At 38.0% G+C, this 144,179-nt stretch overlaps 1 pseudogene; it reads right to left on the bottom strand.

The window, feature by feature from the left end:
* Window positions 1-1,936: 1,936 nt before the first annotated feature.
* Window positions 1,937-4,078, bottom strand: LOC105805349 (annotated as a pseudogene).
* Window positions 4,079-144,179: the final 140,101 nt, after the last annotated feature.

Genomic DNA, 144,179 nt, shown 5'->3' with positions numbered 1-144,179 from the left:
GATGCATGGCTGTTTCCTAATTCCATTTTTATTCATTTCATACTGGTTTGTAAATTTTATTGTTCCCTAAGCCAATCAGGTAAGTTAAAACAGGTTAAGAAAAAAATGTATATATTTGGAGCACACACATAGTCACATTGCTTCTGCTGATTCATTTAATCCTTTCAACAAGAACAGGAGACAAGGCTTCCTGTTATCGCCATTTTATAGATGAGGAAACATGAGGAAACAAAGGAGGAGAGAAATATAAATTTAGAAAATTATACCATTAAAATAATGTTTTCAGAAAAACGAGAAAGATGACTGTTATTTAATTAGCAATAGAACATTTATAGTTCACTTTGTAGAATAATAGTACGTAATATAAGAATTACTGATTTAAGAAATAATTGGTAATGTTTAGAGAAAAAGTTATCAAATAGATACTTAAGGCATTTAGTAATTTGTTTTCTTTTTAAAATTTTACACAGTTATTTGTAAAAAAAAAAAAAAAAGCTTTAACTTTTTTATTTTAAAAGTCACTAACCATGAAAGTCATGGCTCAGAATCTCAGTTTCAATCTGGCCTTGTCACTCCAGTTGGGGATTTCACTGCTGTCCTCATGTTCATCTCATTCTTACTAAAGCCCAAGTATTTCAGAAAAAACAAATAGCTTCTAGAATATGTGTCTTTCAAATCAAACTAAAGTTTCGAAATATAATAGCAAGTCAAATTTTAAAATACATCCATTCCCAAGAGAGTTCAGATGGGTAAATTTCATGCTTATTGGATGCTAATAAGATACATAGCAAAGTCCATGGAAAATAGTGAGTCAAGACATTTTGAGAGCAAAATGCAGAGAGAAAAGGTTGTTCAGGATATCCAGATTATATCTGGGATGGTGTTTTATTATATTTGATTCACTTAAATATTTATTGTACTAAATATATGCCTGAACAAAGGAGAATGAGAACCGCATCCACTTTTCTAGGTGGAAAAAGTACAAGTAAAAGTCATTCTGAGAAACTATTCTCTCCCATCAACATATCTTTATTGTATCTGAGAGTGGGATGCCAATGTCAACAATATCTACAATCACAACCAAAATTACCGAAAACCCTGCACATCTGGGAACCAGGCTTAGAGACTGTATGTAGAAAGAACTATTGAAAGTTCTACTTGATGCCATAGGAGTTATAGTACGTACACAGGGTATGATGAACACTATTCTGGTGATGGTACACTAAAAGCCCTGACTTAAGGATTATACAAGATATCCGTGTAACAAAAACATTTGCATCCCCCTAATAATTGGGGGGGGGGACTAAAAACAAACAAAAAGAATAATTGTTTCTATTATTGGTCAACCTGGTTCTGATCATTTTTCTAGAATTAAAAAAGAAAGTCACTTCTTTTAGTTACAAACTATGTACCATCCCTTAAGTAATATCCCTAAGATGTATTTCAAACTAGGATGTTAACCTAGTTAAATAATAGGCTTAAATAACAGGTAGTCATCACTTTCTGAAAGTATATTTTTAACAGAAGCTAAAAGTATGTTATAAAAACTCTTTAAATTCTCCAAAGAAATAATCATAAATAGTTTTGGAAATTTTTTTATCTTTATGGGACATATCTTGGGCATGTACAATTATAACAGACTTTTATGATATTAAGATATTTTTGTATAAAACTACATCTTCTTTATTCTGCATACTTCAATTGCAGAAAAAAATAAACAAAAAAACCCCACAACACACAACATCCAATCCCCTTGTCAAACTAGGGAGGAAATGGGGCTTGAGGCCCTTGTCTGCTGCCTTAGACACAGAGACAGGAGACAAAAGAAAAAACTAGACATCAGCAGAGGAAGCCAAGTGGGACAGGGCCACTCAAGACTGCTGCGGGAACCATGGGGACACTATACAGAGGGCACAAGGTTTTCAAGCATAAACTTCTAATCCACTTTTTCCATGAGAGATGGATCCTCATTACCCTCAAAGGGTGGAATCTCTTCAGGAACAGCAGCACTGCATTCCTCTGCTGTCACTTCATCTTCACCAGTGCCTAGACCTAGCTTGATCATGCTGTAGATGAGGTTGGAGTGGCTCTGGGATCCTCAAGGGAGGAGCCAGAGGACAGCAGCGTGGTTTCAAACAGCAGCACCACCAGGTCCTTGACAGCCTTGTCACTTTTGTCCACTTCAGCCTTCTGTCACAGTATCTCCACAACGGGGTGGTCAGGTTTTATCTCCGTGTTCTTTGGCCATCATGTAGCCCATTGTAGAGCTGTCCCAAAGCACCTGGGCTTTCATGATATGCTTCATACTGGCTCTCCAGCCATAGGTACTGGTCATAGTGCAACAGGGTGAAGACACAGGCCTATTGGAGATTGTCACCTTCTCAACCTTCTCATCCAAGATTTCTTTCATGAGCCTGCAGATGTTCTTAAACTTTGCCTTGCTCTCCTCCATCTTCTTCTTCTCCTCTTCATCCTCAGGTAGCTCCAGGCCCTCCTTGGTAGCTGAGACCAGGCTCTTTCCATCAGACTCCTTGAGCATGCAGTACTCATCAATGGGCTCAGTCATATATACCACTTCAAAGCCCCACTTCCGCACTCACTCCACAAAAGCAGAGTTGGCCACCTGCTCTTCGCTCTCCCCAATGATATAATAGATGGACTTCCGTTTTTCCTTCATGTGAGAGACATACTCTGACAGAGAAATCATCTCATCTCCAGACTGGGAGGTATAATAGCGCATTAGCTCATGGAGACGTTGCTGGTTAGTGGAGTCCTCATGTATTCCAAGCTTCAGATTTTTAGAGAATGCCTCATAGGATCTCCTGTAGTTCTCCTTGTCTTCTACCAACTCAGAGAAGAGCTCAAGGCACTTCTTAACAATGTTTTTGTGAATGACTTTCAAGATTTTGCTCTGCTGAAGCATTTCTTGGGAGATATTCGGGGGCAGATCCTCAGAGTCAACCATACCATGGATAAAGCTGAGATACTCTGGTATCAACTCATCACAGCTGTCCATGATGAACGCACACCAGACATAGAGTTTGATGTTGTTCTTTTTGTTCTAGTTCTCAAAAGAGGTCAAAGAAAGCCTGACAAGGGATAAATAGCAATGCTCTGAATTCCAACTGACTTTCTACAGAGAAGTGCTTGACTGCCAAGTGGTCTTTGCAGTCATTAGTGAGGCTCTTGTAGAATTCTCCATACTCCTCCTGGGTGATGTCATCAGGGTTTTTGGTCCAAATGGGCTTGGTCTTGTTTAGGTCTTCCTGATCAATGTATTTCTCCTTAATATTCTTGATTTTCTTTTTCTTATCTTTACTATTGTCACCCTCCTCATCTGAGCCCACATCTTCTATCTTGGGCTTCCCTTCCTCACCTTTATATTCCCTTCCTTTTCACCTTTATCTTTCTCTGCCTCATCATCACCAATTTCCTTTTCTCACTCCTTCTCCAAATAAAGGGTGATGCGATAGCCTATGAACTGCGAGTGCTTCTTCACTACTTCTTTGATGTGCCTCTCCTCTAAGTACTCTGTCCGATCTTCTTTAAAGTGGAAGATCACATTGGTACCCCTGCCAATGGCACGTACAGTGAAGAAACTCCCAGAAGAAGATTCCCAGGCATACTATTCATCAATGTTGTGCTTTATGATCACAATCACTTTCTCTGCCACCAGCTAGGCAGAATAAAAGCCAACACCAAACTGCCCAATCATGGAGATGTCAGCACCAGCCTGAAGAGCCTCCATAAATGCTTTAGTACCAGACTTGGCCGTGGTTCCCAAATTATTTATGAGATCAGCCTCAGTCATGCCAATGCCTGTGTCCACCAAAGTCAGAGTATGTTCCTGAGGGTTGGAGATGATGGCAATTTTCAACTCTTTACCACTCTCCAACTTGGAAGGGTCTGTCAGGCTCACATAGCAAATCTTGTCCAAGGCATCAGAAACATTAGAGATCAACTCCCAAAGGAAAATTTCCTTGTCAGAATAGAAGATGAGAGACATGAGTTGGGCAATTTCTGCCTGAAGGACAAAAGTCTCCACCTTCTCCTCTCCATGGTGCACTTCCTCAGGCATGTTGAAAGAAAAGGGCTGCAAGTACAGGGACCAGGATGGATCACGACTGTCCCATTTGCACACCATACCAAGGCAACACAGGAGTGACTCAAGAGGATATTAAGATATTCGAAGAACAGTGATTGTGTATGTGCCTTCGTGGTGAATCAGGGAGATTATATCATTTACTTTTCCTCTTACATATTTTTGTATTCTCCAAATTTTCTTTATTGACTATATTTAACTTTTATAATAAAACATAAATATATGAACTAGATAGATAGATAGATAAATTGATAATTAAATCTCAGGAGTGAAGAAATCTTTGATGGCAGGAACTTCTCCCAGGAGAGTTTTTAGCTTCCCTACACAGCCCTATCACTATATAATTTTCTGATTTGTGTATGTCATATATTAAAATTGTTATATGGGTACTACTCTATATTATTATGAATATTATAAAACTTTTAATGTAAATTAGACAAAAAGACATAGAAATAAACATTGCTAGAAGTTCAAATGTTTCCTTCTTTCACCTCAGTACATTAACTTGCCCACCATAGTATTACACGTACTCGACTTGGGGTTCTCTTGCATTAGACTTCAAAGCAAAAAAAAGAAACAAAATAAGAAAGAAGGATTATAAAAAAAAGGGTATGACCTTGGAATTGTCAACATAGAATTCATAATAATTGGAATGTGAGCTAGACTGTGTCTTCAGAGCTGACCTAGATTAAAAAAAATCTAAAAATACTGCCCTAGTCTGAAAATACGTTATGAAATTTCAAGAGAAGAAGCTAAGATGGTATTAGTTTCATTGAAAATATGCCTAAAGGTGTAGTATTTTTTCACAAACTTTGATTGTTTGCCTATTGCTTGGCTTTTGAAGTCTATGCCATTTACCCTTTTAATTTTATTTGTCCCATTTTATATCTCTTCCATCTGTTATTACTCCCCTCCTTTACTCTGTTACTTGTAGGTTTTGATTTAGATACCACCAAATCACAACTCATGATATGACCTTGGAAATCCTCTATTACACTCCTTCATTCTTAGAGAAGTTAAGCTGCTCAAGGTCATATAGCTAGCTAATGGTAAACTTGGGTTTAAAACTCAGGTTTTCTGCCTATAAATATAGGGTCCTTTAGTATACTACAGGATTAAATTTCCTCATAGCATTTTGAGTTCTTCTGGGGGGAAAAAACATATATTTACACACAATGTATGGCGCTGCCTCACTCTAGCTAATCTTTGCTGATTGAAAGTGGTCTCTAAAGATATTTCATAAACACTGTTATGTTCTGGTTCATATAAAGCTAATAATTTTAAAAGTTAAGTCTTTAATGTCAAATTTCCTGGGAATAATTTTTGCTTTATATTTTGGGGAAAAACTGTGAAACATATTGAAGGGCCACATTTTGGTAAACTATTCACCCTAGTTTTCTTCTTCCTAAAAGTATTCTTGGCTTATATTACTTAGCATAGAAGTTATTTTCTGAGAAGTCATGAACAAATCTACCCCAAAACAAGCTTTGAGTCTTTTGTCTTTACTCAGGGTCAAAGCAGAAGCTTTAAGACATAGAAACTATATTAAATGATGAAGATTCATTTCTTTGTTTTAAATCAAGAAGTGTGTTACAAAGAGAATATTAATGGCCATTAGCAGCATGCATATAAATGTTTTTGTCTGAACTAAAATTTCACGAACCATAGTTTTGCTGTTCTTGTAACTAAGAGACTGGACTTAAAACATTTATCTGACAAGAGCAAAGAAAAGGTGAATGGGTACCTAAGAGGAAATATCCTGTAAACACAGGACAATAATCTTCTGTCATAGATTTTATAAGTGTAATTTAATTCATTAAATGAATATCGTTGTTGATGTTTTGCCTCCTCACTATATACACAGAAGCAGGTGCGGTTCATGTGGTAGCAGACAGATACATAAAAACAAAGTTACAATAAAACATAGGTGCAGAAACAGAGATGGGAAGAGTGCTATTTTCTTCAGGTCTCAGTAAACAAGTAGGCGGTTGCCATGTGCGGCCCAGGAAAAGGACATTCCAGGACCAGACGTGGCACGTGGTGTCACAAAGGAGTTTAGTAACTTTTGGTTTCCACATTTAGAGAGAAATTTAGAAAACTTGGAATGCAGGAATTAAGAAGGGCAGTGGTGAGATAAAAGAATAGAGAACTTGCTCATGGCCAGCCCAACAACAAAAGAGTGTGACTTTTATACTCTAGGCAGGAGGGACCCTTTGGAGGTGTATACACAGCAAGTAAATGGATTGTAGTTGAGTCTATATTTACTCAGAGTCACTCAGATCTGGGGGAGGGAAAATGTAGCTCTCTTTATTTCCTATCTCTTTATTTCCATTCTAGCTGATGATAAAATAGAGAATAAAATTGTGCCAGTTAAAGACCACTGGTTTCTTCTGGTTTAAAAAATGCTGTATATTAAAACCAATTCTAAGTTTAAACTCCGTGTTAGGGCTGATTCCTCCTTTCAGGGGTCTCTTTTCTCTGTTCTCTGTTCTGGGTTTGTGTTTGGTAGCAGGACACTAGAGCCTATGCATTTTCAAGGAGGAAGAAGACGGATATTCAGTCAGCTTGCTTTCTTCCTACTCCTCGCCGGCTTCACTGAGATGGCCATGCTGATGTGCATTCAAGTGTGGCTGCTCCCTCCTGGTCTTTTGGGTTATGATGCCCTTGACTGAATCAGACCCAGTCACGCCCATAGGAGAGTCACATATCCATGCCCTCGCCATGAGTCTATGAGTGTCTCCCATGACGGGCAGAGAACATTCTGGCCATGAGTAGCTGGGAGGACCCTCACCCTGGTCCATTTGTCCTGATACCTTTCTCTACCATCCTGCTAGTGGCAGCCCAGTGCTGGACAGGGACCTTCTCTAAGAGACATGCAGTCTCCCCAGGCATATCCAGGAAGGCAGATCACTAGCTCCAGCTTTCCCCAACTCCTCAACCCTGAGTTCTTCTAGAATTTCTTCATTCCCAAAGTTGCAACCCTGAGGTAGCAGTCTGGACCCCCACATTCCAACTCCTGCTCCCCTCTTTTTCTCTCCAAGTTGCTCCCAGCACTGTGATAGGAAAAGCCAAAGTCAATATGCCAGTGTCAGAAGTTGTTTTCTCAGTAAAAACAGAATGCCTAACCACCCGTTTACGTGAAGCAGGGGGCTCGACTATCAGGAAAACAGTAATTTGTGTCTACAGACAGGTAAAATTTTACGATGCAATTTGGCCTGACTGGACAAACATAAATGTGTAAAAGCTGAACCTATAGAAGGATATTACTGAATCTGGAAAACCCTTTCATCTCTTAACAAAGCCATGCTCTCAAACAAACAAACAAAAAGTCTCATTGTGTGAATAGAAACTTTTGAAAAGAAGATAAACTAATGGCCAACAAACATATGAAAAAATGCTCAACATCTCTAATCATCAGGGAAATTCAAAACAAAATCACAATGAGATATCACTTAACCCCAGTGAGAATGGCCTTTATCAAAAAGTCCCAAAACGATAAACGTTGGCATGGATGTGGAGAGATAGGAACACTCATACACTGCTGGTGGGACTGCAAACTAGTACAACCTCTGTGGAAAGTAATATGGAGATACCTCAAAGAGCTACAAGTAGAACTACCATTTGATCCAGCAATCCCATTACTGGCATCTGCCCAAAGAAAAAAGGACATTCTATAAAAAAGACATTTGCACTAGAATGTTCACAGCAGCACAATTCATAGTCACAAAGATGTAGAAATAACCCAAGTGCCCATCAATACATGAGTGGATTAATAAAATGTGGTATGTGTTTACCATAAAGTTCTACTCAGCCACAAAAAAACAATGGTGATCTAGCACCTCTTGTATTATCCTAGACAGAGCTAGAGCCCATTCTACTCTGTGAAGTATCACAAGAATGGAAAAACAAGCACTACATGGACTCACCATCAAATTGTTATTAACTGATCAACACTTAAGTGCACATATAATAGTAACATTCATCGGGTGTCGGGCAGGTGGGAGCAGGGAGGAGGGGATAGGTATATTCACACCTAATGGGTGCGGTGTGCACTGTCTGGGGGATGGACACGCTTGAGGCTCTGACTCAGGTGGGGCAAAAGCAATATATGTAACTTAAATATTTGTACCCTGGTAATATGCTGAAATAAAAAAAAAAAAGTCTCATTGTGGATGAGAAAAAAAATCCAGGGTTTTAACAGTGCATGAATACTCTCCTAATTACAGGAGATAATAGGAAGTAGCTAGGCTGGGAAGGAGTGGTAGCATTAGATGTGGGTTGTTAATAAAGCATGCAAGAGATCATAGGGCCCAAACTAAGAGGTGCACAGCAAAATTGAGGAGAGGGCAGAATCTGAGTCATATTTAAAAGGTAGAGTTGACAGGATTTGGTGACCCACTAGATGTGGAAAGGTGGGCAAAAGAGTTGAGAGTCTGGTCCTGCTGCCGTGGTGTTCACAAATAAATGATCATAACCAGTTACAGGTTTCTTTATTCCTTTTCCACTCCCACTGCTTCACTTAACTAGCCCTAAATAAAAAGAAAAAGAGAGTTGAGGGTAAATTGAAGGTTCAAATCTTGAAGAGCCTTGTGAATAACAACACCATCAGTCTCAATAAAGCAGTGGTCCCCAACCTTTTTGGCACCAGGGACCGGTTTCATGGAAGACAATTTTTCCATGGATGAGGGTAGGGGGGCAGGCGGAGCTCTGCAGCCCGGTCCTTAACAGGCCACGGACCGGTACTGGTCCTCAGCCCCAGGGGTTGGGGACTGCAGCAATAAAGGATACAAAACTGATAGATGGGTTGGGGAAACAGAGTAAAACAGGTTCAAGTTTAGTTTGATGTGGTTACATCTGGTGCTCTCATACTAAAAGGTGACCAATAAATATATGTTTTATGAATGAACAAGTATATCACAGGGATGTGAAAACGCATAGTCAATGCAGTGTTTAAAATTGGCTTCTCTTTCTTCTCCAAGTAAAATAAAATGCAAAACCATTCATTTAAGTGAATTGTGGGGCTAACCTAACAGTGAAATAGCAATCTGTACCTACAAAAGAAAAGCAACACAAAAATGGTGTTATGCAGATATTTCCAAAAGCTCAAACATGGACTATTAAATGCAAATTACTTTGCCTTTTCTATTGCATCCTAGCATGTACTCAAGAAATACTTCATAGGGAGTTAACAAAAATAAAACTAAATGATAGGCTTTCTTTTCCTCTATCTTTCATATTAATAATTCATCCAAAAGGCCTAAAAACCCAAATCATCATAATTTTAAGCAATTCATTATAACCTGCCAACAAACTTAGAACAAGAGCCTAAAACCTAAAAATGAAAATGGGAATGAATTAACCCTAAGTAGCAAACCAAAATAAATTAACATTCGGCTTTTATTTAGCCCTTCGTTGAAAATATAGGGCTAATATGACAGGGACCTGAAGCAGGAGAGTTAAGATGAAAGTAGCAATATCACACAGGGAAAAAATTCCACAGTATTTCTCTCCTGCCTGACAGTTTAGTCCCATCATTCATTTCATATCCCCAGGACTCATTAATGAATGAAATGGAGATACCCAAAGGACACAGTGAAATTCTTCAACAGAAATTAAATAGAGAAAATGACAGGCTATGGAACCCACATTCTTTTTCTGGTAGTACATTAGGATTCCTGGAGCTACACTGGACACAGCTGGCCTTGTATTTTTAAAAAATGCCTTAAGAAAGTCATATGTTAAAAATCAGGTTATGAATTATGTTTTTAACTCTTTTACACTTACCCATTACCAGAAATAATGAAAGCTTAAGTACGTCTGGTGTATTTTCACAAAATTATGAACCAAGGAGTTAGGAGAAGCCTGAATTTGGACTATAATTGATTCTATTGTCAATTATAGCTTAAAAGAATGTGGCTTTTTTAAAAGGTAGCCAGTGTGTAATTTGTTTCAGAGACAGCCTTGGAAAAGGGAAATGAGAATCACCTGCATCCGAGTCACAACTTTGGCCTCCCCTACCCAAGGCACAGCTCAGAGAGGTTACACAGACTGCTGTCTGACAAGCCAGAGAGATTCTGAACTCATCTCCGAGGGATGTCATAAGAAATTACCACAAACTGAGTGGCTTAAAACAACAGCAATTTATTCTCTCACAGTTTTGGAGGCCCGAAGTTCAAAATCAAGGTGTCAGCTGAGTTGCTTCCTTCTGGGGGCCCTGGGGAGGGTACGTTCCATCTCTCTGTCCTAGCTCCTGTTGGTGCCAGCAATCGTTGGTGTCCCTTGGCTTGCAAACATAGCACTCCAATCTCTGCTCCCTCCTCACATGGACTGCTTCTCTTTGTCTCTGTGTGCCTTTTTCTGTCTCCTCTAAGACACTCTCCCTGCAATTAGGGCCTGCTCTAATCCAGGATGATCTCATCTCAACCCTTAAGTACATATGCAAAGATGCTATTTCTGAGGTTCCATGTGAACATGCATTTTAGGGGGACATTGTTCAACCCACTGCAGATGCTTACCAGGAAGAAGAGGCAAAGCTGAGAAAAGAAACTTGAAAGACCAATAAAGATACTATAATGGTTAACAATTTAGAGGCAGCAAATTATCATCACCAAAACATGTCACTACCCAGAACTTCCATATCAACCCCTCTTACAAGTAGAAGTAGAACAAGTAGTAGAAGCACAAGAAGTGTACATTGATTAGATCACTGGGAACTAGATGGCTTAAGTCCTGATGAAATGACCCAGATATATGAAGGACGGGCTGGAGGGAAAGATGTCACAATTGGTTAAATATAATGGGTGCACATATTTGGGCAAAGAGGATTTTAAAAAGTGACTCTCTGATATAATTTGGTCCATTTCTTTATGCTTATAAATAAATTAATCGATGTTGAAATTATAATTAAATGTTTTATTATTAAACAGATACCTACATACTACCTTCCCAGGAATTATTAACTTTTTCATTTCTAAAACTTTCCATACCTAAACCACTCTGCGTCATGTCTTAGGGCTCTACAAATTAATAGGTATAAGCTGCAATACATAAAGGAAAATTTTAGAAAGGAAACTTTTCAGATTCAGTTGCAATTTTACTAAAATTTAAAGCATGCTAGACTATCATTTTGTGTTTTTCATGTGACGGCTACCTACTTGAGGATGTATAACTTATAACCTTAATGTCCTTTAGAAGATTCAATCATTCAACCAATATTTGTTGAACACTTATGTTCTATTAAGCACATTTCTAGAACTAGGGATGTACCAATGGCTAAGACAAATGAATCTCCTGGGCTCAAAGCGTTCACTATCTAAATAGAATAAACACATAAACTAATAAATAAACCATTTAGATAGTGGGAAATGCTATAAGGAAATGTGAGAGGGTAATGGAGGAAAGAGTGCAGTGTGGGCTTAGGTGTGGGGCTTATGATATTTGAATGGAGAAGTAAACGATGTAAAGATCCGGAGAAAAAGCCCTACAGACAGAAAGCACAAGTGCAGGGTCCTACAGTAGGAGAGTGCTGATGAGCTCTGTACAGCAAATTGTTACAGAGAAGGCTGAAGGCATGTGTGCAAGCCTGCCATTGAGTTCTGAGAGACTAATCTAGGCAGAAGTGAAAATGAAATTGGCTTCATAGAAGAGCAGGGTTGGCATCATAAACTCCAAGAGAAAGAAAGAAGTACACTGGTCCACAGGCTCTCCCAGGATAGGAGAAATCAAAACCACTAAAAACACTAACATGACTCAAAACTGAAGGTCCAGAAGAGTTGATCTGGCCTAACATGTGGTGCGAAGGCACATAACTCCCTGAGAGGAACTGCTTCTGTGAGTCAGGCTAAACTGCTGTCATAAAGAGTCTTCAAATACAACAGATTAAATCAGACTCTTTCTCAGGTAACAGTCCAAAGATGAACATTTCCAGGTAAATGGAGGAATTCTACCATCCTTAACATGTGCCTTCCATCTTTAGGTATGAGATGGCAGCTCCAGTTGTCACCACTTTCCAAGCAAAAGGAAGTAAGAAAAAGAATGGAAAGCATGCGGCTTCTTTTTTAAAGGCACAATGCAGAAGTAGAACAAACTTCTCTCACTCCAATCTCATTGTCCAAATTCCCATCTCATGTGTCACATAATCACATTGAGACATAAGAGGCTAGGAAATGTGGTTTCTTGCTACATGGTCTTCTGCCAAGGTCAAATGGATATTGGAGGGCAATTAGCAGGTTCTGACATAAATTAGGCAACGAAAACTTATAAAAGAGGTTATAGTCACAACGAGGGGTAGGTGGGCTATCCCCAAAGCACTATCAGCTCCTAACCTATGGATGTCCACCCAAGCGAGGAGAATGATAAGAATGGGGACAATAGTAAGAAGTGACCATGAGTACAGCTACAGCATCTCTGAGACAATCCTGGGATGGTCAGTAACCCACAGTGAAGTGGGAACAAAGGTCTACACGAGGTTGAAAGGAATCTCTAAGCCCAAATATAGAAATTAGAAGGACTGTGTTTCCAAGCATCTAGCCTATGGCTGCTGAGCCAGAGACAAACTGTGCATACCATTTTTATCAATTGTTGCTCTCTCCAGACTGAGAAGAATGTTCAGTGAATATTTCTGATATTAATTAAAATTGTTGTAAGTATACATATACACACATATCCCTCTCTGTGTGAATATATTCAGTTCCTAAGCACAGATTGCTGGAGTTTAGTATTGGTTTCAGATACAGAGGGATGCTAAGTAAGCCCAATCTGTTTGTTTCTGAGTTTTACATAGGGAGACATCAGAAAACAGGGATTCCTATAATAAAGTTATTGGATGTCTTATCACAATTCCTCCTGCTTCCATATTTCACCATTGAAACTTCTTTACTGGCACACTTTTTATTATATTTCACATTTTATTATATTTCTAGTAACTTTCCCTAGTTAGTTTTCATTGCTCCAGGTAAAATTACCTATTTCTTGTTCATCCATTGTTCTCAACTGTCAAAAAAATGTTCAGTTCTTTGAAAATTTCTGTGCTGAGGCACAGGACTTATAAATTATTTAAGAATGACACATAATTTTTTTCCCTTTCTAATTACCACTAAGAATTTATAAAGCAACTACTTTATATTACATATTTGCACAAGTTTTGTGAACCTGTGGCACATTCTTTGAAAATTGCATCTTCTTCCCATCCCCTAAGTCATTTGATTAATAGAAGAGATTGAGGAAAGATGTACAGCCAACATCCCCCTCTACCACTTCAGTACCTTAATAGCTGGTCCCAGAAAGAGGCAAGACAAGTGAGGCAATAGGTAGGGGCCAATGTATAATCAATTTGGTTCAGATTACACATAATTCTTGCTGGAATCTGACTGCTCTTATATACAACTTAGATTAGAGTTTAATCTTGTTTAATATGAAAGTACTAAAGAATCGAAATGGCCTCTATATTAGTTCTCAAACTATGACAGTGACCCTAGTAGTTGAGTTGTTGAGATGCCCTAGAGGAAGCTCTATCACTGGCTGAGCCAACTGGTCTCTCTCTTTCTTATCCTGTACTTTCCTTTTTCATCTTCCACCCACCAACACCCCATATCCTCTGGTTTTCCTATCAGAAAAGCAAGATTTTCTCCAACCCTGAGTGAGTCTTGACTAAAGTAAGCTATATTTAAGTTGCTCTATCCAAACCACTTTCAGATGCTGGCAGAACTCTGTACTGCATGATTATTCCTTCGAAAACATACAATAAGCATACATTATGCACGAGGCTTCTAGGCACTGGAGAGGCAGCAAGGAAAAGGCAGGCAAGGTATCTTCTCTGATTCATAGAATTTACATTTTAGTAGTTTTGCCCTCTAAATTATTTCTACTAGAGCCTTAATCTGGATGTTAACCCTTGACCTCCCACACGGATTCCCAAATGTCAGTTGATGTTTGTTCTTCTCTATCATAGGCACTCACTTTGATAACAGGACATAAATACTTGAGTTCCAAAGCCAAGTACCATAGTTCATAGGATAATCTCTTAGCTTGTATATCCATTCTAAGGTTCTGCTCTGATAAATCTATTTTACAGTCTTTTCCTATAGAGCTCTTGCCAGTTTCCCGAGTTAAAACCCAGAGATATTTTATGAACTCCAAATAGTTCAAAGTTCGGGATTGGGTACCCCCAATGGTTGGCCCACTTGGTCTTTGAATATCAAATCTCTGGATTCCTACTTTTATAATTGAGTCACAGTTGAGACTTGGCGATACCTCATATACATCCTCTTTCATTTCCCACATTCGGGACAAACACCACTCTCCTCACTGTAGTATCTATTACTAAACATGCACATCTGTGTTATCAACTAAAAAAATGTAGGCAAAACTATAGCCACAGAAACTCATGTATTTGTTTCTCTGTCCCTTCAAGTATATACACTACACACAATTTACAAATTGTCATTCCAAGTTTGTCACTGCACAATAGGATGTGAATCTTCCCAATTATGACTGCTAAACACCATAGTTTTCTCTGGACCTCTGCTCTGTTGTAACAGCAGTTCCTTTGGAAACACCATACTCAAAATTATATGCTGTTATATTGGTCCAAAGGGCATTAAAAACAGCAGTTGTTCATGAGCTAACATTTTATTTTAAATCCAACATGTTGGAAAAACACCACATATCAAAAAAATTAACCTTAAAGTGAAATATTTAATGTAAAGTATATTATCCCTTGCTCTGTATTTTTATCTATAAGTGCATTGCTAACTGACGCTATAACTTATTTCAGCTCTTTCCTTAGTAAAGTGTAACGTATCCATCATGCTGAAACACTTAAGTTACAGGCAGTTTACTCACATTAGATCTCATTAGCAATTACACTAGTGTTCAAAATACATTACCTCATTTGTCTCATAGCCCATATAGTTTGATACATAATGAATTACACCAATTAGTCTCACATGACAGAAGGAAACCTTAAATAACACTGTCCTTACTTTAAGACAAGTTTGACTGAATTGCAAGGAAAGAAACTATAAAATTAATTTGTTTTATACGATAGCAAAAAGAATTAGATAACCAAACTTCAAGCTAAATGTTTGTGGTTGAGTTTGGGCTTCAGAGAATAGAAAAGTAGCAAAAGGAGAAACAATACATCACTCAGTTTGGTTTTTGCAAGACATAAATTCATTATTTGCATAGCTAAAACCACATCTAAATGTCCAAACTAACTTGCTTATAGACTTTTCAATTGAGGCCATTAATGTCCTTTGGGAAAAAACCTTGCCGATTGTAATCAGCCAAGAAATTTACAACTATTGCACTGATCAATAGCTAGAGATTTTTGGAAACACAAAGCCAGCCCTCTGTTCATGTGTCTATTTTGCCAATATAGAGTTGTTTCTTAGTGTCCCTCACACTTCCTTCAAATGACTCTTTCCAACATTGAATCCAATTTCCTATCCACTTTTAGTATCTCTATCTTCAAACTTCAGACAGAATCATAAAACACACAGGGTTAATAGGTGTTACCCAACCAAGGGTACATTTTAGCCTTAGGAGGCAAATCCTAAAGGCTCCCAGCACTCCATCTGTGCTCTCTGTGACCCTAGAAGGGTACTGTGCCTTGGTGCTCATTGGTATAGTAATTATCTGTCGTCTTTGTAGATCATAATTACTTTCCTCATTGTTCTATCAAGGACTTGTCTCTGAATGAAATGACTGTGGGCCAGTTAACTAGTTTGAAGTGCCCCCAGTCTTCCATTTATGGGCATAATAAATTGTGTCACCTAAGGAGTCAACAGAAGATACAAATCTGGTAGCAAATCGGTTCCTAAAAATATGCTCAGGAACCTAGAGGCAAAATTTGACCCAATCATTCCTCTTTAATCAAGGTGACTCTTAATATGTCTTTTTTAATGTCATAGTAGTTAAAGATAATTTAGCACTGAAAGAGGAAGTGAAATAAGAATCCTGGGTCAATAGGGAAAGAGGTTTCCAGAGAACTCTCACATTATGAGAATAAATTTTCCTTTTCATTCTAAACCAAGCATTCTTTTCAAAGAAGTGTACATTAAAGAAAACAGATCACCAAGACAGTAGAATTAGAGTCTTTTGAACATGCCTGATTGGAAAGCTCCTTCTCCTTTTTGCTACCATTTTCTTCTGCTTTTACAAAAATATTTCACATGCAGAAAGTCATCTATCAGACTTCACTAAAGCATGTCTTATATGTTCACACTGCATCTTTTAAACTAGCATAATTTTTTTAAAAATGGGCTTTTGGGGACGGGTATCTGTATACACAAGGAGTGCAATGCGCACCACGGGAAGGATGGACATATTTGAAACTCGGACTTGACGGGGGGGACCAAGGGCAACATACATAACCTAAACATCTGTACCCCCATAATATGTTGAAATAAAAGGAAAAAAAATGGGCTTTTGAGAATGCTTATCACTGGCAGTTGGGAAAATATTGATTCCTATATTTGCTATTCAGAGTTGAACTCAGAGAGTCAAGAACATTCCAAGTTAACTTTTCTTTTTCTCAACTCCCACAGTTCCACATAAGTTCTCATTATACCTGGTGGGCAACTCCAGGAATCTCGTGCTGCTGAGTTAGGACAAAATAGAAATGTTAATTCTGAATTTGCATCCTTAAGAGACCTTCAATATTGCCTTAAAAGCTCAAAAATGACCCAGTTTTACCAAATGAAAAATGCAGAATGTCCTCTACACAAGTGGTTGGAAATTCATTTCAATTAGTCTTTTTTTCTTTAATAAACTCCTGGTATTTAGCCTTTTGCTAGTCACATTTGGAGAACCCTAGAATTACCTGAAACAACCACCCGACCCCACCCCACCAGACTTTGCGGGCTACATGAATAAGCAGTTTATGCATGCAAAAAAAATTGTTTTAATGTATCAGATATTATAACCTAAGGTGACAACTGACATTATTAGGGAGAGAAAAGATCAAAGTGAGACAAAGAGGATGGGAAAGATGGAACCGAGTATCTTTAACACTGAGAAGGGTTTGGCTGTTTGGATATGGTTCAGAGATCCCATATGTTCTCTCAAGAGAATTTTTAACTTTGCCTAATTGATCTCCAAGCAGAACTCATTCTTTCTCATGTTTAAGACGCTCCCTGGCACAAAGGGGCCTGTGGCTCCCATCTGCCCTCAATAAGTAACTCACACTATGTGGTCCAAAGTCGCACAATGGGGCTGTATTGAAGAAGCAGGCAGGGGCTGCTTTCTGCTTTCAAGATGCAATGTTCATGAAACAGTAAATCTGAATTACTACTCACAAACTTTTTCTAAATATCTATCCTATTATTAGTAGTAGTATTTTTAAATTACAAAGTCTCATTGGCTTCCTTACTTTCTTTGGTGGCAATCAAAAGCAGAGCAAGGCAGACAAGTCTCTGATGATTGCTCAAATACATGGTCTCCTTGTGCAGCTATTTCGCATCTTGTATGTTTGGACAGCATAGCCCAGAAAATCTATTTATTTAAAGTTCTCTGATATATTAAGATGCTGACAGTATAAGTACCCTCTCCTGTCATTTCCAAGCCCAGTGGATTTGCAGTGATAAATCTATGTCATTTGGATTTCATTATCATGACCCTAGGCCTCCACGAAGACATCTTCTTTAATTTTCTCTGGGCATTAATCACTCAATTCTCTAGTCCCATAAGTCGCCTGTACCCAGGAAAAGCCTGCACTTCTAATGTAAATGGGAATAACTGAAATCATAATAATGAACATTTATTGTATGAGTATTGTGTGGCAATCACTGCACCATGGAATTTATGAAAAATAGTTCATTTAGTCTTTACAATCATGCTGCAAAGTCACTATCATATCTCTATTTTATGGCTAGAAACCAAGTCTCAAAAAGTTTAAATGACTTATCCAAAGCCACTGAAAGAGAATTCTAATCCATTTCTGATGCTGAGGCTTGAATCAATGCAGGGCACTGTTTGGGGATGACAAACAAGTCTCTCTTGTTCACTCTCTCCCAGAAAAGTGCCTGCCCACTTTCTGTCTGTTAGAGAACCCCGTAAAACACAGGACAATGTTGATTCTGCTCCATATACTCTGCAGACTATGGAAAGATCTCCCTGAAAATCATAAAATCTTAAAGCTAAAAGCAACCTTAAAGATTAACTAAACCCAAACCTTTTGTTTTTAAAAACATCCTTTATGTGAAGCAGCTCCTTGTCAACAAAGCAGGAATTGGAAGCTATAACCTAATTTCACATCTAGTGTTTTCCTGTTACCTCACACATTGCCACATGACTTTAAATACTTTTTTTCCTGAATCATTTAGAATAGTGAAGGTAATATGAGCTGTTGTGATAAACAAATTCCAAATTTTCATGAGCTCTACATATTCATCCTTCATTATCAGTCTAATGTGGGTGTTTCTGGATGGCAAATGGATTTTCTGTAGAGAGTGACTGAGGAACTAAGGCTCCTATGGATCTCATGATTTCATTTTCTTCTGGGATATCAGTATCCTCTGCCTCTAGCTAATAAAATGGACAAGACATTTCTGTACTTCAGAATAGAATTGGCACACCTATTTGTGCTCACATTGAAAACTAGTCATGTGGCTACACTTGGATGCCAAAGAGGCTGGAAAATGAGTTCCCTCTCAGATATCCACTTTCCAGCAAGGAAGGCACCCATACATCTTTGGTGGACAGCTAGTAATCTCTGCCACTTTTTTTTCCTGCCAAATCCCTCCTAAACAGCACATACCCCTTTCAAACATCCACTAGTGAATTGAATTAGAAGACCTCAAAGCTGTCCTAAACTTTAAAACCTAAGTGTGGTAGATTGGATTATTTTCCCCCACATTTTCCTGCTTCCATTGAGAGAATCATACATTTATGTCCTTTGCCATGAGTCTATGAATTATCTTCCACTACGTGCAGAGAAAACACTTTCCCACCCTATTGATGCTGGGCTTGATGAGATGACTGGCTTTGGCCAGAAAATGTGGGTGACAGTGACTGTGCTACTTCTTTCTATGGTGAGGCTTTAAGAAACATTATGTTCGTGTGTCTCCTCTTGTTTCTCTGCCACCTACTGTGAGAAGAACACACCACAAGTAGTTATTCTTTCCAGAACAAGGTTTTATGTGAAACAGACCTAAACTCATCCTCTCCGTAGAGCTTTGGAACCAAGCTTAGCTGATTTTAGCCAAACCGAGCCAAATCCCAAGAAAGAAAAATAAATGCACATTTTATAAGCCATTAACGTTTGGGAGCTTGCTTGTTATGCAGCATTACCTCAGCAAAAGCTGACTTATACAATGAGATTTGATCATTCGGTAAGTAATTAATAGCTGTCCTAAAGGAAGGAACCTGTAGGCAAAATGACTAGTTTTGGTTTATTTGACCAAAAAAAGAGTGTATTTTCTATTGATGTGCCTAGAAGCATTTCATTCTTTTTAAAACTTCCAGAAAAAAAATTACTGTCTTTTATTATTAGAAGAAGATAGTTCCCTCCAGGAATAAGCCCAGGACCTCTGCATAAGAGGTAAAGATACCAATTGGAGAGTCTACTTTTTAGCCCAACATGGCAGAGCAGGCATTTCTCAGGCCAGTAGGGAGGACAGTATAAAACTTCCCAGGATTTCTTGCTCAATTTCCTCTTGAGCCATGAAAATATATAAGCTGTAAGAAAATGTTTGTTTTCATTCCCATAGAAACATTTTCACATATATGAAAATTAATTTTGTAGCCATGTGTTTCTCTAATTGCTCTGATTCAAAGAATAATAAATTTTTTCTTATTTCTGGAAAAACCATATAGTTACATCCCAAAATAAGCACCGAAGATAGCACTGAAGATGACAGGGAGCAATAAGTTCCTAAATATTTACGTGTCAAAAGAGATGACGACCAGAATTTAGAGAGGGCAATAAGTTGGAGACACATGGGGCTACCTGGCTTCTAGAGACATTTTATTCCCATGCCAAAGGGCTCCAGTTAGGTCTCAAGCCCATTTCATTTCCAGGGAGACCCTTCTAGGAGGGAAAGGGCAGCTGCCTCTTTACCTTTTGTAAGCAGAGAAAAATCTTTTTGCCTCATTTCTCACCTGCAGAGTGTCTGGCTACTCACAAAGGACATTTGACTTGTTTTTCCATCACTGTACCCTAGGAATAAGGCCTGAGGCAAGGGACGAACGCACTTATTACTTACTGTAAGGTAATTCATTTTAAAAAGTGTCTCTGATCCATAGCATTTCATGTATGCATTCACAATGAAATTAATAAAGATGAATATTTAAAAACCCAATACCCACAAATTACAGGAAGTGATAAATAACTTTTGTCAATTTTATAATTTTTGCTAACTTTGGTCCTATTCTTAAGACAACTAACACCAAGTAAAATACCTTTTTCTTTTCTCCAAAATCTTTAGTAGGTAACAAGAATAGACTGTACGTGAGTTAAATCTCATACCACAATAGCCAACAAGGAACTGAGGCCTCCTGCCAACAACCACATGAGTGAGCATGGAAACAGCTCCTCCAGCCCCTGTTAGGCCTTTAGATGACAGCATCCCTGGCCAACAGCTTGGCTAAATATTAGCCTAACTACTAGAAAATAATGACTATGCTATTTATATCCTAATCAGGATGTTCTTTCCTCCATGACATACCACTTCAGAAATCCCTGAAAGCCAGGAGAGAATGTATCAGAGACAATATTTTTTAAAATAATGATTCAGAATATTCCTAATTAACAAAAAATATGATACTGTAAATGCAGGAAAACCAAGAAATTCCAAGCAAGATAAACTTTAAAAGTCTCCATACCTATACATCCCATAGTGAAACTACAAAAGGCTGAAGCCAAATGAAAAATCTTAAAGGCATCAGAGAATAAAGATAAACTTTCAATATGTAATTACTTGGCTGCTAACTTATTCTGTAGCAACAATGAAAGCCATAAAAGTGTGGACTGATATCTGACTAATGGTACTCAATATTCTATACCTATTTAAAATAACTCTCTCAAATGAAAGCAAAATAAAGACATTTATTTCTCAAAAAGCTGAAAGAATAAACTATTAGCACATCCTAACTAGAGAAAATTCCAGTGTATGTACTTTCAAGTATAAGGAAAACAAGTTCAGATGCAAACTGTAAGAAGCAAGAGGGAATAAAAAGTAAAAATAGTTGTAGTATTTAGAAAACAAAAAATAAAAAAAGAAAACATTGACTGAAAAATAAATAATGTCTTACTGTAGATAAAAGAGACAGAATTAAAACATAAAACATTAATATATAAGTCAAAAGTAGATAAATGAAATTAAAGTAGTTTAAGTTGCTTTGTTTCGTGTACTTAAATTTAGATGTTGGGAAGTCATAAACGCATATTGTAATTTCTAGGATAATCACTTGGAAGAAGAGAAACACAGTGCATGAATTTCGAACAGTTATAGAAACAAATGAAAAACTGAAAAATAAGTTCAAAACAATGCAACAACGGGACACATGGACAGCATAAAATAAAAAGTGGCATTTAAACTCCAACAGGTAAGTATAATTATATGAAATATAAATGGACTAAATGCTCCAGGTAAAAACCATGATTTTCAGTATGGAAAAAAACCCCACAGTCCAACTATCTTCTCTCTATAAGAGACATAAAAAGAAAAATAGAACAAAAATCTAGAAAGTTAGGAAGTAAAAAGATGGAAACAGTTATAGAACGTAAACACCACTGAAAAATAAAGCTGATATGCCTATATTAATACCAGAAAAAAATACACTAAGACAAAAGATTTTATTAGACATAGAGCTAGTTCATACGGATAAAAAAATATCCAGCAGAAAGATAAAATAATATCTACTGCATGTATACCTCTCCCAGGGTGTGCACAAAGAAGTCATGTGAGCACACAGAGAGATGGCAGCTGCTACAAGCCAAGAGAGGAGTGCAACCTACCTTGTCAGACCCTTGATTTTGGACTTCCCAGCCTCCATAACTATGAAAGTAAATGTCTTTTGTTTAAGCCACTCAGTATGCAATATTTTGTTATGGCATCCTGAGCTTACTAATACAGTGAAATAGACTTAAGAAAAAAACTAGAAAATATCAATAGCTATATAATTATTAAAGAAATTGAATCAATACTCAAAAATCTTTCCACAAAGAAAACTCCAAGCCAAGATAGTGTCTCTGGCAATTTCTACCAAATACTAAAAAAATCAATAATTCCAATCCTACCGAATCTCATCCAAAAAATAGAGGGAAAATATAACCACCTTCAAACTCATTTAATGAAGGCAATTACCCTGAAAACAAAACAAGCATGAATAGTATAAAGAAGAAAATTATAGGTCAATCTCATTCATGAACTTAGATCCAAAATTCCTAAACATAATTACAGCAAATTAAATCTGGCACTATATAAAATAGATAAAACATCATGACCAAGTTAGGTTTATTCAAGAAATTTGCCATGTTAGCAGATTAAAAGAAAAATATAATAATCACAATGGATAAATAAAAAGCATTTGATAAAATAAAAGTGTTTTAAGTATTTACAATTAGATAAAAACTATGAAGTGACGAGGTAGCAATGTAAAACAGACGTAACAATCTCTGAGGGGGAAATACAACTTTATTAGGAGATATTACAGGAGACCTACATGCATCAGGAAATAGATTATCTTTTTGGGTTGGAAAAATCAATATTATTAAAATTCAATTCTCTGAAAATGTATCTTTGGATTCAGTGTTAACTCAATCAAAACCCCAGCAATTTTGCTTTATTAAAAAAAAAAAAGGAGAAATAGCTATTAAACTTTATATGCTGAAAAGAGCCAATAATCAAGACAACACTGAATAAGAAAAACAGATTTGGAAAATTTATCCAAATCAGATATCAAGACTTAACTTATTACAAAAATTCAGTAATTAAGGCAGTGTAATAATAGTGTTTTTTTTAATTGGCTTATTCTTTTTTAAATTTTTTTTTTATTTCAGCATATTACTGAGGTACAAATGTTTAGGTTACATATATTTTCCTTACCCCACCCAAGTCAGAGCTTCAAGCGTGTCCATCCCCCAGATGGTGCGCATCACACCCATTAGGTGTGTATACACTCATCCCCTCCTGCCCCCTCCCATCTGCCTGCCATTCGATGAGAATAATAATGTTAAGATAGAAAAACAGGCAAATGAAACAAGATAGAAAGCCCAGAAAAAATCACACATGTATGGACATTTGCTTTATAACAGGAATGTTAATGCTGATGAGGAAGGACAGGTCAGACTTTTAAACGAATGTCATCAGGACAATTTGATGTCCATATGGGAAAAAATTAAATTAGGCCATGATTTCAAATCATACACACAAATCAGTTCCAGGTGGAATAAATATCTATTATAAAAATTAAAGGCAAAGCTATTAAGCTTTTACATGATAATAGAGGAGAATACCTACATGACTTCAGAGTAGGGAAAATTACCTAAGTAAATCACAAAAAGCCCTAATAATGACGCACAAGATTGACAAATTTAACTCCAGTAAACTAAGAACTTCTGTTCATCAAAAACACCACAAAGAGAGTGAAAAGGAAAATCACAAAGTGGAAGGAAACATTTACAATACATATAAGGGCTCATCTTCCAAGTACATACATACATATATGCAATTTAAAACTGGGTAAAAGACTGAAAAAGGCATGTCAAAAAAGAGGAGCACCAAATGGCCCATAAAGATATAAAAAGAAGCTTGACTTCACTTGTAGTCTGGGAAATACAAATTAAAACAACTACTATATGCCCATGAATTCCTAGATATCCATTCTAGAGAAGACATTTTCGACACAGGTCCAAAAATGTTCATTGTAGCATTGTTCTTAGGAGACCCAAATTGAAAATATCTAAATATACACTAGCAGAAGAATGAATAAATAATATGAGGCACATTGGAATGTAGTATTAGGAATAAATTATGCCTATATACAATGTGGATGAATGTTATAATATTGAGTAAAAGAGGAAGATAATAGAATTCACATTCTATGATTTAATTTAATAAAGTTAAAAAAACACAAAAATAAACTACATTGGTCAGGAATGCATACATATATGGTAAAATATAGAAGAAAGTACAGAAACGATTATCACACAATTCAGAGTAGTCATTACCTATAAGGGAGAAAGGGAGTTATAATAATGAAGGAATGCATAGGGGACCTTTCAGGTTTTGGCAGTGTTATATTTCTTGACCAATGTCATGGAAATATACGTGTTCTCTTTCTATTATTTTTTAAACTATGGCTTTATGGTTTATATATTTTTCTGCAGAGATTATTTACTTCACAAGAAAATATTTTTAAACTTTAGATAAAAAATATTGTCCTATGTTTATTTATTTTTTTCTCCAGTGGGTCAATCCTAAAAGCCATACTATTATTCTTTAAAATTTCTGTACAGGGTGGCTGTATATGTAATATATAACATGCCGGTGGATTTCTTACTGAGGCAACGAAAGAGATTAAAGTAATGATTATATCAACAGATTCGTCCAGGCACTAAAAATGTATTTGTAAAAACCCCATATACTCTTTGGATAAGTAATCATGATTTTGCAGCATTTTAAGTTTCCTCTAAGGTAGTTCAGTGATGTGGAACTGAATCATTAGCCAGTTCTTCAATGTGTAACTTCTCATACCTGTGAAGAGAGGCAGAAAATGAAGTGTTTGGAGTAGAACAAAAAATTCTCGTTAGCTGAATGCTGAGAGAATGGCACAAGTGGCTATTTCTGAGATTCAAATATCGCTTAAAGAAATCCCGAGGGATATGGCTGTTCCTACTTCTCACAAGGTTGATGACTATTACCTGGAGATCTTTAATAAGCACAGCTGGTGGGCTAATGGGACATAGAAATGTAAAGAGGCACAGAGATAATTCCAAGAACAGTTACGCTCTGGGAAGTCCCTCTCCCACCCCTGTTTAAAACCATCTTTCCCTCATATTTCTACCTACCTTCTCTGCTCACATGGACTGACTCCTCACTAATTACTGACCTGTCATTCATCTGTCCTGTTAGCAGTCAAAATGATGATGAGCTGAGGAAGAGAAGGATGTCGAATTGAATCAACCAAGGATTTCTGGCAAAGGCGTAGTAATAGGGATCACATTTACCCTGCCCCATTAAACAACTAGAAAACAGGGCACTGTATATAAAACAATGGTTTCATCCACTAATCTATGAGAAGCATAAGACTATAGTTCCTGAGAAAGGAAAATATAAAAGGTGAGCCCTTTGATCACACCAGCTTACTACCTAGAGAATTTCCAAGCCACAGAACAGAGAGGAGGAGCCCTAACAGATTTCAGTTGTCCTGCTGAATTGAGGAGACAGAGATCACAAGTTGCAAGGACCAAGGCAGCTTGAATATACAGGGAAAAATAGCAGAGAGAGGAAGCTGTAAACAGAGAGAGCTCTGCCAATCTGCACAAGGGTTATTCTAAGACTTTGGCTGAGCACTGCTCTGCACATGTATGAGAAAAACTACCCAAAGACAGGAAAAAAAATCACCAGAATGGAGTAATTAAAACACTATGTAGAGCTTGCACAGAGTTAGGAATGGTTTTGTTCTCACCCACTAGAGTGATAATACATGGGGCATGGGATAGAATGCTCTGAGAATATTACCTTAGTAATGGGGCTAAATTAGTAATAGACTAAAGGCTACTCTGGACCTGCCCTATAAGCACTCAAAAGGAAGCCTCAAAAGGATCCAATGTAAGTCCATGTAACTTACCTGCACACAAGGACAAATATATCATTATTTAAAGAAATACAATAAAATCCAACAAGTAACAGTGTAAAATTCACAATGTATGCCATCCAATCAAAATTAATGATGCCTGTCATCCAAAGAACAATAATACTCTGCATATTATTGGACATGCAAAGAAGCAGGAAAATATGATCTGAACCAGAAAAAAATCAATCAATGGAAACAGACACAGAAATCACAGAGAGGATAAAACCAGCAGACATGGATGTCAAAGCAAATATCATACATACACTCCAAATGATAGAGAAAATAGAGGACAACATGAATATTTTGAAGAGAGAAATAGAAGATATTAAAAAACAAATGGAACTTCTAAAGATAGATAATACAGTATCTGGCATGAAAAATGCACTGGATAGAATTAGTAGATTAGATACTTCAACAGAAAAGATCAATGAACTTGAAAACAGCAATGGAAACTCTTCAAAACGAAGCTGTAAAAGGGAAAAGGGACTTTATAAAACACAGCATTAAGGTTTCATGGGACAACATCAAGCAGTCTAAAGTGTGCAGTTGAAGTTGCAGGGGAAGGCAGAAAAATACTTGAAGAAATAATAGCTGAAAATTTCTAAAATTTGATGAAAATTCTAAACTCATTCATCTAAGAACCTCAACAAACCCTAAGCAAAGTAAATCTAAGGATTTAAATAGAAAACTAAATAAAGAAAGGTGAATGTTTATATAAAATGGGGGCTAAAAATAAATTTTTAAGAAACACATAGAAGTAGAGCACTTAAAGGAAAAAAATCTGATTTGCCTCAGTACACAACAAAACGTTACAGCAATGTCTATATGGTATAATATTCCCAAAAGAAAATGAGATTAATAAAATGTGGCAAATATTTCTAATCCTTATAACAGGAGAGAGCAATCTTAATGAATAAAATGTGAAAGCAATTTGTTAGGAAATATTCCTAGGAAAAAAATAGCAGAGGAATGAGGCAGAGGGACAAGGATGGAAAGAAGCTAGGCAGGGGTAAAATATTAAGCAAATACTTACAGAGGGTAACCTTGACTCATTCAAGCAGGGGTCTTTGAACATACTGCAGGTCACGTTTCAGGGTTGTCCCCCTTAGGGGTTGAGGGAGCTTCATTATTTATACCTATGCACTTGCCAGTCAGTCGTTGGCCGGGGATATCACTGTCTGCTCCCTCACATGCACCCAACCCTCCTCACACACAAACAAAGCTACTTCTCAAAGCCTCAGTGCAGTCCATCCTCAAAGAGATACACATGCTGGTTGTTGGGAGTAAGAACATACTCAAATCCAGTGTCCAGGAAAATGGGAAAAAAAATCTGAGGGCATGTGGGTGAGGAGCTTATGTTTTCTGCTACTGTGTTCTTTAAACTAAATTAAAAGGGCAGCACTCTTTTAGAAAAACAGGCAATTCACAAAAACAAATAATCAATGAGCTTAACAAAAATATATTGATTATTACAAGTAATCAAAAAAATATAATTAAAACAAGAAGACAATAGTACGTTTCCCTTATCCAACTTCAAAATTTTAGAATACTGATGATACTTTGGGGGAAAAGATACTCTTATCGAATGCTAGTAGAGATATGGGTTGAGGTAAACCTAATCTGGAAACAGACCTTAAATGATGTATTCCATTAAGCCAGCAATTCCTCTTCTGAGATCCTGTTCTAAGGAAATAATTTCCCATGTTTAAAGCTGTGTGCAGAGGATGATGAGAAAAATATTTATAATAAGAAAATATTGAGCCTAACCTAAATTTCTCAATTTAGAAATTTGTTTTTAAAAATTATAATGCGTCTATGCAATAGAAAGTTAATGCATCCATTAAAGTGCAAACATTAAAGTGATGGTATCCATTTGTATTTGTTAAAAAAATACAGCATTAGCCAACCCTCTCTGATACAGACTTATGCACATACACATTTACCCTGAATTGCTTCTAGAATTGCCTCCGGCTCAACTACACTGATACCGTACTAGACTATGGTCTAGTCTAAGACCGTATTCTCAGCAGTTCCCAAATTAACTTCCCATCTTTGAAGGAACTGAGTCACTTTATTTAGGTATGAGACAATTTCAAAGTCATCCTGAGTGATGTCATATAAAAATGTCCTTGTAATTAAGTTAATTAAAATTATTATTGTGTTAAGAAATTCAGAACATCCTTTGATTCACCAAAAATATTTCTTGGTAATCTGAGTATTTCTTCTGCTACATTTGAAGTCAAGATTCTTCTGCAATTCCTTTTTTTCTCCTGATTTTGATTGATTCTTTGGGCCCAAGGCCGCTGTACTGAACAAACAGCATACAACAGCAGAAAGAAAACTGCCTCTCCTAGGAGACAAATCCATTGCTTGCTGATCCAGTCTGAGGACTCCTTACAATCACATGAACTGGGGCATTGTGGAAACATACCAACAGAAGCACACATTACATTTGTTCTTCTCTAAAACAATCATCCTTCAGCCTCTTCAATCACAGCTCTTATGACCCCCTAGCTACCAGCGGCTGAAATCTCCAATGTATCAAAGCACCTTCTAAAGTGTAACACAGTAGTGGTGTCTGAGTTTCCTTGACCTGGGAGCCCTACAGCTGTTAATATAGCCCAAAGGTGTACCAATTCCTAGAGCAAGAAAGTGCCTGTTGATTCGTTTTGAATTAGTAATTACCTAAAATTATGAGGCATTTTTATATGAACTACTGTCAAGCAAAATCTAGCCACATACTTCATGAAACTGACTTAAGACATTTATCTCCTGCTAAATTTCTTTCTTTTTTCCTTAGTCCATCAATATCATTTTAATTCTTAATTCTATAGTCCAACATATTCCCTCTTCAGTGATTTGTAATCATAAATTTTTATAAACAAGCACTCTTTGTCTTCTTTAGTATTTATAGTATGATATAGTTTATTAACTATTGGGATGGAACAAAATCAAGGACAGAGAGCCTTGCTGCAAAAGATATTGACACAAGAGGCCAGGTGACGAAGGAAAAGAAGACAGAAGCTTTTGGAATGTCAGTAGAGAGCAGGGACTCCAAGTTACACATTTGGTCTTGGAGTCCTTGTCATGGGCTCTTAAATCCATACACGTTGTTTAGTTTAATGGATTTCATCAAAGCACTGATGTCTTCTCCTTTAGAAAAGAACAGAAATAGGTTACCTGAAAAGAATAGACACAGGTTGCCAGAAAACAGGTCACCTGAAAGAGTTAGCTTTACAACTTAAACTTTAGCCAGAATTTATACATTCAGAGAATAATAATGAGTGGCACTATCTGCACATTTACAGAATTAATATACATTAGTAAAATATATTGACTGGCACCTCCTGCCACAAGGAATAGCATGGTTCCTTGTATAAGTACTGGTGAAAAGACAACTGTGTTGAGTCAGTCTTCCAGGGTTTATATTCTACCTCTGATATTTATCGTGTGATCTCAGGTAAGTTACTTAACCACTCTGTGCCTTCAATACCTTAGTTTATGCATCTATAAAAATGCTTACCTATCTATAAGAAGAGATCAGCCAAGCTAACATTTACTGAGTATTTATTAAGTGCCAGGAACTGTTCTGAGAGTTTTAGATATTTTAATGCATTTAATCATCAATAAAGTATGGTACCCATTTCACAGATAAGCAATACGAGACACAGAGAGGTTAAGTACTTGTCCAAGTCGCACACATTTAGTAAGTAACAGAGCTCAGTTTAAACCCAGTCTGGATCCAAGACACATGCTTTTATTCACTACACTACCCTGATTCTCTATAGGGTAAAAATAGTACGTACCTCAAAGGGTTGATGTGAGAATTACAACAGAAATTACAAGACAAATACTTGGAATAGTAAGAGTTCAAATACGTACCTATCATTGTTATTGTTTTAAAACCAGACATCTTTCTGCCTCTAATAGCATATTCCCCACATATCTTTCAAGGGATTTTCAATGCAGCACAGGATAGCTTATCATTTTAAAATACTATATCAATCTGAAGTTTCAAAATGATAACAATTCATTTCAAATATGTTTTAAGCCTATTTGTCCCTTGTAACTTGCAATAGGCACATGTACTAATCCATACAACACACATCTACTGAATATCTAAAGAGAATTTTTAGAAATAGAATTAATTAGAAATACATTTGGAGAATTTAACATTTAAAGAAATCTGAAGATAAATGCTTTCTTGGGCAAGTAGTTCGTTTGAAACAAAAACAATTTACCTTACCTCCCCATGTAAAATATGAGCTTGGTAGCCTCAGTGCAGAGCAAAACTAGAATGTTAAAATATAAACGTAGACATATCCTGAGCTGTTGGCTACCTGAGGCCATCACGGAGGAGTGTTTGTGTCATATGACCATAGTCATAAGCAAGCAGCTAGCCACTCATTCCGAATAAGAGCCAAAGAGAAAAGAAAATTCGCTATCCAACTCGCAAGCCAAGCTATGTGCTCCTGCAAAATGGAAAAACGGAGTGAGAGAGTGAAGGTAAGGAGAGAAAATATAATCCCTTTGTTTTGTCATTGTGTCATCTGTTGGCAAGTGTGAAGATTTCTTTGCTAAGGAGTTGTCTAAGCCTGTGAGATACTCAAAGGCACAGAATGGGTAACACTGTTCCTTCACAAAGGAGAGGATTGAAACACTGACCAGCATAACCAATAGGCTTAGTGACTCAAAGTACAGCATGGACAAGAAGCCAGAGAAAAACCAAGAAGCGGGTTTATGAGTCCCTGAACAAGGCCAATAAATCCTTCAGCACGTGGGTGTCAAGGCCTCAGTCTGTGCACCAGATGCAGCTTGATGGATGGGTTTATCTGTCCCCGAAGACATATAGAGATTGTTCTGCCTTTGGCCCCACACATAGGTGAGACAGAGCTCTAGTGTTTTCTCCCTCTAGCCTTTTTTCAAATGTATTACATGTGTTCCGCTCAGTATTTCCAATTCTTTGCCTTCAAGTTTTAGAACGGAAAGAACAACCTTAGATCGTCAGAATACAAGGACTGCGTTTACTGCCCTTAGACTGCCAGAACATCCCACTCCTGAACTAAATCAAGAAAAATACAGTATCTACATTAATTCAACTCACTTGAAATAAAATATCTTCTCTTGTGTTTCACAATATTCAGGATCGACTTAGTACATTTTGGATCTTCTTCCAATGTTCTCCACAATTGCTTATAAAAGATAGAATAAGCAGTAAGGATCCATGCAGTATTACAGTGTGGCTCAGGCATACTTTCCATTTGCTCATCACTATATATAGATCAGGGTTGAATGTTGGCCAAAAGGTCCCAGAAGTGAATTATTCACTTTTATCATAGGAGAAAGTCAGCCACAGAGATGTATCTTTATGAATTAGAGAAAGGAGAGAATTGACTCTGCCTCCAAAGAGCTGAAAGGCAGTCACGTATGTGGTCTGAATCGATAGAATTGGGGTAGAAGATGCAGGGAGAGATGTGCACACTGCCTTGAGAAGTGCTAAGCTCATAGCCTGGATTTTTTTTTTGCCGGAGATGTCCTAAATGGAGTAGTGTTCTCATCAGACCATGGTACTCAGCCGTATTCCAAACCTTTGTACTTGCTGGCCTCCCTTCCTGGACTGCTCTTCTCTGAGACATTTACATGTCCCACCTCCACTTCTTCATTCATAGCCATGTTTTATATATCCCAGGAATACAAAAATAATTCATATAAAAAATAATCTATTAATAAAGTATGTTATGTCAACAAATTAAAATAGAAAAAACTGATAGATCAGCAGATGAAAAACAAATTAGACAAAATTCAAGATTCATGATTTAAAACAAAATTGTTAGAAAAATATAGTTCTATTCTAGGGAATTTCCTTAACCTAATCAAAGGAATCAATCAAAAACCTACAGCAATTGTCAGTCTGTTACCACATTAATATTGACATCAGAGAAAAGATAGGAAAATCTTCTTCTATTATAGTTTGTATTCAACATTGTACTATATATCCTAAATGATGCAATAAGACATGAAAAAAAAGGATGAAGATTGAGAGAAAGACATAAAACATGCTTGCCTATAGGGAAAATTGAAGGATACCTACAAATAAACTATTAGGGCTTTAAAAGGATAGAGCCCTTCTATATACCAATATAAACAAATTAAAAATTGTAAGTGAAAAAAATTACAACCTTCCATTGAGAATTGCAACCAAAATCTTCAGCTCTTTCATAATAAACCTAAGAAATGAGATTCAACACCTCTATGGAAAAAAATTTACAAAATATGAGAAAAACATGAGTGAAGGGCATAAAATATGACCTCAATAAGTAATGCGTTGTGTCATGGTAATGTATTAAAAGACACAATATTAAAAAGACATCAGTTCTCCCCAAATTCATCTATATAACAAATGTACTTGGTTTAAGATGCCAACAGAGTTTTTCATGTAACTTGACAAATAAAAGAGGAAAATGTCAAGAATAGCTAGTTCATTTTTAAAATGAATAAAGTAGAAAAACTATTTGTAACTGATATTAAGATGCATTTTAAAGCTATTTTGCAACATGGTTTTGATGCAGATATGCACATTGATGAATCAAACAGAATAGAGAGCCCAGAAAGAAACTCTTGCATATATAGCTAATTTTTACACAACAGAATTGACATTTAAAACTATGAAAAATAAAACAGACTGCTCAAAAATTTTGCTGAGACAGTTATCAATATGGAAAAAGTAGAAACACATTTTACACCATAAACAATAACAAATCCCAGCTGAACTAAAGATTTCTCTATAAAAATCAACATTTATAATGTTCATAGAAAATGTAGTCATTTGCTTTTACCAGCTTGGATTAGGGCAAAATTTCCTAGATAAGGTGCAAAAAAGTCCCAATCATAAAGGAAACGATGATACATAGAGCCAATTAGAAATTTTAAAAATTTTTTTACAAAAGACAGTATAATCAAAGTTAAAAGACAAGTCACAGACATAGAACAGGTATTTGCAACCAATATAACTAATAGATAATTATTATCCAAAGATATTTAAAGCATTCTTTCAAATCAATAAGAGAAAGAAAACTCAGTAGAAAAATGGGCAAAGGATGGGAACTGAAGAGGAATCCCAAATGGCCAAAAAACACATGCAAAAGGCTCTCAGCCCAATTGATAATAAAATGTAAACAATAAGATGCCATTCATTCCCACTTCACACCCACCAGATTGGTAAAAATGTTACACTTGGCAAGGATGTAGAGCAATGGAAATTCTCAAGCACTCACTTCAGGAATGTGAATTGGCCCAACTGTTTGGAGAGCAATTTGGCAATAACAAGTAAATCTGTTGGTGTTCATACCCTATAAGCCAGGAATTCCTCTTCTGAGTGCTCATCCTCAGATATTTTTGTATCCTGTATTCAAGGCACTGTGTGCAAAAATGTTCATTTTCTTATTATTTGTACTTCCCACTGGAAGAAGTAAATATCCATCAACAGGAGAACAGACAAATATATTATGGCGTATTTACACAACAGTATGTGATACAGCAGTTAAACATAATGTTAACAATAATAAGAGCAAATACATAGTGCTTACAGTGTGCCTTGTGCTGTTCTATGTGTCTTACATATATTATTTAATTTATGTAATATTTAACTTTCTTCACATTAATATTTAATATTCACCACAATTCATAATAGTACCAAGGCTAACAGATTGGTACTATTGTAATCCCATTTAATAGATGAGGGAATCAAAGCATAGAAAGATTAAGTATTTTAGCTGAGGCCATACAGCTAATTACTGGCAAAGGAGTATTCCAACCCAGTCCAGCTCTTAACTTCACCACTTTACTACTTCCAAATTAAAAAACAAATAAAAAATGTAGCATATACCATTTATATTTATTTTAAAAATGTCAAAACAATATCATATAATGCTGAAAGATATATAGATATGTTATAAAACTATAAAAATATAAATCACACTTATAATGTAACTTACAATAATAATATTTTATAACAATTTGTAATATAAATACCACATCCTAAATGTCTTATGCTATCCTTTGCCTCTGATGCAAATCTCTCCCAGGTAAAGAAGCATGAGGTCATCAGCTGCAATAAAAGACCCGATGATGTACTTCTCGCTTCAGTTCACTCCCTAAGGCAGTGAACAGACATGGTCGGGTAAAGCAGTCACTTCCAGCCTCAGTGTCACTGCAGCCATAGTAGAGTGGTCTTTGATATGTCTGTGACTATAGCAGGAGTGTTTGAAGAGACTAAGAGTGGAGAGAGGTGGGGGTCAAGAAAGGGAAGCGAACACCACCCCTTCTCATATCACGCTTCATTTCTACCTGTCCCAGCTTTACATGGGTTTGTGCAGTCAAAACCACCAGTTTGGGCTTCACTACAGGTTCAGCCTACAATGTGGACACTTCAAAGACTTCAAAGGTAGGGGACACAGTACTGTATCTGGAGTGAAACCAAAAATGTGAGATTTAGCAAAGCTTTCGGAGGGTGGTCCAAGGGCTTGAAGTGATTTCCACTTAAATACACTGTAAGTGAGTGAACAAAAAAAGAATCAAAAAATAATAGGCCAGAGGAAGAAAAAAAAAGTCTCATTTTTCCCTTTTGTTAATGCTATAGAAATATCAATCCTGAGGGCTTGGTGAGATTTTATAAAGCCTGATCCACGAATCTGAGCCTGACTTTCAGCAGCAAAATTCAGGAGGCTCTACTTTCATGCTTTTCTACCCAGTTCCATTTTTAAATAATTTATAGGTAAAAGGAAAGGAAGGAAAAATTTAACAGGAGCCTACTCTATGCGAAATAGCATGCTAGGTGATTCATCTATGTTTTATCTCATACTCATAACCACCCTATGAAGTAGTACGATTATTTCCTGTTTACAAATGAGTGCACTGAGGCCTAGAGTGGCTAAACTGCTTGTTCCACGAAGGTACAGAATAGAATGCAGTCCAACTTTTTTGAAGTTGCAAAGCTCATGCCTTTCCACCATGCCATGTGGCTTTATGATAATTGAACACATAAATGGCCTAATCTAAAGGAGCCAAAATGCCATAATTGCTCCTAGTTTAAAATACTTATTTTTTAATTTACATACAAGCTAAAAATGTTTGGGGCTTTTGTTTGTTTGTTTTTGATCTCCTAAAAAACTCACTGGGGTGAATATTATTTGATTTTGGTTTCCTGTGACATACCAAGTGGTTTCATAAGGCTTTAACTGGTGCCCATCGCAGAAATGGTGTGTATTGCAATGGGGGCTCTGGGGCTCTGAGTCCATTCTCTGAAGGTTTTCTGGCTTCTAGTGTTTGGGTTCTAAACAATTAGGAAAACCGGACAAGGTTACAGCAAGAGCCTTTATAGTTGAAAAATATAGGGTCTTTAAAACCAATTTCTCTATGAACTGCCCTGGTAAAATGGATATTGTTTAATTTTCATTTTGTATTAAAGACTTGGAAACCTGAGTAATATAGAGGCTAATGATGAACTGAGCTGAGTGGAGGCTCCTCTGAGAGCCATAGCAATGTATTAAAACAAGAATTATTTTGTACACTGTGCTGTACTTCAACATCAGATCCTCAGCAGACTGCAAAACCACTTCCTAGATAATGAAATTATAAAAGAATTTTAATTTCATGTTAGAACTTGTATTACAAATTATTAGGAAAAGAAACAGGGGAGAAAATAATTTTCAAGCAAATTTCTCCTGTGGATTGCCAAATTCAAAGGACTTTCTGCTTAGAAGACTTGTGAAAATTTTTATCAGAAGCAGCAGAAATACTTTAAATTTTCAAAACACACAGTCTGTTTAAGGGCAACAGGAATGTATTTAAATGTCAAGGACATTTAAGGGCTGTGACTCAATAGCACAGAACAGGGTCATTTTCAAAATTATGCTAGACAAACATCACACCATTTTATGTACCATCATTGCTTTATTAAAAAGGGCCTCTGGACCCAGGGCAAGGAGCTAAAACAACACTAAGAATATCACATTCACACATCTGCACAACCACATTTCCAGGGAGGTAATGAGCCTATCCCCTTCCTCACAGAGGAAGAGCTGCTTCCCAAAACCACAGCTGATTCCTTGCGTAGACTTGGGATTTGGTCTATATGGAATAACATATGCAAAGCATCCTCAGTTTAATGAGGCAAAAGGAATGTCCTCAAAAGCCTAAGGCTGTAAGAACCAACTCTGTAATAGGAGAATGTTTAGGAGTCGCTTTCCAATGCTTGGAATCTTCCCAGTCCTAGGCATAGAATTCCTTTTTCCCCCTCATTTCAACACCACCATTGAGAAAAGGAAGTGTTCCTCTAGTGACTCCCACACACCTGAATGAAGCACAAAAGCCCCTTGTGGCATGTGGACAGGATTTTTTGCTGGCCCATAGGAGAAATGCTTGCCCAAAATCCCAGGCTGATTCCAGCCTGTTGTAGATGCCTGTCCCACAATGGGATGCAAGATCACTTTCAGGGTGTCCAGTGTATTTCATGGAAATATTCTTAACACCCATTAAATTAAAATAATGCGGGTCACAAATAGTCATAACTGCTAAATAATATATTATGAAACATTATAATATAATATCACTGAATACATTAAAGCATGCCAAGTGTTTCATCTGAGGAAAACACACATACCCATTTATATGTGTGCATATATACATATATATACATATGCACGTACATTTATATATGTCTGTGTATTAAATTCAGTATATTTGAAAGCTTTGAAAAGTACTTGAGACAACAAAGCAGCAAGATAGTAAATTAGTTTTCATTGACATAGGTAGATTTATGCTACAGTTTATTTTTTCATTCATTAGCCTAAAGAGAAACATATTACAAAATTATGCATTATATTTTTGTCCAGAAAACAAATTTATAACTGAGTCATGTCATTTTAATCTCTATTCTAAATCTCTTACATAAATCTACACAAAGCTAAAACTTGCCCTAGACTGGGAAAATAAGGAGAAACAAGAAGATAAAAGCAAGAATAATACATCTGGTTTCATGTTGGGAAACATATCTACCTTAGAATCCATATTTAAATATCAGCACTATAATCAGGTCTTTAAAATCAGTTTTATCCTAAATTCAATTTTAGATTCTAACCACCTTTAACAGACCCTCCCATGATGGGCAATCCGCTGGAAATTTGCACCAAAAGAGTTTTAGTGTTAAAGAAAAGAAGCAGCGTGCTCTTCAAGTTTCCTTCCTGTTGCTTTGCAGCTGACGGAGGGAAGTTTATCTTAGTGAAAAGCCTCATAGCTCCCAAAACATGAAGCATGATTCCCAGGAGACAGGCAAAAGCCGAGCATAGGGTTAAGAGCAGAGCCCTGGACACGGAGCAATACCATCTCCCCCAACGCCCCTCTCCCATGTAGGACCTATGGGACCTTGAGCAAGTTACTTAACCTGTCAAAGCAACAGTGTCCTTACCTCTGAAGCAGGGACAATAGTGCCTGCCTTATGGGGCCGTGAGGAGAAAATGCGACAATACATGTAAATCTCTCAGCTTCCCAGTGCATATAGTAAGTATGCAAATGCCAGGTTGTTCTTCCTGCTATCGTTTTCATCATTATTTTAATTATTATATGCATCTCTGGTGCCAAAATAAACACATATATGTCATGGTAATCTTTGAGACTTTTTGTTTAATCCCTACTGCATTTTTCCTTTTCTCAGTTGGAGAATGACTTTTTGTGTCCTGTTTGGCAGGGCTGAAAGCAAAAGTGTACCAAAAACATCCCTGGACCACTCCCCAGCTTTTGATTTCTTAAATTCATAGAGGGTTGTCTCAAAGGTTTTCCAAGATCTGGTAGAAAACTTAGAATAGTAAAATCTGTGTCCTTTTCCCCAATGTGTCTCAGAAGATCTCAGGACCGCAGAAAGTAATTGCTCTGTGATTCCCCAAGAGAAGCTGGTTCAGGGTTCTCAGGCTCAGCAAAGATTCCTAGAACCAAGCTTGTCCTGGACAAGCAGAACCATCTACCTTTAAGAACCATGATGACATCAGGTGACCAATGTGGGCTGAAAACAAAAGAGTCCTCCTTGAACATGTTGCTGCATATAAAACTCTGGGCTCTCTTATCAATCGGCTCAGGAAGGAAGACCCAGTAAAAAACGAAACTGAATTCCCTACCACACTTGTGTGGTGGTCACTCAGCATAGCATTGTATCTGTTCTCAGAAAAATAACATGACATTTCTTGCACAACTGTGTGTGCATGTGTACATTTATGTATGTGTGTGTATGCATGCACACATACATACATACAGAGAAACTTATCCACACTTTGATAATTTTAGTAGATGGTAGAATTCTTATTTTAGAGACTGGAATGAAGAGATGACAGTGATAACGGCATCTCTATTCTCTACAATATCCATACAAACCAGAATTACACTGATCTAACCTCCAGTAAATTTTGCCCCTTCACATTACTGCATTTAAAAATATCAAATCTCAGAGGACTCAGTGAGTCGATGGCTTATTGACTTTCTAGTGGGTCCATATAGTGTAATAAGTCTTTATGTATCTATTTTTATATTGCTTATTTGATTTTTAAGATTAAACAAAGCATATGAGAAAAATTACAGTGCTGGAAATTAGAAGAGTTGGTCAAATGAGTACATAATTGTCCTATCAAAACTATATTTAAACTTTCCAGAATAAATATAAAAACACTAGAAAGGTTGCTTTTTAAAAGCTTTTTGTAACAAGGAGTTCTTTATAAATTGACTGTCTTTTTACAATGTTAGTTACTATAATACAAATTTCTATCTCCATGAAAAAGTCTAACAGTCTTGTCCAGATTAGGTAAAAAGTCAGTTCCCAACTTGAATGAATTTGTGCTGTTACATAAGACTCATAATGGGACTTTCCTCCTAGAACTTAGAAACAACAGAAAAAAATTCAATATTTTTAACTATGATACAGCCTAATCAGAATATTATTATCGAGACAAAACTGATGATGTCACTTCTCTGTTGAAAACACTTCTAAGGCTTCCTATTTTCTTCAGGCTAGAGAACAATATTTTCTTTTTTTTCTTAATTTTTTTTATTTCAGCATATTACAGGGATACAAATGTTTAGGTTACATATATTGCCTTTGCCCCACCTGAGTCAGAGCTTCAAGCGTGTTCATCCCCCAGACGGTGTGCACCGCACCCATTAGGTGTGAATAGACCCCCTTACTCCTTCCCACTCCCACCTGCCCGACACCCGATGAATGTTACTACTATATGTGCACTTAAGTGTTGGTCAGTTAATACCAATATTTTCAATATGGCCTGTAAGTTCTGGCCTGCTTACCACACCAGCCCAATCCTATGCCACTCTTCTCTTGCTTTCTGTCTCCCCAGGCTTTGTTTCCTTAGCCAAGAACACCCCTCTCCTCACCGGGATGACTTCATCCTATTCCTTCTCCCATTCTGTGCATTCCTCTAAAAAACCCTGCACACCACCGCAACGCCCATTCTTCACATAATCAGCCATTCGAAGTTTAGCCTCCCCTAAATATTTTACTTATTCACTGTTGTACCGAGGCCTAGAAGGAGCAATGGCGACTCCAAATCCATTCTGTTGAAGGACTGACTGATGTCACTGTGACACCTGACCTTGGCTTCCCCACCGCAGGAGCAGTGAGGCCTCTCCTCCACCACCACTCAGACATGATGAGAAAAGTCCCCTTCTTGCAGTGAGGAGAAGGGAGTCTCATTCACCCTGATGGTTGTTCATGTGTTAAGGACTCATTCCTGTTTCACTCCTAAATATCAAACACTACATTTGTTTTAGGAAGGTTTTCTTTTTTTTTCACCCAACCAACTTAGATAAAACAAAATAAAATATACCTCATACTAAGATTTGTATTTTCTTCTACTTGCATCTTTTTCTTGATAAAAATCATCCTTGGAAAACAATAGTACTGAAGGGTGAAAAATCCTCACATAGAAGACCCAGCGTGGAGCACAAAGAATATAATTAAAAGCTGTATGGTACCCTAGACATAAGCCCCCCTTTCTTCTTGGGGGAACCAATTCACCTTTATAGAAATTTTTGAATCTGGGAATGTATATTTGCCAGAACAAACAGCCCAGAACATGATTGAACTACATAAATCAGAACATAATCAGTTTTCACTCGGCCTGTTTATTGCTTCTGATGAAATTCTCTTACCAAGTCTTACTGAATTTGCCATTATCTGCTGTACCTGGGAAAAAAATGATCCAAAAATGCCCTTAATGATATTTGAAATGTATTTTAAATCTGAGGTCTATTTGGTTAGTGTGTTATATTCCATTTTAAGTACAATACTAGACTATTATGTATTTATTTTCATAGTTTTCCTTACTTATTTGGCACAGTTTAGCTCAAATTGTACTCGTAAAACCTAAGATAGACAAATGTTCAGGTCACATTTATTCTGGTCTTCTAAACTGCTCTGTTGCAGTTACACAATGAAACTCAAAGAGACATGGTTTGAGTAGCTGTGAGGGTTTTTATTCACTCATGCCAAGTTCCACATTATGTTTATCTCCTTGCTATCGCACAAGTACAGGCTCGATTCATTAAAAATGGTCTTTGTGCTACCCTTATGAGTCCATTCTCCTGGCTAGATAAAATTAACTACAAGTTTCCTTTGCATTTGTCTCAAAGTTTTTTGTTTCTTTGTGTTCTTTAGTTGTATTTCTTATATTGCTCAATGAATGAGGAAAAACATGTAAGAATTCAATTTGTAAATTCTGAGTCTCAGGTCCTCCGGGAGCCTATCTCTGCCTCGTGTTCCTTAGACCAAGCGGTAAAAACATTCCATGAGGTAGATGTTTCTGGACCGTGTGAAAGGGCCTCTTTTTTCTTAGCCTTAAATTACAGGACTATGAGAGTCAAGTTAATTTTCCTTCAGCCTTATCAGCTTGGAGTGGAACATTTCAAATTTAAAACCATTTTTCTTTTTGTAAGCCTCAAACGAATTATATTTCAATGTGTTTGAGTACGTAAGTCAAAGAAAAGTAAAGCGACAATTGATTGTGTCATCTAACCAAAAGATAGCAGAGATTTACTCCCTCTGGTTGAGTTCCAGAATTAGGTCATGTAATACGATGACCCAACCTATCGTAAGAACCAGAACAACTGCCAGTTTCATAAATCAGGACAACCATGCCTGAGGGAGTGGTGTCCACAGGAATGATATCGCCTTCCCAGCCCTGCCTGGTACAGCTATCTTGCTGAGACAGCACACAGCATCGCTAGTGAATGGTCTTCCCCATTCCGATTACTCATTCATGTCAGTAAAGGGGTATGTCACCATGGGGAAAAGGTACATTTTTTTAAATGGGGTTTAAGTCTGTTTAAAAAATATGTGAAATTGTTCAAAATGAACACATTCCTTTCCCACATACCTATTCCATGTTTGGAGGAGCCAGGCCCAGGGTGGCAGGGGTTTAAACCTGGCACTTCCTTTTACAAACAACTTGTCCTTCTACACTAGAGTAACATGGCTTTGTGATTGCCATCCCTCAACATAAAACCATCCAGAAAATCTGCGGATTCAGAGCCAGGAAACAGACAACCCAAAAAGGGAACTTCTAGGAACTCTTATTTCCATCTGTGCTTTGGGTTCAAAAGAAATCACTTCCAAGAAGAGAGAGAGAGGCAGCCACCATTTTAGAGTAAACCCATTCTCCTTCTCTTGCTGATTTTGGAAACAAGCAGTAAATCATCCACAAAGAAGCTTCTGAGAGAACAATTCTCAGGATTTTTGACCTACAGTGAGGAAATATGAGAGAGTTTTCTTCTGAACAAAAGTAACATTAATTTGTATATTTCTGGGCATCTCAACAGGAAGGCTAGAGCCTCACAAGTACTTCCAAGGAGAGTAGTTTTAGTATTTCCGAGAGGCTGAATAAAAGAGGTGAGTGAGAAACAGGAAGCTGGCATCAGTAGCCCAGGCCTGCCAATGATGCTTCAATAAATCTGTAAATTGCCTAACATTCAAGTAGGATGAGAAAAGGGGCTAGGGACTTTGGACATCAGAGGACCATTAAGCTAGGATTCAATGTTTTTGGAGGCTAGGATGTAAAAAGCATGCAGATGTTATTTTGGATTTCTTCTTTTCTTTGTGTTATTTCTATAATCAATTACAATTGTTTCCTGGATAGGGTTTTATTAATCGTATGCCATATGTATTAAAAGCTGAGAAAATGAGAAGCCTAAATGTAGACCTTGACCTACAATGGGGCAAGACCTCTTTAAGTTGCAACACAACATCACCATCTAGTGTCCAAAACCTAAAATCTAAGTCAGATGTCACTGACCTGTAAAATTACATACAACAGCCTCAGGAAGAAACCATGTTCTACAGATAAGGACACTGAAACTCAAAGAGCTAAAGCGATTTGCTTGTGTTCACAGAGCTATAAGAAAACAGATCTCTTAACAACCAGCCCAGTCCTGGTTGCCCAAAGCCAATTCACTGTGACAAGTAAACATAACAGCCATCAAGTATTCATAAGTTCTCAAGACAAGAGGGAAGATTCTCTTTTAGAACAGTCTTCACCTTTAATTAACATATCTACCCTCAAGTTAGTATATTTAGAAGACAGATGCAATGGTATCAAATGTGAACAACTAGTTAAGAGGAGCTTAAGTATATATAGATATAATTAAATAAGCATCCAACTAGTCCTGGAACAGAATAAAACAGTAAGAGCATTAGGGAAATACAGGTTATTTCCCAAAGGGCTTTCTGTTTAATAGCCTACAAGATTCAGTACATCAATACCAAAGCAAATACGTACCTCGCCAACATTTAGTATTTTACTTAGAAGTCAAATGAAAATTTTTGATTGTTTGTTTATCTTTACCAGCTGTTCTATTTAGTCTAAACCTTCCAGAAAATAATAGAAACCGAAAGCAATGACTATAGTGATTCTCTTAATATTTCATTATATGGCTAATTTCATCTAAATGTCACATTTTAGCCTCTCATTAGGTTTGCAGACACCTATATCACTTAGGAATACATATCCAAGCAACAAATTTCTTTATCATAGACCTCAGGGTACTGTGGCTGAGGTTGCAGAAAGAGCGGGAAAGTGTTTGGGTATAGTTTCCTTTTCCATCTCATTCACAGATCCGGCATCAAGCATATTAAATATAAATATCTGTCCCTGCTTGCACCAAAGGCAGATTTTGTTCTGAGTCTCCAGCCTCCCTCCTTCTGTCTGTTCCAGGGTTATCAACACCCAGTGTTGAGCACACACAGTAGACACAGCCAACACCGCTGATAATGTTTATGGCGACTTTCCGCCTCGTGCTGTCTGGCTGGCCTGCTATCTTTCTGATTCTCCATGCCTTAACTGACCTCTGGTGACAAATCCCCCTGCCAACTTGCTTAGCTGCAGTCCTGTCAGGGCCTCCACTGCCCTTTGCGCCCCGATTCCACTCTTGCCTGAGGGTTACAAGTTTTTAATCAAAGGCTTAATGCCAGGATTCTCAAGGGGCAGGGAGCTTATCAGAATTACCTGGGGAGATTTTCCTAATTATAGCCCCCCACACACCTCATCTTTTCTTTATAGAGGGAGTGTTTCGTAACCCTCAGGTATGTTAAGGAGGGAAAAAAGAAGGTGAAACCCATTGGCTCCAAGCAATGAGAGTGGTAAGGTTAATCTTCTTTTGACTCAGATGGAAAATACCTCAAAAGAGGGAAATGAAACCTTGTCTCCTAAGGATGAAACTATAATAAAACCTTAATTAATTTGGACCCCATTAATTCAAAACATGTGATAATTAGAAAAATGGTTAGGTTAAAGTTTACCTTTCCTCTAGCTAAGGGAAAAGTGGCTGAAGATTACTTTCCTGTACCTAGGAAAAGTGAATTTGCTAAGCAAATTAATATTTCCAAAGAGAAAACCGTTTAACTGATTGAGCAAGTGTGGAGTTTTCAGACAATTTAGGTACGTTTAACAGACAAACAAGTGCTATTGTAATTATAAATTGTCCTTTTCTAGTCATTACATTAGGGTACCCCGAGGACGTTAGAATAGGCAACCCCGGGATCTTTTCTAGGCAGCACTCAAGAAATAAAGTTATCTATTTGAGGTAATGAAAATTAAATTTATTTTCCAGCTTTTCACAATTCTGACTTATCTTTCCTTCAGTCAGGCCAAGTTCTGTGGTTTTACTGAATCCTATCTACTGATAAACTCAGAAAGCAATGCAAACATCTCTCCCTGCTTGTTTTGGTCAACAAATGAGATATTATCTACCATATTTTCAAGTAAAGAAAATACGTTATTTTCCTTTATTTCAGCAAAGAGAAAATATGCAACATTTCAGAAAAAGTAGGAAACAAGGTTGGGGGGCAGGGCTTCACAATACATACACACAACTGGTTTAAAAATAAAAATGGATGTTTCCTCGAATTTTTTTTTTTTTTTAGTTTCATAGGTTATAAAATGATATTACTTGGGGTGAGGGGGGATGAGAAGCTCTGTGATCAAAACATTTTTGGAAATGGCAATGATGGCTTAAACAGAGTTAAGCAGGTTGATGTATGCAGGACTTCTAGAGCTTTTCCTAAGCAAATGGGCAATGTCTATTTCTAAAATAGTGGTACAATACTTCCTAAAGTTATTTTAAAAGAGAATCCTGTCTCCACTGAGCATCCTGGGAACAATATCCCCAATACTACATGGAGTGACACTTTGGGAAACACTCTTTGGGAAATGCTAGCCAAACCAGTTGTGTAGCAATTAATAAATAGCCTCACAATTCCAATGGTTAACTAAAGATTTTTAGTTACTATTTCTGTTGTCTAATCATTTCAACCCAGCAAACAGAAATAATAACAAAAAATGATACCCCATATTATTATATTTATCCATCCTATTCTATTTGAGTTTCTTACAATTGCTGGCTGTGCCCTGAGGCTTTATGAACTAAAGTTCCTGTGGTTTGATTTAAAATATTTTAATTAAGTGAAGCTTTCTGCCCCCAGGCTTTCTAAAGCAATTTTCAAAACCTCAGAAACAAACAAATAAACATTATACCAATGGCGTTACCATTGACAAACCACAACTCTTTCCAGGCAGTCATTTCTTGCTTTGTTTCACTATGCATAGAAGTATTTTATTTCAAATGACAACAATAAACCACAAAGTTAGGTAACATAGTACCAGAGTTATATGGCCAGAGCATGGTGGGAAATACGAAGCTCACCACGAAATACCTTCAGTGGCTGAAGAAGCCATCTGATCCAGCATTTGTTGTGCCTTTATCTAATTTAGTCCTAATATTATCAAACTTTTCCTGATGGGGATTTTTTTTTTCTGATTACCCCTAAACGTGTTATGTTTTCTTTTTAGGATTATACATGTGAACTTTTGTGTGGTTTTTGGAAGGGGATCAACAAGAGTTTGAGGAGATATTAAAACAATTGTTTCTCAACGTGTGGTCCCAGGACCAGCAGCTTCAACATCAAGGAAAAGTTAGAAATGCAAATTCTCGGGCCTCAAGCCAGAACTATTGAAAGGGAAATTATGAGGGTGGAGCCCAACAATCTGTTTTAACAAACTCCCTCAGGTGATTGGCATTCACTAATGACTGAGAACTACTGAGTTAGAGTAGAGGCTTTGGCATCATGAAGACCTGGGTTTGAAGTGACTTAATCTTTCTAATCCTTGGTTTTCTTATCTTTAAAGTATTTATTTATTTATTTATTTATTTATTGGGACAGAGCCTTACTCTGTTGCCTAGGCTAGAGTGCCATGGCTTCAGTCTAGCTCACAGCAACCTCAAACTCCTGGGCTCAAGCGATCCTCCTGCCCTAGCCTCCCACATAGCTGGGACTACAGGCACGCGCCACCATGACTTACTAATTTTTTCCATTTTTAGTAGAGACAGGGTCTCACTCTTGCTCAGGCTGATCTCGAATTCCTGAGCTCAAACAATCCTCCCACCTCAGCCTCCCAGAATGCTAGGATTACAGGCGTGAGCCACTGCTCCTGGCCCTAAAATTATTAAAAATAATAATATCACCTGCCTCAAAGTGTTGCTTTCAAGAAAGAGAAATGAGATGATATATGTAAAATACTTTCTACAGTGCCTGGTAGCATCCAGCTTGGAGACAGAACAATTAAGTAATTTATCAGCCCACTATTTAGGAGAGAAGGGAAGCCTTGATTTAGCGGGGAAGCAAATCTATTTTTTTTCCTTCAAGGATCTTTCTTGAATAACCAGCTCAGGGACCCCTGGTATACTATGAATCCTTTTCAGATATGCCCTCAAATTTTGTTGAATGTATGAAATTGGTCCTTGCTACTTGATTATACATACCCTTACTATCATGGGTGTCAGGACATTTTGTTTAGTTGGTTGCATGGCTTAGTAAGAACAAAACTACGACTTGCTGTTATCAGGTAAGGTAAAGAAAGAGGTCATATTGACTGACCAGATAAGAACTTGGCATCTGCGGCACAGAGGATTGCTCTCGGCAGTAAACAGGGGACAGGGACAGGTGATGGCAGAGGGGCAAGGGGCCACATAATCATGCCCCAGGCTGTGACATCTTCATCGCATCTTTCTGAAAGGGTCCACTCTTCTTCCCCATTTTACAGATGCAGAATCTGATGATTAGGGGCATTAAGTAGTGGGCCCAAGGTCACCAAGCCAGAACCCAGACCTCGATCTGTCTACTCGTCACCACAGGCCTGACTAGCTCCCAATCCCTGGGGTGCTATTATAGACACTGTGCCACTGTAGTCACACTGTAGTGGTGATTGTGTTGAAATTATTGCTGAATTGCTTAGTTTTGTTTTGAGCTTTTCAATTCCTTCAAGTACACCACTAAAATTTCTAATATCCCAAAGTGTGTCAAGAACACAGAAAGGATGATAAGCACCAGGCTAGGTTTTAATGATAAGTTTCTACTCAGTTATTCTGCCTCTGTGCCTTGCAAAGCTTCAGCCTCTTTTGATCCTGTCTTCCACTAAAATGAATTTCTCTAGAGCGGGTTTAAACTCATATTTGTATTCTACCTTGAATGCTTACAGTGACCCATAGTCTCATTTCCCATATTCCCCTTTGGAATTCGCCCTGTGGCTTCCTGCTTCCCCAGTCTGAATTCTTAATTGGCCTTATCTCCCCCTGATCACCTCTGGCCCTGCTGGTAACCAGTCCCTTGGGAAGTGCTGGCAATTGTAATAGAGCAGGGAGCGCTTTCCTCCCATTAGCTGGAATGACCCGGGGACAGCGTTCTGCACGAATCGCATCATCGATTGAACCTGTACAGCTTAGCACTTTGGCAGCTTTTCGCCCCCCACCTGCTTTTCCAATATCATCTTATCCGTTCCCTTCTGATCCAATCCATTACATGAAACTGAAGTATACTTCATTTATTAGCTGCTCTTTTAAAATTCTATTAAGACTTGGGGAACGGAAAAAGGCAGAAAGATAAACGCTCGAAAATGGAAATTTTGGTCATTTTGGGAAAGGGGTGTTGAAGTCTGGGTACTTGAGGGGTTTCATTATATACTTCAAAGTAAAATTAACACTATTGCTGGTTTTTATTCATTCCTTTTGAAATACACATCCGCGCTGACAGCATCCCGCCTCTCTCTCTTAGTAAACTCGCATTTAAGACTGATTGATCCTCTTATCTTTCACTGAGACTTCTTGGCCTTTGAAGAGCATTTCCTGTGTCATTAAGATTTTCATTTCCAGTTCTTGAAATAGACAACACCACTTTTCTAGTTTTATGGGACAGTTGGGCCCTTGTCATTAGCAAACACTTCAGGTTTCCGAACTGACATTTTGTTCAAGAGGATATCAAAAAAGCTAATTATGCTGCAACTCTTTGCTGTAGAGCTTTTGGCCTTGGTAGAGCAGCTCCCATATGCAGAACTTTGCAAGTTGGGTTGGGTTGTTCTCAGGCCAAAGCAGTCCCTACAATACAGTGACATAATCAGAACAGCCAAGGTCTCCAAGGACCTATATCAAAAATACCCTTAGAATTTCTCTCCATAAACAGTAAGACTAGAGATAAAGACAAGGTAAAGTGGGTGGGGTTTTTTTTCCAAGTATTTCTTCATCAACTTAAATAAAAAGTAGAAGAGGACAAATTATATTCTCAGAAGTGATTTTTCTCTAGTGCATCTCTAGTGCACCTAGTTATTTGATTTCAAAAAACAGTCATTGTGTGTGTTACACACAATGTCAGCTATTGGAACTTTCTCTGGAACAACAGAATGAGGGCACTTTGTTTTAGGAAATTATTTGTCTTACATTTTGAAATCCACCTTGGTCATCATCACTGGGGATTGGGAGAATGCTAAGCCTCTCTGGTTTTTGACCCAGAAGACATACAAGAGTTTTTATGCTGTGGTTAATGCTATAACGTATGTGTCAAAAAGCATTTCCAACACTTCTTCTAAAAAGTTAATCGCAAAATCCTCGTTCCTCTAGCAAATTAGCTGAAGACCTCAAACATTTGGCGATTAGGCACCAGCTGTACTTCTGATGTGCCCTCCTGCTGAACTTCCCCCATATGTGTTAAAAAGAAGCCTCCAGGATCTTAATCTTAACATCATGTAACCATTCAAAAGATTATGATGGTCCAGATTTTCTTCATAATCTTCCAACATAAAAGTGAGTATTTTCTACCTCAGCTGGGGACAGGGAGAGAAGGACAAAGCTCTCCCTCTATCCGCAGCTTAGGCTAATCAAGATTTCAATCATCTTCCAGCAACTTCCTGGACAAAACCAGCCAGATCTTTCATTTCTTTATCTATCATGACCCCAAGACGGCAAAAACCAAAGTGCCATGGGTTTTTTTCCTTATGATTCATGAACTCTTTCTTCTTCCTTTTATGTTCACAGTATCCTCTCATTAACTGAATAGCAGCCCCTACAAGTTAAGTAGGTGACAGCATTCCTAAAAAAGAAAGAATTTTAAAAACCTACATTCTGAAAAACAAAATCAATACTCACTTTTAATGTTAAATTCATGAGTTAAAAGAAACATACAAAGTTCCACAAGTTGTGATCTTTTTTTCTCCCAGAACTTCTATTTCTAAGGGGATTTTTTTTTCAATTGTGATTATTATTTTGTTTTTAGTACCTGTTACTTCATCCCATCAGGGAAAGGTGAAACCCAGGACTTTCATATGTGAATTCATTGTTGATTCACTTTTCCGTATGTCTTTAAATTGATACCTAGGAGATATATTTATAGTCTTGACTATGTCTGTAAAGACAGCAGCAAAACAACTGGCTTAAGAATGAAAAATGCAATCTGTGATTAAACTCACATTACATAGTTTTCCAGCCAGCCATAGGTGGCTTTCGGTTCTGGAGAAACAACTCAAAGGACATGAGGCAGGTCATGGTGGGCACTTTTAGGTATTTAAAACTGTGTCAGAATTTAATGATAAGCTATCTAGCAATAGCAACAGATCTATGAACAACTCCTTTCTCCAACCTGCTTCAACATATAACCATAATTGGCCATTTATCTGACATGTAGATGTAGTAATTTCCTTTACCATTTTAAAAAGTGAGTCCTACTAAGATTTTTAAGAATGATTTTGAATACTCATTACAACACCGAGGCTCATTCAGGGGGCACCAGTTCCAGGCTTTCATTTCTATTGGTTTCTCTCCACTAACCAAGAACACAGTTATGTTCACCTATCAGCTAAAGTGGCACATTTTGATTAGATGCCTGTGAATTGATACCTATTTAATTGTGTTTCATATGCGATACCCTATTCCCTGTTAATACCATTTTTTTTGCTTTTGACAAAAAAAAATACAGAAAAAAACAAAGCATCTACATTTTTGGTGTATTAAATGTTTGTTTTCATGGACAATTCTTTCACAAGGCAAATGGCATTATTTTAAAAGAAAGTTTTATTTCTTTAGCATATATTCACTGGGCTTTACAGAATACCATACTTTACCATTGAGAAACTGCTTGGGGACAGTAGTTTTCCATAAGCTCCAGGAAAAAGATAACATGGTTAATTTTAAAATTTACGTGGAATAATTTACTTAAACATTTTTTCCCATAAGATTCCTTTCCCTGTTGTTTCTTCATTATTTTTTTATTTAAGAATATTACAGGGCTACAAATGTTTTAGTTATATAAGTTGCTTTTGTACCATTTGAGTCAAAGTTATAAGTGTGCCCATCACCCGTATTTTCTCCCATTCTGTAGGTTGTCTGTTTGCTCTGATGATTATTGTCCTGGGATGTGCAGAAGCTTTTTAATTTAATCAGGTCCCATTTATTTATTTTTGTTGTTGCTTTGATTGCTTTTGGAGTCTTCTTCATAAATTCTTTGCCTAGGTCAATGTCTATAAAAGAGTTTTTCCAACATTTTCTTCTAAAATTTTTATAGTTTCATGCCTTAGGTTTAATTCTGTTATTAATCATGAGTTGGGCCGGGCGCGGTGGCTCATGCCTGTAATGCTAGCACTCTGGGAGGCCGAGGCGGGTGGATCGCTCAAGGTCAGGAGTTCGAGACCAGCCTGAGCAAGAGCAAGACCCCGTTTCTACTAAAAAATAGAAAGAAATGATCTGGACAACTAAAAATATATGTATAGAAAAAATTAGCCGGGCATGGTGGCACATGCCTGTTGTCCCAGCTACTAGGGAGGCTGAGGCAGAAGGATCGCTTGAGCCCAGGAGTTTGAGGTTGCTGTGAGCTAGGCTGACGCCATGGCACTCACTCTAGCCCGGGCAACAAAGCGAGACTCTGTCTCAAAAAAAAAAAAAAATCATGAGTTGATTTTTGTGAGAGGTGAGAGGTGTGGATCCTGTTTCAGTCTTCTACATGTGGCTATCCAATATTCCCAGCACCATTTATTGACTAGGGATTCTTTTCCCCAGTGTATGTTTTTGCCCACTTTGTCAAAGATCAGATGACAATACGAGGATGGTTTTTGTATCTGAATTCTCTGTTCTGATCCATAGATCTATGTCTCTGTTCTTGTGCCAGTACCATGCTGCTTTGTTTACTATAGCTTTATAGTATAGCTTGAAGTCTGGTAAATTGATGCCTCCCAATTTGTTCTTTTTGCTTAAGGTTGCTTTGGTTATATGGGATCTTCTCTGGTTCCATATGAAGCATAGAATTATTAATATTTTTTCCAGGTCTGCAAAAAATAATGTTGCTATTTTAATAGGGATTGCATTGAATTTGTAAATCGCTTTGGATAGTATAGACATTTTAACAATGTTGATTCTGTTGATCCATGAGCATGGTATGGTTTTCCATCTGTTTGCATCCTCTGCTTTTTTCTTCCTCAGTGTTTCACCATTCTCCCTATAGAGGTCTTTCTCTTTCACCTCCTTAAACATATTCCTAGGTATTTTATTTTCTTTGTTGCTGTTGTGAAAGGTATTAAGTCTTTGATTTGGCTCTCAGCTTGACTATTATTGGTGTATATGAATACCACTGATTTGTGTACATTGATTTTGTAACCTGAGACTTTGCTGAATTTGTTTATCAATTCCATAGGTCTCTTGGCCGAATCATTAGGGTTTTCTAGATACAAGACCACATCATTAGCAAAGAGCAATAGTTTGACCTCTTCTGCCCCTATTTGGATACCCTTGATTTCCTTCTCTTGTCTGATTGCTCTGGCAAGGACTTTCAGCACTACAGTGAATAGAAGTGGTGATAGTGGACAACCTTATGTGGTTCCAGTTCTAAGTGGGAATACTTTCAATTTTTCCCTCTTCAGTATGATGTTGGCTGTGGGTTTGTCATGTGTGGCATTCCTTCACTATTAAGCAGTCTCTATCTTGCACACTGCAAAGAAGTATTTGCCAGATTTTCACAGTTAGCATTCAGATTACAAAACTGCACAGTTAGTACTATTTTATATGAAACCATTTGAATTTGTATCCAGTAAGATTATTTCTACTCATCATTTTATTTCTTTAGTCCCTTGTGCACAGTAGCTATTCAAATTCATTTATGGATTAATTAACAGAGGAATGAATGCATACATGCTCATGGTCTATCAAAAATTATTCTGACCTTTTTATAGTATATGGACCTTCTATGCTGTTGCTGTTCCTTTACAAAATGCCTTTCACTTACTCAGAGGTCTATATACCAAAGGAACTTTTAATAATGTGATCGAAGAAAATATAGACTTTGGATTTAAATTCTAGCTCATCCATTTACTGGCTGTATGATTTTGGAAGTAAAAATAGGAATAATAATACCTACATGGTAAGGTTGTTCTCAGAGCCAAAAATAATGTGTTTTAAATGTCTGTCACATAGCAGGCATTCCCTATGTCAAGGTTAGTATTAGTTTTGCACTAGAAAAAACCCTCAGAAACCCTGAGTGCCTCCCACATTCACCAACTCCTTCTGAATAAAGCTTCCATAAACATTTCCTCAGGCATATTCCTTGGTTTCTGAGATCACATCATCCTTCCTAGATGCCTAAATCCAAGCTTAGCATCTGAATCAAAAGCAGTCCTACGTGGGTTGGCCACAGCCTGTGGCATCACCTAGTGTGAGAAATTCACACAGCAGCAAAGCTATAATTATGAGGGACAATCTATCAATCCTATAAGAGCTTCTCTCAGGGAGTCTGAATGTAAGACACCCAGAGGAAATCAGATGTGGATCAGAGATGGTGCGAAGGGGTTTGTGGACAGAAGGTGACATACAGAAGCCCTCAAAGAGCCAAAACAAGAGGAGAAGTTAGGAGAAGTTAGGTATTTTCAGTAGAAGAGGCAAGAAGAAGCTGACTCTTGAGAATGAAGGAGCAATGGACAAACCCATTGCACAGTGATGCCCGTGGAGTTGTGACTGCTTCTCCAGAACATGTCAAATCTCCTGGATATTCAGCTGTCTGTGAGTAACCAATTGCCTGTGCCTCTATTTCCCATTACATGTATCCCTTGTTATAAATACCCTCCACAGGGTTTGCCTCTGTCCCTGTGACTAATCTAAGCATTACTAACATGGTAATGGAGAGTAGAAGGTAGGAGCAGCCAGAGGGGAGGGGCCAACCCATAGCATAACATCTCACTTCTTTGTCAGCTCTTTATTCTTTCCCATTTTGCTTCTCCTCCACCACTCAATTGACCTTGGAGTTGAAAATCAGCTTAAAGGTGACTTAAGCTAACTAGTCATGGGGACATCTGTCGTTCAACTCCCACCATTTATTCCCCTTCCTAAGCATACTTAAATTTTCTTCTTCGGAAACTTTCCCACTCCTCCTTTAAGAAGCATGGTGAATCCCATTGCCCTGATCCCCCTCCCAGGATGCTGAAAAGGTCCCTATAAAATCTTTCTACCAGCTTGTGCCTTTTCTTTTCCTTATGTAGCCAAGGAGTAAACACAAGTTTTAAGCTCAGCTAATGGATTCTCTCTCCAGAGATTTTAACTGTTCAGGGGAGCAATCAAGGTCAGAGGAACAATGGGCATTCTTTTACTTTCCCACACCTTCCCCTCCACTCACTCTGACTGACCACACTCCCTCCATGTTACTCCTTACACATATTTTGCTGCTGTTTTTCCCTCTCTTTGGTATGCTTGACCCCATTGGCATCACACAGCTCATTCCATCCAGGTCTCTAGTACCTTCCTCATTATTCTGTTCTGTTAAATGTATTTCCTTTCAGAACTTGCTTTATTATTGTTCTTAGTACTTATCACTACTTGGAGTGTTACATATTTATTTCTTTATTAGTTTAGTGTTTGTTTCTCCACTAAAATATAAGCTGGACAAGCTCAAGGCCCTTATTCATTCCCTATAGTATCCCAGTGCCTGGCTCTTATGTTGTACTCATAAATATTTATAAAATAAAGCAAGAATTTATTCCTTCTAATGATGGTGTCTGATCTGCACTGTGGAATGATTTTGCCAGCTAGACCCTTTGGAGTTACCTGGATTTTTCTCTTTTCCAGGCCCGGTCTATTAGACTCTATTAGCAACTCCAAGTTTTCCCAAATCCTTTCAATATATTCCCTTTTTGCATAGTTATCTAAGCTATTTAATTTTACTTTTAATAAATGAACCTTAGTTTACACACTTCCTAATCAATGCCTGAATTCCCTATAACACAGCCCTGGGTTCTCTTCAAGGCTATAAACTGGAAACTTACCACCCTACAACTTTCCATCTTAGAAAAGTCTTCCCTTCCATTGTAGATCCTAGTTCTGCCCTCTGGGGTAAAAGTAAACCAACTCAACACCTCTTCCATTAATAAAAGTCAATCAGATTAAAGCAAACAATGCTAAGATGGTATGAATGGTCAGTATCTTTAACCTGTGGGTAGTTATTTGCATCCCAAAGAAGGAACTTATTAATCCAAAAATAATTTATTGTTTTTTAATGAACATTGAATGATGAGGGGACAATCTGTTGAGGTTAGGTTCCTTGTGGCACTTCTTCCATACTCCAACTTCTGATCTTTTCCCAATATTTTATATTCCTTCCTCTCTATTAGAACACAGAAAACTAAAGAAAAGAGGAAAAAAGAAAATAGAAGTACTAGAGCAACACAAATATTGTTTAGCAATTTCCATCCGCACATCTCTCTTCACTCATTCCTTTATCATGAGTCGGAACATGCACTATTGTGATGGACTACATACTGCACCTTATATAGCATGATTACTTAGCTAATTGTGACTTTATTCATCTAACACACATTTATAGAATGAATAAAATATCTTTTATCCTAAAATAATCAAAACTTTGAAATTTTAAAATTAAAAAAGAATTAAGCCCTTTAGCTAAGAGAAGGAAGATGCATAAGTAGAAAAGTAACCCGATTTCAGGGTAAATAAAATTAGGCAGTAAACTACAGAGTGGATTTTTGGAACAGAAAAATGCAGTCCTAGACAGATCAGTAGGAATAGTCTCCAGAGTGAAATAAGACCAGTTTTTGTATTCTAAACCGTATTTACCTGTTCCATATGTAGTTTGCACTGGGTTATCTTCACATCTGTAGTGAAGTGGTTTTGACTGTACTAAAAAGAAGCAGCCCAAGGGCATATAACTGCTGTGATGATTTACCACCTGGAAAGGTAAAGGGAAAAAAAAAGGTCCAGGTTCCTAAGGCCATGGCCATGAGAGAGAACCCTAACACAGCATGAGCAATAAATCATCATCAAAACCAAGTCATCTCTTTCCTTTCAAAACCCGAGATTTAAGTTACTTTACATACCCCTGGCATCTCCTGCCCTGGACATCTCTTAATTAAACTGTGCTCCACTATCCTGCTTTCTATAAGACATTAATAATGCCCATTATTACTGTCTCCAATCCTATTATTTCCTTCAACAAAATTATATTAATCTGAATTCTCATATTTGAATAATGAAAACCAATTTTATGGAAGTACAGGTTGAGTATCCCTACTTAAAAAATCCGAAATCCAAAATATCCCCAATTATGAAAGTTTTGGAGCACTCAACATGGCACTCAAAAGAAATGCTCATTGGAGCATTTCAGATTTTGGATTCCTGGATTAGGGAAGCTGAACCAGTAAGGGTAATTCAAATATTTCAAAACCTGAAAAAAATATGAAATCTGAAACGCTTCTGGTCCCAAGCATTTTGGATAAAGGACACTCCATCTGTGTCAGCTAGCCAACTTAGTGACATAGTTTTGCCTTGTTGCCAACAATAAAAATATGGAAAAAAGCAATATGCAGCAAAATCATTGGCCAAAACTTGTAAGAAAATTTTTTTTCACAAAAATATGTCTCTCTTATAGCTATACTTTTTTTCTTCTCCCATAACTATGGGCTAGTTCAGGCCTTTGTCACCTCTAACTTAGACAACTATCAATTCTAATTTTGCCTGCTTAACCGCCTCTTACTTACAACATCATATCTTTCGATCTATCTCTCACAATACTAGATAATCTTTCTAAAATAAAGTGGATGATACAAATTCCAGTTCATGAACACAGGTATGCAGATATGAAATATTACATTTACAAACTTCTGCAAGCTGCTGAATAAGAATTTTCATACTTCAGGATTCAGAAAAAGAGACATCAAGGCAAGTAAATTTTTAAAAAATCAATAGAAAACAGTTTGTAGTTTACAGTGGAAATAAATAAACAAACAAAGCTGCCTTGTGCTAATGCCTTTATAACCACTATACCATACCACCTTGTCTTGTATTCTGCAGTCCTTAGTCCCAGTTGTCATATTTTGCACATTGCTATCCTACTAGTAATAAACCAGTTCATACATAATACAGCGAATTTGTAGAAAGTTCAGGTCAAAAATTACTTCTCCTACCCCAAACTCAACTCAGTAGCTAGCAAATGGAGATAAGACATTAATTTTGATTTTAATTTTGCATTTCAATTTTGGAGCCTAAATTGGTTAGGGAGCAGAAGCAACTATACTTCCAATATCTACCAACTCTGAAGCAAAATGTAAGTCAGGAGCTTGCGGTAGTTATCTGTATCATCACATCATAGAGACTATCTGAGAATGAAGTGTTCAGCAAGGAAACCAGTATGTAGAGAGGGACAGAAATAGATTTTGCTTAGAACATCAGAGTAGCTATGCCGAAAACTCTCACAGTATGTAAACATTTCAGGTCCATCAGGCAATACATTGTTTTTTAGCAACATAAGTTCAGTTTCTAGCACTGCAACCTGAAGAATTGTGACTAATACAGAAATCTATTCTTTATGAAATATCAAAATGAAAAATGAAGTCTAGAAAAGAAATGAATAGTCTTCCTCCTATGAAAAACATACCCATTGATGGTGGAGATTTGTCAGGTTTTCTTTGTGGAAGTCCTTAGAGATTCCAGTCATTCCTTCATCTAACCATTGACCTGTGCTTCTAACAGAACTACTCTACACCCCTGCGGAGCTAGAGCTTTTTTCCACAGGCCCGGTGAACGGGCAGTGAGCTATGGGACCTCTTCCCAGTCACAGCTGACTTTACCAGGAGTGGACCCCATACTCCAATTGGCCAATCCAATTCTCTCTCTTGGCAAAATAAAATTCTCTAGTTTCTGGTGATGCTTAAACTAAAAGGACACAGCTTGGTGTGGATATTTTATACACATGCTTATAAAAATATCAAACAAACAAGGTAAAAACTTGTTGCAGAAATAACAAAGTATGAAGCTAATAGAGACCCAGAGAGATTCTATAGGCACCAGAGAGACACAGACAGACAGTAACTCCCTTGGTCTCAGACTTATTTTCATTCTGTATCCTGGCTAGAGTCCTCCTAAGGTCTGGCTACATTGCTTGCCCTTGTAATAATTCAATATATTTCACCTTGCAGCTTGAGCTAGTTTGAATGGGTTTTGGCTACTTGCAACCAAACCACCTCTTTGTGAAAAACAGACCATCTAGTGTATGTAAAATATTTTTAGATACTTTAAAAAGAAAGCTAAATCAATTCGAAGTATGAGTAAAGGTAGTCTCAACTTTTAGATTCAATTTGTGCTTTTAGCAACTTCAACTTTAAGAGAAATTCCACAAGGTAAATCCTCTTGGCTGTGCACTGTATGTTTGCAGGTTGTTAATTTCAGGTCCTTAGTTTTAGCTATTTGGACATTAATGGAAACCATCAAATGATTCAATACAGGCAGAGAACATTAAAAACATCTATAAGGACCATATTTTTAAAGCATGATCTCAGACAAACTTTTGGGTACTTGCCACTACAGCGATCCGTCTAAAACCCTAGACCAATCTTGCCTTTCCTCCTTAAAATCCTCTTATAGTATGCCATTTCCTTTAGTAGAAATGCAAACTTATGGATACTTAGTGCCTACCTACCTCCTGAAAACTATGTCCCACTCAATTCTTCATGTATACCTTACAAGTTAGTGCTCCTCAAAGTTTTTCAACACAGTACCTCTGACTCTAGAATAAAATGAACACATTCTCCGGGGTTTGGGGGCATTGCCAAAAGCTGCTCTTCCAAGTAGAAAATTTATGTGAAATCTTCTTGCCTGGTTGCATAAATTTGTGCATTCTATTCAATAATATATTCATATTTGTCTTAAGACGTACTTCTCCAGAACTGACAACCCATGGTAAGTCTTAAGATTGTCTAATTTATTTCTCTATGCCTAACATCTGTCAGAGTGCTTAGCACAGATTAGGTGTTCAATAAATATTTGTCAGATGAATAAACAATAAACCTTTGTTGGATGAATGCAGTCACATCTATTCTGTGGCCTTACACACCCTCTGGCACACAACCATGTCAGACAACTTGAGAAGCAGGGCTCTGGTCTTTCTGAACTGCTTATCTCCTGACTCACTCCAAGTCACTCTGCAGGATACAATCAGCTATCATCTACTTGGCAGCCTTCCTTGATACCCAGTTGAGCAGTACTTCTCCCGTGCTCTGTAAGCACCTCTAGTATTCAGTTTAGTATACTGTCTTACAATGATTTGTCTGCTTTGCTCTCTGACCTACGAGATTGGAAACTCCTTGAGGCTATAATCCATGTTTTGTTTCCCTCAGTAACACCACCACCCGGCCCACTGAAGACTTGAATGAATATTGTGTTGCATCAACAAATGAGGGATTGAATGATTCAGATTACCTAGAACAGACCTGTGGCTGTCACCATTATAGGTTTTTGCTAGTCACCCACTAAATGCAAAAATCAGCGTAGTGAGAAAATGTAAAACCCAGGGCATGCCTCTGGCTGAAACATCATCCATTATCTCTCCTTTAGAAAAACTGAGTACATGATGAAGTGCTATGACTGGAACCCTTTAAAAACAGAAATGCCAATTTTCTAACTGTGTTTGCACCAAGAGCTACCATGCACTACTATTTCTTACACTTTTTTAGCATTTACAACTAAGTAGTCATGAACTAAAAGAACACTGATAAACTAAGGACAAAGTACACCCCTCTTCTCTAATCTATTCCTTCAACCACATGGCCTGTTACTCAGAGGCCCAGTTACCACCGTCAGAGCAATCGTGACCTGTCATAAAGGGGTTTCAAACTTTATTCTTAGCACAGTTAGCCATTCAAATATATGGGAAAATTAAACACTGATGAATTAGTCTGACATCCCAAATATTTATCTTTTGCTTTAGAAACACCAAAGGGAGAAAATCAGTAGTTTATGCAGTGTGGGTCACGGGTACATAAAATAAACAGCCAGTCTCCAGTGCAGCTTGTACCCTACTCACCAGTAGGAAACCCTTCCAATATTACCGTGTCCTTTATAATCTATAACACTTTGGAGAATCTGGAGATTGTTTTGCTGCCAAAGCATAGAGGGGGAAGGAAGGGCAACACGCCAGCACCTCTTAAAGCAAGCACAAAAGTGTCATTCTCTCATCCAGCAAAACAATAAGATTAGCTCTTTTGTCACTAATTTTTTACTCCCCTTGCCTACTTTGTAAACACAGCATGGATGACTTTGCTCCTTATCAGCTGCAAACTGAATCTGCCTTTGTTGAAGCACCGTCAATCAGCAGGCTTTCTGTGCATACACTCAGTGATATACCCAACCGAAAAAAGACAGACTTTCAATTTCCCTGCAATATCAGAAAAACAAAACAAAACACAGAATGGAAAATAAAAAGAATTCTTCTGTACAGTATAACCTAGAGTTCATTTACTCTGCCAGACAGAATAAGATTAAAAACCAATGAAGGTCAAAGCTATTAACATTTGGATCAGAGGGCATTTTGCCTGTTAGGATCTAGTTAGACTGGGCCTTTTGTAATTATCCAGTTTGTTTCCAACATGTCATGTAAACACTAACATTAGCTAAAGCCTGGGTGGTCTCAGGCTCCACATAGGCAGCTTTATCTTTGATTAGCAGCAAAAACACGTAATTCTTTATATATCAATTTGAATGGTCAATGAACCTCTTCATTTTTGCTAGTACCACTTGATTGTGACATTTCCAAATGGACCATAATTTGATTTCCCTTTAGAGCCCTTCTGCTGTTCATTTTGTAAAGCATATGATTGACAGCTTCCTTGCACACTAGGCAACTTTGAGGGCCAGCACATTAGATTTAACAAAGAATGCCCTTGATGATCAGGAAAGACTAAGGAAATTTGAGTGCTAGTCCAGAAGATAACCTTTTAGATTAAATTACTGTCAACACACCATGAAACTGCTCAAGCTCTGGCAGTAGCATCTTTCCTTTGCTCTTAGTTTCTCAAAACTTGTAGCTGAACTCTGAGAGTGTTTTCTAGACAAAATTTACCAGCCTCCACTCACATTGCCCTTTCCTCCCAAGCAAATAACGCTTGGGAAAGCTGTGTGTAACTTTAATGCATGCCCAAGTCCTTCAAAAACAGCTGAGCAATATTTACATTTCTATCAACATGAGTGCATGTAAAGAAAGCTCTTCCACCTTTCGTTTCTCCATTTTCTTCTCTACCCACATGATTTATGTATACTACGTCATTTGGGAATTACAGAATTTCTATAGAGTCAGCATATCCTGTAGATTTTTTTTTAAAGTAAATTCTATTTGTTGCATTGCTCTTACTGCCTTGCTTTGGTTAGACTGTTTAATTGCAATGAGATAAATGCCCAATGAAGCTAGCATTAAAAATTGGAATTCTTAAAAAACAAAGTCCAGACTAAAGAGAACTACAAAATTAGACATCTACCCCTCTGTCCCTGTATTCCCTTTTGCTTCTCAAGTAGCCATTCCATTTTCTCCTCCATATCTGCATGGTACATCAGTGCCACCTCAATATTGTGGCTTCAGCCCTTGAGTCTACGTAATGCTACAGACCCAGAACCCAGAGCAATATGAATTGCTCTATCCATGTCCCAATCCAAATTTGGGGGATGGAAAAACTACTTGGCCCACTTTGTTTTATTAATATGTTTCTACCTCTAGTCCAGTCATTTATGGACAAAGTCACCGGACACATACACCTGCTTATATTAGGGCTGTGGGTGGAGTACATTCATTAAGAAGGGCATGAAAGAAAGTGAAAGAAAGCAAACAAGAAAGAAAGGAAGGAAGGAAGGAAGAAAAGGAAGAAAGACATTTCCATTACATATATTTCTGAACATTCCTACCACACCTAGGAAAATTTGAATTCATTGTTTTATTATTAATGATCCAACAAATATTTATTGAGCACTAACTGTTCAAGTTTCTAATACAGATTTCCAGCAAAGATGACTTGCAGACTAAATGGGGGAGAAATACACACTTCAGTGGGAATGCAGGCATGGAAAGAGATAATTGGAATACATTTTGGGGTGATAAGGGGTACTGTCAGCTTTTAAACAAATAGTGCTGTTGGAATGTTTGAATATTCATATGTGAAAAAGTAAACTTTGACTCAAACCTCACATTTTATACAAAAATTAACCCCAAACTATAGACCTAAATGGAAGATATAAGATTATAAATGTTTACAAGAAAACATAGAAAAAAAACTTTCATGACCTGGAGCTAGACAAAGAGATCTTACATACATAACACCAAAAGCATGAGCCATAAGAGAAAAAAATTGATATATTAAACTTTAGCTCTGCAAGACACACTGCTAAGAGAACAAAAATATACATCACAGACTGTGAGAAAATATATGCAAATCACATGTCTGATAAAGGACTTATATCCAAAACATATAACAAATTCTCAAACTTAATAGTAAAAAAAATATTAAATAGGGTCAAAAGACTTAAATGGACACTTTATCAAAGAAGATATATGAATGATGAATAAAAACATGAAAAGATTTCAACATCCCTGACCACTGAAAATTATTTAACATTAGAAAATCCATTAATGTAAAGATGAAAAACCATATTAGCATCTCGATTGAGGCAAAAACATAAATAAATAAATAAAATTCAATAGTCCTTCACTTTTAGAAAAATCTTACCAAAATAGGATTACAAGGACAATCTAATCAAGACTATCAAAAGCCTATAGCAAAAATTATACTTAATTATCAAATATTAAGAATATTTTCTTTAAAATCAGAAACAATACAATCATTCATTTTCATTGTTTGATGATCACTTTCATCATTTCTATTCAACATTGTCGTGTAAATCTTAGCCAGCACCTAAAGAAAAAGAAATAAAAGATATAAGAATTAGAAAGGAGGAAACAAACTGTCACTAGTAGCATAATTAAATTGCCTTATTATCTACTTTTTTAAACATATTTTAAATTTTGTTTCTGATAGCCCTAATATTTGGATCACCTTTGATTCTATTGTCTGTATTTAATCTTTATTTTGACTCATTTGATTCTGTATCCTGACATAACTGATCAGCTTTTATTGATTGGTGGACATTATGAATGCAAAATTAGAGGAACTCTGACTTAGGTTTCATCCTTTAGAAAAGATTCAAATTTCTTCTGGCTGGCATTATTAGAATTGGGGCAGATCACCTTGATCCAATCAGTGAAGGAGATGTTTCAAGACTAGATTTAAGACTTCTTGAGCTTGTCCTTGCTCTTAGGGTGTAGCTTATAGAGTCTTAAGTGAAAGTAGAAAGCATTTACCAGGACCTCTGGTAGAATTCACCTATAGGCCGTGCGCGGTGGCTCACACCTGTAATCCTAGCACTCTGGGAGACTGAGGTGGGTGGATCGCTCGATGTCAGGAGTTCAAGACCAGCCTGAGCAAGAGTGAGACCCCGTCTCTATATAAATAGAAAGAAATTAGCCAAACAACTAAAAATAGAAAAAAGTTAGCCAGGCATGGTGGCGCTTGCCTGTAGTCCCAGCTACTCAGGAGGCTGAGGCAGGAGGATTGCTTGAGCCCAGGAGTTTGAGGTTGCTGTGAGCTAGGCTGACGCCACGGCACTCTAGTCTGGGCAAAAGAATGAGACTCTGTCTCAAAAAAAAAACAAGAATTCACCTATAAAATAATTTAAGCTTATTGTTTTCTTTGTAGAAAGTAGTTAAAAATATTAATTCAAACTTCAATAATAATAGATCTATTTAAATCTTAATTTCCCATCTTCTAGCAATTTTTAATACATAATTTATATTTTCCCAGGAATTTTCCCATATACTTTACTTTCAAATTTATGGAAAATAATGAAATTTTGTTGTAGTATTGTAATATTATCTTCCTATCTCTGCTGTATCTGGTTTCCTATTTAATTCCATATATTTGTGCCTTCTCTATTTTTTAAATCTTAATCAACCTTGCCAGAGATTTGTGTCCTTTATCAGTCTTTACCAAAGACAAATTTTGGCTTTGTTGTTTCACTTTACCGTATCTTTGATTTTCATTTTATTTCATTATATATTTTATCATTATTTCTCATTCTAATTTCTCTAGGTTTATTTGGGAATTAATTTTATAACTTTTAACATTAGCAACTTAGCTCATTAATTTTTAAGTGTATCTATTAACTAATATAAGCATTTAAAGCTCTAACTATATCCCTTGAAACACAGTTGTAGCTGTACCCAAGTTACAAAATCAAGTGTCTTCATTAACATTCAGTTCAAAGTATTGTTAACTTTCATGTTTTATTTGTTTGAATCATAACTTTTTTAGAAGATTAACTTAATAGTTTATATAAGTCTAAAATTGTTTGGGGGTATCTTTTTGTTACTGATTTTTAACTTTATTGCATTTTGATCAGAGAATGTAATTCTATGTGATACCAGTACTTTCAAATGTGTTGAGATTTGTTTTATTGCTTAGTGTATGGCTATTTTTCAAAAATAAAAGATCTGTGTTTGCTTGAGAAAAATACATATGATATAATGGCAGGTTCATTAACTCCATCCTATTAACTGAACTGTTCAAGTGTTTTATATCCTTACTAAAACTTTTTTGAACAATTGGTTATGGAGAAATCCTTCTGAAATCTCCCTCTGTAAGAGTGGATTTGACAAGTTTTGCTTTATGTATTGGGAGGATTTTTATTAGGCACATGTAAGTTTGAAATTTTCAATCCCCCAGGTAAATTGAACCATTTATCATTATGTGATGATCCTGTTTACCTGTATATGTGGTTTTGGTCTTTATGTCTACTTTATCTAATGATAGTTTAGATATATTAGCCTTTTTTTGGTTAATATTTGCTTGGTTTATATTGTTTCTTTCTTTTACCTTCAGCTTTTCTGTAACCTTATAATTTAGGAGCAGTATAGAGTTTGATATTTTATATATACTACTTGACAATCTCATTGATTGGTGAGCTGAATCCAACACATTTATGTATTTGGATTTCTTTCTACTATAATATGTAGTGTTTTTCTTTTATCATACTTTTCTATTGCTTCTTTCTTCTTTTGGATTATCTCCTTTTACTAATAAATTTTTTCTAATTCTATTTTTCCTTTTTGCTAATTTGGAATTTACACTTACTATTTTTATTCTTTTATTGGTTATTCTTGAGATTTTACCATGATATTTAGAATAACAAAGTCTATAATTAATGTATATTTCTACTCTTCTTCCAAAAATTACTAGCATTTTAGAATGCTCTAACTTGATTCAAACTCACACCCAGATAACATGCTATCATGGTTCAGTTGTTTATATATCCCTTGTTAGTGTTATTATTGTTTTTAGTTTTATTTTATAAATTATTTATGATTGTTATTTATTATTATTTAATTTTGCTCTTTTAGCAAACTGTTTTGTTTCTCTAAAAATGTCTTTGTTACACCTTTGTTCTAGGAAGACATTTTGCTGGATACAGAATTCTGGTTTCACAGTTATCTTCTCTCAGCCTTTTTATACATTATTTTTATTTCATTTTAGCTATTGAGAAGTCTGTTTTTTATTCTGTCAGTGCTTTGTAGGGAACTTCTCTCTTCTTTCTGCCTGTTTTGTCTCCTCTTTGCCTTTATTATTCTGCATTTACACTGTGGTGATCTGAGTGTGCATTTCCTTTTATTTATCCCACTTCTTAAATTGATTTATATCTCTTATTAGACATTATCTCTTCAAAGATTTACTTGCTCCCATTTTCTCTATTTTCTTCTTCAAGAACTCCAATCTGGTATATGCTAGACCATCTGTTCTACTTTTTAAAACTTCTCTTTCATTTTTTATTTTCTTGTTTCGTTACATTGCATTATGAATGCTTTCTTCTCCCGTCTATCTTTAGTTTTATTTTTTTCCTCAGCTTTCTCAAATGTACTGGTAAACTCATCTATTTTGTTTTAATTTTGGTAATTATAATTTTTTTCAGAATGTCCCACATCTTTTTGGTATTGTCCCAAATCTACATGATTATATTGGATACTCACTTCTGGCTCTTTTATTTCAAAAGCATCTTTATTTCTTTAAAATATTTCATAAATAATTATTTTATTATCTTTATCTTATTATTAAAAATAAACTTACTAATTTTTCTATTGAACCTACACCTAGTGATTTATTTTGTGTATATTTGGTAATTTTTAATTGTAAATTTACATTTGGCTAAATTTAATGTATGTGACTCCTGAAAGTCCTGAACAAGGAATATTTTTTTCCAGGAAGATTCCACATTTGCTTGCTTCATCTTGGTAGCTGTGGATACCACCCCACTGAAGCCACTCTATTAAATTTCTCCAGTTGTAAATTCTTTTGTCTGTGATGCAGAATGAATTCAAAGCCCCAACTTGTACCCTTAGTCAGTTCCCTTCATAGATTGGCAGACATTTTCTTGCCTATTTTTTCATACATCCATGAGTTCTTTATGTGTCCTAGCCTTATATATGTGTCCCAGAGGACCCAACAGCCCCCACGCCCTTGGCTGGGCCCAAGACTTAGTCCTTTCTCACTCCAGTGGCTACTAGTCTCCAAAATTCTGATTGCTCAGTTGGGCTTTTGCCTCCTAGGGCTGCAGCAGCTTTTACATCAGTGCTTGCCTATCTGTATAGTTTTAGGTTTTCTTCAATTTTTCTGGTGTTCACAGATTTTCTTAACTTTCTTTAGAGCTCAATAATACATCTTAAATTATATTTGTTCTAATTTATTTAGTATCTGAATGTTTTTGTGTTAGTGCAAGGTTTAACAGAATGTCTTATCTACCATACTGGCAGGAGCAGTTATGTGAGCTATTACTACTTTTTAAAATTTATTAAGTCACCTAAAATTTTAAAATTTTGTTCATATTCCCTAAGCATTTTTTAAAAAGGCTTTTTTTTTCTTTTGAGGATTTACTGTTTAATATCTGTTAATTAGACCTATCCTATACATTATGATATTTAGGCCTTCTATATCAATAATTTTTGTCTACTTGGACACTTATGAGAGCATTGAGTTAATATCTCCTACATGAATATGTTTCTGCACATTACTCTGAATTCCTTGTCATTTGTGTTTTATTAATGTTGATGCCATGTTATTTAAAACATGAATATTTTTACGGGTTCATTTCATAAAATACCCTTTTCCGTGTTGCTTAATAATTTTCGTTCTAAATTCAATGTCATCCAGTATTGATTTCAATTCTCCTTTTTTTGGTATTTTCTTACAATGCTTTTTGCTTATCTTTCGTTATCCAGTCTTTCTTTGCTTAGTTTGTCTTCTTCGTATACAGGCACAGTTGAATTTTAGCTAACTACTCTTAAATCTTTCTGTCTATGCTAAAAAAAAAACAGAAATCTCTAAGATAATTTTGTTTCCTTTTAGGATTTGAAATGGGAGAAGGAGCACACCTGGACCTGGAAATAAATAAGTTTTAGTATTGATCTTCCTCTAATTAGCTTTCTGATTTTTGGCACTTTCATAAAGCATCTGCTTATGATTTTCCCAGCTGTTAGATTAGAAAAATAAAGCATTCCCCATTTACCATTCAGGTTTTTTTAAATATGAATGCAGAGAGGCTACCATGCTTTAAAATTGTACATACAAGATACCATTACTTTTAAAATACCTTTCATCTTTCCCTGTTAACTTAATTGGGAAGAGCCAAATTTAACTTCTTGTAAATTCATGGCCATCAAAGAAACAGTTCAGTAACTTCCCATTTTATTATGTCATAAATCATGGCAGGAAAGCTAAGACCACTGCTCTGAACCTCCAGAAAGTAGGACTGCTTCGAGTATGAGAGGTACAGCCATGCAGTGCACTCATTACATAATAATTAGTGCGTTAATTCTGTGTTACTGAATAAATTGGAAAAAGTACATTTTGAGGCATTTCTTTCTTCCAGATACTAACTCTGATTTCTATTTTTGGAGTTTTTTACTTGTATTATCTGAGGATTTTTCACTCAAAGGTGTTGCTTTGCCTTCTGATTCCTATAATTTCTTTTATGCCTCTGCTTTTCTTTACAATGTTCTCATAATTCATGGTCTCCATGTTAAATCCTTATTGTTCTTTGCCTCACAAGTATACTGTGTTTGCTTCATATTTCTGCCTAGAGAACACTATATGACTAAGTGTGGCTTCTGGGACACTTCCTACGTCACTTACCCCCAAATTTATTTTGGCCTTTATTTCAATTCTATAGTCCACAACCTTTGTTTTACTCAATAAGGATGACAGAGTTCATGAAATTTATTGAAGTAAATTTGAAAATACTGACCCATAGGAAGCCTATATTATTTTCTCATTATCCCTTCCCCAAGATATTTCTGGACAAAAATTTCAGGATAGATATTAAGGATGTAAATTGCAACTTGGTCAAACAGAGTTATCATATCTAATCCAGAAACAGTGGAAAGATAATTGTATCTTGAAAACCATCTAAACCTGTTATGCATTATAGTTTTATAGAAAAGTACAGTCTAATTTTAATTTACCTTCCTGCTGGGCAAAAGAAGACAAAGTAAAAACTCAGAAATAAGCCTGGGGTGCTGGTAGTCAACTCTTTTTTTCCACGAAATATAGGAATTTTCTTCTTTCAAATTGGAAACATTTTCTAACAGATTATCTGCCAACATTTAAACAGATTTGAAGGTTAACAATCCAGGGAATCTTATGTGATCATAGAGCAGTTGAGTCAGAGATATTAGGCCTGCAAAGATCCTTGGATGTCATTTCCAAGGTAAATGACAACCTTCTAGATGGTAAACCTGAGGTAAATAATTGATTAATAATAAAGACAAGTTTGTGATTACATTTCTAAAGAAATTTTTATAGGAAAAATATTTATAAGAAATTTTATTATGATTTGTAAGAAATGTATTATAAATCTGTGAACAAGGATTTAGACAGCTAGTTCTCAATTATCTGTGCCATACTAATTTAATTTTCCTAGTACACAAGAAAGCCAAGGTCAACAGAAATTGTAAGAGCAAAAAAAGGAATCATCATCTGAGAAATCTGATCACAAGTTTACCCCCCCAAACTACTATAGATTTGGATGACAGATGTTTTAGTACTTCCAGGGAGAGTATGCCTAACACATTTCTCTCAAGCTGAAAAGGGCTCACAGTTTAAAGAAGAACATTCTAAAATAAATCATGTTATGGGCATTAAAGCAAAACAACATTCTTTTTAAATGGGGCAAATTCCGTAACTGGATTCTTGAATCTCTTCTTAACATAGGCTCTCCCTACCATTAGTAAGGCATCATTCTTTCAGATGACAGGAAAATGCTCATGGTGGTGGACTCTGGCACCTTAGTTCCATGTTTCTATTAGAAATTGAAGCTGCCTGATGAATTATAGAAGTTACACACAGCAAGCTCTACCCACAACACGATAAGAGAAACACACAATGGTGGTCATTCATGGTAATGTAGGAAGAGACTCTGCTTTTACCATTTCTGCTGTTAATTCACTAAGTGGTTCTTTGCACTTTATAGATGGGTACCCATGAGTCCACCATTTCTGCCTTAAATCTTTCCCTGGAATCACTCTGGAACAGGTTCTAGAAAGAAGATAGGAGCAAGAGAAATTTCCACCCATCTTGGAGGCATAGGCAACACTGTGGAATGAGTGACTTCTGCCTTAAGCATCTGTGACCTGGCCTTTTTTTTTCTTTTGTCTTACTTTTTACTATTTTGCCCTTGTTACTTTCTCTACCTCTAGTCTAGGTCATATCTAATATTCTCCCAGGAAACATACCCCCCTCTCCCCATTAAACATGTTCTTTGAGAAGGATCTAGTAAGCCATTTACCCTGAAGTATAAAGGATGGATAAGTTTTAGTATGGCAACCTCCCTAAAGGCATTGGTTATTTTAGAGAAGAAGAAATCCTTTTAAGTATAATCTAAATCACTAAAGTTCTCCTTATGAAATTCCAAATATCAGACAATAGCTACATATTTCTTGGAAAAGGTAGAGAGGTGTCAAAGTACCCCACAATATAACTGCATGCTACTAAATCAACAATGCCACTCATGTCTAAGTTGTGTATTAATATGTAAAAGGGATTAAAAAAACAAAACAAAAAGGGGCTTTTTTTCAGTTCTGAATCTGAAAAGGCAACAACCAAAAATAAATAAATAAATAAATTAAGGAATATACTTGTTCTCTGAAATCAAAGTTCAATCTCACTCTTTGTATTTCTAGAATGTACATTCTCAAGAAATGTCTATAATGGGCTTTGAGATGAGGTCAGGAATGAGGCCACATGCACTGTTCCCCATTTCTGATTGTGAAATGTGCTATATCTTCACACACACACTTCTCCCCACAGAGGTCTAAGGTGAAGGAAGCTATATTTTGATATGCTACTTAGGATATAAAACAAGTATGAAAAATATGAACAAAGATATTTAGCTCAATAAATTAACTCTTCTCTGAACTCTCCCTTAAGAAGTAGAAAGCCATGTATTAAATTTGCTTTATGTTCTCAAAACCCTCAGTTTGCTGACTCTAAATAGTAACTGTGTGCATTGTTCTTTATGGTACTCTGATGCAAGAATTTATAAATAATTTTCCAACAGTGGTTCATTAATCCTTGAACACTTCATAGTGAGGGGGATGGTGAGGAGGAGGGTGAGAAATATGAGAAACATATGATAAATGTGCTTGGTGGGGTGGTTAAGTTTCCCAGCACTGATTTTATTTTTGTCTTGACACATAAAATAGTGCATGAGTCCTGATTGAAGTAAGAGTAGGAATAAGAACAGCACCTTATTGCTAGCTTTGAACAAGAGATCAAACTTTGATCCCTGTGTCTGAGCCACACACATCTCCAAAATAGCAGGGTTTTGTAAAATATGTCCAAATTTCACCAGGCTTTAATATATTCAGATAAACTAAATTACTACAAAGGCATTTGGCCCCATGAGCTGTTCTCAAAGGGCTACCAAAACTTCATCTTAAAATATGTACGGAAATTACAAAATAACCAGAGTAGCATAAAATTATGAGTGGAAAAAGATACCCCACATAAATATCAATTTGTTGCTAGATCAACAAATTCTAGCATTCCCAAACACTAGCACAATTCAGACTACATAATTTTCAGGCAGGGTGCAAAATGAAAATGAGGAAGTCCCTTGTTCAAAGATCAGGAAAAAAGATTTTTTCTTTCTTTTTCAGTCTCTTTCTTGACCTTTCATGATGTTTGTTATTTGCTCTAGTGTTGCACTTCCCTTGGACATGGGGATACTGGTGTGGAGAGTGCAGATCCTTCAAGACACCCAGGGTCCTGACCAGCAACTCGGTGCTCAAGGTGCAGGTGCTGACCCTGAGCCTCCCCACACCCAGTCCCACGGTGAGTGAAGGGTCACAGCAGTATCCAGGCAACGGGGAAGGGATACAGCAGCCAAGAGCTGTCCTGGGGAGGAAGGAACTGGAGGGTGGGGGACAGGAGCTGGTATCATGAGCCACCCAAGTCCTGGGTACGTGCTCCCTTTTCTCATGAGACTTTGCTTACAAAACACAACTTGAAAGATAAAATTATTAAGAATTTTAAGATGGCCACTACAGAGTACTGAACTCTCAGCAGAGGTTCCCCTTCTAAGCTCCTGCACTGAGCTACTACACTCGTTGCTTGTCCGTGATGCCCGCGCTGCATTAGCAATAATCAATTAGAAATATAAAGGAAAAAGTATACAATTCACAAAAAAATAACAATTTTGAGTTATCTGTGGGTAAATTAACTAAAGGTATACAAAAAATCTCTACAAAGAAAATTATGCAATGCTATCAAAAGACATAAATTAAGAACTGAATAAGTACAGCAATGTACTATATTAACGGATTGGAAGACGATCACAAAAAAGTGAAATCTTCTCACAAACTAGCCTATAAATTCAAGACATTGCCAGTAGGACTTTTAAAGAAAATTAGGAAAACTGATTTTTAAAATTCATATGCAAGAGAAAAGTCTAATAATATGAAAGTTGATTCAAACAGAGAACAAAAGGAGAGCGGAATTTTTCCATATCAAATTTCAAGAGGTAAAATTTTATTCATGCAAAGAAAGAGCAACAGATTAATGAAACAAAGTCTATATAGAAACTCGGTTTTGTGAAGCAGATTCACTGTGCACTGGCTACCCACTTATCTGAGTCCAGTGAGACAGAACACACCCACACAAACACACGATTACATGAAGTGGGTTTATCATTCATTGATACTTACAGATAGGTAAGGGCTGGCAGAAACCTAGGATCCATTGTAAGCCGGTCCCCCAAGACTCAGGAAAGCTGCCCAGGGCAGGTAAAGTCTCGACTGCTCATGACCTCATTGGCACCACAGCTGAGGGTTCCTGAAAAGAAGCCCGCCCTGGGTTTTATACTCCCTACCCTGGGGTAATGTGACTTGCTGGGCTAAACCATTGAACGAAATCCTGTTTCTGGCAGGGGACTGGAACAGAGCACAGGTTATTCCAGTTAATCCCTCCCTATCTCAGGAAGTTGCATCTCTAGCACATTCTATAGTTATTCTTGAGAATTATAAGCCAGAAAGTGGGAAGAACCAGGTTGGTCCAAACCCACCTGAAGAACTGCCCTGCAGGTAGCTGACAAGGTGGCATTACAATTCAGTGGGAATTATGCAACAAATAGTAATGAAACAATGGGATTTTTGTCTACATAAGTATTAATTTAAATTTTTACCTCCTATCATACACTAAAGCAAATTCCAGACATTCCATAGTTCTATGTCTCTTAACCTATTGGGTTTAGGGCTAGAGTTGGCAGTGCTGTCAATGAGATTTTGGATGAACCCATGGGATAAGGGAGTAGAAGTAGCAGAGATTATTGGACCAAGAGCCAAGTAACCAAAACATGAAAAATAAAAAGTTTAAATTACCGTAAGAAAATACAGGAGAATAAAGTTATGGTATCGGTGTACAAAAGGATTTTTAAAATCAAGACACAAAAGTATTATTCATCAAGGAGTAATTGTTAAGATTGGCAACTTCAAAACTTAAAACCAGAAAGTTAAGATATGCCACAAACTGGTGTAGATATTTGCAACACATCTAATTGATAAAGCGTTAGAATTCAGAATATATAAAGAACTCCTATACATAGGTTTAAAATAAGGAAAATAATTGACAGAAAAATGGGCAAAGGATAGGAAGAGGCAGTACCAAGAAGAGAAAGCCCATGTCTCAATAACCATAAAAAGATGCGCAACCTCACTTCTAATTGAAGAATGCAAATGAAAACAATGATTAGGTGCCAATTGCATATCAAAGTCTGAAAAACAAGCATTAGGAACAATGTAGGAAGACAGGAATTTTATACCCTTGGCCCTGAGAGCATAAATTGGCATAAGTACTTTGGACATCAATGTGATGCTATCTAACAAAACTAAAGATATGACCCATAAATTCTACTTCTAGGTAACTTTACTATGAAAACTTTTATACATGTGAAGTAGGACATTTAGTGCAGCTTTGATTATAACAGCAAAAAGTGGACTCTACCCACATATCTCCTTCTATCCTCTTGATGGAGTTTTGTCTCCAACTCAGAAAATATACTTTCTATTCCTACTATTTTAATAGATAAGTTTATAATGTGCCTTCTCAACTTAGAAAAGTATTTCATAAGTTAATTTTTTCCATCTTTTTTTTGAACAACTTGAGGACTTTATAACTTTTACCTCTGATCCCTCCAGCCTATCCTCCACGTTAATGTTGTATAGCATTTTAGGTGCCCCTTGTTTTCAACTCATCCTTTGGTCTTTCTTTTCACTTTCCTTTCTTATTTCATAATGTGCTTTCTAATTTCTTTGATCATCATTGCTTATCGAATATCACTTATCCCTTCCTTACCTCTATAATTTCTTACTGATCTATAACTCATCTCTTAGCACATATGGTCACTGATGAGAAGGTGGCTGCCAGTCTAATGGTCATTCCTTTGTAAGAAATCTGTCTTTGGTCACATCCCATTTTGTTTTTGTTTCTGTTTTTTGCTTTGATGGTCTGCTGTTTATTTGGGATATATCTAAATGAATACCTGTTTTATATATCTTCTTCGGGACTCAATATGCTCCATTGATTTTAGTAAGGACTCATGCTTTCATTCAAGCCAAGAAAACTTTCAGCCATTATGTCTTCAGCTACTTCCTCTCCCTCATTTTCTCTAGTCCTTCCTCTGGAAACCAGTGCAAGAGCTCCACTCAATCACAGTGGATGCTATGACCAAGTGGAACAGCTGCCAGTCATAAGCCACCCGGCACATCCATACTGATGTGAGGAGCAGACCACCATTCCTGTATGGACTGGGGTCCAGATTCCCCTCACCGCACAGCCGTCAGCACCTCGCTCCAGTATTCACAGGGATCACTATAGTGCGGGCTTCAGCTCCTGCTCACCGCTCCAACTTCACATTGCCCCTTTGTGTTTGACACCTGTAGGTATCCCACTATATGTTTCAAGATAAGTTACAAAATCAAAATTATTTGTGTTGGGCATCTGTAGATATCCCACTATATATTTCAAGATAAATTATTAAATCAAAATTATTTTAGTGTCCTTTAAAAGTATGTATATGTGTTAGAGGAAGGGGAGAATGTGCCCTTCTACTCACCTACTCCATTAAAAGAACTTATACCCAGACTTCTAAAATGCATGAATTTTAAAAACCAAATGAAAAAGCTGATTAGAATTGCACGCTATAAGGTATGAATTAATATCTTATATTTGATAGCTGAACAAAGGCCTTAACCATCTGAATGAGCCCCTGAAGAATTTACTTTGTTTTGTTCCTTGCCGTATTAACATGAGAAAAAGCCAAGAGTCCTTGAATCACCCCTGGGAAGATAATTTACTGGTGAAACATGGAAGGTATTTTCTCCCACTCAGGGTAAACATGTCCGTGGTGTTTCTAAGGTCTGGCTTCTCATTCCTGCAGGCGATCAGGCATGCCCTAGGTCCTGTTCAAAGGGAGAGGAGTTATCATTAGATTCACACTCCTTTGAAAGGCCAAGCAGGCCTGGGCCAGGAGTGGGTCTCACAGAACATTGCTGCAACATGGATAAGGAATGTAGATAGAGGGGCCACAAGGATGACTTGAGGTGCCCACAATAGGTAGAGGTTGCAGGGGGTAGGGGATATGAAACTGGTTATAATTAAATGTGGGAAATTAACCTGAGAGTTACACAGCAGTTCATATCTGTTTTATTAGGGTAGCCCCTCTCATTTAAACTAAACTCTCACTATCTGAACTTAGAAACTGAAAAGGAGGAAGTACAGACCCACAGGGAGGAAGTGCCTTGCCCGCCCCCATGACAAGGAAGTGGCTGAGGCTATCCCAGAACATGGAGCTTATTAAGTTAAGCCTCTTTATATGCACAAGAGATAAGACTGAAGCTAAGGGCTGCTACAATCACTCCCATTGCTTAATTGTTGCCCGTCTTTTACAAATGAGAGATAGGTCTATTTATTCATTTATTCATTCATTTTTCACACCTCTCTGTTTTCTTCTTAGATGTCTGGAGCATTCCCAACATTACTGTAATAATGAAACATGTAGAGCACTGAAAGCTAATTATAAAGCATTGTCCATTTAAGTTTATCTTTTGTACTTACAAAAATAGATATTATAATATATAGTTTCATTATCATAAACATTTTTTTCCAGCTATCTGGTGAGTTTTCCAGCTATCTGGTGGAGAAAACATATTTTAAAGGAGTCATATATGAGTGGAGAGGAGTTGGCTATTTGTACAGCATGCCTAAGAGGCAACAGTACACCCACTGATGGCTAAGCAAGATGTTGGTCTTCCCACGGGCTGGACCACTCAACAAGAGAAAGGCAGCAGGAGACACCAGGCTTCTGTTGAAAAGGGCAGAGGGAAGTGGAGGAAGAAGTATTTGGTGAGCCCCTACTATGGGGTAGGTACTGTCCTCAGCCCTTTCCTGCTAGCTCATTCCATTCTTAAAACACCTGTCCAGTCTTACAGATGGAGCTATAACAGGTGACATGAGATCTGAGAAGGTAATTAACATGCTCAGAGGCACACATAGGTACCAGGCAGAATAAGAACATAAACTGATGTATGACTAAATCCCAAAGCCCTTCTTTCCATCCAATCCTGCTGTTATCTCAACAGCTGTATAAAACGTAGGCACACACACATTTACCCAGGAGGCAAAGAAGAGTTCTTGGGTTTTCATTTAACCTTCTCACAATATCCAGTTTGGTTTGTCAGATAAGGGGTAGTTCTGTCCTAAAACACAAGAAGAAGCTGACCCCAAGGGGACTAGGTAGAGGATAAGTCAGTCTAATGGAAGGGATGGTGCCAAGGGGCCCAGCGTGCAGAGGTGCCCCCGCAGATGGAGGTGAGAAGGCATTAAACACAGACTTTGCCTTTTTTCAGGTTTCGCCTCTGGTCTTCTCTGAATTTGGTATTTACACCTACTCTTCTCTCCAGCTTCTCTGACACTCCTTAATCCAACCATGCCCCACAGTGTCCAGACCTGGAAATCTTCAAGGGCTCACATCCACATTGCTTTTTAAAAGTTCAACAACAACAAACTTTCAAAATGAATACGAGCCTTTTATTTCTTCCTACATGTACTCTTTCTGTTTGGATCATCCAAAAAATGAAAGAAAACAAAATCAATCCTATTTCATGTTTGGATTTCAGCAAAGTGTGAGAATTATCTGAGCCATTTCCTTGTCTTATATAAGGAAATATGTTTTCCATGACATGGTTTGCTGGAACCACATAGGTAAAATAAAATCTTCAAACTACTTCCCTTCAGATCCAGAAATGATGAACAATTTGACATCCTGTATCCTCCCAACTGCAAACTAGAAACCTCTCTGTCAGAAGCTATTCTTGCAATATTATACCTCTAATGTTATGGGAAGTTGTTTGAGGCAAAAGGCAGCCGTAATAATGGGATTGTGTTTCAAAAAAGAGCTGGCCGTAAGGCCATGCTGTAAACGAAAAACATCATAAAAGGAACATTACCACTCTTAAAAAACTGTGAGACTGCTTGAATAACTCATTGCAGCCTATTTTTATAGTTCTCTAATTCTGTTTTTAAAATCAAATGCAACTCTAAAAGAATAGCTCACTCAAAGTTGGGAAAAAAGCCAAACCTTTGCAGTTTATAGAGACTCAAATCTTACCTGATAAAACCCATTCATTCATTCATTCAAGGAAGCATGTATTGAGCACCAATTATATACAAAGTTTTGAATTAGGTGATGAGGAGTACTTCCCGTGCAGTTTTTTATAAAAAACTATAGGTCATAAGACCTGTACGTATGTGAATGATAGACATCATAACGAGCTAAATACCCTAAGAGAAAAATAAACAAGGAGGTAATGGGAGTGAGAAGTTGGAAAAATCATTTCTGGCTGTGGGGGTTCTGGAAGGCTTCATGGAGGAAGTAGCATTTAGGCTGCATCTTGGAGGATGGGGACAGAGAACACCTTTGGCACGAGAGACAGCATGTGAAAAGGCAGAAGCAACAGAGTGGAAAGGCAAACAAGTCCATTCAAATGGAATTTGAAAGGAATGTGGGAGAAAACCCCCAAGGCAGACTAGGGCATGATCGGAGAGTCAGCATGCCAGCGCCAGCTGTATAGCAAACCACCTACACAGAAAGTAGACTAGGAACCTTTACCTGGCTCTCCTGAGTTACCTGCTTTAACAGGGAAGACTGGAAAGGGACTTACAAATCTAATATAGAGTTAAAGAGTAACTATGAAGATATGAAGACATTCTCTCCTTGTTTTGGTTATTACGGTGTTCAAAGTCAACTTTGCAGCCCTCCTCCAGCAAAGAAAGAGGACTCCCAGCATTTATTTTGTATACCTCCCTCATTTTTGGTTTCATCTCAGTTTTTTTAGTCTCATTGTTCCTTTGTTCCTATTTCCTCACATAAAAATGTATTTCACATCACACATATTTTGATTATAAAGCAATGATCTAACAAACAGATACAGCATAGAGCTGTAAAAGAAGGACAAAGGAGGGAACAAGAGGGTATGCCTCCAAATGAGTCAATTTTCTAGAAGTTATATAAGTAATACTTTCCAAATACCATATACCATTCTACATATCATTCATTCCCTGATAATCACTCACAAACGAATTATCTAATTTCTACGGCTAGAAATTTTTTTCCATAGGTAATTTTATATAGCTCTTGCTCTGTAAGTACAAGTGAATACTACTTTATATGGTAACATATCTTTAAAAAAAAGAAGAAGAAATGAAATCTTTTACTATGGAATTGTCAGGTAGGTAGGCAGGCAAAAATGTGTTTTACCCAGCGTCAAAGCAACAGCCAAATCTACTTCTGTGGTGTACCCAAATGAATGCCTACAACAGCACTGTGATGCTGCCAAGCCAGAATAATCTGACATGCCCAAAAATGACATGGCTGTGTTCATAGAAGTAATGATGGCTCGTGATCCATGCACCCCAGAGCACCAAGGAGCGATGCAGCTCCAGATGACCCATCTTTCATATCGTCCTAAATGGGTGAGTACTCTGTCTTCATAAAGGTATAAATCTGCATTTTAAATACGTAATACACTCGTGTATGCCTGTAATAGTTTCTGCTTACCTCAGCATTGCTCTAATTGTAAACTAGCAAACGTCAGGGACCCTATCTATTTAATTATATGCATGCTGAGACACGTTAAAAGTAAATATTAAACCAATGACCAAATGGTTTGCCTAGGTCTAGTTAAAACATTGCTGTATCCAGGTGAAGCAGTAAGAATGAAATTGAAAAGCAGGAAGAATCAGAGTTGAATTCCTCTGGTTCTATAAATATTTGCTATGTGCATTGGGAAGAGATAGTTGATTACACACATGGTTGGTTGGTTGGTTGTTTCACCTATTGCACAGTATCTTAGCTATTGAAATGGAAACTTAGTTGTAAAAACACGCCTGCACCCTGGGTGTGTAGGGAAGCATTGGGGGGAGTGTTCTTCTATACCAGCATGCCCAGGGGGCCAAAGCAAATCACTACTTTTAAATATAAATACATTTCCTTGAGAGATTTTCTAGCATGTAGCTTGACCCGTACATATTCTCCGGTCAATATCCCCACCTCCAAAAAAGTAATAGAAAAAAATTATAAAGGCAGGAAGCTTTCAAATTTCTACCTGCATTAATATGGCAGAGCATAATGGTTTTGAAACAGTTTCTGCTTAATAAACACCCACATTTGCATTTGAAGGGTACCTCAGGGTGTCATAAAGTCAATACAGCATAGATAATTTTGAAGTCAACCCTTCTCCTTCTCTAAAAGGTCCTTTAACTATAAAAACCAATTTTAATAAAAGGCATCTGTACTCAAGATCTTCCATTATGCAATACACTTCATCATAACATAAAATTTTTGGCCCAAAGTCCAACTTTAAGAAATTCACAGTAGATTAATATCATTATTAATCATGACTGAGTGCAGAAAACCATGTGCTCGTGGCTCTTCCAACAATGAGTCAAAACAAGAAACTGAGTTAAATTCCATAGGATAATTCCTTAGTTGTCCATCTACCCAGGTGACTGCATGAAGAATGGGGTCGCAAATGAAGGCATCCTCATAATCTGCCCAGGACACCTCCAAAGGTGTTAAAAAGAAAGCCACCTGAGGAACGCTTTTGATTAGAAGTAATAAGATTAAGTTACAGCACTCTAAATCAAACTCCAGAAATCTTTCTGGTGTAGCAGGAGGTGGGGAAAACTAGGATCTCTCATCCCAACATGCTCCAAACCAAAACTGTCAGTTCATCTAAAATGACGAAGCTCACAAAGGGTAGAAGCACATATTCATATCAGAAATTTAATCTGTTTATAATTAGAGCTATTCTTCCACATTTTTGAAATATTACTTCTCCAGAGAGGCCTTTGCTGACCACCCTATGCAAAATAGTTACTCCCTCTGTCTAGTGCCAACAACCTATTTTACTTTTCCTCACAGCACTTATCTCCCACTGACATTTTCATACTTTCTTTGTTTATTGTGTGTCTTCCACCTAGTTCATAAGTTGCAGGAGTGAGGATTTTACCTGTCAGCAGCACCTGGAACAGTGCCTGGCACATAGTAGGCACTTACTAAATATTGCATTAAATGAGTGAATAAATGAATCAAATTGAACAGGATATTAGGTCAGTAGGAGTCTCTCCCTCCTTGTCTCCCACCATGAATTCCTCTGACTGTGAGAATAGTGGGGTATCTGGCTCCTAAGGGGTACTCAGTAATTATTTTAGGGGTGGGTGGTATATTGACTTTCTATTACTGTTGTAACAAATTACCATAAACTCAGTGGCTTAAAATAACACAAACTTATTAATTTATAATCCTGCAGGCCAGAAGTCTGGTGCAGGTTAAAATCAAAGTGTTGGCAGGGCATCTTTCTTTTCTGTAGGCTCTGAGTTGGATCTGTTTCTTGCCCAGCTTCTAGAGGCTACCTGTATTCCTTGGCTGGTAGCTCCCTTCCACCATCTTCAAAACCAGTCCCTCTGGCATCACATCCCTGTTTCTATCATCACATCTCCCTCTCTGACTCTCCAGCCTCTCTCTTCTACTTTTAAAGGCCCTTGTGATTATGTCAGATCTGGTTGGATAATCCAGGCTAATCTCCCCATCCTAAAGTCAGCAACCTTAACTCCCACTTGCCATGTAACATACATATTCACAAGTTATGGGGATTAGGACATAGACACCTTTTGGGTTGGTGAGTGAGAGGGCGAATGAGTGTACCCACAAGCCAGTGAAAAGACTGAGCAGCACATGGCTGGGTAGGTTGTGTAAGGCTAGATTAGCAAAGCCTGCTAAAACAGAGATGTGTTTACTTGAAAAGAAGGGACATGGGCAACCCTCAAATCCACTTATGATTAGAGGAGTGAGATAATGAAACCTGAGTTTACTGAAGACTAGTGAGTAAATAGAGTGCAGGATGCTTTAGAGAAAGAGGGGCTGGAGGCAGCAAGGGCGCGGAGGAGGCAGGTGTAAAGAGACGTGGGTATGAGGGAGACAGGTCTGAGCTAGAGAGAGGAAGGGACAAGTATGGGAGACCTTCAGAAAATGATGGAATTATGATGGGGAACAAAGATTGTGAGCCTAAGAGGTGAATAAAGAAACCAAGGAGTAGGAAGTGGAGCCAGTGTTCATACAGGAAAGGTATCAATTTAAGGTGACAAGGTCTCTAGTTCAGTTTCTATCCAACCAAAGTTTAGGTAAAAAGGCAGAACAGGAAACCATCACCTTAGAGTTAGAAGTAAATAACATCCCTAAGAGGTAATGTGATGAAAAAGGAGTTTCATGGCTTAGCTGCAGCCAGTCACCTTGAGTTTGTTTTACCCAAAATGAATCTCACCTGTATTCAAAGTGATCGCTTCCATTGTCTGTCATCCCTGCTCTCTTCCACAGCTCAGAACAGCTATCACAGAAACCTGTGGATAGGCTGATTCTCCAGGAGCAGTCACCTGGGCTCTGATTGCTGGTGCTCAGCCATGTCTTGGTATCTCCCTGGGCTCCAGCCAAGCTCGACTGAGACTGTGTTACTAATCTCTGTTCCTGGTATCTGACAACTGACACAGATATTCTCAGCTCCTTGTTACAACTCCCGGTGTTTGAATCCTTGCTGTTTCTCATAACTGTTGAATGCCCTCATCTTGACTTCTCTTTAAACTTTCTGGACCTCCTACCCATTCCTGTCTCTGGTACTTCATCACCTAGAATCCAGTTTTTCCCACTATTTGTTTGTCCCTTGATTTCTATAATCATATATCTACTATGATCTGAAGGTGAGTAATAGAGCTCCCCACAATGCACGTAACAAAACTCCCAGTCAGCATGCAGAGGCACTCTGATTTGTCCCAGTAGGTTACAGGGTGCCAAGAGAATGATGTCCTCAGCCCACACTCCAGCCACCTTCAGACTTGAGCAGCCTCATCTGGGAACCCCCACAGGCCACACGATTATTAACGCCTTCTACAAGTATCACGGTGCAAAACAAAAAAATTAGAAAGCATTGGTCTATAGTAAAGATTATGGAGAAGATGAAGAGCAGAAAGAGCAGGGAGAAGAGAAAGAACTAGGAAAATAAAGTGTCACAAAAGCCAAAGGAGAAGGACATTTCAAGCAAGAGGAAGAGGCGACAGTGTCAACTGCAGCAGAACGGCCAAGAGGAATGAGGACTGAGAAAAGGCCACTGGATCTGTAATTGTATAAGTTCATTTTTCATGTCAAGCAAATAGTAGATTCAAAAAGGAAGTGCAGGGCTAAAGGGAACCAGAAAAAAAGGTCAACTTGATGCCTGAAGAAGCAAAAGAATTTTAAAAGGTATCAGGAATGCTTTACTAGTAAGTTCCAAAAATATGCCAGAAAACTTAAAGCTATCTTCAACTAGCAATAACAGAACTAACAGAAATCATTTACATAACTGAGGCAGCTTATTAAGCCAACCATAACTGTCAACATTTGCTTAAGTATCTCAAAACAAAAAGGAATGAGAGGCAAGAGCTTAAGATAAATAAAAATTAATCCAATTCACAATCAAATGGAAATGCCATGGGCCCAGAGAACATTTATGTGTGGGATTTTGTTTCAAGACCCTAAATTTAACAAGCTAAAATTAAGTACCATGGCATTCAACAGTTTGAAATGAAGAATTTTTTTAATGGGATATTTTCATTTCACTAAAAAAAAAAGAAGAAAATAGGAACAAAGCCTCCTTAACTCCTTAAGCAAGTACTTCTTGTGCTGTAAAGATAAGCTTTGCAATGGGGTAGAAGCGAACTGCAGTTGTCCCTCCCCACCCCCCACCCCCACCCTTCCATCCTCCAGGCCTTCCAACCCAGACTATGTTTCCTGCTTGCAAGTGGAGACTGCTGCTGCCGCTCATGCACACGACTAGGTAAACATGACTAAGATCTCGTGTCTTTGGGGAGAAAACAGCTCATATTAGCAACTTCCATCTTAGTACAGAGGAACGTTTTACTAAACACCCAGCTACCTGTCACTAATAGGGGAACAGAATGATAAAATAGAATTAAGAGCTTTGCATTCAGACAGAACTGAGTTCAAATATTGGCACCGATATTTACTATGTGACCTTGGTCAAATACTGGCCCAGATCTTAACCTCTCTAGATGAAGGTTTATCACTTTTAATATCTACCTTAAAATGTTACTGTGTTACTGTTTATAAATAACTTAGCACAGTCATTTGTACTAGTTCTTATCCCCTCCTTCACATTAATCTATTCTAGGCCCCCTCTCCCAAGAACCATGTTTGTGCCTTACCCAGCCTCCTCCTGACCTGATCTCTATCTTCCTCAGTCCCATACTCTGAGTGGTTTGGGACTCTCTACTCAGCCTCCCATACTCTGGCCCTAGTGGACATTTCAGCCTGAAGATCTATGAGTAGTTGGCTCCCTGAGGAAGCTAAGTATCAAGGGAGACAAAATACCAAGAAAAGAACACTTAAATGATGTACACGTCAATGCCTATACAATGGAAATTGCTGGAATGGAACCAACATCACCCAGTGATGAGCAAGACAGTTTTCAGCTATCTGAGTAGTAGTCAAAACAGTAGGAAATGCAGTCTTTTATTTTCTAGAAGGATTCCCTGGCTGGCTTCCAAGTCACTGCAGTAAGCAATGGTACAAACCTAATGAAACTTCAAAGTCCCTAGTAAATTTGAGGGGGGACAAGGTTTCCTGATATACATAACATCCTTCTTATTTGGCTTTGTTTTCCTCACCTTAATTCAGACTCTCAAAAATTGATCTGAGACTTGATCACTTGGTTACCTAGAAGCAAAGAAAGAACATGGAGAAATGTTAACTCATTTTTTCTCCTTCTTACATACTAAATTTATTACTGAAAATCTCATAACCAAAATCATGATAATATGACAAGTAAAAAAGTTTGAGGAAAATGTAATTGAGTCAATTCAAATATAGGGTAAAGTGAAGCTGCTTTGTTAGAAGTGATCAAGCAATAAAACCGAACTCTCTATAAAGTTTAACTTCTTGCTTGCTTTAAGGAAAGTTGACAACATAGTCAGAAAACACCTTAAATCAGTAATAAGTAGCTCAAATTGTAAAAATTGATGGAAGAGAATGTGCTTTGAATCTTATTCCCCAAAGCTTGAACTTTTTTGAACCATTTCAGTAATTTAATTAAGAAATCTATTAGCGATAAACTAACACATTCTTCAGTCAGATTAACACTGTTCAGGACATAACCATGATTGATGGCTGTTGGGTAACACAAAGATCGTTCCTAGAGAGAACATATTATTCTAAAGTAGCCTCTTAGATCATCTAGCCAAGGTCGTGACACGAGGTTCAAAAGATTTATAACTATGCCCGTCTTACAAATAAAAATAACATGGAGAATTATAGGAAAACAGAAAGCCAAAGTTAGGAGGGAGCCTAGAAGGGAACCCTTACTTTTTACAAAGGAAGAGACTGAGTCCTCAAACTTGCCCAGTAAACACGGCCAGTTATTGGTGAAATCACAATTAACAGGTGATCTACTGGCGCCTGGCCAGGCTGTGGATGTGTCACGTTGTTGCCACCACATGGCTCAGGCCAGCATCTGATGGCTGGGGCTCCGCTGAGTCCATGTGAGGTAGCTCCCAGTCTATTCAAAGTCTGGCCTGCCTTGTCCACGTGTCTGCTCAAACGGTCACTATGGTTTTCAGGCAGATACACCAACCAGTCTATGACAGAAACACAACAGTGAAGTTCTCCATTGATAGAAATTTAAAATGTGTTGTATGTACATTATTTAAAAATCAAATTATATAGAATATTATGAAAAAAGGAAAGTATTTTGCCCTATTTTTTGAGTTCCACTACCTTTTGGAGTTGCAATTTAGTCGGTGGTCAAAAATATGCCCAAGGTCTCGTTCATGATTTCTCACCTGCAGACGTTAACTTTTGACTCAGTGATATGAAAGCTGAGAAATTACCTCAATTATATTTTCTCCCCTTTCCCTCCCCCTCAGGTTCTATTAGACATATATTTTTAGTCTTTCTGCTGCTTAACTTTATAACTTTAAGTAATGTAGCTAACCCACCATACAGTATTCCATCAACTTTTAACTCTTTCTCTTGAGCTTCCACTATGTTTAATGAAGAAATTAGAGCCACATCCCAAACCTCACATCACCCCCCATCATCCATCCCCACATTCCAACTTCTGTCAACTCTACCATTATTTTCACACTGCAGGATTTATATGATTCACATTCTACTCTGTGACTATAAATTAACATTCAATATTTTGTCTATAGGTTGATACTAAAAAGTGACAGCCAATAAAAATAGCATTTGCAATATTTTGATGACAACCATTTTTCAATACAGAACAAGTCATGTCATTGGACCTGAAGAGGAAATGCATTCTTAACATCATCAAATCTCAAGAGAGAAGGACACAAGCATGAGTATTTAAGAGTACCAAGCCATCCAAGTCTGAGTAGTATTAGCATTACAGCCCACTAAAGAACAGCTTCCTTGTGATAACCATTTGAAAAAAAAAAAAGCTCTTTACTACCTCAGTATATCTGCATGTTCAGCAAACATGCAAAACTCTGCTCACTGCAGCAGAGTTTTAAAGCAATATCTCAGATTTTGCATCAACAAATTAATGTTGATAACAAAAGAATATCTACAGCTCATACTACAGAAAGGGCCTGTAGCTTCAAGCTCAAATTCTGGTTTTACTATTAATAAATAAATTGTTGTGAAGACCTCAGCAATATATTCCCTGAGCCTCAGTTTCCTCATCTAAATTAGTGAGGGTAAAACCACCTATTACATAGGCACATTGTGGGGATTAAGTTAGAAAATATATGTAAAAATGCATTGCAAATTATAAACTGCTATGAAAATATAAAGTATTGTTATTAATAAGGAGCACAGGGTGCTGCTTCCAACAAAATTGAAATGCAGTACAGATGCCTAACATCAAATTAAGACCATTTGGAGATAAAACAATCAAAATAGTATGTGCACAAATTGGTGTTACATCTCAGGAAGGAATTTAAAACTGCTCAACTTGACATTAAGAAACCTGCTGCTTTAGATAACTTATTCAATATGTCAATAATTTTATGCAAGACTCAGCAAGGAGCCTCATTCCTCCCTGCCAAGTGTCAAGGACAGCAGTTGTAAGAACTACCAAATGGAGCATTTCATTGGTCAAGAAAGGACGAAATAAAATGGGTTTTAAGATTTTTGTGTCATGGACCTACACCTGACTCCATGTCGATAATAAGAAATTAACTGAGGTATCATTTCAAGTCTCTTCAAAGGAACTATTTAAATGTCCAGGAACCTAGTTGGTTTAAACACCTTTAGTGCTGTTCTTTGGACAGTATTTCTAAATGTTAATAATAACTCCTCTTATCAGTTTCAGCACATATAACACCCAATCCTATAGTTTTACTAGAGTATCATTTAAATTCAAAGGATTATGAAGACCAAAGAGTCGAATCAAATTACCCTAGGGATGTAAAAGTGAATCCAAGTCTTGTGAAGAAATTATCTATGGCATAGGTTACTTCATATTCCACTAAGAACTCCCAGGTCCAAGTAAAGAGAATACCCAAAGATATTATTCCTCCAACCCAGGAAAAAAAACATATTTTTACTTAGGGGCTCCATGTCAGTGCTAAGAATTGCTCCTTCCGTATATGACTTTTCTTAAGGTTAATACAGACAACCCTGGGGATAGAAATCATTAAGCTGTTTCTAGGATCTGCTGAGACCAAAATTTGCCCGAGAAACATCTGCATACCAATAAGCCGGTCGCCATCCAGCGCAGGACGATGGGACTCATTAGAGCTGCAAACCTGCTGAACTCTGGTCATCTCCACTCATATTAAGAGGATGTCTCTTTTACCCTTTATGGCAACTGGATTTTTCCTCAGCTGTTGATGAGAAGAATCTCTGTCTTTATTGAGTAGATATTTCCCTCAAGTGTTGCTCTCCTTAATGGCAATTTTACCCTATTATGTGTATTTCCCAGGGAGCCAAAGAATGTTAATGAATGTCAAGCCCACATTTCTCTCAGTGGCTGGATTTCCAAATGTGGTTAGAGCAGTGGACTGCTGCAAGCGCACATGCTAATCAGGCTCCATCTGCACAGGAGGCTGCTTGCAGAAACAGACAATTATTTTGCTCCGTGCAGGGCTGCTTGGGGAGGGGGAGCAGCTGCAGAGAAGTAAATTCCCAGGGCTTATGATGATTAGGGCCCCCCCAAAGTACACTTAAGTCTTTGAAATAAACACCAAAAAAAAGTTTCCACAAAGCATAAAAAGAAAATCTTACTCTTTGGGTCCCTTTACCATTTATTTCAAAGCCTTTCCATCAGAGGAAATATTTCTCTCCAACTGATTCAGAGATGAGGGCCCAGGCATGGGGATCTATCCCACTGTGTACTCAGTAGTAGGTGGGTAGCTTTCCCTTTCAACTAAATGAAGAAGTTCTGGAACAGGAGACCACAGACAATGCTACGCCGTTGACACTTGAGAGCGAAGAATATTAAATATCTCACCCGTTGAGTAATCGTTTCTCTACTGTGGTGTGCCCAAGGGAAGAAGTCATAAATGAATTACTGATCATCATAGGAATGTTGAATTTACAAACCACCAGACATGCTCTCTGGTGGCCTCAGTTCCTCCAATGGACAAATTTATGGCTCTTTAGACACTGAGAAACTCTAACCCAAGTAATCATTTGACATCATTATTTTGAAGTTGAGAAAATGATTGTGCTTGTCATGTTTTGCCTCAAACCTTGAAATATTTTGGGGGAGGCAGGGGACACACGCATGCCACCAGAAAGCAGGGGTCACGAAGGTAATTTGAAAACTACAATGGTTGAATAACCTAAAGAGCTGCCCGTTTCACCACATACCACATCAATAAAAGTTTGACCAACTGATCAGAGCAATTGTCATGTCATCCCTTGACCCTCAAAAATTCCTAATATACTGCTTTAAGTGTCTGAAAAAGAAGCAAGACCAGACCAGAGTGGCAGGGTTTCACCTCAATTTGGACATTTCTAAAAGTCTCATGTTGGCCTCAAAGAGGAGAGCCCCTGGAAGGTCAGGGACTTTGCCCATCCTAGATCAGTGAAGTGTCTGCACTAGAAAACTGGGGCGGAGCTAGAGAAGAGCAGAGGCTGCCCTGAGTTCTGGAGCTTCTGGAACCAGGCAAAATCCCAACAGGGCACAGCCCAGGCTTTTACTGCTGTGCCAGAAAAAACTAGAATCCCCAGACTGTTCCACTCTGAATGCATCTCTGGGAGGGACGTAGGGCCAAAGTAACAACTCCCTGGTTAGGACAGAAAGAAAGAGAACAAAGGGGTCTTCTCACACAGCTAGGTACTCGGCACCACAACTCAGAGACTCAATTTTGAAATCCACTCAGTGTCAGTGAAGGTTTCTCTGTCAAGGAGCCTGCCAAGGCTTTTCCTGAATGACCGTTTAGTAAACTGATAAAATTGGCAGGGTTATATTAACACCTTCTCTGGAAGAGCAGACCTGATAGCAGCTGACACGGAAAAGCAGATAAAGGAGGAAAAGAGATCTGACCTCTAACCAGGGAGGAGGAGGAGAGACTGGGAAGATGGCAAAAGCCTGTAACCTACTCCCTACCCCACCAGCCCTGAATAGGAGCAGAAAGAAATTAAGGTGAAAATTTGTCCTCAAAAAAAAAAAAAAAAAACAACAAATGGGGAAAAGAACTCAATTTATGTATCCAGATAGAAATGATAGAAATGTATTGCTCAAATATAGGGTCCAGAAACCAGTCAAAATGTTCTGAGCTACGCAGAGGGGGCTGTATAAATAACTGCCTAGAGAACAAGGCTCTTTGCATGCCACACACGTAACCCGAACACGGGAAACCCTGTCAGTCTTACAACACGGATGTTTATCTTCATCTCAATCCCAAGGACTTACTTGGATTTATGCTAAACTCACTTCTGTGCTCAAACCTGAGTGACGGATATAGAGGTAGACTAGGAAAGCGACAAAGTTCTGTAGCCCTGATACAACGTTTTGTAAGAGAACTTAGCTTTGAACTGTACTCTGATGTTACAGCTGAAAAGTATCTTCCCATTTGTTACTTCATTTCATCTCCATCAGAATACTCAGCAGCAGGTCTCGTATCTGTGGGGTAGAGATTACCAATCTCATTTCTTCAGTCTGAACAATGAAGCAAGGAAAATACAAGTGAGTTGTCTGAGATTACCCAGCTTCTTAGTGACAGCGATGGTATCAGACCATAGACCACCCAAAGCCCAGTCCAAGCCTCTCTCCGCTGTACGTTGTCAACCCAACAGAGAAGTCCCCGAGACCCCAATGGGCAGTGAAAGCAAGGGAATAACTTAAATGCTGGGTTCCTTATGGTTCTAATTCTTATGTTGTTATGCTTTATTCCATTTAACCCACAAATGAAAATAATAACGAAAAAGGAAATGAGATGGAGGTTGGAGCCTCTCTCCAGGTCATCATTATGAATGCCATTTGAAATGGGCCTTCACGCACCCCTCTCCATGAGGCCTGGTTGGAGAGATTTCAGGGAATAAGGAAGTTGCCTCCAAGTCTCTTCCTGGACACTGTGTTTTCAAAGGTCAGGCTCCTCAAAAGCAGAAAGAGGTCTCCTCACCCTTCCCAGTCTAGAAGAGTCCCTTGTGCCTGGGCTGAGGTAAGAAAAGAACAGACAAAAATCTGTAAAAACTCATCTTTATGGGCTAAATTGTGTCCCCCAAATTCATATGTTGAAATCCTAACCCCCAATACCTCAGAATGTGACTGTATTTGGAGATAGGGTCTTAAAGAGACAATTAAGTCATTAAGGTGGGCCCCTTATCCATTATGACTGGCATCATAAGTAAAGGAAATTCGCACACGGATGGGTATACAGGGAAGACTTTGTGAGGGCACAGAAAAGTCACCACCCACAGGCCAAGGAGAGAGGCCTCAGAAGAAACCAACCCTACTAACACCTCGATCCTGGACTTCTAGCCTCCTGAATTGTGAGAAAACAAATTCCTATTGATTAAGCCACCCCGTCTGTGGTATTTTGTTATGGCAGCCCTAGCAAAAGAATACCAACCTCAAAGAAAGAAACCTGGAGTCTTCCTCCTAAACAGGTTGTAAGCCCAGACCCTAGGGGAAGAGAGACCCTTAGACAAGTGGTTTAGCCTTTCTTTGCCTCCATTTCTTCACCTGTAACATTTGAATAATAATAATTAATACTTAACCCAAAGTGCCATTATGAGAATTTGTCAAGATAATGAATATAAAGAACTATCCACATAGCAAACACTCAAAGATCGTCTGCTATAATTGTTACTCAGGAAGAAAACCAGATCTTCAACCTTTTAGTGATTCCTCAAGGTACCTACATTTAGTAAATTCCCAATAAACGACTGACTAAATGTTCCTAAGGTTAACAGTTTCAACAAAGGGGAAGTTAAAACATAATATTCATGAAAAATAGTAAATTCATATAGCTGCCTGGAAAGCAGATATTATGAATCACTGACCATCTAGCTGTTAAAAAAGGTACAAATAAAATATAAGTCATAGCCTAAGACAAATAGGAGTCACCCATTTAAAAGAAATTGAAATGGGTCTCTAACAGTGTTCACATACCATTATTTACCTGCTGATGTGTACTCAAAATATATAAAATGAAGCACATTTGGACACAGAAACAGAAAAACAATATCGTTACTAGCAAATGCTACCACCTCAGAGAGGAAAATAAGAAAAAACTACATTTTATTTTGCATTAATATATGACATTTTCTGCCTCAGGAAAGTTCAGAGAGCTATGGTGCTCTTTTACTGTTAATGTTTCGTGTGTGTGTGTGTGTGTGTGCGCATGTTACCTTTTTTCTTCATATGCATTATGGTAGTTGGACGTAATGATTGTGAGTAAAGTTAATTCTTAGAAAGGAACAGTCTTACCTTATACATATTAATAAGTGCTTTCTTTGAGAAGCAATGACAGCCCTTGATACATTTTGATGAAAATGAAAGGGGGAAAAAAAACTAGCACCACTATTAAGAACACCCCTGAGGTGATAGAGAGCCACATCTTTGATACATCAGCTCTTGGTCTCAATGCACACACTTATTAACTCACCTGTGCACCAAGAATTAGAATGAGCTCCGTCTTTAGACACATTTTCTTAACAGCGGTCCCAACAGACATCCTGGAACCAAAACCAGGGCTTCCACGTGGGTTGGGGTGTAATTTTCTCACAGTCTCACAGTACAGTTTGTACCGACAGCATCTCTCCCCAGATTAGAGACAAGCAGCATGCAAGTGATCGTTAAAAAGCTTGGCAAGGCCAAAAGGGTGGAAAAAATATCTCGGCTCCAAGCAAAATGCTGTCCTTTACTAAGAGAAGGGCAAGAGGTTGTGCCTTCCAAATTATTGCCTCCGAGATACCAAACCATCTGACACAGATACACAGGGACAAATAAGTGCCAACTTCAGATATCCACATTTATATGACTACCATGCCTTTTCCTTGGAGAGCCTCAGAGTGCTTTGCAAACACTGTCTCATTAATCCCCTCCAACTCCCTGAGAGGCAGTTGGGTGATGGTAAGTATTATTAGGCCACTGGAATTAGAAAAGCAGCAGCACAAAGAAACCCAACTATGTGCTGAAAAGGTTTCAAGAATTTAATGCCTTGACTCCAAGGCCCAAAGCATCCACTGGAAGAGGACTGTGATTTAGAAGAATACTAAAAAAGAAAGTGGAGGCATAATACCCTGTAAGTACTTTTCCTCCCATTTCTATTTTTCATGACTGTTTTAGCCAAGATCCTTGGAATCACTAGAAAGTGACAGCCACAGGGATGGAGCTGATTGCAGGACACTGGGAAGAGAACACAGCCTGGGGAACTGGCTCGTCAGCTGCCAGAGCATTAGGAGTCCCAGGGCTTGGACTGCAAGGGAACTGGGGCTAGGGGCTGAGCATCATTCACAACCACCACTTTGCTCCTAGCTCAAGGAGCCTATGTAATAGCTCCTTGTTCACCAAATAACACATTTTTTTCTGAAGATAGAATAGTAATCATAGCTAACTTCACTCGTTTGTTATTACTGCATAACAAATCTCAGTGCTTTTAAATAATGATCATTTACTTTCACTCACACATCTGCACATTGGCTGAGATTCAGAGGATTGAGGTTGGGTTCTCTGGGCAGCTCTGCCTCAGGCTGCAGCAGCTGGGGTGGCCGCTCTTTCCCGTGTGACCACGCTTAGGAAACCAGACTTCTGCATCTCAACTTCAGCACGTGTTTCCACTCAATGTCTCTGTCAGTACAGGGGTTCAAGAGAAAACCATTATAAAAATTAGGCACTCTTCCAATAACTAGATAGCTTAAATCAAAAGATTTTGTCTTTCAGGGATGTTAAACACATCTCAGGAACTCAGGAATTCTAACATATCTTAAGTTGGATGTAATTTAGCCAATATAGACAATGGAGTCGAATATCTGACTTCAAACACCTTGAGCTCAGTTGTTGGCTCATTAGGGATGCACTGCAAGAGAGGAAACAGCAAAAAGAAATACTGGAAGCAAGACTAGCCCATTCATTCTGCACACCACCGTGGCATCACATCAAAGTTTAAGCATATTATTAAGACGGCTACTCAGGATAAGAAGTTATCTCAAAAAAAAAAAAAAAAAAAAAAATGAAATCAATAATGAAAAAAATAAATAAATAAATAAGACAGTAAAAAAAAAAAAAAGAAGTGATCTCAACCTGAAGAAGCTTAAAACAAAGTAGGTTAATTTAGCTGCACCAGCCAGTTCATTCTCATGACGTCAGGTTCCTTGGCAATTTCTGGGGGCAACAACAAAAAGTTTCAAAGCCCTAGGCCTAAAGCTCTGTGTGTCTCTAAGAATACCTCTCCCATTAATCTTCATACTGATTCATCACTGTCCAGGTCTATAATAAATTAAGAAAAAGGCATTAAAACATGAAAATTAGGGGAAAACGACCCTTCAAAACATTGAAAAGCAACAGAAAGAGAACAGTGAGAAAGAAACTGAAACGAGAGAAAAGCAGGACAACTGAATTTGAAATTCATAAAACTAAAAAGTATTCCCAAAATGCTCACTATAAGAAGCTGGTGGCGGAACAAATTTTCAACCTTTAGTTTTCTACTTCATTTTAAAATTTTAGTTGGAAGTTCTAACACAACTTCAGTGAAACATACTCAGAGGAAGTATTACCAAAATGCACAGACCTTGTTTAAAGAGCATTGCTCACCCATGGTGGCGCGCCCACCACGGAGCGTGATTCGCAGAGCCGGAGGATGCGGCCGAGATGGAGGCATCGCTCCCTTCCTGCACGCTCCCACATCACTGCGCACCCTTTATTTCACTGCTGCTGAACAGGGCCCTTCACTTCATTTAATTAAAGCCCGAGGCGCAGAATCGTCTATTTTAAAACTAATTCTATAACTAATTTACTTTAAGTAGGTATTATTGAAGAATTCAAGTCTTAACTTGTAGCAGTTCTTACTTTTTAGTATAACGAACTTTAACACGAACCGCGTGGTACCCAGGACCCCATTATTCGACACTTGCAAGCAGGTGCCCAGATTTATCAGCCTGCTAAAAAGCCATCCTTAGTCATTCACTCCCAAGGAATTAAACAAATGAAGCAAGTCTGGATAGGCAGATACAGTTTCGAACTTGCTAAATTCACCCAAAGCTGAGAATTATTATAAGACCGTCCATTGACAATTATTACCATTTATCATGCTCACTTTACAGTGCAGGGGATAATGTGGGATGATTAATTAGATAGATTTTATACACTTAAGTGAAATTGGAGAGAAGAAAAAGAGAACTACAAAATACAACTTCCGAGAGAATACCCTGTCGGAGGGTTCCTATATTAAGAAAGAGTCCTCAGATTCAGTACATTGGCATATTGATTTTATCTAGGATTTAATGTTCTGTATAGTTGTGGATCAAACTAATAGCAAGATGCTTAGTATTTAAATGTATCATACTTATTGAATGAGTCATATCATTTAAATGTTAGAGATTTCCTTGATTTAACAATGATATTAGATGCTTTATGATTTTTAAAGTCACTACTGGCTCAAAATGTAACTCTTATTTCATAGCCATTATACTTTTTTCCTACCCCCTGTCATCAAAGTATATTCTTTACTGCAATCTTAAAATTGCTAGGAACAAAAAACGCCAATCCAATTTTGTAAAGAAACACAATCTCAAGGTCTAAGCCTATATACCACAAAAATCCAGATAGCGCCCTACTTAGAATCAAGTGTAAATCAAAGAATTGCAAGATAGATACCAAGCAGCAACTTCCCTAGGCCAATTATCGCAAGAATACAGGCAGAATTGAGGGACAATGAGTTAGAGGCTAAGAACACACCTATGAAGTAGTCAGAGAACCTTCAGGGAATGGTAAAATACAGTGCAGACCCCAAGGTATCATGTCATATACTAATGACACTGGTTTCTTTATAGGAAAACTTAAGAAGATTAATTATCTTTTCACAGAGATGCAAACAGAGATGGCTGTAGGAAGGCCTGAAGCTGATAAGAAGCAGAACAACTTCCCAACTTGTCCAGAAGAAAATAAAATGATGAGCTGCACAAAATATTTCAAAGTAACAAGAATGGATTTGATCTAAACAAGGGAGTAAAGGCCACCTCCGAGATGGGGAGGAAGGGTGTTTACATGCTGAAGGAGAGTGAATATTTGCATCTTTTCTATCTAAAATAAAACCACTACAAGGTTATGCATGGGATCTTAAAAAAAAAAAATCAATACTATAATATTGCAACATTCTGCATTCCCTGCAGGATCAGCAGAATTGCTTTTGATACTGTATCTACTTTCCAGGAATGGAATGAAATATGGCTTGAAAACACTGAATCTTAATAATTAAAGGGTACTTCTTCAATAATAATAGTAATAACAATCTTCCTCTCCCTTACTTAGCAATTGTATGCAGCAATTAATGATGTGGTTGGATTTTTCAATATACTATCATTGCAAATGTTGTGACTCTCTTCTGAATCATTATAATTCCCATGTTACATTCTCAATTTTGGCTTTGGATAACTATTGGGATAATCTTTTCTGAAGAGAAATATTTTTTTCTTTTTCACTGTAGTTTAAAACAAAGGAAGTTTCATGTATCTGTTTTAGATAATTTTTTGTGGTGATGGTTTTATTATGTGACTAAAGATGACCACTTTTTAAAAAGCAACTAGAGTGTAAATGGCATAGTTCAAAATCAACAGCTTGGCTTCATGAAAAAAATAAAATGACCTCAAACGTACAGTATATTTAAGTCTCCTAAGGGAGAGTATCTTTAAAACTCATTGGGGACGAATTCTGGAATGCTGTTGTTAAAGGTATTATAATTCCCATGGTTCCAGCACACACGAGATATAAGTCTCTCCATCAGAGCAGCCAGAACAATTTAAGTGAACCTTGGATGTTGCGTCTGAATAGTTGAAATAAAGAGGAAAGAAAATCTGTGTGCTACTTGACCCTGTCAGGCAAAAGAAGATTCATGAGCCTATTATTTTATAAATGCAAGAAAGTGAATAAGAACATAACTTATCTTCCAAATCCCATTTATTAAAGTTAAATGAAATCTTTTCCTTATAGATCTTTTGCTCAAAATATTTTACTTTCAATTTTCATGAATAGTCATTAGTTTTCATATTTTAACATATTGAGATATATTTGGTAGTAGTTTACTAAATAGCGTGATTTATTTCGCAGGTGGGGAATGCACATTTGTAAAATGTATTCATGGATTTTTCTCTTCTAAGCAACTATATATTTTCCCTCTGCAGAAAATATACAGAAAATCTCATCACACAGAAAATCTCTCTCTCTCTTACTCAACACACATCTTCAGAGTGACTAAAGAAGGCCAGAGTTTCTCAGACACATAAATCTCTGAGATTCAAATGCCCAGCTTCTTCAAAAGTAGATCTGTTTAGGTCTACCAATTAAAATCACCTTAAAAATTGTAAGAGAAATTTTCTGCATTACAAAATGTAATATCAGAAATTATCAGCCCATCTCTCCCCTTGCATTGCCTACTTATAAAGTAAATCTGAAACATGGTAGGACCATATAAAAAATAAAAATCAAATTCTTTCCTTATATTTAGGGAAGCACACAAATATTTCTCAGTGAGTTAAAAACAGAGTTGATAATGATCCAAAACAAAATTGAAGCCAAACTATTCATCCTTGACTCTACAATATTATGTTTAGATACCTGTTCTAACATACATTTATATCAGAATGATATTTACAATTTTGTAAGATGGGATATAATATTATGGAATATTAAGAGCTGCTTTCTCTCCTGCCAATTTGCCTGTTCAAACAGCTTTCAACTCTGTATCTCCTGCCTTGGGGAAGGGGTCTGGTCAAAAATCAAAGATGCTTATGGTCTGGTTTCCAGAATCCTAAACCCAGTTAACAGATTGTACCAGTTACTGAAACTAGAATATTTCAGCTAGGCTGGAGGACAGAAGCGGAAGAAGAAAGAGGGGCTTGAGGTTCTGGGGAAACGGGCAAGATCAGAGGAGCCACACAGGTAAGATCGAGAAATATCTTAGCAAAAGGCCCCCAGAAGGGGTTTTTTTGAGTGCCCAACAGCCAAGTGGGAACAGAACAGTCATCCACAGACCGCCTACCCTTCCCTGGAGAGAGCACTGGCCCTCACACAGGCCCTGAGGCTAGAAGCTGCACTGGGTTCCTCCCTCAAGGTCTGCTAAGGACAGCCCCTCATGAGCAGTAGAGCTTGGCACTGCCCAGCTGCAGGGATGCTCCCTGTGCTCTGGGCTGGGCTTGTTTCCTGTCTCACTCACTCTGAGCAAAGGACGAACAGCTCATAAGCACTAAGAATAGGGCATGGACCTTTGGAGTGGTATAGGACCTGCCAGGGAGGGATAGTGAGCATATTCTGAGACCCCTGGACAGAGAGTGTTTATCCACATCCCTTCTACCTGTGTTTTGTTTAGACTATGTTAAAATTAGTTTGTAGCAATATCCTGAATTCTGGAGACCACACTTTCTCCCACTCAGGGAGTATGCTATGTTAAGGAAGATAATCCCGAATGCACAAATGCTGTGTGAGGTATGGAGATCACAATTTGACTTTGTGGAACATCCTTGCAAACAAACCACTGCATCCTATCCTAGGGGCATCCACTTACAGTAAAGGGTGAGAGAAAGAGGACAAGGATCCAGCTTCAGCTGCCTGCTGCACATTCTATGTCTTATGTGTTTTTCCTCATCACAGATGAACTCACCTTCTTCTTCCCTCTACCATACTTCTTCAGCATAATGATGATGCCCTACTCATTAATACATGCACCCTTGTAGTTAAAAATGCTAAAGTTTCACTAACTGGACATCCTTAAGGGTAGAAAAAAGAAATGACTAGGGGATATATTCTTCACATAGCACCTACAAACCACTACCTTTGACTTCACCTTAGAAGGCCTGGTCTTCAGAGATTTTCAAGCTTACTCATGAACACAAATACTTTTTTTTTTTTTTTTTTTTGAGGCAGAGTCTCGCTCTATCACACTGCATAGAGTGCAGTGGTGTTATCACAGCTCACTGCAACCTCAAACTCCTGGGCTCAGGGGATCCTCCTGCCTCAGCCTCCCTAGTAGCTGGGACCACAGGCATACACCACCACGCTTGGTTAATTTTTTTACTTTTAGTAGAGACAGAGTCTTGCTCTTGCTCAGTCTGGTCTCGAACTCCTGAGCTCAAGTGATCCTCCCACCTTGGCCTCCAAGAGTGCTAGGATTACAGGCGTGAGCCACCGTGCCAGGCCCCAGATACTTAATTATTAAGATAGATTACAGCCACACAACCAAACATATTGCACAAGGTCCATTTATCTTCTGGTGAGCTCTCTCCACGTTGAATTATTTAGTTTTCATCATTTTTGATTTTGTAAAGGTTAGATGTTAGATGCTGATAGTGATATTGGAGAGGATGAAGAAATCAATCTTAAAGTCATTCTGAAGCAGAATGAGAAAGGCAGTTTGTCAAAGTTGGCTAGTAAAGTGCCACATTTCCCCCACCTCTTAAAGCATTCAACTCAAAAATTACAAATTTATCATAACCTTTCCCCTGGCACCACTATCTGTGGGAATTCTGGGGAATGTTTCTTATTAAAGAGGAGCAGCAAGAGACAGACCATTCATTTGTTTACTTTCATTCTTTTGCTCACTCATTTACTTGTTCATTCAGCAAACATATATAGAGCAGCCACATGCACCTAGAAGGTCTACAGAGAGAGAGAGATACTTTGGCTCCGTCTTTAAGATCAAGTAGGTGCTTACCAGGTGGCACTGAGAAAGGGGACAGGATTCCAGGCAGAGAGATAAGCATCTGCAAAGGGACAAAGCACAGCAGGGCATGTTGGGAAAACTCCAAGTACTTCAGTCTTAATGGACCATAGAGGACCAGGGTTAGAGACCCGAGGGAGCTGTAGCTGGAAGTGACAGAGGGAACCATGCAAAGACATTAGCCAGATCACTGTGGCTGCAATAGGGCAAGGTTTGAGACAGGCAAAGTATTAGAGGCTGATGCTAACAGCAACAGAAGGGATGATTGGAATGTGCCCCTCTGCAACATTTCTGTAAATGGAAGAAGTGCTGATTCTTCACTTCACTTCATACGACACAATCATAAGATCAGGCCTCATTCTAGCTCCGATCTTTATGAGGTGCCACATCCCTGGTCCACTCTACACATTTTTTAACTTGATGTCAGTTTGGGGTCCAACTGGCGCAGATGCTTCTCCTTAATAACCAGATTGTTAACTTGAAAACTTACAAAGGCAACTAAGAAAATTAATTGAGAAAACTCTGGAAATAACCATATAGAGTTTGTTGAATTTACACATAGCTTGCAAGTATCTTGCAAATCTAACTATACAGTAATTCTGGGCTACCTCCCTGCCTTCCTCTCAGCAGGGCATTGGTGAATTTCCTAGTCAAGCAAATAAATTATAGGAGAGGAAAAGTGTTCACCTCTCTTTCCAGCAGGCTTCCAGTTCCCAGGCGAGAGCGGCCTGCCATCCTTTTGCATCCTGTACTGCGTGAGCGCTGTGTGCTCTTGTGCAGCCAGAGCCCACAGGCATCCCACATTATCCAGGTGACAGGTCTCCTCCTTGCATCCGTGTTGATGGTAGCAGACAATTCTTGGTTTCGCTCTGGACAATTGCTTCAAGATCTGACTAAATCAACTGCATTTCTAAAACACCAGCTATTAGTGTTAGGTTAATGAAGGGATTCATGCACAGCTAGGCAATCAGGGCACACGACCCTCACCCTAAAAGTTCAATAGGAAACGTGTCTGCTACAAATGCCAGCTCTTCTCTTGTGTCTGTGCTGTAGAGGCAGTCTTAAACAAGCCTTTCTGGCTTTTGGAAAGGAGAGAGCAAATTCTACTCTGAGTACTGACTGGAGGTTTTCCTTCCATCACTTTGAAGCCTCCATTATATTTCCTTCCACTGGCACACCAGCAACATCCACCACCAACTACCACTGCTGAGCCATTTGGTGTCCTCTCACATTTGTGTTCTGGTAGCACAGCCTCCACATTCCCCATCTGTAAAATGGAGGAGGCAGTCTTTACATCTAGCCCCTAGTACTAAAATCTCTACCTCACAGTAAATAACACTGGAAGGCAAGAATTTTCCTATCCATGGTCCACTTGACCAGATATTTTGCAACCAGTAGCAGCCATAAGAGACTTCTCTATGAAGCTCCCAGTTCCAAGTTTGCCCTTTAATTATTTCATTAGCCTAAACTCTAGCCTAGAATTAAATAATGAGTACCATTAGGACACTGACCCAACCAATAGGTACATTATAAACTACTAACAATAAGCACCCAACTTCTAAGCAGAACAGGCACAAGTGTTAGCAATTTCTTTAAACCTCCAGGATGAGGGATGCAGGGCAAACAGAAAGACTTAATCGCAGATGCCAACCCTGGAGATGCGTTTGATAGCAAAGTCTCCCCCCATCATGCATGCATTAGTGTGGCAGCCAGAAGAAAAGCAGATTTTTCCTTGGGTGGAAACCATATGTTTCTGTGTAACAGCAAAGATCAAACTCAACTTCTCTGTGACAGCCTGCTTGGTTCAACCCTCTTTCCAGCATCCTCATTTCAGAGAAGTTCCCAAGTATGAGCTGACTGCAGACTCTTCTTTTCCTTGCTCTTTATCCATGAGCGTGGCTTTGAAACAGAGAGAGGTTGCTGAGGCATGTCTCAGCTCAGTGTGATGGATCCAGAGTGGTTATTTAAATGGGCTGTTGTTTCAGGCTTGCCTAGAATGTCTATAAGGCATATGACAGAATTCTCCATTTCTCCTGAATTTCTTTTTTTTTTTCGGTCATTTATGAGGAGACAAGCATTTTTTTTTTTAAAATAAATCACACAGCAAAAGCTTTTCTGAGACCTGTCTATAAACTAAGTATGAAAGCCAGGTAGGGAAGGCTGTCTCTCTGACAAGCAGTCATTATTTGGAAAAGCATTCATGTCACCAGACAGGAATTATAAGCTGATGACTGAGAAGCAATATTCCTGATATAGTTTACTTTTCCTAGAATATGTGTGCTAATTAACTCAGGGGAGAATTTATTTCATATCTTTGACTCAAAATTCAATCCTCCCCCAATTCATTTTTGCTTCAGATTAATCTGCCCAAGGACAAGCTCCTTCACAAACTGCCCTAGCAGGTATGAAACAAGTAGGCAGGAATTGGGTATTGGCAGGCAGTCTCCTTCTTTATTAAAAGTCAGACCTGACTACTTCCTCTTCCTGAGGCAATAGTGATTCCTTCCAGCTCCACAAAAATCCAGCAGAGGGTTCTTCTTCAAATGATAAGATATGGAACCAAGATATGCTTTAAGAAATCTTTTTCTCAGGCAAAGCAGTCTATCTTTACAGGAGCCACGCAAGAAGCCATTTTGAATGTCACACAGCTCTGAAATCTCCCTATACCTATGTTTGTGTAGCTGCCATAAATTGTCCCAGCCTCTGCATAATTTATATGCATCTTTTACACCAAACTCCTTAAGGAGAAAGTTTAAAAAGTTGATTCTCAGTAATTTTTATTGACTTACTGGTTTTAAAACTCATAAAATATAAACATAGCCAATTTTTATTCTCTTTTATTTATTCAAGAAACAAATACTGATTTTTTAGCCATTTAGGTAATTCAGGCAAAATACCTTTTCCCCAAAAGAATAAACAAATGGAATAAAATTTGATTTTTTTGCCTCTCCCTAACCCTCTACAGCATAAATAACCTGCAGTTTGCAGAAGAACAGCAGTGGCCGAGAACCCCCAGTGCACACCTCCAAGTCCACGAGGGACCCAGCATGCAAAAACGAGGTGCGTTTGCTCACGGCACGTACCATACAAAATTGCTAAAAGTAAAGTGTTCTAAATGAAGCAAGCTAAAGATTCTGAAGAACAATGAACACACAGTACCCTGGAGTAGCTAATGGGAGTCCTGGAGGCTTCCTTACCCTCCTCCTCTTGTGCCTCAAACTAGCTTCCTTGAACTTCCTGAAATGTCACCCTTAAATGTGCACAAATTTAAATCAGCAAGTCCTTCAAATGGAAAATATTTTTGCGATGGTTCTTAACAATTCAGAGATCCTAGAATGTTTTGAGAATCAATGAAAGCTTCCATAGAATGAGGCACATAGGTCCCCAAGTACAGATTTTGGCTACAGTTTTAGGGGCTTATGAACCCAACACCAGTGCCAGTCGACCTAATTAGATATCTCCTCCCAGTATATAACTGAGATAAGCATACTAACAGAGAAGATGGATGGGGTGGTGATGGAATGGGGTTTATGGTCACATAAAGGGTAAAAGACAGGTGTTAAGGAGGAGGGATTGGAAAAAGACAGATTCGACTTCATGCATATGTTTGAAACCAACTCAGTGCACATGTAATGTGCTTTTTAAAAAGTTTCTGTTGTTTTCCATGGTTATTATATTATTTGTGTACTTATTTTTCAGATGATCATATTAAGCTGCAGAGAAGGCTTCTGTCCAGCCACACTGAATCTTTGGCAGAGTGGCATCTATATTCCCTGCTTATTGAACTAAATCATGAGCAGTTGGTATGTGATCCTATAATCAGGGCTGGACAAGGAATATGTGTGAAGTAATTGCTGCATGTGCTAACATTCTGTGCATCTTAACAGAGACAGATTAATTGAACGGAAAAATAGTAAACACCTTCATTGCACTTTATTTTTCCAACTAGTTGGTCAGATTGGAAGGGAGGTAATAACAGCAGAAGTGCATGATGCTGAATTTTATCTCCATAGAGAGGCTTCTGGGAGTACAACAAAATATCATGTTTGTATGCTTTAGGATAAATTACGGAAAGAGTCATAAATCCTGTTCTGTCCATTTTCTTATTTTTTCAGACACAAAAAGATTACCTCGAAAGACATTTAAAATCAGAGAGCTTTGGCGAAGCTAAAGTTTCCTGGGAAGTTGTGCCCAAGAACTGACATCACAGCATTAACCCTTATCTTTAAACTCAGGTCATTCCTGTTCTTGCATTGTCTAAATGTACCAGAAGCTTCTTTTCTTTCCTTTAAAGATTTAGACTTTTAAAAAGAATTTTACAAGTTCAAAGCCCAGTGCACTGCAACTCTGCCAACTTGTGATATGTTCCACCTTCCCCCGGCCAGTGGAGACTGAGAACCTTTCAAGACAGAATGAGTTCGATATGTGAAGAGAGAATGAAAGAAAAATCCAAAGAGGCTCAGAGCAGCAGCTGCCCTTACTGAGAACTGTTGCTGGGAATTCGGCGGAGAAGGAAATGCATGTGCCACAAATAGAAATTCTACTGAGGAGAAAAACGAAGACTCCGTCTGCCTTGTGAAATTCCAACCCATGTTGGTTGGAAGTAAGGTCCGTGGCGACAAACACAGAAGGGTAGATACAGAAGGACAGAAAATTAAGAGAAACCTAAGCAAGATGGGGAGCAATTTTCATGAAATGACAAGTCCTATCTGACTTAGATAGCCACTGAGAATTGAGATCGTCAAAAGGAATGGATATGTTGGGAGAAAGAGCGATCAAGACACACATGTCAGAGAGGTGTCACATTGATTTAGACAGACTGTAATCTTTTTCCCTTTTTTAAAAAGCATTGATAGAGTAGATAGTTTGATATCCACTCTGAAACTATCAATTTAACAGCCACTGAAGCGCGGAGTAACGAGATGTCAGAGTTTTCCAGTCAGCCTTCAGGCTTGTTGAAAGTTCCACCCATGAAAGAACTGGAAATTGGAGGGAAGAAGGGATGGATAGACATTTTTTTTTAAAGAAACAAAAAGAAGACACATAAGATTGATCTTGTGCAAGGAGGGAACATTTAAGACAAGGAATAGAAAGTCCAGCATGTTCTAAACCATAATTAAAGGAACTGCTAATCAAGACTCCGTTTGGAAGAGGAAAAACTTATATTTATTCCTCTCTGAGCTGAAATTGTTTTTGTCTATGTGTAACTGCACGTCTCAGATTTTATGTAGGATTTAAAATGCTAAAATGCTATTGAATCTGCTCTTCAGACCAGAAAGCCATAGACAGTTGGTACAAAGTAGGTTAAATAGCCCCTGAAAATTTGAGAAAAGTCTCTGAAGCAAACCTTGCTATTTCTGCAGACACACTACCCTGGTGATCATGTGGCAAATCTCAAAAAGGGCTTGTGCCACAATCTGGCTCTGCAGACATGCCCAGTGACAGAGCCCTCTGACCTCCTGGTTGTATAATTATAATCACAGAGGGCTGCTCACAAAGAGAAAGTAAGAGAGGGAGAGAAGTAGAGAGGGAGAAATCAATCCCCTAGAGAAATATCCTGCTTACGCTGATCATAAAATGCTCAGAGGAGAAAATTTTTTCCACTGCTTGGATGTAGCAACAGTCTCAACAAGCTGAGGGGTAGCTGGGGTGTTAGCACAGAATTAGGGTTCTTTGTCAATCGTTCTCTTTTGTTTTTTGCTTTTTTGATCAACTCATGATTCTGTCACTCTTCTTTAATTTGCAAAGAGAGCTGCCTTCAAGTAGTTCAACAAATGCTTTTTCCTATTTCTTTTGTCCAAGATCATGGGATGGAGACAAGGGAACCAGGCTACTGGACTTAAACCTTGTTATCAGCAGCATCCTATGGAAAGTAGGATCTAGGGTGGGCCAGGTAGGGTGGGCCAGGCATGCTTCAGCTCCCCCTCCAGGGAAAGTACCTGACCAGTTAATTAACCTGCCCCAATTGTCTGTGTCTTTGGACCTCATGGGCCAAGACATTATTTTAACAAGGTTTTTTATATCTCCATTGGATGGAAGCAGATCTGTTCTAACCTAAGGCTCCATATAGTCTTCATGTCTTCAGATATCCACAGGCTAATCAAAAAAAAAAGAAAAGAAAAGAATATCTTACTCATTGCATTATCTGTCCCCAGGTTACCCTGACTGACTTGCCCTGCAACCGAGATCCCTGTGCAGGCATTCACCAATTTCATTTCCTCCTCGTCAGGGTTAAGGTGGAATGATTGTATGTGGAGGGTAGGGGAGTAGCGGTGAGGGGTCTGGTTAAGTACTCGACTAGATGTGAAAGGACAGAGATTTTCGCTGTCTTTATCCTCCTCTTCTAGAGATATACACACCATTCAATCCATTTTTATGCTATACAAAATGACATATGGTTTTTTATACACACACGGGCTATCCAGAAAGTATCCAGCCATTGCTAATAAGTAATTTTCATATGACATGACTGGATACTTTCCGGACAGCCCTCGTATATCATCTTGAATCTTTTCTTTCTCCCATGCTTATTATCATTGCCTACAGTGATATTAGATACAGGGGAATAGATCCAAGATATCTAGGAATTTGACTCAACATGACTGTGTGACTAACTGGGTGTGGGCGGTGGAAGTGAGGGCTGGAACCTAGGGTGACTTCCAGATTTTCTGCGTGGGAAATTGGTTGGCTGGTGATGCTATTCCCAGAGGCTAAGATTATAGAAGAGAAATTGGGTCAGGGAAAGATAATGTAGTAAATATTAAGTACTTTGAGTCTGAGGAATCAGTGAGCCGGTGAAGATGTCTGGTAGGCTGCTGAATACAGGCTCTGAATCTCAGGGGAGCCATCTAGTTGGGAGAAGTAAACTTAGCAGTCATCAACACGAAGATGGGAGGTAACGCTATGGGAGTAAATGGGATCACTCGGAGAGAATGTGTAGAGTGAAAACACGGCAGCTGCCGAAGATCTAAGAAACACCAGAAGCATGGGGTAGGAAGACTAAGAAACTACAAAGGTACATTTGTTAGAGTAATGCTAGGTACTCCAACAGATAAACCCCAAAATCTCAGAAGCTTAACTAATAGAAATTTATTTCCCACTCATATAATTCCAGTACACGTATTCCTGGTTTCTAGTCAGCCTTCCACATAGACATTTAAGAACCTCATTTTTTTCCTTCTTGTGGGAAGGAATGAAGATATGAAGATAGAGGGTCAGATGGGAGGTTTTGGGGGGCTAAACTTGGAAGAGGCGTACATCACTCCTGCTCACATTCTGTTGTCCAGAACTCCATTTCATGGCCAGTTAATTTGCAAAGGAAGCTGAGAAATCTAGCTGTGTGCCCAGGAAAAAAATAAAGTGTGTTTTTAAATAGCCAGTCATTCTTTTCTCCTTCGGGTACGTTGGTGAGCAATGTATTAATTCCTTCCCTTTTGGAGCTCACAGTCTAGTGCTGGGAGACAGACAATGAACAAAAAGCAAATAACTGGGTTACCTAGTATGTTAGAAAGTGATAAGGGCTATGGAAATAGAGGAAAGGCAGGAATGAAGTGGGGCGGGCACACAGAGGGAGAATATGTGGTTACGGTTTTAAATAAAGTGGTCAATACGGGCCCTACTGAGAAGATGACATTTGAGCAAGGAGTCCAGGGAGGTGACAGTTATTCATGTGCGGTGTTTTGGGGGAAAGAACAATCCAGGCAGAAGGAACGGCCAGTCCAAAGGCCCTCACAAGGTAGCACACTGAGCATATTTGAGGAAAAACAAGTGGCACATTTAACTGAAACAGAGTGAAGAAGAGGAAGAATCATAGGAATTGGAATTCCAGAAGAAATAGAGCTGCGGGCAGCGGGTGGATCCTTGCTCGATCCTTGTAAATCCTTATTGGAACTTTGGCTTTTACTCTGGGTGAAGTGGGGAGTCATCACAAGGTTTTATGCAGAAGAGAAATAAGGTTTGACTTACAGTTTAAAACGTATCACTCTGGCTTGCCCTACTGAACATAGACTTTAGAGGATAAGAGTGAAAGCAGGAAATCCAATTAGGAAGCCATTAACTAATCCAGACAAGGGACAGTGATGCCTCAGACCAGAGACAGTAGTGTCCCAAGTCTCAGGACAGTACTTGGCAAAGGGACAAAATCAATTTGCACTGCCACTGGGGAATATCTTACAGTATAAGATTCACCACACATGTTACCCACATTCTTCCCCTAGAGACCTTTCCAGCCCAGAATGTAGCTCTCTTTTGTGCATCCTTTGGCATCAAGGAAGTGTCTAGAGTCCTTCATCCCAAGCTCCCGAGTTCCTGGGTCCCTGGACCTCACCAGATGACGCCAGTGGTTCTCATTTTCTATCCCTCTTTGCCACTGCTTACCTCTGCCCCAGCAAGCTGAGCTGCTCAGTTTATTTCAAACTACTATTCCACCTTCTGACTCCCTAACTTACTGTTCTCACTACTGTATTGCTCACCATGTTTCCTGTTGACTCACCTTTCACTTTCTCTTCGCTCTCCCAGGTCAGGGTTTAGCAGGGACTGCATCTTAATCACACTGTGCTTCTCTCCACGGACTTTCCTGGAGCTGGCCCTTATATTCTATGTCTTTGCTCCATGATCAGTCTTAGTCAGGGCACGCTCACCTAAACCTACTAATCCTGCCGCAGTGGAGGGTCAGTGTGCCAGGATTCATTAATTCTTCCTTGACTTCCTCCCCATATGTTTCTTTGTCTGCTTGCTTTCTCCTCTCTTCTCTGAAAATGGCCCTGAATTCCTTTTTTCCCTTTTCTTTTCCCTTTCAACCTCCAACAGTTTCTGCTTATTCATGTCTCAAACCTCAAAAATGTATTTTTTAACCTTCATCCTGACCTTTCTTTACAAGGACTTGACTTGCCTATTCATCCACAAGCAATTGCCAAGAAGGCTAGATAAGTTAGCGTCTGCATCGAGCTCTGCTGAATGCCTCTTATCAACACCAGGAGCCCTTAAAAATGAGGCAGCACATAATGACATCTCTCTCCACTTAATGGCAGGTGCCTAGTGAATCAGTAATATCATTCCATATTCCCAGAAGAGGATTAAGGACAATACAATCATATTTCATCTAGAACTCTACAATGAGCAATGTCACCTTTCCAGAATATAGCTTCAAACTAGGGAGAAAGCAAAGAGGTCTCTAAGCAGCCATATACACCACAAACTCCAGGTACTAATGCTGAGGCACTTAACACATAGGAAAGCCACCTGGGATTTCATCATCAATCATTTATGTTTATTTTTCATGTAATTCTGAAGAGTGGATATCTTATTTCCAGCACCCTAGCTAATGACAAATAGCAAATATGAAAAGAGGGACATAGTCTGCCTTAGGCAAGAATGTGTTCAGCAGTGAGAAGAAATAATACACAGTCTGGAAGAAAAAAAACGCCTATAAAACTTGGAACTCAAACTGCACAGAAGTGGAGTTTATAGGTACAGAGCTGTGTCACAGCAAAGCATGGCTCAGATGTGAAGCATGATGTTTTGGCAACATGGACCCAAGAACAAAAGGTGAAAGATGCTGGGCTGCTGGGGAGGTGGGACGCAGCGGGTCTGAGTTTGTCCCCCAGGGGCTCCAATGGGTGAGAAATGATGCAAGGACTCACAAGTTCCCTGTCTTTCATTTGCTCCGAGGCCACACCCCTGGTCCACTTTCTCCACACCATATTCTGGGCCCATTGATTTTCACACCTGACTACAGGTTCCATAGGCACAAAGTAATTCAGATATCCTCCCTTGTGGTGGGCACAGTGTGTCACTCACCTGTTAGGCCAGCCAGAGGTTTGGGCACCTGTGCTGACCACCAGCATTGTCCACCATGACTTCCTACGCCAACTTCTACACCTGTTCTTTCAAATTCGGCCAGCATTGATTGGGAATCTACTACCAGCCTGACACTGTCCCAAGGGCCCTCACACAGGTAATAGCATTTGATCCTCCCTGTAACCTGTAGACAGACATTGCTGTCTCCACTTTATAAAAGTAGGAACTGAGTTTCACTAGCAGAAGAGGTAAGGCTTAAACTAAGTTCGACTGGCTCAAAGCCTGTGGTTGTTACACAACATCATGCTACCCCAAGGTACAGGCAGACATGATACCAACTCATTTCTAGGGCTCCTATCCAGACCCTAAATCACTTGATTGTTCCAACTCAGAATGCATTTCCTTTATCCTTTTAAGAGAGCCAAAACTATGTTTTTCAAAGTTTCCTGGTATTCTATAGGTTACAGAAATGATCCAAGTCCAAATATCATAATATCAATGTTCAGGATTAGATTACAAAGCTTTAGGAAAAGTTCCTCAATACTGACTACTAAACTACAACTTACTTACCTCTAAGTTATTTGCATTTAGCAAAGCATATATTAAGCAAAGTCATATTTTCAGTGAGGAATGATTTTCACATGATTCCCAAATGACAAAGCCTAGGTGAGAACAGAGGGTATAGAGTGTGGCTATCTCCCCTGAGAGGTTTAGTGATGCTCCATTTGTTCACTGGAGTCTGGCTTTGTTTCTGTGCTTTTGATGATCAAACTCAGTAAAACAATCAGTGAAAACATTCCCACTACTACCACTGCAATAACTGCCAATTTCCCACCTGTCTTCAAGGAGTTTTCCCAAACGCACTTTAATGCTATCAGTTGTTTAAGTTGAGGTAAACACTATGAAGGAGGGAGGGAAGGAAGGATCGAGGTGTATACAAACTTTAAGAGATTCCCACATGTGTACCACGTATTCAGACTTGAAAACTTCTCTTATTCCAGTCTAGAAATCACAGCCTTGGAGAGTACCCAGTTGGTCAGTTTCTACATTCCCCTCAGCACTCTTTTTATCTTCCTCTCCTGTAATGAATCATGCCTTCAGCCTTCTGCAAAGTTTACTCTGGTTAAAGTAGCAATTACTCACATGCTTGTAGAGCAGCTATTTTCTTCACAATCTGGCTTTAAATCATATCCTCAAAAATACCCTTACCCAGTTTCAAGAAGGAGTAAATGAGTGGCTAATAGATTCACCTTCTTGATGTGCATATTATAAATCATGATCATTTTTGTTACCAGTACAAATGAGGAAAGTAGTGTCTTTCTCAGTATGGAAAACTTTCTTAAAGTCTGTAGAAGATGGTCAATACAAAGAGGCAATGCATAATGCATATGTTGTTTTCTATTGCTTATAAAGTATAGCGACAAGTCATGCATTTTAAGCCATCCCATAAACCCCAAGAAAATGCTTCCTAACCCACCAAAAATTGCCCACGAATGATAACTAAGGCCAATTATTTGAACATAGCAGTCATGAAAATGGAGGAGAAAAGACAGAACAATGAAATATAGCAGAGTCTCTTATCTTAATAAATATTCATTCATCCATTCAACAAATATTTGTTAAAGAATTAATGTGTGCAAACCATGCTGTTAGGAATTGGGTTGGGAGACTGAGCAATGGAGGAAACAGATGGGTCAGTCATTGTGTAGCAATCAGGGGCCAGTCAGGAGCAGAGAAACCACACTAGATATTTATTTCAACAGGGTATTTATCACAGATAATTGGCGACACAGGTGTTGCAGGACTGACAAGGCCCTTTAGAAGGAAGCTGGAGGTAATGCAGACTACCTAATTATAGGAAGCCATGCACCCTTGGTCTGGAGAAGCACAGGGAAGAACCTAGAAGCTAGAGCTGGGCTCTAATACCTGAGAAGATAAGCTCAGAGGAGGGGCCTCAGGGAGCTGGGGTCCTGATGCCTGAGAAGAGATCCCTGCATAGATGCTGCTGGTGCCTCTGAGGGGCACCATGAGGTGGGTTTTGGAGTTTGAAGAGAAGCTGCAGGCTGGAACCAACTGCTATGGAAGGGATAATGTGCCATCCCTGGGATATCGTTTTTAGGAACGTGAGGCAAGCAGGAAGGAGCAAGTCCCTTCTCCCTCCTCCCGCTTCCAATCTCTCCTCCCAGGACCCCTGATGGCGGGACCCAACAGGGAGCAGCCAGCAAAGCAGATGTGCGGTTTGCACAATCTCAGCTCCAGCTCCACAAGGCAGAGTGAGGAAGAGTGAAAAGAGCAGAGAGTCAATACCTTAATAACTAGGACATGTGGTTTCCGCCTTCAAACCTAATAAGGAAGATAAAACACATGTGCAAATATAAAGTGAAAAGTAGTAAGCAACCTAACAGCCATATAGAAAATGTAGTAAGTGTCTTGTGAAGAACATATTTATTTCCAAATGGAGAGAGATCAGGAGAAGCTTTATGAAGGGATGAATTTTCACATCAGCTTTGAAACAGGATAAACTTTCAAGAAAATGAAAAAAGATAAAAAAAAAAAAAAAAAAAACCTTCAGGCAGAAGATATAGCATGAGCAAAGACAGAATGGTCAGAAATCACAGCGAACAACAGATTGGGAAGTAGGTTGGAAAATACCATGGAGGGCTTCAAATTTCAGGTTAAAAAATGTTCTGAATTTTTATGGATTTTTAAACACTTTAAATACTTGACTTTGACAAATTGTTTGAATTCCAGGTGACAATATTGAAATCAAGCACAGGAAATCAGAGCATCTCTTTTTAAGGGGACAAAAACCCCCAAGAAAAAGCAGATTACAAGTCCCTTCAAAATTCAAATTTGTGACTTTGCAATTCTCTGCACTGGGCTACAATGCCAAGCTTTCCAGGAATAGCCAGTAAATTGAAGAAGTGTTAGACATTTCACTAAACTCCCTGTGGTGTTTAGACCATTTGGAGTTCATTTTTGGCACAGTCTATAGGTGGAGACACTTTCCATTTAAATCTCTGCCCAGCTGCTGTGTGCACAATGGTTTAAATGACACAGCAGCTGCGTAATGCAGTCATCTGTCTTTCCTAAGCATGGACAAGAATACCACCAGTTCCATGAATAAATATATTTTTCCCAGTTACAGAGGTTAGCACAGTGAGAGTAACTTCATACAATGTGCCATTAACTATAAATTTGGGGGTGTGAAATGACAGAACCAACTTGGAGTTGGGGGTACTCATATGAATCCGTGGTATTACACAGTGGTGTGCAGGTAAACTGGCAGGAGGGAAGAGCCCTGATTTTTTTTTTTTTTTTTTTTTGGTAGTATTGGCTGAGTTCTGTGGTGTAAATACTCCCACCATGGCCAATTTAAGCTATCAACCTCACATCACTGACCAAGAACTTGGGAAAAGATGTGCAAAATCGGCTTTCCCAAGCCAGTAGGTGGTAGGTGGGAAACAGAAATGCAAAGACACAGCCATCTGCAAGTAGCCTAGATATGAGGATTATAATTCAAACTAAGTGAGGGGAGAGACACAGATGCAGGAACCAACAGAACTTGTCACAAGTATTGAAAGCCCGTAAAAAACAGTGATCATAGGGAAAGAGAAGAAAGAAGTGACTAACGATGACAGCCATGGTCTGCCATCCACCTGTTGGTCTAGCTTGGTAAATTACCTGTCCTGCCCTACAGAAGATGAGCATTTTACTATCCCATAGCTGATCCTAATACTTTCTATATAGAACTTGGGAAAATAAAGTGTATCAGTTAAAACTTGTGAGGCTAAGACACGTAAATTTTATATGAGAAATGAGGCATATGCATAGCTTCCACTTTTTATTCCGGAGATCAAATGTTTTCCCCATGACTTTGAGAGATGTCCCACTTTTTTGCACCGAGTAAGTTAATAGTACAAATAAATTTCTTCTGTAGTATTCTCTGATACATGGTATAATAGTCCTACGTAGTCCATTGCTAAAGGTCTTATTCACAAGCCTGCATCTGGTAAAATATTTAATTCAGCCATAAAAATGACTACATTAAAAATTGAATTAATAATGATTAAAATTAAGTATTAACCATTCAATTAAATTTAAAAATAAATCCAGGAACTTTGAATTCTCCTTATGGAGAAAAACAAACAATGTTAATAAGCTTGACAAATATTTAATAAATATTTAACTTCATATTTACATCCTATATGGAGAAGAAAAAAGTTAAAGTTTGATATCGTATGTTATAAAACTGTCTGTGGCTGAGCTTTTACAATGCCCTTGAGTTGAACCAGAATGCTGATGGAGAATAAACTTGCATTTTCAATCAAAGAGAAAGCATATAAACCGAAGCCAGGATTATGTGCATATTTTCATGAAACCAATGAGGTCTAATCATCAAACACAGTTTCTCATGAAAAGCAAAGGATGGACGTGCTGGCAAGTTATTCAACTATGTGGCATATTCCACTCAAACACAAACGTGTGAGCGCACACGGAGACAAGTGGCAGCTGCAACTGGGCGGGAAAGGTTGAGGCTGGTGACCGGTTCCTGCCTTGCAAGCAATGCAGCATCCCGGCGCAGGTTTGGAGGATCGCCTTGTGCCTATTCTGCCACCTTGTGTGATGCACATATATTACAAGACGAAACATCTTTGGACACTTGTTCTGTTAGCCCTTACTTAACATGCTGTTTTTCTTCATTTAAAAAAAACCTAACGATCCTATTCCAAAGGTTACCTCCACCAAATCATATGTGCAGGTGAGAAGAAGTGATTTGACTTCTGAAGTATTTTTATCTCAGCAGTATTAGCTCATGATGCAAAGGCACAGAGGCTGGTCCACAAAAACACACAAGGCAAGAATAGGCTCATAAAGACGTGGGCATGCTCATACTAGGCTCAGGTGACATTCGCTCCAGGCCACCCAGGCAGAGATGAGGTGGAGCATCGGGGACCACAACTCTTGTTTCCATCTCTTAAGAAAGTGGCCAGTGGGGCAGCTGTCCCTGATATTATCCCATCTGTCTCATCCCCTGCTGCTTAAGCGTCGGGGCCAGCTCCCACACGGCTTCACTGTGTTTGTGTCTACGCTTAGTAACAGCAGCAGTGATTTGGAACAAGGTATTCCAAATGACTTCCCTGACCCCTCTGACGCCACACAGGAGGATGAACCCAATGGCCAGAAGCTGAGCTGCATCTGGGAGTTAGAGACACCACAAACAGCTGAGCCTCCTGAAAGGAAGCACAGATCTCCCAGACCACCCACTCTGCATGAGTTTTTCCTGATAGCAAGCCAACCATCTTTAGGCAGGGCATGAAGACTTGTCATTCTGATCTGTTTGGGCAAGAGAACCTTACTATATATATCTGGTTCCAAAGTAAATGTCAAATTTAATTCCTGACACTACCGATTCCTGCTAACACTATCTTAAATATTGCCACGCTGGAATAATGGTTATTTAAATCACAATACTTGGAAAATACTATCATTTTTTACTAATATTGCTTCCCCCTGTAAATTTGATGATAAAATTGCCCCTTTCATTTTTATAAGTATATTTTATATATCATTCATTGCCAAAGAAAGCTTGTAATGACCCTGATTAGGTGTATTGTAAACATGTACAGAAAGCACTTCTCTGGAGAAGGCTGAGCTCTGTGGAGGGAGGGCCCCAGTTCTGGCACCTGGCAGGCCTGAGTTTGAATCTCCACTCTGCCCCTTGAACAAACCTCTCCAATTGATCTCAATGTTCAGTGTGTAAAAGAGAGACAATCATACCTACCTTGGCAGAGTTTCTGTATTAGCAATAATGTATCCAAAATGTCCAGCACATAAGAGGCACATAATAGGTGGCCACTCCTAATATTATAAATGACATTTTGTCAAGTATGGTCAGAAAAGAAATTGCAGAGAGAAAAGGAGAGAGAGAGAGACCCGAAATAAATCTTATATGTACTTTGATATCACTGAGAAAATAAGTTTATTTTTTTTCTCCTAATCTGTTATCATCATTCATTGACAAGACCCTTAACAGGGATGTTATGTTATGCTATGTTATATTATGTTATGCAGTGCAGTGAACTTCAATCTATGGAATTCCTACTCAAAGTTTAATGTTGTCATCACTAAAAGCTTCACAGTAATTTACTGGATATTTTCATGATCCTTATCGCCACAGTTGCCTATGGCAGAAGAACTGGCAGGAATTGCTGTATTTCGGAGAGGATGAGGCTGCCTCCCAACCTGATACATTTTCTTTTTCAGGATAATCCCACCTCCCCCTACAAGGTTGTAGGGGGAGGTTTTATTAAAGAAAAGCAGCAACGAACACTGAACCTTGTGTGGGTCTGGAGCAAGCGTGACAGTCTCAGCCCATGGTGAGCATCACTCTCACCCACTTCAGGTATCAGGTACCACACAGCCTCGGGACCCCAAGACCAGGCAGAGCCAGACTCTGTATCCTCCCTTAGGATTGGGTCACCCTCACGGGCTCTCATATCTGGACCTGCTCCAGATTGGGGAAGGCGCCTTTCTTAGCCTGCTGAGGCACTGGCAGAGCTTTCCGAGCACCCTGGGCCACACGGGCGTTCACTCTTTCCCACAACCACCAGGATTCCTCACACGGGCTCCTGTTACAGACCCCATAGGAAAAAATATCTTCCTCTGAGGACATTCCTCTTTTTTTCTCCCTTACAATAACCCAAATGAAAATGCCTCTCATCAGCACAGTAAGAGTCTTTGAGACTTGTCATTCTTCTCAGAACTTATGTAGGGAGAAGGTGAGCGTTGCATACACCCTTCTGTCCTTTGAAAGATTGTCCCTCAAGGACAAGAATGACATCTTTGTCACTGTACCCCAACCTCAGTACAGGACCACATGCACACCACATTTGTTGCTCTAATGGGCAAACGAATGAACAAGGCCCTATGTTAGGCACAAAGTTTTTGAATAATTATCAAGGGTTAAACATTTCTGTTCAGACAAGTATTTTGTATTTTGATTAATCTTCCAGAATGACATCTAGCCATCTTTTAAACAGTTTCTGCCACCTGCTTCTATATTTGTTATCATCCATTTCTTTCCTGTCAGAAATCTTTGTGTTATATTTAACTGGGATCCTAAAAGAAATTTAACATCTCCTGATCAGCATCTTTTAATTAGCATATTGAGCTTCCCTGAATGTCGGAGTAAATTGCAGTATTCATCGAAGCTACTAATGCTGACAGAACTGGAAAACACTAGAATATTAAAACAACTGGTGCAAATCAAAAATCAATTTCCAGAGGACCCTTACAACATAGGAAAACAAGAAATAATGACCAGGAAAAATTATTTCTGTTCACCCGAGAGAAGTGTCTGAATCTTTATGCAAAATGATTAATTTTTTAGAAACCCATGAAGCTTCAATAATGCACATCTACTAATTTGGTAAAGCATGTAATGACATGTGAAGAGTTTAGCACATTGCCTGACACATAACAAGTAAGCAGTCAAACATGCTATTAAAGGAGAGATTTTTTTTTTAAAGCTTACAAATATTTAAGATCACGAAGATGAAAAAAAACATTAAAAGGATTAGAAACTAGACCCATGAAAGAAATAAAGAATCTCAAATTGTTTTGCCTTTACGGAGTGTGATTTAATTGGTGCTTGTGTTGCCACAAGGAGACACCTAATCTGATCTCCATCTCTATGGAAAAATGAAACCAGAAAAAATGAACTTAAATTTAAGGATTTGTATGACATAAGGTGAAGATATCTTCACCAATGTAAAGATGAATCAACACTGTAACAGGCTACGTGGGATGACTGGAAGGTCTGTTCCTAAATATTTTTAAAGAAGGTGTAAATTGGATAACCTGAAAGTCTCTCCTTGTAACCTTAGTTATTGATGACACAGAATTGATTGGGAGGGGAACCCTTTTGTAATTCTCCATGAAATTCAAGAAATTGGTGATCAGTATGTGATGAAGCAAGAAGATCCCAAAAAGAGCCTGAATTCTTCTCCCTTGTCTAGAACAGCAAAACAGAAAGCAAAACAAAATCGTATTATAATCTGAGCATCAAAAAAACGTGCACGCCCAGAGGCAATAGAGATTCAAAGGACTTCCACAAAAGCCAGGATAGCCCCAAATGCACTTACTTGTTCTGTTTGGCTTCTAGGAGCCTTCCTCTTTGTGGCACCATTTCTGCATTCCTCTTGTCTATCTCACTCTTGTAAGCAAGAAAACAGATCAAAATATAGAAAAGCTCTTTTCAGGTGCTTAAGAGAGCAAGAATCGGTGTATTTCAAATGTTGTCTGCCACAGAAATAAAGCATACCAAAGCACTGGCTATCCATGATCATGCTTCCAAGTCTTTGGGAATGATAACCCTCTGGATTAAGACTAAGCCAGCCAGAAAGCTGAGAAGATGGATTCTGAGCAGCACTTGTTATTAGAGAAGAATAGATTTTTTTGGGCTTACAATCAAGATCAATGGATTGAGAACATTTTGGACCTGTCAAGTTTGACAATGCCCCTTTACTTTAGATAAGAGCAAGGGTTCTGTATAAATCTCACTAGATTCTAGAGTAGTGGTTCTCAAAGTGTGGCCTGGGACCAGCAGCATCAGAGTCATCTGGGAACTTGTTAAAAATGCAAATTCTTGGGTCCTACCTGGATTTGCGGGATCTGAAACTCTGAGGATGGAGCCTAACAGTGTTTTAATGAGCCCTCCGGGGGAGTCTAATGTCTGCTAATGTTTGAGAGCCTCTGTTCTAGGGTGATGAAAATCAAGTGTTTCTGGAACCATGTTTGGACTCATCCTTAGCCATAAGACTCATAGGATAGTCATTTGCCCATTCTTGCCTATTATAACAGAATATTGTAGTTCAGAAATTAGATGTCATGAAAAGCCAAAGGATACAATGAAATGGTTGAATGGTGGAAATGAATGAATGGTTCTCTGTGACTTTAGATAATTAAGAAGATACAAAAAACTCACAAAGGATTGTGACATGATTTACAATTAAGTATATGATGCTTATATTATGAAATATGAGCTTCTAATATGTTACAGCTGATTTGTAACTAGGTGACATTAATGTTAGATAAATCCTGAAATTAAACAAATCGCCTATGAGAAACTGAGACTATTTCAGGAAAAGATAAGACCATATATTCAGAATCTTAGCTGTGTGCTCATATCAGCTTAGCAACTGATGCAGAAATTTACTAGCTAAATATGAAACACCTCACATTCCAGTTACGTTATATATTGCCATGGTTGAGGTTATTATAGCATCACTGCCCTATTCATAATAAAAAGCTGTATGTTTCCTAAATCAAACACTTACACTAAAACCAAAAGATATCTATAAAGAAACATGAACAGAAAAATAGAACACATTCTTTGACTCTACCTGGAGTGATCCAGGACCAGGAGCACTGGGTCCAGTGTTTCTCTTAGGTGTTTTGCTGTACTCAGACCTCCAAACTTAGGGCCACCTGCTCTCCTGGGCCACAATTTGCTTTGATACTTTGATCAGTTTAGGGGAGAAACTTCAGAATACGGAGACGGAGAGGCCAGTCAGTGCACCCTCTCCTTCTGTTTGCTACCTAATGTGATGCCAAGTATTGTCTCAGTAACTCCCATCTTGCTTGTGACTCTCTGTCATTGGTGGGGAATTTTGATAATCTGAACATTCTAAATTCTGCAGCTGTTAAGAGTGGCTTGGCAAAGGGGGTGGGCCTAGTTGGGTCTTGCCCGTAGCCTACAGCTGAGACTCACAGGAAGACGACCAGGAGGTGATTCCAGCCAAGAGCGAAACAAGAGGGGTGTGTTCCGACCCCATTTATTGCTTTCTTGGGACAGGTAGCAAAGATTATAGTTATATGCAGCTATAAGCTTTTCTAAAATCTTAGTTAAGGTACAAAGGGAGGAGTTTTTCTCCAACTTATTTATGGAGACGCTTGTATCAAAGGAACAATCAAGCAGGATTTCAAGACAGAAAAGCAGCTTAACATAATGGCTCAGACCACAACACTGGAGCCAGACCCAGTGGGTTCAAATCCTGGCTCTTACTGCCTCTCAGTGCCTCGATTTTTCCCATCTGTAAAGGGGAAAATGATATCTATCTCACAAAGTTGTTATAAGATTGATTGGATTAATATATATGTAAAATGCTTAAAGTGATGCTTGGCACATTTTGATTGCTTTATTAATATTTGTTAAATAAATGTAAAGTGGCTTCAAGCAGACACTTCTAAGCTCATATCTATTACCTTCTCTCTGAACAGATAAGAAGCCAAACTTTTACAACGGCTCAGTGACTTCAGCATATTTTGCGTCTAAATAATCATCTGAGACTATTAGACCTAGCAGATAAAATGAGAAAAAAGTAGTAATGTATGAGAAAGCCACATGTCTCAGGTCCTTTAGATTTTACCTGAGATCTTCAACAGGCAAGCTAGTAATACGACAAAAGCTTATTTAAACATAACAGAAATGAGAAAACATAATAAACTTCATGGAATTCAGAGATCTACTCATAGGCAAATTTATGGCCAAATGTTTCTATGCTTAAAAAGCAAAAGAGAAAGGAAAAAAATTAGATTAATATTTTAGGAAATTAATATTTAGGAAAAACAAGTAGCTTCAGAAAATAGAAGGGACATAAGAAATCAGAAATTAAAAAGAGAAAAATAGTAGAGTTAATAAATTCAAGCAGTAGCTCTTATAGAAAGAGGCAGAAACAGCACAACTAGAAAAAAGGAGAATATAAAGACAGTTGCAGTAAATATATGAAAATTATAAAGTATACTATGGATAATTATAAAATAGATTAGGCAATCTCAAAAAAATTGTACAATTTTCTGGAAAAAATATAATTTACCAAAATGGGCTTAACAACAAAAAGAAAACCTTATAAGAGCAATACTGTGGAATTATTAATGGAATTATTAAAGAACATCCCCTATAAAAGCCTTCAACCCATTAACCAGAGAATTATTTCAAACATTCAAGGAGCAAAGAATTCCCATGTTGGATATAAACCGTTACTGTATTGAGCAAAACACAGAAAAGTACTCACATCATTTGATAGAGCAAATACATATTCTTGATACCAAAATCTAACGAAGTTGGTGCAAAAATTAAAATCATAGACCAATTTCACTTATGAATATACATGCAAAAATTCTAAGTACTATAAAAATTTTAGCAAAGATAATACAAGGTATATTAAAAATATATAATCCACCAATCCCAAGTAGGTTTTATCCCAGGATTTTAAAGAGAACTCAATATTAAAGAACTTTTTATTATACCATATCATATTAGTAGACTAAATCAAAAAACAAATTTGTTCAACAGATACTTAAAAGACACTTTTTTTTTTATTTCAGGGTATTATAAGGGTACAAATATTATGGTTACATTTTATGTCTTTGCCTCACCCAAGCGAGGGTTAGAGGCGTGCCCTTCCCCACTGCAATGCTCCTTGTGTCCTTTAGTTGCGGGTTTACCCCCCGCCCATCTCCTTAATCCCTGGGGAGTATTACTGCCATGTGAGCACCCTAGTGTTCATCAGTTAGTACCAATTTGATGGCGACTACAAGTGGAGCCCATTCTTCCGATCTTGTGATACCTCACTTCTGAAGACACTTTAATACTCATTCCTGTTAATAACATTTTTAAAAGAGAAATAAATGGCTACTTCCCTGACATTATTAATAAAATCTTCTCCAAATGAATCCCAACATTACATTTTATGGGGATGTACTATAGTATTGTTTCCCCAAATGGGAGTTTCTCAGAACACTGTTCTCTAAAATATTAATATGTATAGTTTTTTATAGAAACGGTGAGGATTCCTTGCTCAACTATGTGTAGGAAATGCTGAGTTGAACAAAGTTAAACATATTTCTGATGGTGGGACTTCTTGGAAACATTAAGACAATAGTGTGAATTGCAAATCTTAACAGAAAGCAACTTTTTTTTTTCCTCAAAGTACTAGTTCCCTCAGAACACAGTTTGGGAAATGTTGTCCTAGAGGAATTTCTTTTATATTCAGATAAAACTAGGATACCTGTTATCTCTATCACTGCTTATATTGGTTTAGAAAGTCTGGCTGATAAAAGAATGATGTAGAAACAGAAATAATAAGTAAGAATATCAAAGGAAAGTGAAAAATATAGATAACATATATCATACAATTATCTACAATTATATTATCTATAATTATTTAATGTGTGTATATTCCTAATAGCAATAAGACACATAAAACTTTATGTGTGTTCTGGATGAGAAAGATGGGCTATATGAAAAATACAAAAGTTTATGAAAATGGAAAACATTTTAGTAAATGAGCAGGCTTATGATATTCCTGATTGAGAAGGTTGCATATTATAATCAAAATTCTATTTACAATTGCAGGAACTTAAAAAGATGACTGTTAAGTTCATCTGAAAACTAAAAAGTGAAACTGGGTCCTCTTATACCTTGATAGTATGATTTATTTTTATTTATTTATTTATTTATTTTATTCCAGCATATTACGGGGGTACAAATGCTTATGTTACATATATTGCCTTTGCCCCACCCAAGTGAGAACTTCAAGCATGTCCATCCCCCAGACAGTGCGCACTGCACCCATTAGGTTAAATTAGTAAATTCTTTTGGAAAGCAACATGATAGAGGAAGTCAAGAATCTTTAATCTGATCAACCCAGAAGTTCTACTTTAGAGTTATAGCCAAAGAAAATAACAGAAAATCTGGAAGTGTTATATGTGCAAAGACATTCCACGTTACATTATTTGTAAGGGGAAAAACTGGAAAGAGCCTAAATGATAATAGCTACCATTTCCAGATCACATATTCACTAATCATGGCAGCTTTTACAGACGTGAACACTGAGGCTCAGAGAGGAGGAATAATTTGCCTCTGACTACAGAGCAAAAAAGTGGTTGAGCCTTCATTCAAGACCAATTTCTGAGCAAAGCCCATGCTCTCTTCATTACCCCATGCTGCCACTAAAGCTATAAAAACAAGGGACTATTTAAACAAGTATTTCTCATCTATTCTTCAAGGTAATAGGATTCATCACAATTAAGATTTTGACGATTTTGCAGTAAAATGGGCAGTGTTTATAATGTAATGTAAGATGTAAAAAAGCCATAAGCATATACGTACACTATAACAACTAAAGAGGAAAATCCACATGTCCAAAAAAAGACTGGAAGGAAACATATCAAAATGCTAGTAGCCTTTTGTTAGAGTGAAGACATACGGACAATGTATTCTTTTCTTGATTCCAATTGATTGGTCATGTATATTAATTTTATCAAAAAAGATAAGTTCATAAATTGAAAAAGGAATAAAAACATTATAACACACAAGAGTAAATTCCATGAAAGAGGAAAAGTGCAGGAGCTGTGTCTAATACAAACTGTGTTTCTTTCACATTACCTTATATGTATTTTGTACATATCATGAATTAAATAAATACGTGGTGATTAGATTGAAGCATATTCACATATTACATTTAGCTTTTTGCAAGAAACTAAGTGCTCACCAAACAGCTTTGGACAAGAAACAAACAAATAAAAAAACCTTATCTGATCCAAATTACAAGGGAGATAGAAAAAATACAGTATCCATTTTGAGATTTGGCTTCAGCATAGTATTCTATTGATTTCATAATGTCCAGAGCAGCTAAATGCAACAAACACATAATGTACCACGCAGTATACTATCTGAAGTTACTTTGGTCATCACCTAAATTTCAGAGAAGAGGTAGGGGACATAGAGACACTATCAAAGAAAATTGATTTTTTACAGCTAATAACCTGTGCTTAGTGGCAGAACACAGTATCAAAATCACCATTTTGTGTTCAGATAATTTCACCAGCCTTCCCTGCTGTTCCTCCGACACTCCCACAGCTCTCCATCTGCCGACAGCTACCTCCTGCTCCTACACATTGGATGACCACACAAGTAGGGTTCAAAATGTGAACCAGTAATTTGTATTGCATCTTTGATCCTCAGCTCCATTTTCACTGTGATAGAGAGATTAAAGTTTTAGGAAGGGAAAAGTGGTGATATATCTTTCAGGGAAATTGAATTTTTCCTACTAGAGGTGAGAACACTTAAGAGGACACTTTACCCCCAGTACAACACTTCCCCTACTTTAGGAAAACAGTTTGCCCTGGCATGGATGCAACATACTCTGGATTAAACTTCCAGCTCTTCTCTCGAGCAAGGTCATTTATTACCATGTGAACGCTCCTTCCAGGGTTAGATGAAATAAGCCCAACACCATTAAACTCTAGAGTACAGCCTAAACCTAGAGTGTAGCCTAAACCTACAGAATATGCTGAGAGACACTTGGGCCACAGGCAGATGCTGGCAATCTCTTTGAGTAGAAGCATCCCAGGTACCCACAGTGATGGAAGGGCACTGAGAAGAGCCAAATGAAACGGCCTTGAGCTCTTTATGTTGTCTCCACTCTTTATTTAATTTTTCATTCATTACCACTCACTGAGCAGGACTGGCCAGGCTGAGATGGAGACCCAAAGTAACAGGGAAGACAGCCATGTGAGAGAGGCATGTATAGAGCACCATATATACGGAGCAACGAACCCCTCACTGAAGAGAGAGGTCAAGACCTTCCAGCAGTGTACGGAAAGATGGGCAAGTACCCCAATAAGCCTTTTTACCTTTCAAAACAAAATGATTTAACAAATTTTAACAACTAACTACATGTCTGACACTGGACCAGGCAGTAGGGAAATAATGATGAGCTTAAATGATGCAGTCACTTCATGAGGTTCAGATTTTGGAAACAAAAACTGATCAACACATAAGTGCACATATAAGAATAACATCTATTGGATATTGGGCAGGGGGGAGGGGGGAGGAGGGAGGAGGGGACGGGTATATGCATACACAAAGAGTGCAATGCGCACCACCCGAAAGATGGACATATTTGAAACTCGGACTTGGCGGAGGGGCAAGGGCAACATATGTAACATAAACATCTGTACCCCCATAATATGCTGAAATAAAAAAAAAAGCAAAAATAAACCCTCTAGAATTCTAAAAAAAAGAAAATGAAGTTTACAACATGAGTCAAGGGAGAAATAAACAGAAACTGTGGATTGGGCTGAATCCAAGAAGATTTTGAATATATTTTTTGAAGATTCAGGATCATCATAAGAGAGTTCTGCCATGGTTGTCAATGGGAGTAGAAGTATTTTGATAAAAAGAATTTAAAAAATTAAGTTTATTAATGGAAAGTATCTATTACAGACTTCTGCATTCATTAATATTTACTCGTTAGTCAAGTTAAAATCATTATTATTTATAAAGTTTCCATTCAAATAGTATTTGCATCCTCCTCCCTCTCCTTCCTTCCTCTCCTGATTGATGTGTCTTCCCTGGACTCAATCCCTCTAGATCAAAAATCCCACTCCCTGGGGCTGACATCACTCAAGTGTTGCTCTGCAATAAGTAGCATGCACCAAGCCTAAGTTATAAGTGACAGATAGAATTAGTCCTCTCAGAAAGTTTCTACCAATTCATTACTGACCTCAAGGGCGGTAGGTGTAGAAATAACCATCCTAAAGCATATGAAACTCAAGGAATCTCCACCATTTAGACATATTTTCTAAACATCAACCCCTATAAGCCCCATACCCAACTTGCCAGCTTTGTGATTTTGCACCAAAGTCAGCGTCTGGTAAAAATCTAGAACCCCAAGATTAGCTCAATGCAAAACTGACATCAGAATCAGAATTTTCCCAATGTTCTGGGTCTCTTCCACTGTGTTTCTTCAGTATCTTCATTAACGTTAACTTTGCTTCTAAATTAATTTTAAGAGCCATACTGGACACAAACTATAACTTCAAATTCAAACAGAGTATGAAGACCTCAGAGATTCCCAACTTCCCTAGGTTGTTTTTATCTTGTTTTGTTTTGTTTTCAAATTAAACTGACTTTTTTTTTATTATTTAAAATCCCAGCACAGCTCAAACTGAAGAAAAGAAACTATTAGTACTCCGGGTAACCCAGAAGCCACATTTGTAATCAACAAAAGAAGCAAATTGCTATTGTTTGCCCTGTCAAGTCGAGTTTAATAGGATTTTCCAATACATAAATTAGAGATCATGAAAAGCAAAGGCTGCATGCAATAGAGATGGATATGCTTCAAGATCTGTGATCTGGGCAGCTCTGCTCCAAAAATTAAGAAGATTTAAGAGAAGCACAAGGAATAAAACTAATAGTTTTTATAATATAGATATATGTTGATACAGCTATATAGATAGCATTCTGCCAATGACCTATATTCTAGGCTTAAAATTGTAATTCCAGAACACTTCAAAATGATCTCTAAAAATAAATGATAACTTTCACAAGTGTTTGTATAATAACAATAAAGAGGGTGAAATGTAATATCATTGCTAGGCTAAGGAAGGATTTGTCCCAGAAAAGAAGAATGGCCCCTCTGTGCCTTTTGAGGGGCTCCTATGTGATTACATATGATAATATACATGGAGGTGAAAGGTAATGGATAATACTCTCTCCCAAACCTTGTAATCAGAGCTGCTCTATTAGAAGATTCTAGGTAATTGATCCACGGTCAGAGATATTTAATCTGGGGCAGAAATAATGTCATCAGAAGAGATAAATGAAGGTGTCCTTGGTCTAGTTAAAACCTTTGTTCAAAATTGCAATTACACTGATGAGAGGAGATAGCTTCATTCATTTTCACAAAGAGAATGTGGATATTACTTCTTCCCCATTTGGGACAAAAGAGAAATGGAGTCTGTACACTTTCTCTTGAGGAATTCCCCGCATTTATCTTCTCCTTCTCTATTGACCATATTGAAAGCAGTGATGCAGTAGGAAGCATGCATCTCCAAGTTTACATGAAGGGCTAAGTCAGGAAAGAAGATGCTTTTAATTAAGAACCAAATGGTACCTTTAATTATCTCTCCAATGTTATAAATAGGATGAATAGAGTGCCTGTGGCTTAAATAGGAAATCATGAATCAGAAAGGTGGCTGCCACATAGTTGATATGAATTCCTGGAGCCATCTAGAGGAGAAAAGAGGAGAAGAGAAGGAGGGAAAAAACTGGGACTCATTTTCTGAGCATCATGGTATGATAAGCACTCTGTTTCATTCTTTACACATAGTACGTGCTAACATGGTATGTCTCTGCAATGCAGTCCCAAGAAAGATAGAAAAAACATTCTGTTTTTTCAAAATCAATCTAAATGGAAGGTCATGTTTATATGAGATTGTAACAACAGCAAAGTATGGATGAAAAAGATACTTCTCTTTTAAAGAATTGTTCAAGGTGATTATTTAATCTACTGATATGTGTTTGATTGGCTTAGTATTTGAAAGGACTTATTATTTTTAAGTATGAAAAATATGCTATTCCAGTTGGATTCCTGACAAAGCACAGGCTTTCTAATTCCAACCTCTACAGAGGCCACGTGAATTAAGGATCATTACTACCATGTGTTTGCACTTCACCTTAATTTTCACAAAGGTAATTATGGGAGAAAAACTTTCTCTACAAATATTATCCACCTAAAGTTTAAGATTGATACATATCGACAAAAGCAATGGTTTGCAAATGCTAGTATTTATGAGGGTCCCCTGAGGGTATGTGTGTGTACATATGTTACATTAAGTTCTAATATGGCAGATCCGGAGTGGGACTTAGGAATGTGAAGTTTTGCAAACGTCCCTGGTGATTCTGATGGAGGTGACTGGGATCATGCTTTAAAAACACTCACCTAATGTTTAACAGTTGCTTTGATGACAGTGGCCATAATTACTTTCATAGTCTGAAGACTCTGTGTTCCAGCTACAGAAAAGTCAACTAGCTCAATCAATGTTGGTTAAATTTATTAAATAATTGACCCAGTGTAGTCAAGGCTGAAGCAAAAGTCCCTGGGAAAATTAATAACATCAGGGTTCCAGTTTAAGCTATAAGGAAGCCCAAGTCATTGCAACCTCAAATTTGGCTGCAGACCCTCCCTCCTCATCCACACTTTAACCTTTCTAACTTTTTCAAAAGAACAGCATCTATATAAACTTCTTTTATTAGTGCCTCCAACCAGAACAAATTGTTACTTAGCAACAAACTTGGAATTCCCACACTCTGCAGGGCTGGGGAGGAGTCGCTGCTCCATCAGGAAGGTCAGAAGCTTTCTGCTGCAGCAAGCCACAGCTGTGCTCACAGTGTATCATGTCTTTCCCACTCCTTTGCTTGGATGAGTCTAGCTGTTCCATAACATCTTCCTTGTTCTTGTTCTTTGCTTCCTGCTTTTCTGGCAGTTTGAAAATATGTCTCCTTAACCTGCTGATACCTGTGGACCAGGTAAAAACTTACATGCTCTATATCTGGCATGTCATAGTCCTAAAAGGCTCCCAAATCCATTTCTAAAGACAGAAATAGAAATTTCAACAAATGCATACTTCCTAGCAAGAATATGTCTGCCACCATTCCAGAAGAGCCTCTTTCCACCCCGAGCCAATTCCTTTTGACAGCCCCAGTCTTGCTTCTTACACACACACACACACACACACACACACACGCACACACAATCTATATGCTCATGATTCAGTGAATACGCCCTTCACATTAGCACTAATGGAAGGTAAGCTTGTGTCCTGAGGAGATAATGGGCCAGCCTACCTGAAGAAATAAGCCCTCTAAATCCCTGAGGCAAATTGGTACCTGCCCAAGAAACATCTCAGCAGGTAACACTTGGGAAGTCCCACCCGGTCAAATCAGACACAGTCCCTACATTTCTACTCACATTGCTTTTGCCACTCTTCAACTTCAGAGAAATGGAATGCACTCCAGCTAAGCTTATCTGGAAACTCTTGACTTTAATCTTCTCGCAAAGAAAAGAATTTCAAAAAGAAAATGTAAATGAAACTTCAATCCTCATTAACCATCTCTCCAGGGGCAGGCTACTGGCCATGAATCACAAGGCTACCCTGCCAAATGGGGAAAGTCAGCTGAGGGCTGGATTTGAAACCTTAGAGACAACCTGGGCTGACTAGCTCTGGCATTCATGAGTACTGAAGCTCACAGCCTGTGAGTGGGTTCCCCTGTTGCACTCAAAAGACACTTTAACAGGCATGAGGAAAACTTGTTTTTGTCATTCTGTCAACTCTCCCTTCATGATTTATTTGTATTTATCAAGAATTTTCATTTTATGTAAATAAAATGCATTAATGAGGAAATAAAGTCTTTCCTCACTTTATGTCCTACACCACATGAATTTCTACGCCCTCTGACCTTGCAGTAAATTCCAGTTATATTCAGGAAGGCCAAAGAGTCAAGAAAACTAAGTCTTGATTGGGACACATACAAAAAAATTATGTACAGAGATGCAAAGAAGGACAATAATCAGATGATATATTGCATAGCATTTCTTAATTTTTTCAGAAATTTCACATCTGTTATCCTTCTCAGGGCAACTGCATCACCCTCTCTGCCCTGATATGTTTTTCGGGTATTAAAGTATAATTGTAGTGCTTATTTTTCCATTCTTGGGATACTTCACTTAGTAGAATGGGTTCTAGCTCTATCCGGGAGAACACAAGAGGTGCTATATCACCATTGTTTCTTATAGCTGAATAGTATTCCCTGGTATACATATACCACATTTTATTAATCCACTCATGTACTCACTAGCAAATTGGTTTCACTGATCAACACCTAAGTGCACATATAAGAATAACATTTATTGGGTATCGGCAGGTGAGAGGGGGGAGGAGGGGATGGGTATATACATACATAATGAGTGCGATGGGCATCATCTCGGGGATGGACACACTTGAAGCTCTGACTCGGAGTGGGGGGCAAGGGCAACATATGTAACCTAAACATCTTTACCCCCATAATATGCTGAAATTAAAAAAAAATGACTAAAGGGACAGGAGAAAATTGTTAAAGGAGAATCTTTCAGCAATTTTTTAAAATAAAAATGAAACTTTCAGACAAAAATAAAGTATAATTGTAATTATTTCTATAGGAAATATCAGACTGAAAAGATCAAACTGTTATGTGCTTACTGGTATTGTTTTGCTCTCTTTTATACTAGATTTGATGAGACGTCTTCTTGACCCAATGGGGGAAACCACAGCAATAATCCTCCCTTTCTTTCCACAATTACTAACACCGAGTTTCTACAACCACAGTCTTTTATCTCCTGTTTTCACCAACTTGTCACACAGTCTTTCCCTTCTCAATCCAACTTCCCAGCTTCACCCCAAGTTCACTTTGTCTTCAAAGTCCATATTGACTTTTAGCAATACAGTCTTACTTCAAACACTTTAACAGTAAATGACATTGTTATAGTTTTACAATCAAGGCAAACACACAAATTTGGAACTAAAAAAAATAACTAGAATAATAATTTTAGTATTTATTGAACACTTTGAGTATTTAAGCTTTGTAGCAGACACTTATATCTGCCTGGTAAGGTAACTATGTGGCAAAGTAAATTCAAAATAAGTTCTGTGTGATAATAATGCCTATATTCTTAACCATTGCACACACCTTCTTGTGAGCAGACAGGAGTCCTCCTCTTTTCCAAGAAATCCTTTCTTAGACATGACATTACAAGCTAGAAAGAAAACATATATAGAACAATATTTGACAAGTTTGTTTGTTTGCTTTAACCATGTACATGAATTCCATTGCTACAGTTGCTGCTGCTTACACATCTCCTGATTACTCAAATCGTTATTTTTATTAGTGTTCCATTGATATAAAATTGGCCTATCTTCATAGAAAGCATTCATTGTTGATGCCTGCCATTTGACGTTGACATATTTATTGCATACAGTTTGTCATGGTGCTTGTTGTATGTCTTAAATTTGATTGTCATCCCCACTGTGCCCCCACTCTAGTGCCTAGACAGTGTTTTTTCCATAGTGGAATTTCAGCAAATGTTTATTTGATTTGACTTGAGCTATCCTAGAGATACGTTCATTCTCTAAAATGCATAGAGGGGTGAAATAATCCATCCAGTGAGCTGTTAATCTGCTAAACTATCAATTAAGGGCACAGTCATCCATACCAGCAACCATTAAAGACTACTATGTCATTTACCTTGAAGTCTGTAAAACAGATTTCTGTTGGCAGACTTGGACAGCTCAAAGCATCTGCAATATGAGTGAATAGGTCAATAATCCATACATTAAACGGTTGCTAAGTACTAAAACTCTTTGAAATGATAGACCATTAGGGCTAAGACAGTTTCATTTAGGGATATAAAATTCACTTTCAAAATAGTCTCTAGATATGAATTTCTGTGATAAATCACTCAAGATGTACTGAAGAAGGTATGTGTTCATTCATTTACTCAAAAAGTATATACAGTAAATCCTCACTTAACATCATCTTTAGGTTCTTGTAACTGTGACTTTAAGAGAAATGATGCATAACGAAACCAATTTTAGCATAGGCTAATTGATATAAACAAGAGTTAAGTTCCTATGGCATGTTTCTGGTAACAAAAATATCACCATACTTCTCAATAAAGACCCAAAACACTTCTAATATTAAACATTGAAATAAATGTGAGCTTTGCATACATTTAAGAAAGACCAATAAAAACAATTAAGATAATTATTTACCCGATTATTCTAGTTCAGGATCACAGGTGGCTGGAGCTTATCCCAGCACCTCAGAGAAAAAGGCAGGAAACTACCCTGGACAGAATACCATTCCATTACAGGTCGCACTCACACACACCCCCACACTCATTCAGACTGGGATGATGTAGACATGCCAGTTCATCTAACATGCATATATCATTGGGATGTGGGAGGAAACCCATGCAGACATGGGGAAAACATGTGCAAACTCCACACAGACATTGGCCCCTGCTGGGAATCCAATTTTTTTCTTATCTATGTTATAATAAAATGACACTGAATGAAATGACGTTACTTGAGGACCTTCTTTCTATATTGAGCACCTGCCATAGCAATATGATACAAGTTGTGAAAGGTTCAAGGAAAAAATGTTGTTCTTAAGGAGTTCACAATCTAGTTGAAGCCTTCTCTAAACAGATGCATATTACAACAATTAAAAATCCACATTGTAAATGGGCAGCATTGTCAGAAAGGGAGCCTATTATATCAAAGGATGTTAACATACCATCTGAGGTGAGATTGGCTTGGTGGAAAGGGACCACAAACACATTAAGGAACAAGGGATATAGAAACTTAACCTGAACTGAAGAGATCACACAGAGCAGTAGAATGTCTCCTCAAAGTTACCCAAGGCCCCTCCTAGCACTCCCAAATTGATATATAGCTGCCAGTGTTACTTCCCAAGCAAGGTAGGGACTGGTACATTCCATAAAGGTTAATTTTGCATTGGACCATAGTCCTTTTATACTTGGAGGCTTATATCCCTATACATAAATGTTCATCTATTCATTTCCATTTAAGAGAATATTTACAGATATTATAACTTTCCTGTTTCTAATATCAAGGACGATATTAGCAAAAATAGCCCCTCAGCTGGGGTGATAATAGCCAGTGTATAGATTGTTCTGACTCTTCCTCCATATAAGAAAGCCCACATCCCAAATTGAGCTGGTTAGTAGAAGTTGTCTTTAAATAGAAATTTAAATTGAGAAATTAAGAAAGAATGTATACTATCAAAAAGACCTTGTGAATAAATGAGTAAAGCAGTGAATACAAGACAACATGTTCGTGGAGTGCTTTGTATTCTTGCAAATCACAAAGATATGGGAAGCCAATATATATATTTATTAAAATCTGACCAAATATGAAGAAAATCCAGGTAAAGAATGGGCTCTAGACTTCTAATTCTAGCAATATGGCAAATCAATATACTAAAAATTATTTTCTGCATGAACTATCTAGAAATACTGGATAAACTATAACCATCACCTTTTGAAATGTCTAGCTGAGATCATAAATATATAAAGAAAATACCTACGGCTGAAAAAAAAATCTGAAAACCAGCATAGTATCCTGATGTGAGATTTGGCTTCTCTTAAGCATTTGCTCTTATACCTAAACTAATGACTTGCTTTTAATCAACTCTAGGGGAAGAGCACCTAAGCACTGTGCTTTTAAATTGGGAACTAAGGCCTCTGCATAAAGTATGGATCTTTAAAGAACTACAAAATTAAAGTGTAGGCATGATTGGAAGATAAGTCTAAGGGGGCTACCCCAAATGCAACATAAAGAGATGGAAATTATGAAAAAGAAATTAAGAGACATGGAAGACAAAAGAGGTGTTCTGACATATGTCAAGTTGGATTTTTAGAAGAGAATGAGGAGAATGGAGATGAAGCAATAACTGTAGAAATTATGACCAAGAATTCTCCAAAACTGATTTTGTAGATAAATAAATCCTGAGACTTAATAGCAATAATGGAGGACAAAAGGTGGTGATATAATAGCTTCATGCATCCACAGAAAATAACTGTCTACCAAGAATTGTATATATAGCTAAAAAGAACAAGAGCAAATTCAGAAAGTTGACCAGCAATAGTACCATTAAAAGAATTTGTAAAGGATGTACTTCAAAAAGAGGAAACGTGATCTCAGGGGCAAAGTCTGAGACATTAAAAGGAGTAGGAAATAAATAATCTAGCAAATATGTAGACAAATCTAAGAAGACTGTATAAAACAATTAATTTGGAGGCATAAAAACAGTTTAGAACGTAAATACTGGATGACAATAACAGGAGATGGGAGAGGAGGTACAATCATGTTTAAAGAATTCTAAAGCTATTTTATTGTTTACAAAGTAGTGATATTAAATTTAGACTTTTTAAAATTAAATGGGTGTATTAAAATTTTATGAGTAGTCTCACAAAAAGTAACAATAGTGTATATAACTTCCAAAGCTGGTGGGGATAGGAGTAGGGAATAAAACAAATGAACAAATAAAAACTCAAATAATTCAAAAATAGGCAGAAAAAAATAAGAATATGTAAATCAGAAAGTAAGGTGAGAGAGAAAAATCAAAAGGATAAGTAATTACAATAAATATAAATGGTCTAAACTGATTAAAAAGCAGAAATTATTAGATTGGGTTAAAAAATAAAGCTCTAGGCTTTATACAAAAATCACGTAAAACATAAGGATTCAGAAACTTTTAAAACAAAAGGATAGGAAAGAGTTGTCAACTCTATAATGGTGAGCCCCTAACATTAACATGCATGAGGCAAAAAATCGACAAAACTGCAAAGAGAAATTGACAAATCCACCATAATAGTGGGAGATTTTAATATACTTCTCTCAGAAATTGATAAAAAAGCAAGCAGAAAATGAATAAGGAGGCAGAAGATTGGAAACAAACTACAAAACAAGTTTGATATAACTTACATATACAGAACTCTCCATACAGCAATTTAAAACTAAAGATACTTTATGATAATTAGCCACATAATAGGCCAAAAGCAAATCTCCTCAAATATCAACGAATCGTTATTATAAAGTCAATGTTCCCTGTCCACAGTGCAACTAAATTAAAATCAATAACAAGGCAAAACCTCAGGGACAGAAATCAGATCAGTTGTTGCCAGAGGCTGAGAGATGGAGTAGGAGATTGATCACAAAGGGGCATGAGGGAATTTTGTGGGGTGATGGAAATATTCTATATTTGATTTTGGCAGTGGATTCATGACTGTATATATTTGTTAAAACTCATCAAACTAAACATTTAAAATGGGTAAATTTTACTGTATGTAAATTGAGCTTCAATAAGCCTGACTTTAAAAAAATCAATAACAAGCAATAACTTCCAAAAGGCCCATGCATTTAGTCCCAAAAGTTAAATAACAGTGGAAATTAGAAATGCTTAGAGCTGAATGATTACAAACATACTCCATATCAAAATTTGTGATGACTGTAGTTGGAAAGAAATGTATAACCTTTATATTAGAAAATAATAAAGGCTTAAGAAGATAACAGAGTAAGTCTAGAGGACATAGTTGCAAGAAAATAATAAGCTATGCACAGAAATAAAAGACAAAGATGCAACAAAAAGAATCAACAGTAAAAAAAGGTGGTTCGATGAAAAGAATAATTATTAAACAAAGCTCTGTGAATTCTGAGCAAGAAAAAAATCAGAGAAGACACAGGTAAGTATCGAAAATGAAAACTGAAACGTAACTAGATTCAAAAAAGATCTTAAAATTGTGTCAATAAAATTGAAAGTTTGCACAGCACCAATTCCTAGAAAAATATAGCTCATCAAAAATTACCTGAGATTCTGTAGAAAACCTGAATATAGCTGCAATTATTTAAAAAATCAAATTCTTAAAATCTATCCACAAATAACCAACACATTCAAAAGTTTTCATAGGACAGTTCAACTAACTAAGTAGATGATTCCAATCTTACACAAACTTAATTCTGGATTTAAAAAATAAATATACCCAGCAACATATTAACATATTTTTTATGAAGGTAGTGTATCCTTGATACTAAAGTCTTATAAGGATTCAAGAATCTGGAACCTCATTTAGAGTTTCTGCCTATTTATTTTAAGATTTCTGAAACTGAATTCCCGAAACAGAGAGGCTTTGACATAAAAATATGATTCCTATATCTTCTGAGAAGTAAGTATGTTCTTTCTTTTTCTGCTCAAATTCTCTCTCCCTCTTTCTGTCTCTCCATCTCAAAATATTTTTTTAACACAAAGTAATAATCTATAATTTTTTTATGTCATCTGTAAACATAGAAACAAAAATCCAAAATAAATTATTAAAAAATGTATTAGGGTTCTCCAGAAAAACAGAACCATTAGGATATATACACACACACAGGGAGAGAGAGAGGAGGGGAAAGAGAGAGAGAGAGAGAGAGAGAGACAAAGAGAGAGAGATTGATTTATTATAAGGTATTGGCTTATGTGATTATGGAAGCTAAGTCCCAGGACAGCTGGTGGTGTAATTCTAAGGTCTGAGAGCCAGAGAGCTGATGATGTGGGTTCCAGTCCAGGTATGAAGGCCTGAGAACCAGGAGTGCTAAGGGCAGGGAAAGATTGATGTCTCAGCTCAAGCTGTCGGGCAGAGAGTGAATTCAATCTCCCTCCACCTTTTTGTTCTATTCGATTGGGCCATCTGCTTTATTCAATTCACCAATTCAAATGCTAATCTCTTCCAGAAACATCCTCACAGACACACCCACAAATAATGCTTAACCAGATATCTGGGCATCCTGTGGCCCAGGCAAGTTAACACATAAAATTAACCAATCACAGCAACCCAATCCAAATACACTAGTATTTTTTTAAAAGAAAACCATGGCCAAGTTGGGCTTATTCTGGAAATATAAAGATGGTGATCTAACACACCCGTTTCTACTAGGAACACACATCATTTGGAGTCTTCCTTTATCTAAACAGCACTAGAGAAAACTTATCCAGGTTTTTTCTTATAAAAATTATTATAATTTATTTTTTTATTGTGAAATCAATACATGTTTCTTTTAGAAGCATTATAAAGACAAACAAAAAGACATTTTTAATTACACAATAATGTCTCCACTCAGAGGAAACCACTTTGAAACTGCTGTAAAATCTTCCATCTTTTTCCTCACATATTTACTCACCTCATGTCCTTAACTGTTTAAAAAAAAAAGACTCTCTGAAGTGACCCAAATGACTCATTGATTTAGCATGGTATATATTTGCTCTGTATCTACATATTATCACTACAATATATATAAAAAAATCACATATCAATAGTGCAGTCAGAAGGTCATCATCCTGAAATTCTTAATAATCTTATCATTGAATCTGTGTTTTTTAAAGGAAGGCTGATGAGACAATGAAGCATGCACAGGGGCCTTAGATATTTGCCTCCCAACTCGCACTGCCTCTTCACCTCCCCAGGCCGGATTCTCAGGGACCATCTGGCAGTCACTGCTGCCCTCTGCCTGCAGCAGGGCATGGGGAGGGTCAAAGTTGGGTGCATGCACACCAAATTGCAGCCAGGAATGCCTGACACCTGAGGGAGTCCTCAATCATCAGACAATGTATCCCTGTGCCCAAGGAGGTGCAACATTACGTAGCAAATTTTAAAAAACAGGTTAATTCCACTGGTCAATGCCCCTGTTCTTGTGCCAGTACCAAGATGTTTTAATTACTATAGCCTTGTAGTATAGTTTGAAGTCTGGTAAATTGATGCCTCCCATTTTGTTTTTATTGCCTAGGATTGCTTTTGCTATACGGGGTCTTCTCTGGTTCCATACGAAGTGTAAAATTATTTTTTCTATATCTGTGAAAAATGATGTTGGTATTTTAATAGGGATTGCGTTGCATCTGTAGATCACTTTGGATAGTATAAACATTTTAACAATGTTGATTTTGCTGACCCACAAGCATGGTATGTTTTCCACCTGTTTACATCAATACATGAGTGGATTAATAAAATGTGGTATATGTATACCATGGAGTACTATTCAGCTATAAGAAACAATGGTGATATAGAACCTCTTGTATTTTCCTGGATAGAGCTAGAACTCATTCTACTAAGTGAAGTATCCCAAGAATGGAAAAATAAGCACCACATGTACTCACCATCAAATTGGTTCCACTGATCAACACCTAAGTGCACATATAGGAATAACATTTATCAAGTGTTGGGCAGATGGGAGGAGGGAGGAGGAGACAGGTATATACATACATAATGAGTGTGATAAGCACTGTCTGGGGGATGGACATGCTTGAAGCTCTCACTCGGGGTGGGGAGAAGGGCAACATACGTAACCTAAACATTCGTACCCCTATAATATGCAGAAATAAAAAAATAAAAATAAAAAACAGGTCGAGACAGAGAAGAGAAAGAAAAGGTTTTTTCTCTGCTGTTTGAACAGCAGTCCACATTTTTATATTGTACTGGACCCTAAAATTATGTAGTTGTCCATGTATAGCACTCACCTTCCTGCTGCTGCCGTGCCCACACTCGATGTGCCAACTACACTGAACTTTATTATTATTTTTTTGTTCAAACAAGCCAAACTCACACTTTTCTAGGCTTCTACACACAATGTTCCCTTTTAGATGAAGCCTTCTCCGGCCATGGCCATCTCCAGCTATTTGGAGTGTTCCTGCCGCATACTTGAAGAGTACCCTTGAAGAGTACCCTTCTTTCTTGTCCCTGTGCTGAGCACAATGTACTGTAACTGCTTGTTTAATGGTCTGGTCCACTTCTCCTAGTGGGCTGTAGACTCTGGGAGGGCAGGGACTGTGGTGTTTTTTCCCCAGACACTCAGCTCAGGTTAATGAATGAGCCTTAAATTTCTATAACATGGCCTGATTTTCCAAGTACTTTCATCTTTTATTTCATTTCCTTAAACACTCACATACCATTGTCAGGCCGATATCATTATTCTTACTTTACAGAGGGAGTAAAGAAGCTACAGTGAAGTTAAATGATTTACCTAAGGCCACACAGGCTGTGGCATTATAGCAATAAAAATAATAACAAAAGCTAACATTTACTCAGCACCCAATATGTATGCCCAGCTGTTCGAAGCACTTTACATGTGTGAAATCATTTCATGTTCACCACCACCCTGTTTTGGTGATACTGTTATTATGCTCCTTTTCAAAGAGAGGATATGAGAGGTTACTGAGTAACTCATACACAAGGCTACAAAATCAGTGAGGGTCAGAGCCAAGCTGAACGTCTACAGTCTGGCTACGAGCTGCATTATTTCCTGACGTGCCACACTGCCTCTTGTTTGGCACTGACACAAAAACATGATTTCTGTTTTCAAAGAGGTTGGTCAAGGATAGCAATGAGATATAAATATATACTCCATGAAAAAAGATACGTTGTATCCTAATTAATTAGAATTAATTAACAGATAGTTGATGCTCTAGAAATGGAGAGATCTTTCCTGTTTTGCACCTGGTTTTCTCTAGACTGGAACCTCCATGAGCACAGAGACCATATCTGGCTGCTCACTATTACATCCCTAGGGCTTGACATGTAGAAGGAGCTTAATAGTCATTGGTTGAATACATTTTTTTTGTTTTATTTCAGGGTATTATGAGGATACAAACATTATGGTTCCACTTTATGTCTTTGCCTCACCCAAGCGAGGGTTAAAGGCATGCCTTTCCCCCCTACAATGCTCCCCGTGTCCTTTAGTTGTGGGTTTACCCCCCCATCCCCCTAATCTCTGGAGAGTATTTCTGCCATGTGGTCACCCTAGTGTTGATCAGTTAGTACCAATTTGATGGCGAGTACAAGTGGAGCCCATTCTTCTGATCTTGTGGTGCCTCACTTTGGATAATGGGCTTAAGTTTAATCCAGGAAAGTATAAGAGGTTCTAGATCACTGTCATTTCTTATGATTAATATTCCATTGTATACATATACCAAATTTTAATAATCCACTCATGGATTAACAGGCACTTGGGTTGTTTCCACATCTTTGCAATAGTGAATTGGGCTGCCATAAACATTCGGGTGCAGATGTCTTTATCATAGAATGTTTTTTGCTCTTTTGGGTAGATGCCTAATAGTGCTATTGCTGGATCGAATGGTATTTCTATTTTTAGCTCTCTGAGGTATCTCCAAATTCTTCCACAGAGGTTGCACTAATTTGCAGTCCCACCAGCAGTGTAAGAGTGTTCCTGTCTCTCCACATCCTCACCAGCATTTGTTTTTTTGGGATTTTTTGATAGAGGCCAATCTCACTGGGGTTAGGTGATATCTCATTGTGGTTTTGATTTGCATTTCTCTAATGATTAGAGATGTTGAGCATTTTTTTATATGTTTGCTGGCCATTATTCTGTCTTCTTTTGAAAAGTTCATTTCCTTTGCCCATTTGTTGATGGGGTTGTTTGATTTTTTCCTGTTGATTTTTTTGAGTTCTAGATAGATTCTGGTTATCAGCCCTTTATCAGATTAAAAACCGAAATATCTATTATCCAAGGTGATAGAAAAAAGGTCTACAGAGCAGAGAGCACTTCAGCTGAGTGTGAAGACTGACAATAAGTTGGATAAGTGGTGGGATTGTAAGAGGGCACTTCAGGTGCTGAACACACAGTGAGCAAAAGCACAGGTGGGGGCAGAAGAAGTCTTGGGTAGTTGTCCATTGACCAATCGAAAATAAAATGAAAGATTCCTTGGGGGAGGTAGGGAGGTCAGTGGGAGTACAGTTTGAGAGGGCTGCTGGGGCTTGAATATGTAGGGACTAAATGCCAGAATAAAGAAGTTGGACTTTGTTCTCTGGGATCTAGGACACCTTTAAGGTTTTGAGTACAAGAACAGTCATTTTCAGAAGATTAGTATGGGATAAATCAGAGAAGAATAAGGATGAAGACAAGAAGACAAAGAGTCTTTCATAATTGTTTTCCTGTTCCTGAAGCAACAGGAGCCTGAAGATTGATGGTGGGGCGAGGTAAAGAAAGGCTCAGATTTGAGGAGCATTATGAAGGAATCTTCCACTAAATGAACAGAAATATACTATTGTTCCACTAGTATGCGAAGAAAAGAGAGGCATAGGAAGGGTGAGTAAAGGGAAAATCTGGAAATTACCAATCACTTTTTAATTGTAACAATATTACTGATGAGTGACTTTTTAAAGCCTGCATGCTCAACCCCTTGCAGTAATCTCCTTTCAGTTATACATTAGCATGTCTTTCCAACTACATCCTTTGGATAGAACACTTTTTCCTCCAGAAACACCACAATCAGCTGCCTCGGCATGGAATGCACGAATGGAAATTATGGTATTAAGAAGCTGCTGTTAGCTGCTGACAAATCAAATAGAGTAGCTGACCACCTTATTCACCTCTTCGTCTGTAATTGCAGGTATTGCTGCTGGTGTGGAGTTCCATAGATTTTTTTCCCATTGCACTCTGTTCCAAGTAAATAGTAAACTGCAAAATAAAGATATTCTGTCACTTTAACACAGAACCATTGTCCCTTGGCACTAAGACCACAACACTGAATTTTAGACATTAGATAAGATACCATTAGCATAGCTACAATATGTCGTTTGTGACTGATTAGCCCTCTGAATTAAAAAAAAAGCTATCAGCCAATGTTATTGTAAATTGCTACCCAATTTTCTAACAAAATATTTTTAATCTTATTTTAACTCCTTATGTGTATCTCTACATAATATAAAATACATTAGAATTGGAATTTCACAATGTTATTCTAATGTCTAATCTGAGTTTTATGTTCTAATGGATATAAATCATATTTCCTTTTATTAAAAGCAAAATGAGGCCCACCTCCAATGCAAGCATTCACTTGGATTCTGAATACTTAGTAAATTATCTTTAATGTACTAGCCCTTATACGTACAAAATATTATTTCCATCCCAAAGAAACGCTACCTATTCTGAAGATAGAGCACAAAAATAATGTAAAATATTAAAGCTTTATGTTTTAAGACACTGTTGTATGTTTAGGGCATGTGGAGGTAGCTTCAGAGGGAGGAATTTTGATGGTGTTAATATGAAAGGGCCAGGGTACTCAAAAAAGGAGAATCCATGCCCAGCTGGAATGTCAAAAGATGAAATTCTTTTCTATAAAGGGCTTTAAAATCCTTTTATTACCACAACATGGGGAAAGCAGCCACCTAAATAAGAGGATGCTGACCTTTGCAAAAAGAGAAAGCAAATTACAGGGAACTTGGTTTAGAGTCACAGAGACACGCAACCATTGGCAAGTTTAACAAGTAAGAATTCAGTGACAAAGCATGTGTCAAGGACAAGAACATAAACCCCGTCCCGTTCCTGCCCACTACATTAGAAAAAAAAAAAAAAATCTGTCTTCTCCTACTCAGTTTTTCTGCCTCCCTGATCTCCTAAGGACTTAAAGTGATCTCTTTACCAGAACAGTTACTGTGGAGTTGTTCTGGAAAGTGAGTGTAGCAGAGTACTTTTTTTTAAAACCCTGTGCTCAGAAAGGCCCCAGGCTTGGTTTAATGCTATACTACTGTAGCCATCTGGAAATTCTTAATAATTTTTGAACAAGGGGTCTCGCATTTTCATTTTGCACTAGGTCTCACAAATTATGTAGCCAGCCCTGATTGCAGGTGGTGGGAAAGTCCAGAACAGCAGCTGCAGCAGCTGCCACACAACACACAGACAGACCCCGCGGGACCCGCCACACTCACCAGAAGTCGGTGCCTACGCAGGTCAAGGGAGATGCCCAGGGACTCCCCAGTAGACGCCAGTAGGGCAGATGGTCCTTGCCCCTGTGGCTGTGAGGCCATGTTCACCTTCCCTTACACCTGGAACCCACTTTGGAAAGGAGGGTAGACCCTTCGAGAGGGGAGAAACAACAGTGATAGAGTTTGAGCTTTAAATTAACTGAATATTTACTCAAAATATAAAGCCAAGATATCTTTCCTTTACAAATTTAAGGTTTTCCCACTATTTTCAGGACCTCCAAAGAAAATAAACATCAGTTATAGAAAATAAAGTATTCCTTACATTTTTCTTCATCTAAATCATTGTGTATAAATTTCAACCCCTCCACAGAAGGAAAACAGCATGCTCTCATAAAATGAACTGTTTGAGGTTCGTTGAGGGAGGCTTTCCCATACTTGAGTTATTTATGAATATTTTAGGTATATATGCCCTAGTTTGATACTTTATTTTACTAAGCATTCTGAATAAAGGGTGCTCAGAATAGTGTTTGGGGGGTTTGGGGGTTTTGTTGGGTTTTTTGTGTTGTTTTGTTTTATTTTGGTACTCTTCCAGCAATCATCTGAACATGCGGCTCTGAAATAAGGGTATCGGTAGGCATGCTTGGCAGTAAAATATGACAATCCAGAAAATATGTAAAATGTACATTCCAGAGCAGATTTTAAAATATACCAGATGGTTAGTCATTGTTTTTTTTTGTTTACAAAGTTCCTCATAAAAAATATGAAATACTTTGCTTCTCTTTAGATTAAGCCTACTGAAGCACAACAGATGACATGATTTCTCACTTTGGAAAATGTTTCATTATTTCAAAATAATATAGATGGCTATAAAATTCCCTTTTCTTATGAAATTAAGAGGTAAACTCCCCAGTATTACTCTTCCCATCTGTTTCTTCCTCACCTTTCTTCACCAAGAAGTTCCCTTCCCTCTTACCCTTTCTCTTTAATTTAGTCCATTTGGTGGCCTCTTGTGCTGTATTTTACTAAATTGAAACGAAGGAGGCATGGTAAAGAAGACACAAAGCTCTGATGGAAAACCACCTACCATTTACTTGGGAGTTCAGGGCCAAGTATAATGGGATTGAGTCCGCCTAAGTGAAATAACATATGTAAATCCCACAGTGCCGTCCTTAGTGTATAATAGGTGCCCAAGTGTTGGTCACATCCATTATTCTGCCCCGATCACAGGAGAGCTCTTTTGCCAGCTGTATCTGAGCCGGGGTCTCTGTGCTCTCGCCAATGTCCTTTTCGAACACCCACAACCAGGCTTGTGAAAGAGCTGGTTGAGGACATCCAGGAAGGTTTGGAGCAAAAGTGTTGCTGTGAAAAGTTAATTGGATTATAAAGGTGTCGGTGTTTATATCATGATTTTGTGGGGGAACATCACCTTATAATCTATTGCAGAGTTTCTCCATTTTTCAATCCATATAAAAGCACCATGAAGGCAAGGACCATGCCTATCTGGCTCATCATATCTCAGCACCTAGGAGTGAACATGGTAGGCACTTAATACATGTGTGTTAAATGAATAGGCAGATCAAACAAATCATAAGTGATGGCATTTAAAATCACATAGCCCAATCCATTTCACAGTGGCCCAGGGAGTTGCCCAAGGGCAACAGAATATGAAGCTAACCCTAAAAGTAATGAATTTCTATGTCCCACTACACAGATCCCTGAATTATTAGCACTTTCTCCAACTGAAATAACATGAACATAATTTTCTTCCCAATTATTCTGGCTGAGAGATATACAAAAGGTGTCAGTGGGTGGAAGATTTACAGCACAGCTCTGGAAAGCCTGGAAACACCATGGGGCCACTGCAAAAGGTCTTATGGTAATTAAATCGAGAAGCCAAGGGACCCCTGGAGGCCCACTCTGTAGGCTCCAGGATGGCTTTCCTGGAGGAAGTCACTTTCGCTGATGTCTGTAATATAATAGATCCTTAGGCAAGTAAGAATGAAGGCAAATACAAGAAAGTAAACATGCCTATGGTTTCCTTTCATTTCCAAGGTTATCCTATACACTAACCTCTAATATAGCCTTCAGCTCCACTACCTATGAAATATTTCCCTCTCTTATAACAATGTGAACCATCCACATCCTAAAACTTAGATATAAAAAAGTAACTTTCTTTGTATCCCTATAACTAAACTCACTGGGAATGGGGGGCAATAGGGAAGATGGAAATGGAAGCAATTGAAGGAGGAATTTTAAACTAATGAATTAAAGATTTCTGTGTCTAAGCTAGTTTAAAAGAATGTCTTAAAGTCTAGGTTGGAAAAATATTGAGTCTTTCAAGTTTCCTTTATGTCAGCCCCATGTTTTTGAAAAGAAGATGGCATGTGGGTATAAAAAGTAGCTTACAAATCCTCAGGGTAATGGGGCTAGGAGGTGGAGCTTAATCAGCAGAGGGTCCTCTGAGTGCTGTCACAGGGTAGCCTTGGGCCCTGAGGTCCTGTGCTGTGAACACTCAGGGACAGACTGTGCTGGAGCAGCTGCTGAAGTTCATGGTCAAGGTTGTCCATTCTGGTTGAGCCTCCTGATGTTGACCCCAGCCTACCCTTTAGACCTGCAGGCCCATTCTACAGCCAGATCTTTCCCCAAAAGGGCGCATGGGAACTTTGGGATCCTCTGCATTCCACCTACTAGCTTCAGAGACTGAAAAGCATCAGGCCTATCTGCCTAGATGCATCGCTAAACCACAGCCAAATCACGTCCTGCCACAATACAGTGCTACTCCAACAGGTTGGCTGCCTTCTCAAGCTACTCCTAAGGAAGTAGGACATTCTCTTTCCCACTCCTGACCCTATAAGGGTTTCTCTTCTGCTTTCTACTTGGTGAAGACACCTTGAAGGTCATATCTCCCTTCTCTACCCTATGGATATATTTATTCTGGGAGGTATATGCCTTTGTCTTTTGTAAGACATCATGATTGAATGGTAAGAAATGCATTAGTTTATATTTTGAAATATATATCTATTTCACTATGATCTCAAAGAGTTAAAAAGGATACAGGTAGGACTCCTATGATTTTGGTCAGACATTGTTCAAACATTAAGCTACAACATAAGAGAGACCTAGAAAACAAGTAACACAAAATAATGTAGTTTTAAAAAAAGTTTGCTGAATATAGTAGAGTGAACTATATTTAACATCTCCAAGTCATAACTAAGCCTTAACTTCTTCATCTATAAAATATGAATAACACCTGCTCTGCCTACTTCACCTGGGTGTAGGAAAAAGACTTCAAAAGCTGTAAAGTTCAGAGAAATAAAACTTAGAGTAGGAAATCTATAAAACAAGTTTCATTCTTGAGCCCCAATCCTATGGCATAATGGTATCTCACTATATAGATGGTAAGAAAAGCCTGACCAGATATGAACTGACAAACTCCTGACAATTAAGCAGCAGTATCCAATGTCACAGCATAAAGCTTGGTGGGGTATATAAAGTTGCTATTGTTGAACCAGATTTTAAATGTACCCTTTCTCTTCTATTCATAGAAAAAGCCACATTTATATGAGTGTGGTTGAAAAGATTTGCTATAGAGCAGCTATTTTATGGGAATGTGTGTGGGGGGAAAGGTTTGATTGAAGTGCATATGGCAAACCTTTAAGACTGATTTAATAGAGGGAAAAGCTTGCCAGCATCTGGAGCACTGGACTGGAGTAGCTTGGAGCCCACAGATGCTGCAAACATTTCAGAAGCCTTTGGCTGGGTAGAAATTGGACAAGTTTTGAATCCAATCATTCCACAGAGTAGCTTATTTTGTAATTGCTCTCCCGACATGTGGAATGCTTTGCCAAGGATGATCATATTTTTGTAATCCCAAATTCATAACAAGTTACACAGGGCAGGGCTTCCCCTACAAGATTGGCGGGAACACAGAAAGGCTGGGAAACACAGTGGCATGAGGTCCATCGCAGGATGGACCTTATTCCATTTTCTTTCTTCTGAGGTTCTAGGCTTGCCCTCACTCCCAGGAACGGTGCAGGGTCCATACACTACATTTTCTCACTATGTATCCATGGAGTAAACTGCCCATTTCACCTTTCATCTAAAATGTCAGCTATGTGTTGTTCTACATATGGCTAGGTATGTAGAGTCCTGAAAAAAATATGAAGAAAGTTTGAGAATTTAAAAATAATATTCGGTCAGGGGAGTCAGGCTTTCAGGTGACTTAACTCAGCCAGGACCAGTTAACTTATGGCCCGTGCTCTATGGTTCATGAGACGCTTTCCCATGCATTGCTTTATGTGCTGATCCTCTCAAAAATCTTGTCATAACAGCAATGCAGGCATTGTTACCTTGTATTAATACGTAGAGAAGAACTCAGACACAATGTGTGGAAAGCATACTCACCTACTAAAGAGCCAGAATGAAAATCCAGACCTAAAGCCCCAGATGAATCCTTTTGACTTCTCTAATGATCTAATGACTTCTCAATCATGGACCTCTTGAAGTTATTAAAGAAAACGACAGGCAGTCATGATTCCTTCAGCTGCTGTCCTTGAAATTGACAAGTTTTCTTGTACTATTTTCAAAAACTAGATG

Source organism: Propithecus coquereli, unplaced genomic scaffold (genome assembly GCF_000956105.1).
Source record: "Propithecus coquereli isolate 6110/MARCELLA unplaced genomic scaffold, Pcoq_1.0 Scaffold127, whole genome shotgun sequence".
In the NCBI taxonomy this organism is placed as follows: domain Eukaryota; kingdom Metazoa; phylum Chordata; class Mammalia; order Primates; family Indriidae; genus Propithecus; species Propithecus coquereli.
This window is presented reverse-complemented; position numbering and strand designations above follow the sequence as displayed.